Raw genomic sequence first — 119,456 nt, 5'->3', positions numbered from 1 at the left:
CCTGATTTCCTGAGGATTGCCTTACACAACACCAGCACAGCATGGTCTGCTTGTGAGCACAATATAAGTAATTCCCAAAGAGAACTGTCCTATTGTTCCTGTCCTCTCTGCCAAGGCTTTAGTCACCACAAAAGCATGGTGTCTTTCCTGATCCAAGCTGGTCACATTTTGAAATGTTTTCTGGTAACTGTATACTTAGAGCAAGAAGTTCAGGGAAATGAAACAGAATTTGACATCCTAGGGAGCTCAAGCATGTGCTTGACTGGCTTTGGTTTCTAAGATGCAAGTCCACGTGTGCATTCCCTACAGCAGGGCTACAAACCACACAGCCTTATGGTCATAAAATGTTAGAGGAGACCCTGGAAAAAGGAAGCCCTGTTTACTGCACCCCCAGTTCTATCTGCAGGTCAGACCAGTGGCCAATGGTTATAACCTCACTGATGATGAATCAGTGTTGTGGAGTTCTGCTGATTGACACATGGCTTGAATAACGAAAATCCAGGTGACCATCCTATAGCTGAGTTAGGCTGGAACCAGAGAGAGCACAGCCTCAGGGGAAAAGCATGAATGGGATATTGGGTAACACCTCTTTGTGGCATGGACCACTCAGGGTGCAAGAAGGCTTCAGCTAGGTATGCTTCAGCTCAAATGCTGTTACACCATCTATCCTTTTTACTTGGCTATTTATTGTTTATCAAATCCATTAGAACCCCACTCTTTGGGATACCTTCCTCTCCTCCCCTACCCAAATGTGACTGAAACTAGCCAACAGGTTCTGAAAGTTGAGGGAAACTAAGGACAGACACATGTATAAGGTGATGGTTTTTCCATAGTAAATCAAGCTAAACACTTTTCACAATTAAAATATTCAGAAAGCATCACAGAGTTATCTTGCAAAATGAAAGAGCTCAAAAGACAGCTTGGTTACAAATCTGGTAATAGGCCAGCTCAACAATGATTGAAGAGCAAGGATGCCAGAAGGCTGAAAAACAGCAACAAAGCCTCATATTAAGAACAGAAGAGGAAGCAAATACAAAAGCCAAATAAGAGGCATGGAGAAGCTACAGTAACAAAAATACTACTAATAAACTCCCACCCATGATATTGAATTCAGCTGTTCTGAAATTATCTTCTTGACATATGCTTTTGTGCAAGCAGGCAAGCTTCTAACATCAGCTTCCTAAACCACAACAAACACGTGATAAAACATTATGAACCATTTTTCACCTAATCAATTTTTTACAAAAATACTGACTGTCCCCCGAGGAAAAAGCAAGTGATGAAACAGCTGAGAAAAAGGCAACTAATTTTCTCTGTTAATTTCTGTCCCTACTTCTGATCTACTTTAAAAGTAGGTGAACTGGATCCAGAAGACCAAAGGATCATCTCAGCACACAGAAGCGCCTTTTTTCCAATGACTTGTTGGGAAACAGTGAAGAGAAATCAACACTGCAAGATGTTCACTGCAAACAGTCTGGCTCTCACTGGGGAAGGATCCCCCATGTCCTGGACTGTGCTATAGGAAATCACACCAGGATTATGCAATCTGCTGGGAACATGGAGTCAACCGAACACTAGAGATCATTTGTTTGAAAGCAAAAAGGATAATCACAGTCCTTAGGAGAACTATTATTTAAAATGGGCCTCGGAAGTTTCTTTCCACTGTCCAATACTTCACAGCAGGTTGGCTCACATGTACTCAGCTTCTCACCACTAGAAGTGACTTAAAGAATAAGGTTTATCAAACAGTTGATGGTAATCACCTATAAAAAGAACTGTTCATATAAATGTAAAAAATTCCTCTCAGATCCCTTTGTTGCCTTGTATTTTCGGCACTCAGACACATGCTCTTTCCAAAGAGTGGCCTAGCATTTACTTTACTACAACTTCTGATTCTGTAGACCAGGACAGGAGGCCAAAATGAAACCCAGGAAGGGATTTCTAGTACATATTTTGGAACATACAAGAGCTTGAGAGGCAAAAAGTGTATTACCTGAATCAGAGAATTCTATTACGTACTTTTTCATTCCTTCAGGGAGAGGGCACCAGTTGTGAAGTCTGAAGCAAAGAAAATAAACTGTTTGCAAAATGAATGTTTATTCAGCATTTTCCTTTCCACCCATTAACCTGAAAATGGGAAATATACTGAATGAGAAAATAATCCATTAAAGGTCAAGACACAGTCTTAATTTTTTTTTTTTTAAAAAGCAAATAAAACAGAGTGCTTTGTGCTGCATCTGTCCTCACTCGATGAAGTGCATTTTAATTTATGCCTATTCAAATTTGTTTCTTCAGAATGTGACACATTCTATACTAAGCTTGTTTCTGTCACTTATTTTTTGTACGGCATGAGGAATATTATTTTACTTTTCCACTTTGTTACCCTCATAATGAACAAGCCCTTGGAACTCCCTTAAAACAATATTGTATTAGCAAAGTTAGTGAGTCAAGTACTAAGCAGCAATACCCACAGCTTCCCAAATTAATGAAATTATTTTTGGAAGCACCAACAAACTTGTAATTTAGTACTGAACATCAATCTCTGCTTGTGGCTGGAGTGAAGTCTTGGTGGCAGGAAAAGGGACTGCAGGAACACTGCGGTGCTCCTCACATCTTCCCTTAAGGCACACAATACTGACTTATAGCAGAGAAAAAACTGCACAATTAAGCAAGCCAAGGGCCCCAGTTAATGTGTCAGTTCCTGTTTTGCTTGCAAAGCGCCCTATATGGAGACACCATCACATGAAGCATCAGGAGAGTAACACTTTAGACACCAGAGCAGGCATTTCAGACAGCAGGATGCCAAATTTGCAGAAGAATAAGAAAATACATGTCCTGTTCTGCCGACAAATTCATTGTAAAGCTGTTACCTCGGATTGGCTTTTCAGAGAGAAAACTGGATCTCCAGACAGATTCAGTCCATGATGAACTAAAGTTTCTTGCTATGCACCAGTATGGAAAGCAAAGCTGACCTGATCACACACAGCTCGAAGTGCTGATCTTAGCAATATTCTCCTTTTCCAAGTAGAGGCTATAGTTTGTTATAGTTTGGTTTTTTTCACAGAACGTCAAACTATACACTTACTCACTGGTGTAAATAACACACACTGGAAAGAAAAACAAGAGAGAGGAAGAGACTCAGCTTGGATAAAGAACCATCAATTTTCGTTTCAAATGTAGCTGAACAGAAGACTTAAGAGGGAACAGATTAATGATTGCAAGTGCTAAACCAGGACTTCACTATAAAGTTATCATCACGTCCAGATGTTGTTTTTGCCTTTGACAGTTTTTCAAGGTTTTACTTACAAAACTGCAGACATGCACATAGACTAAGGGCATTTACATGCACTTAAAATGCCTGTGATACCATTAAGAAACTGACCTTTTTGCATTCCGCACTCCCATTCTGTAGACACTGTACCTGGCCTACAGAAAATTTTCAGTCAGGATTTTCTCAGGCTGTGAAAAGTACACAGTTCTTGTTTCTCATAGATAGTTAAAACCTTCCCAGGTTGTTTTGAATATACAGTTCTAGGGCTGCGGACGTTCCCAGGCAGAAAGAGAAAAACACAGATTAAACACCTGTTGTTTTACAAGTAAGTGTATTGTGAGTACGTGACAGAGATTGCTTCCTTATTCTGTCCAATGATTTTCTGCTCCGCCTCAGCTTTGCAATCCTCCCTATAAATATGCCTGTGTTTTGGTCAATAAACTGCCTCTTCTCTAGAAATTGCCCTTGTGTGCTGTCTTGCTTTCCCTCGCGTGATAGCAGTACCATTCACCTGCAAAATGTGGAATGTGGTGATGGGGTTAGAAAAGTTTGTTTAAACAAAGAATATATAGTTTACTAGTAGTACATAATTAGTATTAAGAGATGTATTCAGCGATTATTGCAGCAACACTCTGCAGAAGTTTTCATGCCTACAAGCTGTAAAACTGCCCCAGATGATGGGTTTAAATCTTTGCAAAATTTGGGTATATTAGACATGTATTACTGACGCTTCTCAGGGTATACTTTATCTTCTAAAAGTTCATTGCTGTTGGAAGCTTTTACAAATAAAAGTCTCTTAAAATTGGGCTTTTTTCTTGAAAGTATTACATATATCTGATTACTGTGCTGCCAAGACAAAATACTCCCTCCATCTTCTATCCCAAAACAGATGGCAAATAATGAGCACCTTGGAATATTCTCTGCTTATAGTATTTAGCTTGCGGCTAAGGACTTTCCAGCTTTCTGGGTTAGCACCACATCTCTAGAAAACTGCTGCAGATCAAGGAACCCCAGCACAGCTGACTAAATTCAGTCTCAAACCAACCTTCCCACACATAATAGCTCCTTGTGTCAGCGTGTGTCCTTAACTGAAACATATCAGATTGAATTTGGCTACAGCTTAAGGGCAAAGGGATGGATTTAGGAACAGAAGAGCCTAAAGTGGTCAGAAGTTACAAAGATAGTGGAAATGCTATGGCTGCTGAGACACTAAATGTAAAAAGGGATGGTTTGATCTTTCTTCTCCCCCAGCTCCTCACAATTTAGACTAGATTTTTTTTTGTGCAGTGTGTCACCATTCAGCTAGGAGAGGAGAAAAAGTGGCAAGATTTTTCTTAATATTTCTGCAAGTTTACCAACATTGCACTATTCCAAAGTAAACTTCTATCCTGAAAAAAAAATCCAATTCTCAAGCAGTTAAATTCACAATCCCTATTAATGAAACTGTTATTCCGTGACATACATAATTACTGATTAATTATCCCTTATTTTAACAAGTGTCTGTAAGCCAAAGGCTTTCTTTTTCATTCCACGTAAAAGTGTATCTGCAGTGGTGTTAAAGACACTACTGAATATAGGTTTTTTTTTCAAAAAATTATTTTACACGAAAAGTTTCTTCAAAATGTTAAACAACAGAAGCTATATCTTCTTAAATGTCTTTGGATAACCTTGCTTATTTCTTTAGAAAAATAACTAACTACTATGTCTCAATTCAACTCTAAATCGTGCTACTTCCCTACATAGGTTCATGTCAGTCTGCAAGTAACAAACATAAAATACTCATTAATTTCAGTCTTCCTTCAATTTCATTTTTAGAACAGTGGCTGTGGGATATTCAGTTCTCCTGTAACCAGAGTGCCACCATGGGTTAACTTTAACTCCAAACTCCAATTTCCAAAACTCTCCCCTTATGCTAGCAGGTTGATACAACTTCAGCAAAGTCAGTTTTGGAGAAACATGAATTGAAGAGACTTTGGAAGAAGTTTCATTGTCTTATTTAGAACAAGATACAGGAATAAAATAAAATCACAACTTTGGTTTACAAATTATAGCTTTTATTATACAGACTGCTTAAATGAGTTTTCAAATATAGATTTTAAAAAGTTGTGAATGTTTCAATATATACATTGTGAAATAACATTATCACATTTACATTTGAAATACTTATTGCTAATATGTTAATATTTTTGTGTTTTACCAAGTGTTAACTATTAAATAAATTTTTAAGTGTTCATTAGTAATTAACCCGTCATTGAAATACAATCTCTAGACATTCTCTAGCGCGTATATATGCTTTTGAAGGGATTAGACATTACTCTGATTTATAGGTTTTGGAGAGCATAAATATGTTTGCTAGGCTGAAATGGGAGCCAATGCTTAAGTTACAGAAAAAAAAAAACAAAACAGGTAACCTACTGAAGTGGCACAAGTAACTAAGAGAGAAGGTATTTACTCAGTCATAAAGGCTAACAAACTTACGTACTTGGAGCTTCAGTTTTACTCTTCTCTTGGTTGCAACAAGAATGTGAAACACCAGAAAGTTAATGACTGCCTGGCACACAGCATTCTGGTATAATCACATCAATCTGCGAATTCAAACAGATTGCGAAGGATTTCACGTGGAACAAATTGTATTAAAGAAGATTCTTTAATGAAATATCATTTTTGAGTCATGGAGTGCATCAATTAATTTTGAGGGGAATCTTCAGGGCACATCAGGCAGTTCTTTATATTGTTCCTCAGTGCCTGCCTCAAGTGGTGCCACGGTATTTTTATCCTTATACAAACTGAATTCTAGCTTCTTTGTTGAAATAATCAGCAAAGGCATCAACTTGGAGGTGATTTATCATTCTAAGCAAACTGCTCAGCCACAGCTTCTTTTGAGTGAGGCCAATGAAGTCAGAAAATGGTTTCAACAGACCCACATAACAGTGAACAAGTAGTGAGATTCCGTTTATGATCTCACAATCCCTTGCTTTTTTCCCAGTGTCATTTTCAAGCTAACCTTGCCATGTTTGTACCTTTCTACAACACCACAACCTGAACCTGATAAATCAACCCTTCAAAAGTAGGAGCTCCTTTAACAGCTTCATAGAGACTCTAATGCGGCATTGAATAGATACAAAATGGGTTTTAATATATTTTTCATTTGTATTTTAGTTTTTTCTCAAATCTGAGTATCACTGATTTGCAACCACCATAAGAGAGCTGACATCTGTAATTCTTGTTGCATCACTGTAGATGTAGGATATTGACAAAAAAAAGTACAGTTCATCAGTGAAACTGATAAAACTTTCATTTTCGAAAGTTAATTTACCTTTAAGTTATAGGGCAGAAAGAAGGCAATGTAGGTTAAATGTGTTACACAGAAAATCTAATAATGACTAGAATGCAGTTTTAGAGATATGGAGGTTTAGAGGTGTGGAATTCTTAGAGCCTTACAAAGCCATTTCAGCAGAATCAGAAATGAATCTGACATGATGCAGCATAAAATCTGCGAGGATCTCATGATTAATTTCCATGGGGGAAGGGTTCAGACTGAAACACGCTGCCTGTTCAAACTTTCCAGAAGAGAACACAGAGGATCTAAAACGCCATCAGATAAAACCATTGTCCGCCAAAGCTCCAAACACAAGAGAACTTAACAAAGGCTTCCAAAGGCTGGAATCAGTCTCTTCAGTCACTGAATGAAGATTCACTATCAGAGCTGTCTTCTGCTTTGCCATCATCTCCCCAGGCAGGCACAGGGGCATCTGGGGTCCTGCAGGCAATAAAAACATTCCATGTTGCAAATCCAGTTGAGAACACAAGCAGCTCAGCACGTAATACCACGTCCTTGCAGGACAACTGCAGGCACTTTATTGCCACAACATTTAACACATTAACTGTTTATGGTTCACAAACTCACACCTTAGTGGTATTGCTTCATCTACAGCTGAAAGGCAAACACTAGAAACTGTAACTCACTGGACATCAAAACTCTGTAGACACCAATGTGAATGCACGCCTTTGATGCCATCAGAAATGATGACAGATCATTAAGAAGTGGCAAACACTTGTAGAAAGAGTTGAAAGCAGGCAATAATGATTACTTCAATTTTTTTTCAATCTTCAGAGGTTCTAGGGCTGAAAGGAACATTCTGTACACCATTGAGCAGTGTAAATAGTACATGAAAAAAATAAGACAGGAAATGAACAACATTGTATCCAACTAAAACTGCAGGGATAATTTAGTGAAGCAAAAAAGAATTACTCAGAGTGGAATTTGGCTAGAACATTGGGTTAAATTTGACATGCAAGAGCAGCCCTGGGATTTTTATTGACTACAAATGATCAGACCTCTTGTATTTAGTTTTAAAGAGATTATTTAGGGTGGATCTTAACACTGAGGCAATATGTTTGCTTGGGAAATCTACTGGAAATGAAGGTGAGAGAAGCAAGCCATCTAAAGACTAACTAACATTACTGCCTGAAGATGCTGGCTCTCCATGGACTCTCCCTCCTAAGTATGTAATGAACCTGACATACAAGCAATACAGAGCCTGATAAAGATGGAAAGCAAGGTAGAAAATATACATATAATTATACTTGGGGGAAAATGACATTCAGAGAAACTCACTTCCTGTATGACAGTTAACATCTCTTGGATAAAATATTGCATTTTAAACTAAGTTGACAGTTGTATTTATCATCCTTTCTTATTCATCTTGAGGGGATAGAATTTCTTTTCCAACATTATTTCTGTTTAGTATAATTTCTCTGTTGGGAATCCCTAAGCTAACTTTAAAGCGTTCCTAAACATTTTCAATGCAAAGATGAGAAGTGTGTTAAAGAACTGCAGAAGAGCCTTCTCCCTCCCCCTGCACACCTCTTAAACAAATGAAGAAAGCATTTGCTTTCTCATGCAAATACCACTTCACAATATTATTCCTTGTTGCCACAGTAATGACAAAAAAGAAGAGCTGTGCAAAGACATGTGATCTGGAGAGACCAGTGCAAAACCTCTCATTCATTAAGAAGAGGAAGATGGTGCTAAATTCCTTTAGTTCAGAGACCAGGACAAACTCTTCTGGAACTGAAGGCAGGCAAGAGAGGAAGAACAAGAAATGAAAGTTTAAGATATGTAAATTGGAAGCTTGATAAAACAGACAGTTACAAAATGCTGCAGGAATTTGAGAAAGGAGCAATAACAGAGGTGGAAAAATCAAGAGGAAAGTGTAGAAACAATATTGTATCATGAGAATTAGCACATCTAAAGCAACAAATAATACCCAAGAAATGCGGTGTGAACGGCAAGATACATATAAAAGAAGAATCCTATAATACAAGAAAGCAAGACAATTGAAAGATCACCCTTGACACCTTAACATGTTCCACATTATGAACCTTGGCAAATAATTAGCTTGTTTAACCAGTTTTCAAACCAGTAACATTTTAAAGAAAATCTGACTAAGCATTATTGTTGCACAGATCTTTGAAGGTAGATTTTGAGATCTAACACCAAACATATTCTGTGAGTTTCAACCCACAGTAATAATGTTTCTGTCTTAACACAAAATAGAAAATCCAAAAGCAGAGCCTTTTAAAAAATTATCTTTTTATTTTATCTACTCTAAGAATCACCCAAACATGAAGAAATAGCAGCATTTATGGAAAGGTATGGACTTGAAACCACAGCAAAAGATACAATACATTTAACACACATATAAAAAACCTATGTCTGCCAAACCTATCTCAAATTTGCACAGGATCTTTTTTTATTTCTCATACAATCAGTAAGAAAAACAACTGAGGAAAAACTACTTTAGGTTTATGAAGACCAGGAAGTACCTGGGAGCAAAACTGACTCATCATATGATGACCCTTCAGGTTTATTTTATTTAACAAATAGCTAGTTTCAGAATAAGCCTTTACAAAATGCAAAACGACTTCACTGGAAAGGAAAAATGGACTTTTTAAAATCCAGACAGTTTCTGAAAAGAATGCAAAAATACTTCAAACATTTTGGTGTCTATAATGTAAGACTGAAAGTTTATACTTTCATCCGTTTAACAAATTCTTTGAAATAATACAGTAGAACTAAATTAAATGTCAACTGTAAAATAAGACTGAAATTACAGTGATTTCAGGATTATAAGCCACACTGAGTATAAGTCGCACTTTCACGTGCCAGCAACTTTTACATTCTTTGTCCATACATAAGCCACATCTGATTATAAGCCGCACGTTACAATACAGAGTGTGATAAAAGGTATCTATTCTATCACCATCTGTTGAGGGAGGGGGCAGTGATCCTTATCTCTGTGGGAGATATTCTGCTAATGGGCCATCCATTGAAACCAGGTGGGGCATAGTTCTTTATCTTTTCTCAACCCATCCTTCCTCCAGGGAGTCATTTTCTGCTAATGGCCATTGAGTCCCACTGTGGGACTGATAAAATTACTGCATCCCATTGGAAGTTGCTCCAGCCAGGGGGAAGAGCCCAGCATTTCTTACCAAAATAAAAACAGAGGTTTTGGGACACTAAGGGAGCCCCTTTCTCCACTGGACTCCAGAGGAAAACTGGATTTCTCCACATCACCACTGGACCTCCAGAGGGAAACTGCACCTTCTACAGGAGCACTGCTCCAACTGAATCACATTTGTCACTGCAGGAGGATGCAGCCACCATTTAATGGGACTGCTACCAACACCCTGCCTGACAGGGTGTCAGGTTGTACTCTGGCTTTGTCAGGGTTTGGAGTTTGTTTCTTTGTAGTACTGTATTTCTATTTTAATTTCCCTAGTAAAGAACTGTTATTCCTAATTCCCATATCTTTGCCTGAAAGCACCTTGATTTCAAAATTGCAATAATTTGGAGGGAGGGGGTTTACATTCTCCATTTCAAAGAGAAGCTCCTGCCTTTCTCAGTAGACACCTGTCCTCCAAACTAAAACAGCAACTTTTTGTTCTTTGTCCGTATATAAGCTGCACCTGATTATAAGCCGCACTTCGGGTTTGGGCCAAAATTTTTGTCAAAATGGTGCAGCTTATAATCGTGAAATTACTGTAATCGCCAGACAAGAAGCTTTGAAAATTACTATCTATTCTTAGTAGTCTTCACATCAGGTTAACTCAACTGACAGCCAAAATTTAAAACTGCTGACTTCAATTTACACTGTCAATTTTGAAGTCAAGTTGTATATCACATTCACTCAGGGAATCTGGAAACAACTGTGTGGTCCCTCATGCATCCAGCAAAATAAGATTGAGTTTGTTCTTACTACTCTACAATAATGACATTTTCTTATTGAGAGTGTTGAAATCAAGAATTTGGGGAAAACCACATAGTCTAAACAGGGCAGTGAAAATGGCTACTGACCTTTTATTTGAGTCCTCATTGCTAAATGCACATTGTCAAATGCTAACTTGTCACTGCTATAGTTCACAACACCTTGAACAACCTTTTCTAAGCACATGTTTTTCCAAGTTTTTTAAACACACAGTTGCACTGCAGCCCTACTGGGAGCCACAAATTACTTACTCAAGAAGATCTGGATTTAGCCCCTCAGAAATCATTTTGTTTCGTATTGCCATTACAGGAACACCCTGTGGAACAGGAAGAATGATATAAAACTACTAGACAGAAACAGGTGAGTTAAATAACACAGGTACTAAAAGTAAACCCCACTTTCGTATAAATTTATGCATGTCACTTGTCAAACTACAGCATGGAACAATAATCTCAGTTGCCATCCATATGAACCTAGAAGCAAGAAATGATTGAGATTAAAGTCCCTTTAAATCCATCTTACATTTATAGTAAAACATCTAGAGAAAGCTGCAGGGAGACAATCAAGACTGGATAGATATACTTGCAATTCATGCAGATAAAATGATGAAGCTGAAATTATCTGTATGGGTAAGAATGTGGAGGAAGCACAAAGTAGCACAAAAACGTAAGAGAACCTGTGCTAGGAAAGACTTGGGCATGCTAAAGGCATACCCAAGAGAGAGGAAAACCAGGAAAGTGCATCTGCTATCACTCCAGAAGAATCTCTTAAGGCAGTGCAAAAAACTGGATAAGTCTAAAAAGCATGGAAAAAAAGGCAAACAGGACATGAAAACAGAAGCACAATTTAAAAGTGACTTCTCTGAATACAACTGCTTGTGCAGTCAGGCTTGAATCTTCTGTGACTTGTGGACAGATTTCAGCCAACCATGCAAGTGTTAAAAAAATTCCTTCCTTTCACTGCAAGTGCCTCCATAGCTTCTGCACTTAATATTTTACTCATCAACACCTAAACATCCTCTTATCTTGGATCACATATGCAAGACCACGTCCTCTCAGGCGATACATTGAAACAAACTGCTTCTATGTTTCCACTAGAGTTGCTCATAGGCAACTTGTTGCTTTGCCATCTCTTGTTGGAAAACATCAGAAATACTATCTGGATCACTCCATGCTAATATAGGATATGGGGAAAAAAACCCATAATACAATTTCTGATTTGAAAGGTCTCAGAAATTCTAAATGAAAAGTGGTGTAGGACTAGTATCTTTTGTCCAAAAGCAAGTAAAATAGTGCTAAAATAAAGGGCAGCCATGACTAATGTTCAAGAGAAAGATGTGATTCTAGTGACAGTTCGACAGGAAGAATCACAATCAAGGCTTGTGCATGAACACTGTGGAACAGCACACACACACAGGTACACAGTTCTAGCAATCTATCAGGCATAATGTCAAAAAAGGTCACTCAAATAATTGCAATGTAATAGCTTGAAATAAAAAAAAAATCTCAGTACTTCACAATTAACATGTATTATAAAGGTGAATATTTTGAATATTTATTTGAGTATTTCATGACGGTTTAAAAATTCAGTTATTCTAGCACCAGTGTGTCTACACATCATCCTGTACTAATGCTTTTCCCCTGCTTGACTGCTCTTAGAGTACTTGCCCCATCTCAGAAGTCACTGATGAGTTGTTTATGCATCAACTCAAACCAGGTGAAAACAGAATTGAGTCAGATCAGGCAATTCAGAATTCCTATTTGATTTAAATAAAATATGGTATAGGTTAAAAATATGGTTAAAAATGATCAAATATGGTTATATGGTATATAGTTAAATAAAACTTGGTATAGGACTTCTAAGAATGGATTGGATTTATGTTCACACTTGAAGTATATTTTATTCCAACATTGTGTGCATTAAAATCTGCGAGAAAAAAATCCTCTCACTACCCTCACACAGCCTAGATTCACAAACCTAATCTGAAGTTTAATCAAAATGCCCTTTTAGACTTCTTATCTGAAGGGAAACGATTAAGATTGTACCTACATCAGTTTATGATACAATCAAGGTATTACAAATACAGTAATTTCACGATTATAAGCTGCACCATTTTTACAAAAATTTTGGCCCAAACCCAAAGTACGGCTTACAATCAGGTGCGGCTTATATACGGATAAAAAACGAAAAGTTGCTGTTTTAGTTTGGAGGACAAGTGTCTGCTAAGAAAGGCAGAAGCTTCTCTTTGAAATGGAGAATGTAAACCCCCTCCCTCCAAATTATTGCAATTTTGAAATCAAGGTGCTTTCAGGCAAAAATATGGGAATTAGGAATAACAGTTCTTTACTAGGGAAATTAAAATAGAAATACAGTACTACAAAGAAACAAACTCCAAACCCTGACAGAGTACAACCTGACACCCTGTCAGGCAGGGTGTTGGTAGCAGTCCCATTAAATGGTGGCTGCATCCTCCTACAGTGACAGATGTGATTCAGCAGTGCTCCTGTAGAAGGTGCAGTTTCCCTCTGGAGGTCCAGTGGTGATGTGGAGAAATCCAGTTTTCCTCTGGAGTCCAGTGGAGAAAGGGGCTCCCTTAGTGTCCCAAAACCTCTGTTTTTATTTTGGTAAGAAATGTTGGGCTCTTCCCCCTGGCTGGAGCTACTTGCAATGGGATGAAGTCATTTTATCAGTCCCACAGTGGGACTCAATGGGCCATTAGCAGAAAATGACTCATGGAGGAAGGATGGGTTGTGAAAAGATAAAGAACAATGCCCTGCCTAGTTTCAATGGATGGCCCATTAGCAGAATATCTCCCACAGAGATAAGGATCACTGCCCCCACCCTCAACAGATGGTGATAGAATAGATACCTTTTATCACACTCTGTATTGCGGCTTATAATCAGGTGCGGCTTACGTATGGACAAAGAACGAAAAGTTGCCGACACCCGGAAGTGCGGCTTATACTCAGTGTGGTTTATAATCGTGAAATTACTGTACTTTACCTTTCATGCTTTACTAAATTTTAATCTGTAAATATGGTACTGATTTTGTATGATTTCTTGGAATAGTGTTGCAAATTTTAAAAATTAAGAATTTCGTATCCTCAACTGCACTCCACCAAAATGAGTTTGTCACAATTTCACAGAAGAGATACTTTTAGTGTAGAATGGTGCTCTTTTATACTACAAACATTGTGAGTAATAAATAAATTATCTGTTCAAACAAATCCTCAGCTAGAAACTTAATTTGGACAAATAAATGACACTAACTGAAATACTCGACCGGACAAGGAAATAAGTCTGGCAAACACAAAAATACACATTAATTTGTAGTATGTTAGTTTGACTTTCCTACCACACTGTTTACAACTGGCAGAGGTGTTACCAGGAACTGCCAGTACACATGAGAAATGTGGAAAGTGAGATCTCACTCCTCTAGTGGTTACAAAAAAAAAAAAAAAAAAAAAAAATCAAAGTAATTAGACCATCCAGAACTTTCAAATCCACTTTGAAGTCTGGCATTAAATCAATACAGTAACATAGTGTTCTACTCTCTGCTACTATCCCACTGCTAGGTCTTCCAAATGGTTTGTAATAAGCAACCCATAAAATGACGATTTGTGATTCAAGTGAAGAATAAGGTCTGGAACATCATTCAAGGGATGAAGCAGACTAGTTGTAACAATTTCTCCGAAAACTGAGCGAAACCATGAAGTTAGTTTTAACATTAGCAATATTTCATTAATACTATGACATAGTCATACTTTCCAGAATACTAATATATATTTTAGAGGAAAATTTCCACCAACAAATTGAAAAGAAATTGAAATTAACTCTTTGCTTCCCATCTCATTTTTAAGTTTGTGAATGTGAAACAATCTCTTAAAAATATCACAAATAGTCTCCCATTCACCTTCTCATTCCTTCATTATATTGCACACATGTTAATATTGAGATTACAATAATTTATTTCCTATTTACCTGTAGCACAGACCACAGATAAAGATGTAAACAAAACCTGCATCATGAATAACAGGAAACTGGAGTGGAATCAGATAGCAAAGTAATCTCTATTTTGGTCCTTACAGAAATATCAAGTACTCTTCTTCTAGATGTACCTGCAAAGCTGTATTTGGTACCCTACAGTGAATTCAGACTGTAATCAGTCTGTATGCAGGGAATGACTCCAATTTGCCAGGACAATTCCAAGTTCAGTGGCATCTTCTCTGCCTCTGGCTAGTATCACTTTGCATTTACACATTTCACACTTTCAGTTCACAAGTCTACCAGCAGAATTTTGTGGAAAGATCTTGCCAGAAGCTGTCTGAGGGAATATGTCACATTAATTCATTTATTAGAGAAGATATGCTAGAATATTGTGATGTTATCCTACCCTAAAGAACATTCTTGCAATATATGTTTTCAGACATTTAAGGTTCACTTTACAGCCATGTGGTACATTCCACCAAAAATTAACATCCTAGCCAAAGAATGACACGAGAACCAACTTACCACTTGCACCATTTTGAGATATCTGGCATATCTTGGATCCTTGGCCACAGTTATGACATTTTCTGTTACCACCTCCGTTTTCTGTAACCCTTCTTCTTGTGCATTGTTCTGCTGTATGTGAAGAACAAACTCTTTAGTGGTTAGAGATACACAACACGCCCATTGAGAGATTCTAATCCACAAAACTGGGTATTTTAGGGTAATATGCAACTCTTCTTCACCAAGATTATTCTGATCTACATTCACAAAATTTGAGCTTTCCTGGATGTATGAAATCACAAAATCCAGCTCTTTTACTGTTCTGTGTCTTTCTACTTTTAGATACAATCTTAAATTACTGAACAACACATAAAAAACCAAAAAGCCCCTGATAACTCTGTTAAGTTGTATTTAATGAGTAACACATTACCAAATGTAAACGGTCTTTTTATAAAAAAATATTTATAAGGAATATATCTATAAATACCCTCCAGTACTCCAATGCCTTTTTTCCTCAAAATATTTGACTCCCTGAATAAGGTTTCATACAAATCATGGAACTTCTAAACTGTACTTTTGAGCATAAAATCTCTTAAAGGATAATGTAATGAAATCAAAGATTCCTTGAATGTGTTTAATTTAAATGAAATGAAAAATGACAAGAAGTTCTAGTACTATTGAAAGGAACCAGAAAACTATTTTTTCTACAAAACTAATCACTTGAAAGCAGTATTGGGAACATTCTTTCAGAAATATATGAACTTCATATACTTAAATATACTTTATGTATTTTAATATTTGAGAGGAGGAATATTTTAAAGAAAATGAACTCATGGTGAGTCATTCTGTAATGTGGCTGGAACACACAATGCTGTCCACTGTCTCCTCTGTTGCTGCCTGCAAATCAGAGTTACAATCTTTGACAGGTAGGCAAAAGCAGCAAAGTGCTCCAGCTACTGCTTCTCCACAGCAATTTCCACCAGATAAGAGAATGAACAGAGATCACAATTGAGGATTCCATGAGAAGAAACTGTAAGAGGAAACCAGGAAAAGAACTCAATCTACAAATGGGCCAGAAAGCCTCACTTAGTTAACTGGTGATCATGGGATTTCCACATCTGGGTTTAAAAAATCAACCAACCACACACATTAAACTCCCCAAAATGGCAAAAAGCTGCAGGGATAGTACCTTAATGCTGATTGCTTGTAATAAGCTGGCATTTTCTGTACATGGAGAATAATATACAGAAAACCTTCAATGTAATAAATTCTTTAGAATAAAGAATGCCAGAAATTCCAATTTGAGCCAAAAGCTCATTCTGAAGAAAGGAGAAAAGAGTTGCAATGATGTGATTTGAACTGCTGTTTTCATTCATGACCTTCCCAGCCCCTGATGTAATTCATGTTCATATTTAAGTGTGATTGAAGAAGATGAAGGAGAAATTTAGCATTAGATTTGAGTTCGTTCTAATTGTTTAAGTCACATAGTTGAGAAAGCATATAGCCTTTTTTAAGTCACTTGTTGAAACAGTGCCTTAGACTTAGACTAGTTTTAGACTTTTACAGTTGATGGTTCACTTCTTGTTTATTCTATCTACTTCAAATGACATTAAAAACTTGACCTGCAGAGCTCCATTCCTTCAAGGTATGAGTTATGCTTCATTACTTACTCCAGACTGAGGTGATCCAGCTGTCTGTTGATCTGTAGCAGCCTGTGCCAAAGGACCATTTGTAACACTGTTCACATTTGCACTGGACACTTCAAATTTGACATCTTCTAGGCCAGGAATTGAGGATAACTGAATGCAAAACCCATCATCAAATAAGCAATGAGCACTTCATAAGGCTACATGTACAACAAAATCTGCAGCACGCTGCTTGCCACTTATTGTCCAGGTAGGTTTTACAATTTACAAAATTGTAACTTTTTGCCCCTAGTTTTGGTATTTTGATTGGGAATAAAAAATCTTTCTATTCAGTTGCCTTCTACAATAGAAACTTTCGCTGTAAAAACAGGGTTGCAGAGCAGGAAAGGCTTCCACACCTTCCCAGCATTTTGCTACTGCACTTATCAACCACACAAGAGCCATGCAATCTCTGTTACTTCCCCTACAGTGAAAGAAATCATGGCAAGAACAGCTCTATCACCTAACAGATGGGAGGGAGACTGGTTACAAATTTTTCAATTTTCTACATATTTCACTTTTTTTTAAGGAAATGCTGTGAGTGGATATTAAACCCACCACATATCTATTTGAAGAAAAAGCTATTCAACATGAAGAATTCTGCAAAAATCATTAATTTGGATCAATCTTAAATGTTTTGAAATAAATAAGAGTTAGTAAGCTCTGTATTATTACAATATTTTTCCCCACAAAGATCTTAATGAAGACTTTCAAAACATCCCATTCTTGCTCCCAGAAAAACCAACCAAAATTGCCTCCATCATTATTGAAAGAACTTGTTAAAATTTTATATTTGGTGATTTATTGACTTTGGGATTTTGTTGGTTTTTTTCTTCTAGTAAATGATATACTATGTTTCCTATATAAGACCACAGATTATATAATTTTGTCATTTCTTCTTTAAAGATAAATCAAACACATTTGCATTAGTTTAGATCCAGTTCAGGTCACATTCCAATATCAAAAGATTTACAAGGCTTCTATCTTATATCAGCTGAAGTCCTTACAGTCCAGCAACATACAAAGATGCTATAAAAGTATGTAAAGATATTTTTGTTTTATAAAGGGGGTAAGAATTTCCCTACTAGAGTTTGTATGGCAAAAAGTGTTCCTTTCCTGTTACACAAGCTTAACAAACTCAATTTCTCCACTAGGTACTGCTGGTCCCTTTCTTCTGTACCAACTACATATTCAAATCTTACACAGTATAAGTAGCAAGGCATGAGAGAATTTTTGATATCAGGATTTTATATTAGCTCATTCAAATAATTTATGAAAACTTGTTCGCTCAATTCAGACTGTAAAAAGGAAGCCAGTTCACATAACCTAGTAGGCTGTCACTGTTGGAAGATGAAGTCTTTGTCCATACAAACCTTTGCATCCAGAATATTGAGTGTGGTTTCAATTTGTTGGATACGGAGAGAGAGTGCTGACAATTTCTAGAACAGAAAACAACCACGATGTGAAAACACTCCCCTATGCACTTATACATATATGAAACAGTTTGCATCTAGTTTAAAAAATCTCTTTTGTCTTCTCCCTGCTGAAGGCAGAGTACAGTGTTAATGAAATTATCACATTATGAAATAAATGAAGCAATGACAACCCTTTTTAATACAGTAGCTACTGTAAATTTCAAATTTTAAACAAACTTACTCTGCAGTTGGTTTTCCCATATAATGATAGCAATGAAGACAGACTATGTACAAAAGCAAGCCAAAGTAAATAGGGTAACTGGAGAATAATGGTAGATGCATTGTACTCTCCCAGTTACCAAAAGATCTTTCTTCAAAGCTCTTCCCAAATGTGGAAGATGAAAAGAGATGATCTGGGTGTATGTAACTGAGCAAATACAAAGAGAAAAATCTGATAATTAACACAGCAGGTGACTCAAAGTCCTATACAGTTAAAAACGACAATGAATCAGAACTAACCAGACACTTTATATGCTCCAGGTGCATCTCAATCAAATTTTGACTGTTTTTTTTTTTTTAAATACAACTTAAGTTTTTCTAAATTACTCCATAAGAACTGCCAGTCTTTTAGCTAATCACTACCATACTCCACCAGACCTGTCCAAGTGAAGTTGGCTAGAGTGCTGGCTGGCAGATATGTACCATTCTGACAGCTTTCTGGCACCTTGGCAAGATTCTGCCTGGCTCTGAAGCAGAACTTTAACACCCTACGAAAATGGCAGTTCTGCCAATGTGCTAGAAAAAGTAGAAGGAGACTGACAGGAGTTAGTCTTTTTGGATAGAGCACTGACTTGTTTACAGATGGTCCTTTGTTCATGAAGAGGAGTCAGTTCCTATTGGAAGGAACTGTGTGTCCTACATTTAACTGGATACGGGGGAGGAAAGATATACCAAAGACAATTATGCAATTTTATGGGTCTATTTGACTAGACAAGAGCCAAAAAATTCAGAGTTAAGGATGGTGTCAGCCCTGATTTTGAGTTTCTTGGCTTCTGTTGACTTATACCGCAACCTTTCACATTAAAAACACTTCTGAAAATCTTCTCAAGGAGTATATAAAATAACTATTTAGTCTCTTGGGTAACAACACATTTTGGTTAACTAATAACTGTTTTATTAGGCAGACTTCACAGTGCTGCTGCTTGCTCAAGGTGGCTTTAAATATACGTGCTCTGATTTCCATAGGGCCCATGGAAGAGGGAATACTGAGATCAGGTGACAACTGCATTTTGGACAACTGACAACAGCATCAAGAGGTGGTTACACTGCCCCAGCTATCAAGTTACAAGAAGTTTGAAAACCTAGGAAAAATGACTTTTCTTCCTCTGAAGCTCCATATATTCACATAGCCAAATTTTATACTTGTCACGGGTCTGGCTCTAAACTTCACCAACAAATAACATAATTTCTCAGATTACATGGCTTAGTCTAATTGGATTTGACTGCTGCCCTAGCTGGCTAGAGCTGTATAGCATTCTTAACTGAATAAACCAATGAAAAATTACAAAAAACGTCTAAAGACAAGAAGGTTACACTCAAAGCCACATTAGAAAACACCCTTTTTACAAGGAGAACTCTTGTCCTGTGGATAATTCTGATCTTGTCAGTCTGGTGTATTTCCTTTGACTCTAATGTCATCACATAAACTTACTAATCCTAAATACTTTTATTTTTCTCTCTTTTTTTACAGGAAAATGAAGTTTATACTAATCACTTGCCAAAAATCTCATTTTTTCAACATAAAAACTATTTACATTCAGGGCTTAGTGTATCACTGTTTTAAATTAAGGGTGATAAAATCTGAAAGTAAGTTTTGATGCACCACAAGAACATGTCATCCTTCTTCCATAACAAGATAAAAGTCAGAGATGAAGCTGCTCAGATTAAATTCCCTATATCAAAAAGTTCAAGGATTGTGCCAAATGCAAAAGTTTAAGGAAACAGGACTGAGTGTGGCACAATCAGGAGTTTACATGGATCCCTTGGGGAGAAATTCTGTCTTAAGCACTTATGCAAGAGGAACCTTGAACACTTTTTGGTTTAAACTACCAGTATTACTGCATAAAAAATATTTAAATTAATGATTCCCATTTTTTTAATTTTAAAATTTGTATAAAGGGACAACTGGGGAAGCAATAAACATACCTCTTCACAAACAGTAGAAAAGCGGTTGAGAAACTGCACTGTGTGAACCACAAACTGGTTTAGAAATGCCACAGTTCTTTTCTGCTGAATAGCAGGAACCTGCATTAAAAAATATAAGAAAACTAGGTTATACATCCGTGTCAATTTTCACATTTGGACTGAAATATCAGTTTAAAAAATGCACATTTCTAGACGAAATTATTTGGAAATCTGTCTTAAGTGTGCCTGATATGAATGCATACATACACAAACCATTTCTAACACATACATGCATTCATACAAATCCTTTGCCACTAAAAATCTACTAACATGATGACAGCTCTCAGGATTCACAGGACTCATAGAAAAGGCAACAAGACCCAAGAAACGAAGGATTGTTATCTTAAAGAAAACACCTTTAGATGAAATTGTGAATATTCCTGAAAATCAGTGTTAATGTTTTTTAAAAACAGTGAGGAGTTTAAGAAGGAAAAGCAAACATGACCAGCCATATTAATATGCAGTTACAACTAACACCATGACCAAAACTAAAGTGTAGTGATGTTGTTGTCTAAGTATTTAGTGGCTACCTACTGGTTCTCATTTGCAAGTCTAGACTACCCTAAAATTACCAACAATTATCCTCCACATCATTTTCAATGCTCACATTCTTTTCAGACTAATATGTAGAATCTTAGGTTTTCAAAAAAGAACAGCGGTCATAATGTGACACAGAGTAGGCATTTTTATTGAAGCCATTACAGAAGACTGGAATCAGGAACTTACACACCAAAGTTTATGTCTAAAATTTAGTGCCTCAGGGTTGATTACCTTGGACAATTCCTTTAAGGTTTAACCTCGGGAAATCAGCCTATGAAATTGTAACTGATTTAAGTGGAAGATTTACAAACAATATTATTGGGAGCCAAGATTCTGCTGCACTTTTTTTTGTGAATATAGTGACTCTCTGGTCTTCGCCTCTTCTTTGTCGCTGATTCATCAGTGCATTCAGTATACAATTCACTATGGCCATCTCAAAACATCTTGACTTTTTGTGAGACATTTATTGCTACTATCTCGAGCCTTCAGCCTTTTCACCTGTCCAACAGCACCTGCTGAAGTTCAGTTCTGTGGTTCCAAAATTTGCCAAGCAGTGCTTATGACCTTAGCAAAAATCTGCGCGGTAGCACAGAGCATGGAAGAATCATTGGGTCCATTGGAACTGTCCTGTGCCCTGTACTGAGGAAACTAAGTTTAAAAAGAAAGTTTCTGCAGCATTAAAAGAAATGAATAAACAGTTTTGTACGGGATTTGCCTTCCAGATGGATGTTTGAAACGGTTTAGTTTTTTAATACAACGTTATCATAGAACTTGCAGCAAAACGCCTCTGGAGAACAGCTGGCGACGCAGGAAAGGAGCAGAGCCCGCTCGCTCCCGGGGCCGAGGGAGGCACGCCAGCGCACGGGGAGCTCGCCATGCCCGCGGCCGCGGGGCTCGCCCAGCACCGGGGCCAGCGCAGCCACACCGGGCAGGAGGAGCGGCAGCCGCGGAGCGCCGGCGAGCGCAGCCCGTACCTTGGTGAGGTCAATGCCGGAGCCCACGATGGGCAGCCCGTCCTCGTCCATGCCCGCGGGCCGCGGCGGGCGCAGCCCCGATCCGCAGCTCGGCCGCGCTCCGCAGCCTCGGCCCGGAAACGAACCCCGAGCGCCGCGGGGCGGGGCTGCCCCGCGCTGCCTCCTGGGAAACGCAGTCCTGGGCCTTGTGCCCCCGGGATAAACCCCGGGATGAACCCCGGGCATAAACCCCGAGCTCCTGGGGTGCCTGCTTTGGCACCCGCTTTGCCATGCAAGTGCTGACAGCCGTCGAAGGGCCCGGCCATGCCGTGGGGGTGACCCTGACACCCAGCGCTGCACAGGCCTCGGGACGTGGCCCTGCATAGCGGTGTTCGGGAAGTGTCCTATCCTGAGGTCAAACAGCAAGGGAATAGTGAGAAGAGCCACTGAAGGAACTGTTCCTGTGCTCATACGCATGATTTGAGTGGGGAAGTGCCACACTTTGGACGTGAGTAGGGAGTGCAAATAAGGAGCACTGAATGACCCTGGGTTCTTCTGAAAAAGACAAATTTGGGGTGATCGGGACTCCTTGTTTACGTAGTAAATCCAAATAGATTGTAGTGGATTTCCGTATTTAGTGGAAATTCTCCATAGTTACATCTAAATACTGCTGCGTTTAATAAACCCTCCTAAATTCAGGGCAGTTAAGGAACCATCTTAGTCTGAGGCTGTCGGGTGGAAACTTACCTTGTGATGAGATGAATAAAGACACAGTAATTACTGTAATACTTCAAAGATTAGACCCCAAATGTGCTATGCTAATTTGGGTTTAAAATTTACCAAAATTCTCAGTTTACTTCCAAATCATTACAGTTTGCTAAAGCATTCTAAAAGTCCATATACAGAATCAGTGGTGGCTGGCTATACACAAGAGTAGTTAGTTCTGTTACTCAAGTTGCCATAAAATTCTCATTTATTTACTGAAGCAGCTTTTTTTTACTTTATTACTTTTGCAGTATATTTATTACTAACCTGCTGTCATATGCACAATATTATTACTCTCTTACTAAGATATTATAGCAAAGTTTTTGTCCATACTAATTGAATTACTGAACAACCTGTGATTCATACTCTGCTTTGGAGCGCTGGCGTGTTGTTGGCTCAATTTCTCACCTCTCCCAAAGGAAGAGCAGCAGGCTAACCTACAAAATTCAGTGGGGTTTAGCTTTCAATTCCTAGCTGACAGGAGTTGTGCAAATTTGTGTTGGGCAATGGAGCTGTTTGTTTAACTTCTTTGAGTTATTTTTTCCACCGTAATTACCTTAAAATTCCACCTACATTGTATTCGAGAGGAATTGATCTCATGTATCATAAAGTGTCTATAACAATTTTTCCAGGCAGTGGCACTGAAAATTAATGTAAATGCATAGTCAGATCTTATCTGAATGTCTTGGTCTGTAAAGCTGGGTAAGAAATTTTCCAAGAATATGCTCTTCTGTGAACTTTCTGGTACTTCCTGCTTTTAATTTGCCCAAATATACTGTGTAGAAAAGTGCAACACAGCAGTTTTTCCCTCCCAGCTGGAGTTAGGAAATGCAGGGTATGAAAAGTGAAAAACAGAGAGTGGAGGAAAATGACCCAAATTTTACAAAACCTCTTAAAAAATTTTTAACTAACTTGTTCAGCTGTAAATATAAATGACTCAACTCCCAAGAAGATTTATAAAAAATAATTGAGTGATAACATCCAGATTTATAGTGTGTATGATTTGAAAATGTATTTTTTACCAGCGCCCATGCTGGATGATAATTGTCAGACTGAGGAATAAGTACTGTACAGTATGTAACTGCTGGCAGTTTATACCCTATGCATGTGTACATATATATGCTGGCATTTAAAGCTCCACTTTCCAGTGAAGGAAAAGAGATTTAAGAGTGATTGAGAGTGACTGAGTTTGGTTGAGCATCAGTATTTTGAAGATGTCAACCTTCTGGGTGCTGAGGCTAACTTGGCGTGGAAAATCCACATATACAAAACTGATCAGAGCTCTATATTCGTCATCAGTAAAAAATACCTGACTTGTGATTAGGGTACAGAGAAAAGTAAAAGCAAGAACATAACTTTCAAAGAATTGAAACTGATCTGCCTCATATATTGCACATAATCAGAGCCTTGGGTCAACTGCAAAACAAAACTGCACAAGCTATGAAAAACGGCAAGTGCTACTGTAGCTTACAATGTTCATACGCATCTTGTGTGCTTATACACTGTTATAGGTCCCAGGAGACCACATTCAGGTTAGAATCAGCCCAGAACTCAAATAGGTATAGGACTGAGACAAGTTAAACAGAAACAAAAAGCTGATCCAAAAAAATTTTCAGACACGGTGTCACCTGATCCTCCACAAGGGGCAATAGTTGTTTTAATAAGGTGGCCCAATGAACAGCTGAAAAGATCTGTGTAGATTAACATTTGCTTGATTTATGTTCCCCCCAATCTCAATGATCTCAGTGTGCCAGAATTTGTACAAATCTTGCAAACAGTTCAGAGAATTATCATTTACCTTCCCAGTTAAACAGACTGAGAAATACAAATGTTAGGTATTATGTAGGTTTCTAAAAAAAAAAGAAAAAGAAAACTAAATGATAAATGGTTTGCAGTTTTGCAGTTCTCTAAAAATGATTTGTCAAGTTTGTTTCCCAAGTACTGTGCTAAGGCAACATGACAGGATTAACTAAGTATTTTGTTCTGTACAAAAGACCATGGAGAACATGCTAAAAACATTAGTAGCTCTTATTTATTTAATTATTTAAAATATCCATATTATTTTTTCCAGTATAAAATGAAGAGCCTTGAATTTAGCAAGATCATTCCTGGGTAAACAGTTTTAAGTAGTCCTTAAAAACAGAGTATGAAAAGCAAACATCCTGGTTTCTGAATTAACTACAGAACTAAAGAATTTCTGTCCTTTGCCCTCTTGGGTCTTAAGCAATTCTAAACCAAAAAAGTCTCACTTAAGAGTGCACTTGCACATACCTGGTGCAAACTGCCCTTGTTTGTATGGGTCCTGAGTACAGTGGATACATTCTGCATAGGCTCTGAGGACAGAAAAACCCACGTCTGTTTCAGTTTCACAACACACCAAAAGGATAACAGTGCCTTAGTCCAATCCTTCCTCCCAGACCCGTGATTTTTAGCTACAAGTGAATTAAACCTTCCCTTAAGGCTATCTTTGGTCAGACAATGGATACAAGATAAACAGTGCGCTGTTACCTTGAAACATCTGCTTATTTTACAGTTTAGGCACACATCAGTCCACTGGAACTTAAAAGGAACTTTATGTTAACTTTACCTAAATTTTGGTGGCAGCTGGAGAGCAAAAGTTCTCAAGGATAAAGGATTATGAGAAATATAATATGGTCTTAGGTTCCAAAAGGTAATCTCGCTTATTGATGTCCTACTTCTGAACTGATTTTATGGGTCCCACATAAATAGGAACAAACAAATGAATATTTAAAAATCTAACTAAAGCTCATAAGGAGCTGTTACACTAGCTGAAACATCCTGACATTGGAAAAGCCTGCAAAAGAGATACTTAAGACAGATGCTATCTCTGTCTTCTTCCTTTACCTCAGTTCTGGGTCTTGTATGGGAAGGATAGAAGTATGTTTCTAGAAAGTAGAATGCCTTTGATTTTCCTGTAAAGACTGGATGTAAAAGGCTGTAAGCACAAAAAAACCTCACTATGCTGTTTGATGGGCTTGAAGTAAATCCCTCTGTCATCTTTAAAGAAATAAAACTGCTTCAAATTATCATTCTGATTTATTTTACCATTAGCTTCTTCACTAGTAGTGGTAACTACTTTATTCAAAAACATCCAGGAACAACATTTTATGACAGTACACTACTGCCTTTTTTTTTTCTTACAAGATACACATGGTTGGGAAAGTTAATAGAGGTGCTCTTTCTGTAGGTACTCTGCACATTTTCAGATATTAGCTGTGTTAACTGAGTGAGACTGTCAGACTGAGATGCTGGGACACAAAATCTCTTTAAAAACCCCCTAAAATTATTTTCACACCAAATACCATGTTTAAAAAGTACATTTTATTTTAATAGAAATGACTAAGATCCAGATGTATGACAACCAATTTTACAAAAGCTCTTGTACTTGCAAGCTAAAAATCAAACACAAATGATTTATATATTGCTTGCTGTTTTCTTCTGGTGTCCAAGTGAAAACCATTACAAAGAGTAAGTTTCTTAATTTTACTAGAAAAAAGGCATTATGCTGTCAAGTTTCATATTGAAGGCAAATGCTTATTTTACATTTCAGTAACCCAAAAGAAAATTTTATGGTCTCCTCCTACTGCACATAATGGAAGCGTTCTGTGCCATGTCAAACCAGATCCTACAGCTGCAGTTCCAGTAAGAATGGGCTTTAAAAAACAAAGAGATAAAGAAAAATATCAATAAACTTCCCTTGTAAATTATTTCTGTACTGCAGATACCAAGTTGCATGGACAAGTAAACACCACAGATTAAATACTCCTTAATAAATATAGTTAAAATAGCACAGAAATTCTACTGAAAAATGTGATTCTCAGCTACATAGTTCCAGTAGCTACTTAATACATTTAAGTAACGTGCAACAAAATACTCCATAATAACAAATAAACTCTTTACATTATAGCATGCATACATGTATAAACACTATTATTATAAAGGCATGATCTCAAATTTAGAAGCCTTTTTAAATGAACTTGCTTCTAGTTATTTCAATGTACTCATAACTAGTATGTTTGGAGGTAATGTTTTTACTGTAAGCATTACAAATATATACTGACTCCAGCAAAACCAAAGTATTTCCGATGCTTTGCATTTTCCTTAATTATTTAAAATATAATTAGTTAAAACCAGAAAAATACGCCACTAGGTGTTTTTAGCCTCCTTAGAACTAGAAATATTGCCAAATTTATTAAATATCAGGTTAAAGGTGTTTTTCTTCCCCTTAGAACTGATATGGCAAAGCAAACTAAAACATATATATCAAGCAGCTTTTAAAATAGCAGTTTAAGTGTGCAGCATTTTTTTTTCCTTAACATGAATGCCACAAACCAAAATAAAATAAAAAAGGTACAACAAGCAGCAGTTCTGGATGGTTTGGGCTAGTTTTTAATTATAGCTTTTAATTAACATGAGTCTGACCTGAGGAGCACAGATGTAACTCCAGTCAAAAATTTACCTGGGGATGTCCTAAATGATGAACCAGCAATTGAGTAGTTGTCTTTCCGGGATATCCAGTGGTTGCAAACAGATTTTCATTCACTCGGGACCACCTATGGAAAAGATTAATTTACCCATGAATAAAATGAATGGACTTTCCAAATACCCCTGTCATACCAGCAGAAGTGCACACAAAGTGGAGTTCTCTCCCTTGTCACATATTCTACTAACAGCAGGGAAACAGGTTTAGTGAATTAGCTTGTAAGTGATTCTCCACCCACAGCCCCATATGCATAGTGTTGTAAAACAAAAAAAAAAAAGTATCACATGAATGCTACATGTATATACTAAATGTGGGTCATTCACATATTTCACAAAGCTTATAGGCCCAGTCCCCCTAAAAATGACTTAAGTAAGACATAGCCAGGTTACTCAACTCACAACTGTTTTCTTAGACATAGATTTATATAGATAAACCCCACAAAATAGAGACAACATTTATACCTGAATAATCTGGCTCGATCAACATGGACAGGTCTCTTATCCTGTGGATAACTAAAACAGACATTCAGAGTAAGATACTGTTCTGCAAACAACTACATCTCATACTATAAGTACCAGAAGAACAGTAAAGGGGAAACATTTTCTACTTTCCATGAAGCTGCTGAGGGAAAACCAGAGCATTTCTGCAGCTTTAATCTCCATTTGGAGTAGGAAAACTGAAGTAGCTGTCCAGTTTATTATGGATCAATAGTAATCTATTTATGACTTGGAATGAAATTTTAACAAACACATACAGTGAGAGGTAAACAGTAGTGAGATGCTATCTCAAATGGACAAAAAGGCAGACAAATGTTATATTTTTAACAGAAAATATTGCTAAAGATGAAACAAAGAATACCCCAGAATGGTCTGTATCAATATCGTAATTGCTGATAATTGTTCATTTATTAGCTTATGCATGGGGCCTACAAAGATATGTAAGGGGCTGGAGCATCTCTTACAAGGAAAGGCTGGAGGAGCTGGCCCTGTTCAGCCTCGAGAAGAGATGACTGAGAGGGGACCTCATCAATGCCCATCAGTATCTGAAGAGCGGTGTCAAGGGGATGGAGCCGGGCTCTGCTCCATGCTGCAAGCAATAGGATAGGAGGCAATGGGCACAAACTGATGCACTGGAAGTTCCACCTGAACACAAGGAAGAAATTACTCTGCAAGTGACCAGGCACTGGAACAGGTTGCCCAGAGAGGGTGTGGAGTCCTCTGTACTGGATATTCACAATCCTGTGCCTAGGATGACCCTTCTTGAGCAGGGAGGTTGGACCAGCTAATACACTGTGGTTCCTTCCACCCTGACCCATTTGTGGTTCTGTGACTGCCATGCTCTATTAGCCAAGTACCTACATTTCCTCATGCAGTGATTAGGAAGAGAATAAAGAAACCTATCCCATGGGTATAAAAGTACCTGGAGCGAGTGATATCCCAGATCAGCCAATCATTTCCAGCAACTGCTCCAATTTTAAGAGTATTTTTTATACACCAGTCTGCTGACATCAGTGGTATTTGGTCACACTCTAGGGAGAGAATGGCCTGCTGTGTAATCAGATCATAGAATCGTATTGTCCCATTCTTCTCTGCCACCATCAACTGTTAAAAGAAATTGATAGAAAGTGGTAAACTCACCATGTAATGGAAATTAAATTTTGAAATGCAAGCAAGGTTTCCCTGAAGTCTTAGGTACGTATCATGCAAATATTTTCTAGATATAGATCAGCATACTCTTAAAATCTGATTGCACATACTGAAACTGCTGTTCAATAGTTGTATGTTTTCCACGTGCCCCCCACGGCGTCACATGGCCCTATCCCCCGGGCACATGACCCCCACAGCCTCACTAAATTAATACTAAATGAAGTACAGTTTTCCACTTCATACCAAAAAACTTTATCCTGGACACTCTTTAACCAATAAATAAAAAACACTTTAATCTATACTATACAGTATACTATACCACTTTAATCTATACAGCACTGTTACACTGTTTTACACAATGATTACATTATTTTATTTTTATGTATCTGTACATATCTATATGTATAATTTTGGTGATTAGAAACATCACTTCACAACCACCAAAGCAATGTACTTTTATACAGCAAAAAATTATTATTTTAACATTTAACGTCTTCTGTTCTGAGTACAAAGGACTGACACAGTTCTGTAAAAAAGAAAGAGTTGTCAGTCACTGGAACTGGGCTGCCCAGGGAAATGGTGGAGTCACCATCCCTGGAGATGTTCAAGAAATGACTGTACATGGCACTTAGTCCTATGGTTTAGTTTATACGATGGTGTTCATTTAAAGATTGGACTTGAGGATCTTAAAGGTCTTTTCCAACTGAAATGATTCCAACCTGTCATTCTAAGCAAAGTATTAATTAGTGTGACTGTGGAATCTGTAGAATTACTCTTACTGATTTTATATAACATCTCTTACTTCATTCTGTAACAGTTTGCAACAGATTTTATCTAAACCTTTTCCGTTACAGTAATACACTCAAGCAGTTGTTTAAGTATTGTAGAAAGAGCTTCCTGATTAAATTATAGAATCATAGAAGGACTGGGTTGGAAGGGAACTTAAAAATCCTCTAGTTCCAATCCTCTGCCATGGGCAGGGACAGCCTCCATTAGGCCAGATTGCTCAGGGTTCCATCCAACCTGGTCTTGAACCCCTCAAAGAGTGAGCCTTCACAACTTCTTTGGACAACCTGTTCCAATGCCCAGATGATGAAATTAGATTTTTCTTCATGAGGAGAAATGGTTTTCCGATAGTCATAAGCAGTAATTAAGAAAGTCAAAGAAGCATAAAAAATACTCCAGTAATACCAGTTTGTTTGGAAAAACAGAACTGTCACCAAAATTATGCTTTCCTGCAAACTAAAGGTCATGGTGCAGTAAGCATTTTGACCTGCAATAAGCTTTTCAGCAAGAAGTAAGTCTATCAAGTTTTATGAGCTTTCGGAATGGGCTTTTCTTTAAAAAAGAATCAAAAAACCCAACAAAATATCTGGTGCCTGTCTTGGATAATGATAAAAAAAAGACATGCTAATAATAACTAAGACTGGCATACTATTGCAATATTTTTGAAAAAATCTATTAATTTTGTTGAGCTAACAAAGTTGCCCAGTAGCAATCAGCAGCTTACCCATTAAATTCTGATGCCACCTGAATCAACAGTTTTTCTAGTTAACAGTTTCCTTTCTTAGTAAGGACGGATATTGATATTGGTAGAAAGTGTGAAGAGATTAGAGATCCTTCTTTCCTATTGCTGTGTAAATATTTTGATATCTTACTTGACTGCTTTTCTCTGTTTTTAGTATGTGTTTTTCTGGTAACCTGAACAACCTGAACAACTGCTGCTTAAGGCAATTATTGATAGGCACAATAGGAATAATAAATCCAAGACTGCAAGGACTAGGACCATTAATGAAGCTGGATATTTGGGTATATACCAGCTGATTAATCCTCCCCAGTACAAAAACGAGATAAGTTTAAAACTGTCTATTGATTTGATTTTTCAGAACATATTTCATACACTTCAAGCAAGAACAACAGCAACAAAAAAGTCCCTTGTTAACTTCAAGCAGATACTTTTCAAAGCTTGGCAAGTTCTATAAAGAGTCTGTATTATTGGTGAACCGTGTTACCACATCTCAGAAAAACTTGAGCTCTTCTTTGGTAACTGTCAGTTAATATGCAATCAGCAGAATAGTTATCAACAACTGATGTACATAATCAAGAAGGAATATTTCTGATGGGAGGAGTAACGGACTGAGGGTAAAATGACAAGAATGGTAATGAGAATTCATTTACGGTCACTTCACATTAGCAGATTCAACTAATATCCAGTTACAGTGTAAACTAGGTTCCCAAACTTCAGTGTGACTACAGCATCTAAGATTCATACTTTAGGTGTGTCCCCCCTCCCATTATTTTAAAGGTGATAAGGGCAAAAAGCTGAAAACCACAACCTTAAAAGCCTCGTCAGGATGCCAGCAAACACTCATTCCAGGAGAACGTAAAACAAAATGGGCTTTCTCATTTCCTTCCAAATCCCAGACCCTGGGGAGAAAGGAAAGAAAAAAAAAATTAAAGTACTAAACTATTGCCATTTGACTGCAAATACATTAACTTTCAGTGTCTCAATATGTTCACAAAGAAAGTAGCAAATGAAATGGTGTTCATGCTGTATCATTTGAAGGTCAGTGAAAGTGGCCAGTGCTGCAGGTATTTTAAGATTGGTGACCTAGGCAGAGCCTCTATTTAATTATTCAAATAATTTGACACTTTAGTTATCTAGACATGAAATCTCAGTGAGATGTTCTGATTTTTTCAAAAGTCAACACTACAGCCTTTGTATTATACCATAAACAGGAGTGAGGCAGTACAAAGCAGGAAAGTCCAGTTGATACAAGCAACCTAAAGTGAGGTACCAAACAAATCATCCATGTTGCCATGAAAAGGACAAGACCCTTTATTAAAATATTTTGGTTGCCTAATTTAAGAGTTTCCAGTGTTTCCTGGTGAGACAAGATTGAGTAATGGAATATAAGAAACCAAAAAAGGAAGCTAAAGCAAACAGAAGGATCTATGGCAGAGCTAACACAACAAAGGGTCTTGGAGAGCTTTCAACAGATAAATCACATGTGCCAGTTTAACCTTTGCCTTTAGAAACATCTACAGTACATATCTGGCAGCTATAAAAATTTTAAATTATCAACAGCATTTGGTCAATATGGACCTACAAATAGGAAAGTGTATGCTGAAACACCAAAACTAGGTCAGGTGATGGGTGAGTTTTTTTTGGATGTGTTCAACATGAGTGGTAATGAGCCATGGAACTACTTTGTTCCTAAAATGCTACAAAACCAAAAGTGAGCCTATTTTACCTCACAGCCACTGCTCATCTCCCTCTTTTCCTACAAAATCGATAGTTCAGTTATAGGACAAAGACATCACAGTTGTGAACATCAGTCTGAACCACAAAGCTACATATTCTTTACATACATTTGGATACTGAAACATACACATATATCCTTCCTCTCTGCTTGAGAAACAGCCAGTTTTTAAAGTAGTGTTTTAGTGCCCAGTCTTTTGAGCTAGATGAGTGGCTATGTACTATTATTGTTTATTCTAGAGGATTTTTGCTGACTTCCTCCAGACTTTTTCAGTTTATATCTCACCAGGGTGCTTAGAGCCTTATATTTAAGAGATTTAAAAAAACCTCTTAACTAATACATCATAAGTCTAGACAAAATATATGGGAATAAAGTAAATATATTTAATGAACAATGTTGTTTTCTTATGCCAAACCACAATAGATCAAATATTTGTTCTCCCTGTAGAAAACACAGGGTCTCTAATCTTGAAGAATCAGTGTCCTTACTAAAAAAAGTCAAAACAAAAACCTGACAAGTGTTTAAAAAATGAATATCTACTTGATTAGGTAATTTAGAAACATACAATACTTTCTTCTACTGCCAAAAATTTTGCCTTGTAGATTTGTCCAAGTCAAATCAACACTTCCCATGTGTATTTACTGTGCAGGGAGAAAATTATGATAGAACAGAAGATGGTGAATCATTTTGGCAAAAGGAATATGCCATTATGTTTCCTTTCCTGAAGTGAGTGATGTTATTAGGTGTTGAGACAGAAATTTATGATTTTTACCTCCATAACTTTGTTATTTATAAAGTTACCGAATTTTTACTTTGCAAGAATAGCAGGACTATTAGTAACAAACAGTATGGGGAGGAGAAGCGATAAAAGCCTCTTTTATATTTTCTTCATTGATACCAAAGATGATATAATTTAGTTTTGGGGAAAAAAATCCCCAAAACCCCAAAAACACAAACCAAGCCATACATATCAAGATAGATCCTTGTCTGAATGCATCAAGTCTATAGAATTACATATGCGTTTTCAATATTTCTTTGTGAAAAACCCAAGTAAAAAATGTGCAAACACCCAAAATTTAGCCAAACTCCTTTTCAATTCCTAAATTACAGTAATTTCATGACTATAAGGTGCACCCTTTTGACTAACATTTTCCCCCGAACCCGGAAGTGCGCCTTATAGTCCGGTCCGCCTTATATGATGGACAAAATTGCGAAATTTGCCACCCCGGAAGTGTGAGCCGCAATGGGGGGAGCCGGCAGTGCCACGGCAGCCGGGTGGAGGTGGGCCCGGGGGCCCGCGGCACTGCCCCTGCCAGGTGGAGGCGGGGCTGGGGGCCCGTGGCACAGCCCCTGTCGGGTCCGGGGGCCCATGGCTGCCGGGTTGAGGCGGGGCCTCGTCCAGCAACCGTGTGGGTGGAGCTGGGGGCGGAGCCTCGCTGCAAAAAAAAAGTGCGCCTTATAGTCCAGTGCGCCTTATATGATCTACAAAGTTGCGAATTTTGCTGACTCCCGGGGGGTGCGCCTTATAGTCCGGTCACCTTATGGTCGTGAAATTACTGTACTCAGTAATCATAACCAAATCAACTACAGATGCTGCCCCCCATTTTGTCCACATTCCTATCACATAAATAAATCTGAAAAGACAGGATTTTCCATTCAAAGCTCTTGAAACCTTATTAATACTCCCATGATTTTATAACAAAGTATAATACTGTCTATTTTTCTCCAAATAGCCTCATCTTTTTTAACCTTGCCATGTGCCACTCTCTTACTTCTCTTTTTCTTCCAGCCAACCACTGTGGTACAGAGTTGTCACTGAGCTTGTGGTATTTTTTTCTGATATTTAAAAAAAATCCACAAAAAATTCATTGGAGAAAAGTTTGAATAAACACAGCTGAAGTAAGTGCCCAGGTTTGATTAATGTATAGTCTCAAAAATAACATGCAATCTTCTCAGTAAAATAATTATTTTTTAACTAACTAAAACTGAGAAATTATTTACTGCAGTACTCAGAAAACTTAAACCAACTCAAATACAGATAGTTGAAAATGCTGTTAAAGAAAATTCTTGAGAAACTATCACCTTTCGCTTGTCACTCAAATCCTGTAACTAACAAATGAAAATTGCAGTTATAGCTTGAAGATATTCAAATTCCATTGTATCACCTATATTGTATCTCGCATGCATGAATATGGATGCATATGTGCAGCAATTTCATCATACAGTGGACTTTTATTACAGCTGGAAAAGTACCTCATTAGAACTCTGAAAACCTGTGGCAATGGACATGATCCTTATTTTATCTTCTGATTTTCTGAATTTTGAGCAATTCTAACTAGCAGAACCAACTGCTAACTGGACCAAAAATCATCATTTGCAATATTAAAAGAACTAAACAGATTGCAATCTTCAGGCATTTCTCAAATCCCCAGAAGATGGAAGTAAAATGAAAATTCTTCCAACAAAAGGTTTCTAACAATTTTAGTGAGTGGGTAGTGGCTAGAAGAAATCTTGACATCTGATTCACAACCACAAAGCATGATCAGCTATACTTGATCCATTTCTCAAAGATTACTCCTGTCCTACATGGTTTTGTTAGGGTTTTTTTAATATCTAACTTTAATACATTTCTTTACATGTCCATCAGACATATTCCATGTGCAAGGAAAATCCTGTCACTCTTGAAAAGCCTAGAAGACAATGGAGGAGGGCAAGATTCCTGTTCCTGAGATGACACAAAGGCAGAGTGAAGTTGTTCCTCACAGAGCACAAGGAGTGAGGAAAAGATTTCAGAAAAGGAACATGAAAGTGCATTGTGGCTGTACAGTGTAGTAAAATTTTCTAAGACTCTATGTGGGGGACTGTACAGGGTTGGATACAAAAAGTGTGCAAATTCAAAGACTGGACTCTGAAAAAAATTCAAGACATCTTTATTTTCATAAATTATAGTGCACAACTAGCTCAATAAAATGTAACCAGCGTACCTCAGAAAAAAACCAAATATTTTGGTATGACATTTCTTATATGAAGGGACACTGGAAAATCCAATCACACAAACAGATGAACAAAGAACAACATGAAATAAGACAACCTTTATAAAAATTTTGACAGGAAGCCATACCTGACTGTACTAGGAATTGGAAGATGCAAATAGAATATGGTTTTGGAGGCAGAAATAAGTGATAATGACCAGCCGAAGATTGAAATATTTATTGAATAAACAAGGTAAGATTCAAGTGCAATGTGTGCTGGCAAATTAAAGAAAACAAGAACAAAAAAAATAAACAGGAGTTAACCACTAGCTTTCCTTCATATTGTCTGAAGAATATACACAAAGTAACTAGAGCATGAGAGTACCATGTTAAAAACCACTACAGATAAATCCCCCTAAAACCAGATGAAACACTAGATTATATTCCAAGACTCTAGTTAATTTTAGCTATCAGTGATATCAAACCTTTCCCCCTAATCCCTGTTTAGGGAGCAAAACTAACCTTCTCATGGACTGGCATTTATTTTACGTGCAACATAGGAAGATGAACTTCGGTGACTGATAAATTCACAAAGTCCTCTATGAAGTGATGTGAGCCATGGCCTAAGGAAATGAACAGAACTCCGAAAGGACTCAAACGGTCTGACACTGTCACTATCCTTTCAGTTCCATAGAGGAGGGAGTATGAGGTGATTATCAATCAGAATTAAACTTCTGACAGTCAAGAGGTTCCTTTTTAGCATGGATATGAGATTAGCGACTCTTGACAGGATGGTTTTTTGTATTAAGTTATCCCACAAACATTAGATAGTGTCTATAACCATCAACAGCGGAGGGGGTCAGTTGAACTCATGGTGTTTTCCAAACATTTCTCACAATTTTTTGGCTTTATTAAGTATCAGAACAAAATGATTTGTACATCTGAATCTGTGCAGACTCCTAAACCGTGTTTCCAAATCATAATGAAAAAGCCAGTAGTAATTTTTTGTTTTGAAGATTGGTGCACAGGGAGTCATACAGATCTCATTAACAAAGTGGAACACACATATTCCTACACTTAATGCAAATGTTCAAAGAGTGTATAATGACTTACTATTTCAAGGAATTAAATGAAATATTCCTTAAAGCTATTGTAACACAGATGACCCCTGCAATTATTTTTATGCAAGAGCATTTTAGTCCAGTTCTACTTCACAGCTGCAAAAAGGTAAATAGTTATGCGATCAAGGCAAATAAAGACCACATACAAGAAATAACATTTCCTGAGTGACATAGCAGCAATTTATAGGTAAGAACATTGGATATAACCAGTATCCAACTTACAGTCTGTCCTCTAACCAAAATGACTGAACCCCACTCTGAGATGTCACGGTTGCAGCAGCTCGTGGCAAGACTATTTAGTCTCACTTCCTTAGAGGTCTCTGATGAACTTTAACCTACGCTTTCTCTTGAGTAAAAACCAGGGAAAACCTAATCATGCTTGTATATATTCAGTACATACTGAAAAGCTATTTTAAAACTTTATTAAGACTTAAAAGTGGAACTCAGGACTTGTACTGACTGTTCTAGAACTTTATTCCACAGGCATTAGCAGATTTTGTATCCTAAGAACAATTTCAGGATAGAAATTCAGTACAGACAGAAGAATTATTCCTCTTCTTACATTACTACTGAAGCAAATTACAGAGTAAGTAAAGAATGATTTTGGTAAGTCCCAAGGAATGCATTTTCCATTAGTTTTGAAAGTGTAACCTTTAAATTCAATAGAAAAAGTCTTCATGCCCCACATGCATGAATGGAAAAAATAAGAACTCAAGTAGCCAAAAAAAATCCTACTTATTTCCCATGGCTTTTAACCAAAGACTTTATGGTTTGTGGCATAAAATGTCCTTCACAGTTACCAAGCTGAAATCTTGTTAGTATATATTAATTACATAAATTTTATTTCCTTTAAAATTAGTATCAATTAGACAACTGGTTTTAAAACTGTTTTCTTTCATCCCAGGAAAGCTGAGCATTTCATAAAATAAACAGGAAAAGGCCACAGAGTCAAACAGTTTTTTGATGAATAAGCCAAATATGAGTTTAGATTTAACAATGAAATAATGGATAGGAAAAAAAATCAGAAGATACAGGTAAGTCATACATTTCTACTATTTATTCCTAATGACTTTGTTGGAAATACTGACTAGACATCTATGGAAAAACTGCCCACTCATCAGAGTAAAGAAAGTCAAACATTATGCTTTTCCAGCTCTCTTGCTGCTCTACTGCAATGACCTGAAAACCCTGCATAGCTGCCCTCCTGATCTCTCCAACTGCACTAGAAAGGTAAGAAGAGCAGCTCAACAGATTCATGCACACTACTAAAAGTAGATGGGTGACCTTTTGACAAGGACAAATTCCTGTATCAAAAACCTTGATTCAGCATGCTTCAAAGCATTAAACCATGCTTCCTCCCTATTTCCAGTTATAAATACACGAAACACCTGGGTTTGAAGCAGACGTAATCATGGTATTTTGAGCTGCCAGTCACCATTGTATTAGGATGGTACTGTCTTCAGGCTATGTCATCCCACCCTCTGATAAAGCTAATACATTTTGGTAAATGGACAAGTGCACATACGTATGCTGGTTTTAAACTTGACCCATTTGATGACAGAATACATGAAAAGGTTCTGTGTAATTCAGTGGTGAGCTATGAATGTCTGCTCTCTCCTATTCTCATTTTATTCCTATCCCAGAAGGGGGAAAATAGTGTTTGCAAATCCAAGACAACAGTTTCCTTCATTTTGAATATAGCTGGTTCAAAATACTGCTTTGAAAAAAGATAATCCACAAGTCACAAAAAAAAAGCCAGTCTGCAACCTGAGTTAAAAGAATAATTCACTTCTTGTCTTGTTAGTGGACTAGTCTTGTTAGAGGACCACGAAGAACACACTAAAAATAAAAAATATACAGCAATTTCATGACTATAAGGCGCACCCTTGTGACTAAAATTTTCCCCGGAACCCGGAAGTGCGCCTTATAGTCCGGTGCGCCTTATCTGATGGACAAAGTTCAAAAAATTTGCCTACCTGGAAGTGAGAGCTGTGAGCCATGGGGGGAGCTGGCAGGGCCATGGCTGCCAGGTGGAGGCGGGGTGGATCGGCATGCCCCGGCCCAGTGGCACGCCCTGGCCCCGTGGAGGCAGAGCTGCCCCTCCAGAGGCACGCCCTGGCCCCGTGGATGTGGAGCTGCCCCTCCAGAGGCACGCCCTGGCCCCGTGGATGTGGAGCTGCCCCTCCAGAGGCACGCCCTGGCCCCGTGGAGGCAGCACGGCCCCTACACAGGCACCCCCCGGCCCCGTGGAGGCGGCACGGAGGGGTGGTGGCCATGCCCCGGCCCCGCTAGATACAGGAGGGCCTGGGGACCCGCAGCACCGCCCTTGCCGGGTACAAGTGGGCCCGGGAGCCAATGGCTGCCGGCTTGAGGCGAGGCCCCGGCCAGCAACTGCGCGGAGGGAGCTGGGGGCGGAGCCTCACAGCAAAAAAAAAGTGCGCCTTATAGTCCAGTGCACCTTATATGATCTACAAAGTTGCGAATTTTGCTGACTCGCCGGGGGTGCGCCTTATAGTCCGGTGCGCCTTATGGTCAGGAAATTACTGTAAATGCTTATTTATTTAAGTGGGCATATGAAACATTCACAGATAGAAAAAGTAGAATAAGTATAATAGTGTTTTGAAGAAAATGCATACCTGCAGGTGTGATCATCACTTACACTTGCAATTTCTTGACCTTCGTTGGGAGCAAAGACCAGATCATTAATGTAATCTGAGTGGCCATCAAATGCCTGCCAATCAGAAAAAGAAATACTTTTACCTTAGAGCTGACTGTTCCACCAATGTACTTAACAGACCTGCTATTGGAAAGATGTGTGTTAAGCTAGAACTATCATTTTAACAGAAGGTAAAAAAAAGTTTTAATCAGTAACTGGATTTCTTTAAAGTATCTAATCCATGTGTAGATTCATACTGGCTTTTTATAATTTTTTCAACCACTGAATTTTGAAGGTAGAAGATAGTAAATCTCAGAAAGGAAGAGAAGAATGACCAGGCAATGAACGCGTGATATGCTCACATTAATGAACTCTGATTACTGGTAAGCAACTCTGATCTCAGTATTTCTCATTAAATACATGTATGGTGCTTTTGAAAAAAATCTCACAAAATTTTAAGTCAGGCAAATTTCCATGTGTAGATGTATCTGTTATTGTTCCACCCTCTTCTATTCAGTTCCACTGATTAAATCTCAAGGCACAGCTACTTTTGTTTTGCCCAGCAAGGTATCATAAAAATGAGACAAAAATATCCTCTCGATAACAGCATGAGACTGAGAGATTGCAGAGGAAAACAAGGTCAAATGAAAACAAGTTCCACAGTTTGCTGAAAGAAAACCACACCACCTTAAAGTGTAGCTATTCTGAGGAACGAATGCAGAACTGATAAAAAAAAAATCTCATACACACAAGAACCAAATCCCCCTCTCTAGAAGTTTTAAGAATGCCTCATCAATTCAATACAGAAACATTTTTCACCAGCCAACTTATTTTTTCCAGTAAGTCATTATTTTATTAAAACCTAATGGATTATCCTAGAACTAATAGGCCCTACGATGATGCTAAACTATTTCGACAGAATGCCAAGTCTTTTGACAATTTTCAGCATTTTGAATTCAAATATCCTGCCTCATTTTACTTCTACAGTTCTGATGAAATATGCTTTTTATTAAGCAAAATTTGAAGCAGAACAAGGAAGCCATAATTCATTTCCAAATGAAAACCTCAAAAGAAGAAAAAGGTTTCACTAAGATCCATCAGTCATATTTTACCTTTTGTTTTTTTTCTGGGTTGGATCCAACCTATAAATTTTGGATTAGTCGTGTTGACAAAGTAATGGAAAACTCAAGTGTGCTTCAAGTTCCTTGTTGATAATTACACCAAGACAGTTTTTCCACAGGGAAAATGGAGTAAGATTACTCCGGCTATCCCTCCAGAAGCAACACATACTAATTGTTTACTATAAAAGACAAAATGTTCAGAGATTACATTCTGAATGTAGTCACATACTTCCTTCAGCTTTGTTTCCATGTTCTGGACCTCTCCTGAAGATCCCATGTGTCAAGCATGCACTGTATAATGGATCAAAATTTTCCATGAGTACATCCTGAGTTCAATCTCAGGTTTATGAAATAGGTTTTCTGAGGTATCAGTGAACTGTTAATAAGAAGCCACTGTATCAAACTTTACTGAAAGCCAAATCAGCATAGCTCACCCAGAATTCGTGAACATCTGGGATTTTGCATGTGCTTTAAATCAGAGTCAGGTGTTACTTTTATTGACAAGAAATCTAGAGTACAATGATTGTCCAGATATAAGAAATTAAGATGATTGCCAGAAAGGGTTTTCCACACTACAACAAAAAACCCCAGAAGACAGTCTCAAAGAAAACTTTTACTCACATAAACACACTGGATCACATTCTTTCTTTTTGTTAATGAGTTCCTCACTAATAGGTAAAAATATGCATTTTCAGCTGTTTTCTGATTATTTTTAACATTAGACCAAGCCTGATGCAGTAACAATATGTATTTTTACTTTTTCCTCAGCCAGAGTACATCCTTAATAAAGTTCTTGGACAGCTAATTTCAGTGGTGGAGCTGCCATAAACAAAGCTAATAGCTTTACTGTTAAATTCAGGCCAACACTTACATTTGTATTGTATATGCATTAAACAATCATAGAATCGTTAAGGTTGGAAAATCCTCTGAGATCATTGAGTCCAAACACTAATTTAACACTGCCAGGTCTGTCCCTAAGCACCACATCCATAAGGTTTTTGAACACAGTGATCACACTGCTTTCCTGGGCAGCCTGTTCCAATGCTAGACCACCCTTTTAGAGAAGAATTTTTCCCAAATATCCAATCTGAACCTCCTCTGGCACAACTTGAGGCCATTTCCTCTTGTCCTATCTCTTGTTGGCTGGGAGACTGACCCCCACCTGGCTACAGCCTTCTTTCCGGTGGTTGTAGAGAGGAATACTGTCCCCTCCCGAGTCTTCTTTCTCCAGGCTGAACAACCTCGGTTCTCTCAGCTGCTCCTCATAGGACTTTTGCTCCAGACCCCTCACTAGCTGCACTGCCTTCTCTGGACATGCTCCAGCACCTCAGTGTCTTCCTTGTCCTGAGCAGCACAAGACTGAACAAAGGATTCAAGGTGCCAAGTACAGAAGGACAAACCCTTCCTTATTCCTGCTGACCACACTACTTCTTGTGGCCTTATTAACCCAACATAAATAAAAATAAATATAAAAATTAGAACTTAGATGTTGAATTTCACTCGCTAGAGTCTGTAGTACCAAATTTATCTCACTGTTTTGTTACTTCAACTTATTATCAATCCATTAGCTAATGTTAAAGAAACTTTACATTCTAAAAGTCTGTGGTCTGAAATTGACAAAACTGGCAGATATTACATAAATAGATAATTTTAATATGGAATGACAGACATCAACTCATAAGCAAAGAGAATAAAGAACTTTTAGAACTGTTGTCAGAAATCCCACCAAGCTGACTATGTCAGTTATCCCACTGCTGAGAGGCAAAATCACGTAAGATGACCAACACTGAAAGAAGGAAATAAAAATATGTGTATGTATGAAGCAACACAAAACCCATGTTCTTTCAAAAGATTTAGTAGCATCCATCTTTACTTCTTATACCCTGTCTTCATTCTATTATCAGTATGGCCATATAAGTGACATCCACAATTTACTTACAGTAATTTCAAGACTATAAGGCGCACCCTTTTGACTAAAATTTTCCCCCGAACCTTATAGTCCGGTGCACCTTATCTGATGTACAAAGTTGCGACATTTGCCACCCCGGGAGTGCAAGCCCGCAACAGTCCCCAGCCGAGCAGAGCCCGCCCAGCGGCAGCATCAGGCCAGCGCCGGGCCAGGGTGAGCCTGGTGGCATTAGGGCAGCAGCCGCGTGGGGGAGGGAAAGGGCGATGGCGCAGCCTGGGCAGGGGGGCAAAGCCACCGGCATCGGGGAGGTGGCTCCACGGGGCGAGCCCGCTGGCATCAGGGCGGCCCCCAAGCGGTGGGGTGAGAGCCGCCGGCATCGGGGCAGCGGCGGTGCAGGGCGAGCCTGCCGACATCGGGTCACCCAGCGCGCCAGGGAACTCCTGGAGCAGTGGGGCCCCAGGGATGCTGCACGGAGCGGCGGTGGGCATGCCCCGGCCCCGGAGACACTGCATGGAACAGCGGTGGGCATAGCCTGGCCCCGCCGGGTACAGGCGGGCCCGGGGACCCATGGCGGGTTGAGGCGGGGCCTCGGCCAGCAACTGCGCGGGGGGAGCTGGGGGCGGAGCCTCGCTGCAAAAAAAAAAAAGTGCGCCCTATAGTTGGGTGCGCCTTATATGATCTACAAAGTTGCGAATTTTGCCAACTCCTGGGGGGTGTGCCTTATAGTCTGGTGTGCCTTATGGTCCTGAAATTACTGTAATTTCTGTGTGACAAATCTCACTGTCTTACTAATACAAATTAACACACCAAAAATAAAAGTCTATTTTTGTCTTCTTTATACCTCCTAAGGCATTCTCATCAAAAGAGGCATTATCATATTCTAAAGCAGTAAAAGCCAAGGAAGACTCTCCTCCATTTTTTTTTATTAATTAGCTTTGCTTATTGTTAGCTAAGATTGAGATCTTAGCAAAAAAAACCTTCAAACTGGATAGCACAAACATCTAATTAACAGTAATACTTGGTCTGGGACATTGTTTCAAAGGAAGAATTTTGAAGGAAATTAGAAAATCATGTAGGTGATAATTAAAGTTGTTCCCACTTGGAAGACAGAAAGGTATTTACAATACTATGATTATCCCTAGAGATGAAGGATCTAGGATCTATCACAAATGGAGTACAAAAGTAGCTAAAGATTAGACTTCACTAAAAACTAAATAATCTTTAAAAAATCACATTAGCTGCCCTTACCTTAAATTCATTCTTGTCCTGTAAGTCAGAATTAAAGAGCCGTAACTTCCTATCAGAAGCTGCAGTACAAAACCTATACTCAACAGACAAAAAAAAAAAGCCCTTCAGTCAACCAACATTGCAATAGTTGACTTATCAGTTTTCCTTCATTTTAAAAATGCAAAGTGAGATGCAAAGAAAAAATCAGATTTTGAAAAAAAAGCAAAAGCATCTATCTTTTCTGCTTTGACAACAAGCAGAGTTATATTATAACTAGAGCTTATGCATAAAATAGTGTGCAACAAGTGCAAAGAATATTTATTCACAGAAAGAAATGCAAGATATTTTACAAAGCTAAATCTGGATCAATTACCAATTACCTGAAATATGTCCCATAAATACTGCTGAAACTTTCATTGGAAGAAGTTTGGTAGGGCACAGAAAACTATCCTCATTATCAGTGTTTTAAAATACTGAAATATAAAATTCATAAACCAATTTCCATTCAACATACTTTAACCCAAAAGACTATACAAAAATGGAGCAGTAACTATGATAATTTTGAAGACTCAAGCAAACTACTGAGTACATTTTAATTCAGAATTCACATTTAGTAGCTAACTTTCTAGATTTTCTAGATTTACACCTCAATGGTTCTCACTAATAGTATCTATAGTTGAAACAACACAAATATTATGCAAATAAGTACAAATAGCTTTATAAAGGAGGCCATTCAAATGATCTCACATTTACTAAGCTCTTAAAAGAAATGCTTCTTCACAGATGTACAAAGAAAGAAACTATGTCTGAGGCCCATAAGAATAAGGAAAAAAATACTATTTACTGCTTATTCACTGGGGTGAGAGTCAAGGGGCACAAGAAGTAGGGCAACAAACATGCAAATGAACAAAAATATCCTGTAAGAATAAAAATGTTTGACAAAAATTCAGAGACTTCATCGGTGATTTCTAAGGAGTTAGATTTCACTCATAAACTCTGAACAATCCAATACTAAGGACTTAGGGAAAACAGGTAAGACACAAGGATTCACTGTAGCTGTTTACTGTTAAGTACCTTATCTGTGGAGGTATAGCATCAAGTCTAGTTTCAGGACTCCATGCTATGGCATCAACTCTGATTCCATGGTGAAATGTTCTCAGTGTCTTATATTGCATGCCTTCCACTTCTGCATCCTCCTCCTATAGAAATATTGCAGTTAGCTGGTTCAGAACAAGGTCTTGGTGACTTTGAACAAATCAGATTGCTACAAAATGAAAAGGCTTTCAAAATTGCAGATATTGGGATCTTTTCAGATCAAAACACCTTCAAAGTGAAAACTTGGAACATACAGAAAGCAGTAACTTGAAATATTTAAGTACTTAGAAACACATTAAATGATTTCAGTCTCAAGCCAGAGGCCAGTGAAGAGCAGAAAAATTAGAACTGAGCTACGAAGATGCTGAGCACATTCTCTCTATAAGTAGTATCTTCAGAGATACAACTAAAGCCACTTGAAACAGCATGGCAATTCAGCATACACTGCAGTGAGAAGAAGCAATAGGAACAAAACCAAGCACATAATTTAGGCTGAGTTGTTTTTACAACATGGAAAAAAGCTGCCACTTCCAGAGCATTGCTCTTTAAACAGCAGGAGATAAAAAGGTGTTCTCTGTCATCTAATACTCATTACAAACTTGCTTATTCTTACCACCAGTAAGAACACCAGATAACCAGAAAAAATAAAACAAGAGTTGGCATTATGGACTCCATCAATAAGTTGACCTCTAAAAAGCTTTGAAAAGTTTTCAGAACATCCAATGGAGTACCTCAAAGAATATTCCTACACAATTTTCTCTATGTCACAATTCTGTTTTAAGGTAAAGAACCTCTCTGTATGCACTCTACATAATGTAGAGGCCAAGCAGAACCCAGCTGAGGATGCACGAAATTACCCACAGTTTTCAATGCTTCTCAACAGGAACAAAGAATAACATTTTCCTCTCCTACTCTGAAATACTCATTGACTCCACATGTGGAAGGGAAGGGAGGATATGAAAATTATAAAAAATACATCTTGTGCCAATGGTTGTCAAAATTTTAATTACTTCCTTTTCAGGTCTACACCAGAAACAAGGTAGAGAGCAACACAAATGTCAGTATGTTTTTGTGGTTAGCACTAGGTGCTCCTCAGAAAATTTCCAACAGTAAGATCATGAGGAATAATAATGATAATAATAATAGTACCAGCTATGTTATTATTCATAATAGATGAATTACAAAAATAATGTTGTATAATAAAGAAGCAAGATAAAGGAAAAAAAGCTTAGAAATTCCAAGCAATTGTCTCCAATTGATTGTCAAGAATTTAGGCAAAAAATCCCATCTAATGAAAAACATTTTATCCAGTATAAAAATATACATTACTTAGTATTTTGCATTTTAAAATTTTTCACAATATAACTCCAAATAATTTCAAGGTGAGAAATTTTACTGTTTCCAACAGCATGAGGGAGATCCAGTAAAAGCAATTGGGAGAAAAAAAACCTAGGTAAGTATTTCTACAATTCATCCCTAAAAAGAAATACCCATAAAATTAGCACAGATGTATTAGTGTGTATTTCACGAAAACAATGGTAACACAGACTAACCTGAAATCTGCAAGTCCCAACAACCACATAATTGTTGCCACCATAAGCAATGAGGGAACATGAATCTCCACTGTCAAATGGATTGAATTTTACCACGTGTACATAATCCTCACAATCCACAGTGTAAGAAATGTTTCTAGTAGAGTCTTGCTTCATTTTCAGTGAACTAAGTCAAGGTAACACGGAAGTGATGTCTTCTCCAGGACGAAAATCTACATTCCTACACAAAAATTTAAAAAAACATAGATGACTCTTCTGCATAAATAAAAAATGTAAAGTATTTGTGGCAGAGCAAATAAACATGTCCTATAACATGTTCAAGAACACAAAAGCTGCACTTAAGCTTATTAGATGTAGCCTGTTCATTTCATCAATCAAAATATTCACTAAACTAACATACATTCAAAACTGTCTCTTACACACCTCAGCAACAATTGAAGATTTTTGTGCTACCCTTGGCAACCCAACACCAGTATTAAAAAACAAGTAACTGCACACACCAGAAGAGTCACACACAGCATTTTAACATTTTTAACCACATGACAAGAAACAATACATCACTACCTTCAAATTCTCTGTATTTGTCTACCTCTTTATAGACTGTGTCTAATGAAAAACCGAGTTAACCAAGGCTGCAAAACTGAAAATGAAAATACTGTTGGGCATTCAACCAGTTTTCATGAGAATCATCTATCATGGTTTCTATGTTAGAGCACAAGAGGCTAAGATACGCAATTGCTTTCAGAATCAATTCCTTTTAGTCCCAGTACAGATTTGACATAAGTTTATGTCGTTTTGGGGAATTAGACCTTCAACTACACACCACGTGGAAAACCAGCTTGAAATCTCAGACCTTTGACAGATTTTGGTGTATAAAAGATATGAAGGTTTCAGCATCCAGGACTGAATGTTTTGCTTGGAGCCAGTCAGGTTTGAGAGGCACCTCTCAAACACGGAGAGGCTCTCCGTAGCTGTGTGTTTATTAATTCATTCAACAAACCACCATACTTTACCATAAATACTTTAGCCATAAAACTTGCATAGCTTTGCTCCTAAGGTCAAATGCAAGTTTTAACCCTATCGAAAGTTTCCTTCCTCCACGAACACAAGCCATTATAGAATCTTAGAATGTTAAGGAGTTGGAATGGACCTTTACGATCACGTAGTCGCAAACCCCGCTGCCATGGTCAGGGTTACCTCCCTAGACCAGGCTGTCAATGCCTCATTGGCCTGGCCTTGAACACTTCCAGGGTTGTGGCATCAACAGCCTCCCCGAGCAACCTGATCCAGTGGCTAACCATGCTCACCGTAACGAATTTCTTCCTCACATGTAACTAAAGTTTCCCCTCTTTCAGTCTGTACCCGTTGCTTCTCGTCCTACCACTACAGCTCCTGACTAAGGGACTTCCCTGTAGTGCCACCTGAGATGCTGGAAGGTGCTACGAGCTCTCCACGCGGGCTTCACTTCTCCAGGCTGAACCCCAACTTTCTCCGCCTGAATTATCGGTCACCAGACCAGCCTGAAAACACCGAGAGTATTACTACCTTCATTTCTTTAAGGAAACGCGATTAGGACAACCGAGCCGCGTGGGTGCGCGTTACCTCCCCCCATCCATGCGCATCCTTTGCCCTCCAACTCCCTCTTTTCCCCTTCCCAGCATCTGCTCCCCAGCCAGGCTGCCCCAGTTCCACGGGCCGGGTGTAGCCCGGCCCTGTCCCGCTCCACACGCACCTCCGCGGCTCCCGCAGCGGCCGCAGCTCCCGCCCCGCCGCTCCCCAGCAGCGCCCGCCCCCGGGCGGCGGGAGCGCCGCGGCTGCTTCCGGGGCAGCGGCCCCGCGCCCATTGGGCCGCGCGGCGGATTTGAACGGCAGCGGCAGCGGTAAGAGCCCTGGCCCTGCCTGTCCGGCTCCAGCAGCCCAGCCCAACCCGGTCCTGCCAGCCCGGCCCCGCGGCAGCGCTCCGGGACCGCGCTGAGGGGACGGCAGCGGGGCCTTGGGGGCCGCAGCCGGGAGCGCTCGGCGGCAATGGTAACGCTAATTCCGGCTCTGGGACCTAGGGGCGGCATCGCAGGGGTTTGGGCTTGTTCGGGCTGTGTCACTCACTGGGAGCGACTGGTATGGTCCGTCGGAAAGCTCTCAGGGTGGGGAGAAAGAAAAGCCTCCTAGAGGTTTTACTCTGCCCTAGGCTGACTTGCAGCCCACCTGTTCCACCCTCTGTGACTCCCATGTGGCATTCACATTATGAAATAGGTTGTCCACTTCAAACCTTTTGGCGAGTTAGAAGTTGCTGTTGCAGTCGTGCTTGTTTCCCGGTATCTCCTGTCCTCCTTGCCCACATTTCCTCACCTTTTACAGTTGTGCCAATAACTATAAAACAAATGGGTTGTGGGCTCTGCCTCAGCTGTATGGAAAAAGGTCAAAGGTTGACTTTTGTCTTCTGAAAGTGAATTGAATGGGTTTTTTTCCTGTACTGTCACTGCAGTATTAGTGAACTTCGTTTCAATAAACAACAACTTTAAGGGCAAAAATGTACTGCATTGTCACGTACCTTGTCATGACAAATGCAAGAAGGTGAGAGAGACCAAAGCATGAAGTAGTCCAGTTATTGCCAGAGAGGATAATGGCTTATAGAATTAAAAAAAAAGTAAAAAGATTGTATCAGTAACAACAGTTTAGCTATGTCTGTGTTATTAAGTCTTAGAAATATTAAATATCTTTTTTTCCAGGTTTAAAACATCCTCATAGACGCTCATCTGAATGTATAGTGAATGCAGAATGTACTGAAGACACTCTGAGGCTGCTTTTGGAGACAAAGACTCATACTTTCGATAACATTCCTTTATGTACAAGGAAATGTAAGGGTTTCATGAAGGCATGACGTACATAAGCACTTTTAACTCCTTATCTTCACAGTTGCTCTGTCACAGTGAGGCAAGGCTGGTTTAGTTGTGAGAATTTCTTCTAGGAACTTGGTCTTTAAGAAGATACAGCTGGGTTTGTGCAGCTTGTTGGCTGGTGAAGACTTGCATATGCCTCTGGTGAAGTTATATTTGTTGTTTTCTTGATTATCTCCATCTTCTACTCTGGACAATGGTTGCTTTCCAGCAAAAAATTTTACAGGTGGTCAAGTATTTCAGAACACAATGGCCTTTATTTTCCAACTCTGAAAGGACTACTGTGTGTGGAGCAGACTGCATGTTGATGGCATTACAACTGTCCATGGCTGAAGTCAATAAACAGGTTAGAATTCTTTCAGTATATTATTGGTACACCTCAGACTTGGTTCCCTGGCTGCACTTAGTTCTTAGGGACCAACTTGAAATGACTTTTTTTGGTTACTTCATTGCTGTTTGTTAAAACAAGGTGTGTCTGAAGGCCAGGTGCTGCAAGACAAAAAATTAATGTGATTAAGTGCACTATTAAATCAGGGTGTAGAGGAACTGCAAGACAGATGGGAGGGTGGAGTGGTTTGTGTATATTTGAGCATCAAACTTTAAACACTAGTGTATTTCTGCTGACCATATAACTTCTGTTTATTTCCATCCAGTGTTTCTTTTGTACTGTGGGTCAGGGTGGGAGAACTATGGCATTTGGGGTGGATTTTTTTATTCTGAGTGCTCTGAAATGTTCTGGAATGACATGTGAAGAACACGAGTATAAAACTGATCTGGTGTAGTCTGCATGAGTTGTACTTGCCACATTCTATTCTTTGCTGCTGCTGCTTTTCCTGGCACTCATCAGGTGCAGACCTATATGTGTATGTAAGTTTTATGTATCCACTACCAGTAGGGATTATGTGGCTTTCTTTGTGTGTGCACATGAAGTGTCTGTCAAATGGTGAAGAGGAGGTATAACCCTAAAGTGTCTCTGAAAGAAGCTCTGTGGCTTGTCAAAGCTGGAGGATGTCTGAAACATATCATAAACAGTTGCAATATACAGTCAGGCTTTTGCCTGTGTCTCATCTAAGGGGAACTATTGCAATACTTCTTTTAATAACCTAAAGATACCTTTTTAGGTCAATTAACCTAATTATTGATGAAAACAATACTGACTGTTGTCAGAAGACTTACTCAAGTGTTGCGTGGTAAGTCAAACATGTAGTACAAAGCTTTAGTATAAGAAAACCAAAACAAACATACCAAGTCAACAGACATACCAGAAACAACAGAACCACATCCACGTGAAATGCCTAAGCCAATAAAATCCTAAACAAACAGAAAACCTGCTTCAGTTTGTGCATCAGAAAAAAACTTGTAGTCTACAATGTGCAGACTGGGGGTATCGCTGGTCTAAACATAAAACTGATTAACAGCAAGGATACTAGAATCCCAAGACACTACATTTGTACTTCACAGAATGTAGTATATTCCAGCAAGGGGCCTGGTGTCCTCATAATATCTGTGTAGGTAAAATGAGAAAATTAGTCTGTATCAAAATTAACTCTTGGACAACTGGTAAAACAATAATGCAAAACTACATAAGGAGTTTTGTACATATGTTTATGTCCATAAACTACATACTGTTTGTCATGCTTATGATTCTTAAGGTAAAACTGCAAGCAGTTTTCCAAAGCTAGTGCTGGGAATAAAATGGTGTTCTGTTGTATGCCAAAACTTAGACATGATAAGGTTATGGTTCATTGTTCCCTGTTTTCCTTACAATAAGTTTTTCCCTTCTACTAGAGGTAATTAGTTTATTCTACTTTCTCCTTTCTTTTCCAGATACTATTTCTCTCTTCTATAGATATCTTATCTTTCAGAGATGATCTAACAAAAGTTACAGCAGTTATTTTCAATTTAATTTTGAATTGCTTAGCTTCTCCATCAGGTCTGAAGAAAGAACAAGTTTTCAAAAACTGGATTTGTTTTTTCTGTTTATACTAGTTGCTCTAAGACAAACCTTGGCTTGCATATGTGGATTAAAACTATTTTAGCATTTGCATGTGATGCCTCTGAAGCACAGTTTGTTTAGGTGGTATCCATTTTGGAGTTCACAATCTTGAAGCAAAATATGTCTGGTATATTTTGTTCAGCACTGAGACTTCAAGCTAAGATTCAGAGTTTTAAGTGGTAGGCATATCCCTTGTTAGGTTTTCTATCATTTAAATATTATAACTTTGAAATGTTAGCACCTGTAGAATGGAAATCTATTTTGATAAAGTCAATTACTGCAATAAAAATAATTTCATTAACAAGATATTGAGTGGCTGTATTGAGAAAAACCCAGCACAAACAACCAACATACACTTATCTTCCTTTAAGAGCCTGGACAATTTAAATGGATTTGTTTTAACTGGTACCTGTGTCTTCAGTGGAAATAAAAAATAATAAAGCTTTTTTGAGAACTCTAGAAAAGTTTAAAAGCTTCATAATATATTAATCTTAAATTTCACCAGAATAAGGGTAGCAAAAGGGTGATAAACCTTGATCAAACAACAAGGATGAAAGAAATGGAAATCTATGCTCTGAATCTCTCTGAAAATACTTTGGCTTGTAGCACGGCTGTAGCCATGTGGCATGAAGATAAGTGGCATAAGTCTGTGGTGGAAGCAAATATCTTTCACCTAGATTGATTAGTATAGATCTAAAATACATTTCCAAGGAGAAGAACCTTCCTCAAGGTTTGAAATAGTAATAGCAGTTTTCAAGATGAAGTTCAGCTTCATCTTGAATTGCTTTAATTCAAGATGTAATTGCTTTAATTTGACTGTTTGTACCTGTGGATCAGAATGGGTAGAAGATGAGTTACTAGGTCAAATACTTGCCTGTCATTTTCAGACTATGGTTGTTTTAGGTAGTGCAATGAGAAACTGAAGTGTATAAAACAATTGCTTTTCCAGAATATGTGAGTATAAGTTGTCAGACTTAAATGTGTTGTAAATCTCTTCTAGAACCTGAGTTTTGTTACTGGAGGAGAAACGGTTTCATTTTTCATGATTTTAGAAAGATATCTTCCCTTTAGAAATTTGTGTTTATGTATTTCTGATTCTGTATAAAAGCAGTTTTGGTGTGTGGTTTAGTTCTGTTCTGTGCTTCCATGAGTGCATTTTGTATGCTGACTGAAGAATATGTTATGTTTTGTTTTAGTATCTTGTATTTTTTGAAATTATTTTCCAGTGTCGGCAAATGAAGAAAAATACAGTTTTACAATGTTACTCCCTTACACTGTTCTACTTGTCTCCCTTTTGGTAATGGGATACACCTGACTGTGTAGCAATTTTATTGGGAACTCCTCTGCTGTGTGAGAGTGTAGGGAAGCAACCAAGGCTGAGCAGAACTATAGGTGACAAGAGTGCAGAGTTGCACAACTCAAGGACAAAGCCAGAAAACAGTGCTACAGTCTAGGATAGGCCTGGGAAGAATAAACCCAGCACAGATGTGGTAGTTAAGCACAGCAATCTTTTATGCATTCCTAAAAGGGTTGGTGAGCCTTTGTTTGGGGAAGGTGAAAGCCAACATTTTGGTGCCGAAATGCACAACTTTCTGTTTTTAAAACAATTTGCTGTCAATGTAGAAATTGATTTGCTATGTAGTCGCACTAGAAAACTTGCAATGCCTACAAAATAGTAAAAAGTGGTGTCTTTAAGCATGGCATGTTGCTACTGGATTTCAGACATTCTAAAACAAGAGTCCCCAGGTAACTTAATATGCTGCTTTACCAGGAAGTGAAGATGCATTATAATACTTTATGGACTCTATTTCTATGAAATGGAGTACTTGCACTGCCCATAATAGAATGAAAACATGGGACATTTTGAACTTCCTTAAGCTATTAGACAGTTGACAAATGCTTACTGTAAAACACCACAGTATTTTTAGAATTAATTTTAAAACTGGAGACTTGAGAAATTGACTGTGTAAGTAATGGAATATGCCATCACAGTGAATGCCTGATCAGAAAGGTTAATATCTGGAATGCAATATTTGGATTTAAAATATTTTTGCAGCACTTACATAAACTTTGCTAATCTCTGCAGGCCCTTGATCTAATGAAGAAAGGTTTTGATTTATTAGATACCTTATGAAGTTGTACTTTAACTTGGTATTCCTGAAGGATTTTGATTCAAAATAAAGTGAGAAAAGAACTTTTTCTTCTCATCTACTGCTTTGGTCTGTTTAAATTATAATTATGTTTAATTTTTTGAGAGACTGAAATGAAAATCAGGTGCCTTTCAAAAAACATTGGCAGTTTTAATATTCTGGTGATATGTGGAATAATACGTAGCTTCATAGTACTGATTTATCAGCACAACTTAGAAGGCAAGAAAGTGCTCTGAAGCTAATATGTGTGAGTTCCGGATATGTTCTGGAATTTTCACTCCTAGTTCTTTGCCTAGACAATATCAAAATGGTTGACCTTCAGGATTTTAGAATCATGTTTTTAACAAAGTCTACTGAGAAGGTTCTAAATATGTTAGCACATATTGTGCTAAATATGTTAGAACAAAGGAGGGATCATTTGGGCTGGAATAACTTAAATTATTAGAATTTCTCATGTTTTCTTATTTCATGTGTTCTGTTGCTAATGGTGTTTATAAGCAATTAATTTGCTTAATGTGGAAATACCATGAGATAGAATTAAACACTTGCTCTAGACAGGAGCCATCTGTCATTATGGACAGTGCAAAGCAAGGCTTGTTACTTGGTCACAGGGCATTTATCCCATGTTGCATGGTAAAAAACCTTTTTTTTTTTTTTTTTGCTGCCCTATATTGGGGAGGGCTTTAGATGCCAGTAGTGTGGACAAAAATTTACCAGCGGGAATCAGTTTAAAGAGCAGGGTGTGGAGAAAAATGAGGAGGACAAGTTGTAAAAGAGAAGGTTGTAAGAGCAAGTAGTTGGAGGAGAAGGCAGAGGGGCACATGGAGCATTACTCTTACTGTCAAAATTATTGGATTTAGTCTATACTATATAGTTAATGTTAATTATAGTAGTAGTAACAGAGGGGTGTGTGCAGCTTTAATGTATTTGCTAGAATTGTGTGGCAACACTGTTAATGTTATGATAAAATATAACTGTATTAACATAAGAAAGAAAAGGCCTTTTTTTTTAAATTGACATATGTTTTCCCATTTTACTGCTTGAAACAAAGGAACACTATTTACTACCTTTGAGAAGTAAATACCTGCTGCTGAAAACTGTTTCTACAAATAAAGAACTTTATGCGAGGAGTAGTCCTGCAACATTCACTGAGTTTTCTCATTAGTAAAGTTTGATATACATGTGTGGTATTTTAAAGATCAGGAACAAATACTGACAAAATATAACAGTATTAAACTGTAAATGCAAAGCAGTGGAAGAACTTCAACTATAAGTAAGACTGTGATAAATTAGTTATGATAAATTTTCAAGTATGTGTGCAGCTTGTTTTAAATTTATTTTCAAAGCTATGCTGAATATGCAACATATTTTTGTTCTTTTTGGTTCTATTAGTACCATGGAGACTTCACAGTATCACTTAGTGATGTGTTGGAAACTTGGAACTATTTGTTACGTGACAAACTGGGATTGTATGAAAACATGAAAGAACCTGAAAATTATGCTGATGTGAAAAAAGCCTATCATGCCTTCTTAGCAAGAAGCAATATGTTAGATTTAATAGACATATATCAGAAGTGCTATAGTCTTGGACTTTTAGCAGAAGATGAAAGCATATCCCCTGTAAGTATTATGTTTGTTTGACCTCTTACGTTTTGGCATACTTTTGGTTCCAGTTAGGGATTTATGACACTTCTGATTATTCACAGGAGCTCTGGATTATTCACAAGTTACTTTGCTTTTCTGTTGGAGAAGAACTTGAGTTTAAATCACTAAATATTATAAAGTGGTCTTAAATTCGCTCAAATTATTTCTCTCTGTTGTCCTGCTGGATTGTGAAGTCCTACAACTCTTCTATGAATAAATGACTCCTTGCCATAAATTGGACTGAGAAATAAACTGTAGAGATTTGATAAAACTGAAACAAAGCTTAGTTATTAACACAGCATGGAGTTTTGGTTGTATGTTGATGTGCAGCCAAAATATTTTTAATGATTATGATTTTGACAACACTATGCTTTTTAAACAAAGCTTCTGTATAATGCATGTGTTTTTTTCACAAGTTCTGGTTCAGCCACTCAGTCACAACTCCATTTTATTTTATTGTAGGTCTTTTGTTTGTGGTTTTTAATGTGTTTTTCTTTTCCTCCTGCTTTTTGTGGAGAAGACAGATGACTTGGGTGGGTTAATGAGCTCTTCCTAAACTTGGCATAACATACTAAATTATCTCTAAAATGTAAGCAGTGGCTTTTAGTGCAAGTGTATAACATAACTGCTTGAGATAATTTATAAGTTAATTTTAATCTTAAACTTAATTTCTCTACAAGAGCTGTTGTACTTTTAAAGACTAAAACTAAAAGTAGGTTGTAAGGGCTGTGCTAACCTCAAACACTGGCAAAGTAACAGGTAAGTTTACTCCAGGTTTTTAAACCACTTTTGCTTTCTAGTCATCTTCATGTTTAAGTTTATTTGGATCTTTTTATTACAGGTTCAACTGTTGGAATTTATTTCTGGTGTAATGAATGCACAAGGAAGTAGTGGTTCTGTTCTTTGTACTCCTACACAAATCAACAGACAGGACCAGGAGCATATGAAGGTGAAAATTATTTTTGTCTCTTGTAATATTCAGTATCTATTGAAAAGATGAAGTATAACATGGTTTTATTTTCCAATGTTTGTTATTGAGTTGTGGCTGGGTTATAAAAAATGGAAACCTGTGTATCTAAGCTCTGTATAACTTGAGTATTTTAAGTGTATATTAAGTATATATTGAGTATATATAACTTGAGTAGGTTTGTATGAGGCTCTGTGCTGAAACTTATATTCTGGAAGACAGTCCAAAATGACAGGCACTTGATGTAGAACAATTTTTTCTACGAATATACCATCACTCAAACATTGTCTTAACTGAGCTTTAAATAAAGAAGTACAGTAATTTCACGATTATAAGCTGCACCATTTTGACTAAAATTTTGGTCCGAGCCCAAAGTGCGGCTTATAATCAGGTGCGGCTTATATACGGACAAAGAACGAAAAGTTGTTTTAGTTTGGAGGACAGGTGTCTGCTGAGAAAGGCAGGAACTTCTCTTTGAAATGGAGAATGGAAGCCCCCTCTCTCCAAATTATTATAATTTTGAAATCAAGGGGCTTTCAGGCAAAAATATGGGAATTAGGAATAACAGTTCTTTTCTAGGGAAATTAAAATAGAAATACAGTACTACAAAGAAACAAACTGCAAACCCTGACAGAGTACAACCTGACACCCCGTCAGGCAGGGTGTTGGCAGCAGTCCCATTCCACGGTGGCTGCATCCTCCTGCAGTGACAGATGTGGCTCAGTTGGAGCAGTGCTGCTGTACAAGGTGCAGTTTCCCTCCGGAGCTCCAGTGGTGATGTGGAGAAATCCGGTTTTCCACTGGACTCCAGTGGAGAAAGAGGCTACCTTAGTGTCCCAAAGCCTCTGTTTTTATCTTGGTAAGATATGTTGGGCTCTTCCCCCTGGCTGGAGCAACTTTCAATGGGATGCAGTAATTTTATCAGTCCCACAGTGGGACTCAATGGGGCATTAGCAGAAAATGACTCGCTGGAGGAAGGATGGGTTGTGAAAAGATAAAGAACAATGCCCTGCCTGGTTTCAATGGATGGCCCATTAGCAGAATATCTGCCATTGAGATAAGGATCACTGTCCCCACCCTCAACAGATGGTGATAGAATAGATACCTTTTATCACACTCTGTATTGTAACGTGCGGCTTATAATCAGGTGCGGCTTATAATCGTGAAATTACTGTAATCTCCTTTGATTTCATTTTATTATCTTGTACTCTGTTACATATGGAAGAAATCTTAAAAGCTGCCCTAGTCATAGCTGTAGCAAAGCAGCAAGGTTTGGCTGTCCCAATAGAGGACTTGAGGACTTTCCCTTTAGCCTTTCAACCACCACAATAAGAATCTCTGAGTACTTTCTAGCAGTGTTTGGAATGCTTGGGCCTTAGTAATTTCCAAACTTACTTTTCTCATAATAAATGGCAATTTCAAATCCATATTTGGGTATAATTCAAAATATTTCTGAACAAGAAAATATTTTCTGAACTAAGGTTTTTCCCTAAACAACACTTCTACCACTACCATAATGGATTTCTTGCTGCTCTGACTTGTGCAGTAAAAATTCTTTGCTCTTTTTCCTCCTCTGAGGACTGTCTTTGCAGAGTTTCACATGTACATGTTTGGTTTTGTAACTGTATTTTGCTATATACTTACTGTGGTATGAGAAGATACAAATTTTCTTGTTATATGTAATTCTGTTAGTCGCCTTTTTTTTTTTTTTTTGCAACAAAACTCAAAGAGTCCAGAACAGTGCTGCAGTATTAGAGATTAGAACGTTACCTACTGGTCATGTGGGTGGGACAGGGTAACAATTTATGTCCAAACTGAGTCAGTTTCTTTGATTTTAAATCCCCTGGAAGCCAAGAGAAAAAACTGCTGAATTTGTGGCAGAGCTGGCAAGTAGTTTTGCATCTTAGTCTTTTTAAAGTTAATGACAAATTCTTACATGGTTTAATGGTGCTAGTATTTGCCTTGAGGTAGAAAAGGGAAGTCTGTGAGGTTTCTAAAAAGAAATTTATAACCAATTTTAATAACCCTCAAACACCTTGTGAATATTCAAGTCCCATATATGCCATTCTACTTATTTATCATGTTTGTTTTCATCAAGACTTCCAGAATCCTCATGCATAAAGTAGCATTTTGAAATGATGCCAGGTGAATTTTTACTCTTCCAAAAATTGCATCAGTATGTGTCTAATTAACTTTAAAATAAAATGGAACATAGTTTAGCAGTGGGATGACCAATTTGCGTGGTGTTTTCTTATGCAGGTGTCAATTCTGGCAAAGAAGTCTGTTTGTTCATATTTAAGCCTTTTGGTGAATTCTAAGGATGATCTGGCACTGGCTCATATTCTAAATGTTCCTGACAGAGGACTTGGTAGAGAAGCCTTCACTAACCTGAAACATGTCTCACAAGAGAGAAAAATGTCAATTTTCCTGGTATGTGTGTCAAATGAATCTTCCTGGAGGTCAGGGTCAATGAAGTAAATCTCCAAACAAAGAATGTGGCTTTAATCTGACAACACTGGTGTTTGTGAGCCAAGTCAAATATTACCGTGAACACAATTTTAAAGCTGAAAAGACAATAGATCCTGTGGGGAGAAATGAGTGCTTATTTGGTCATGAGATCTCAAGATAGACAGAAAAAGTAGTTTGTGTGTATCTCAAGAATGCTAAAGTGGCATCTTGCAGTAGTTGTTGTCAGCACTGAGCTGTTTCAAAAATAGTTGAAATAAGGTAAATAATAATTCTTTCTCTGAAGAACCACTGTAGTCCCTCATACTCAAAACAGTCATTAAATTTTGTATGCAGTGTAACCTCAGTACATACGACAACAGTCTAAGTTAACAGTGTGGGTATATAGTCACTGAAGCAACTGCATTCTCAAACTTTTATGGTTGAATAAATGTGGAAAATTTGTGAAATCTTGGTTCCAGGTGTAATTATTTTAGCTCCTAATTCTCCGGTAACATTTTATTAAAAAACCTGTATCTATTTGGACTGGATTTACTATGTCTTCACAGTTACCAGAGGGGAAACTTCTCTACTGTGTAAAGAAGTCATCTTTTCCGGTATCTGTGTCTTGTAGAAATCTTGAAAACTAGAGTATTTTCCATTGGTAAGGCAAGGTCCTAAACTGTGTACTTGATCCATAGGAAATCTTTAGCACAAAGACAGGAATACTGGCAAGCAGACAGCAAATTTACTTTCTGTACTAGAGTAATTAGAGTTTTTCTCTTTTCAGTCCTAATAGCTCTGTGATTTAGCTCTGTACTCTGAAATTTAAATTTGTGTAGAATTAACATTACTGTGTCTGTATCAAGTGTATTGGATTGTTGCTCTTACTTTCACCTTCCTGGACAGCTGCTGGGTTTTTTTGTTCTTACTGTTGCCTTAAAATTTTGAGGATTGAGGTTGAGCATACTCTAAAGTATGCTTTTGGCAGATCTTCTTATTGTCTTACAGCATATAAAAATGTATGGATGCTTTCAGAATGACAGAAGCCTTAGTTGCCATTATTTTTTTATAAGATTTCAGAGATCCAAATAATGTGTACTCAAAATCGTTATAAGCTGAAGTCAACTTTCACATGCTTATGTTAAAATTGTCCTTGGGTCATAGAGAGCACTCTAAATATAAGAACAGTTTTTGTGAGGCCAGTAGGAGCATTTAAACAACCATAACAACAAAAGAGTTCTGTACCATGTTTTAATGTGTTTTTTGTCCTAAGCTTTCAAAAGACTGATGTAAACATAAAATTAGCTTGGTTATTTTTACTATGGTTTGTTTGTTTTTTTTAATGCTTCTGTACTGTTTAAGTATTGAGCTTGAAAATATTTAGGAAATGTACAAAGCTTGCAATTAAGAGCCATTGTTTGATTTCAGATAAGTTATTTCTGCTATCAGCCAGCTGTTACACAATTTGCAGACCTGTAGGAAAGCATATGTACAGTCCATGTCTGTCTACAGTTTGATATTTCTATTTCTCCTAATAGATGGCAACATCTTTTATCCGGACCATAGAACTTGGAGGAAGAGACTCTGCATCTTCTTTGTATGATCCTTTAAGAGTCCATGTAAAAGGACTTTCCAACTTTGTTAATTTTATTGACAAGCTGCAAGAAATTGTTGGTGAAGTCTTAAATACAAGGTAATAGATTTTCTGTTAGATTTTTGTCTTCATGAGCACCTCCTTTTCTTGTGCTTGAACAAAAAGAACAAAGGAAAATCAAATAATGTACTTACTAAAGAATTCAGAGTAAATGTTTAAAAATTAAACCTTATTTGAAAATATAATTGAAAAACAATTGGTGTAAGCTTGTGAATTTTTGGGGTTTTTTTCTTGTGTTAAATTTGTATCAAATTTATGTATGGTTTGGTTACTACCCTAGTTGTAAATGAAGTTACAAAGTTTTCCATCTTGTGAGTCTGGTAAGTACATAAACTGATATGTGCCTTACTTCTTGCTATTTGATTCCTTCATTTTGATCATTTAATTCTGTTTACCCTTGTGTAAAGAAGTCTTTCTTGCTGCTAACAAATGATAATGTTGTTTATTTAGCCTTTCATTGATTTTAGCTATATAAGTGAAGCATAATATTTATTTCTTAGGGAGGCTCTGGTGGAGTTGCTGATTTTGAATGTGTTTGAAGAACTGAAGTTAGTCTTTTGGGCAGTCTTATGAATTATTAATTAGAGAAGTGTAAATGTAATACCAGGGTTTGAATTGTTAAGTGCTGGCATTATTGCAAAGAGCTAATTTCTTAAGCTTCATAGCAATTAATAATTTTGTCATTTATAATCTGTAGTTTTTCCATACAAAACTTTGGCAAATCAACTATAATAGTTCTCTCCTTGATATTAATGAATCTTAAGTTTGAATTTAGTCTAATCCTCACAAAATGTTATAAGAAAATATTATTTAAGCTAATGTTTAGCTTCCATTGAAGCTCCAAGTGGGAAGTATTTCTGAAGTTGTTTTGCAGTGTTATTTTTTTATTCTGCTTCTTTGTTCTTTCATTTCAATGTCCTGGATGCCAGAGACATACTGTCTGTGCTGGTGAATAAAGAAGACTATTAGCTCAACATATAATATATGCTATTTTTCTTTGTTTAAATCATATCTGGCACTGTATATTGATAAAAAGTGAGACATGGAAAAATATTTATGTGCATGAGCTTTTTAGAATGAAGAGACTTTCAGGTAAATGCATTCAGAAAAGTGTAACATAAAATGCAGTATCTTTTTAATTATTCCTCTGTTTAAAAGAATGTTTAAATGTGAGAAAAATCAAAGTGTGATAGTTGCTGGGAGTTATCAGTTTCTCACTGGGTAAATTCTCTAGAACTCAGAAATGCTTTTTAGCATTCAGATATTTATTATGTAGCTTTCCCTGCTGTACCTGCTGTCCCATTTATTTTGGGATATAAATCTTGTTAATGCACATGCCAGCATCTAACGTCAAGTTGGCTGTACACATGTAAGTATTGCTGTTTGTCTTCTGACCAGGAGTGGAAGGTGGCTGTACTGTGCAGTTTGTAGTACCTCTCGTACTCCCTATGGGCTTCATACCCCCATAATATAAAATGTGTTTCTCATCTATGTATCTATAGATGTTTTCAAGTTTGGTATGTCACAGGACACTGTGTGTCCTGCCTGTCATGTGGCAGTTGTTGGAAGTTCCAGAGGATTCAGTTCTATGCAAAAAATGTTCTTTAGATCTGCTTCTACTGCGAAATAGAGACCAGAGGGGGCAAAAGGCAGCAATGCTGTAGAATCCTGAGTTGCTTCGTCTATAGAAGCCAGCTGAGAAATCCAAGAGCAAGCTAGACAGCCTGTCTGTAGCATTGCTGTTTCTCTGATGCAGTGATGAGCCAACTGTATTAACCAGGTCTCTCTGTGGGTTATGCCACAAGAAAAAATGCTGGCTTTTTTTACTTAATGATTATAAATCTGTTATTTTGTTATGGTGGAGATACTATGAAGTTTGTAATTGCACAAAATACGAAGTAGCCAAATAAATGGTGGGTCACTGTGGGACACATGTTGAAAAGAGGCTTTCTTCATCTGATTGATTCCTTTGCTTTGGGAATCTAGAAACCGAAGTGAAGATCTTGGACAGTGGTGGGAAGTGCTTAAGAATATTTTGAATTTAGTAGGAGATATTGCACAACCAAGTATCTGCTAATCTATGGAGAATATCAAAAATGTTTCTCATCTCCCCATCATTCAGCTAAGAAAGTGAACAGTAGATTAGATGAACAAAGGGAAATATGTCAAACAGAGTGGAAGTTTAATGAAACTATGACGGTTTGGTTCAAATATATCACTCCTGATAGCAGGAGAATGGAAAGACAAAATTAAATTTGGTAGTTTGTAGGTATAGTCACTGAAGACTGGACATTCCTACAAATCTCTGGAATGTTGAAATTGTTTGCCTCTCATCAGTCTTTAGATGTTTGATATTACAAATAATCACTAATCTTTTGAGAATCAGTGGCATGAATATTCATTAACATTTGGGGGTGCTGTAATGCTAAAGCTATTTATAGATTTGTACATGTAAGACTTGGACAATGTTAATACAGTAAATGGAGAATTTGGATGTTCCACTTTTTTACACCTGTTTCTTGACAAGGAGCATATCACTGTTGTATTTGTCAGTGAAAGGGATAACTGTTATACACCTTAGGATCTGAAGACTCTTTCCTGTTGGTATAAATGAAAAGCTGAAGTTCTAATCCGTCATTCTGGAAACGCTTTTCTTTTAGGCCAGAAGAACTCCTGAAATGACTTTTCCCAAGTTTGTTTAAAAATTATGACTTAAAACTGAAGGACAGAAGGTCATTTGTCACATTGGTTACTGTACTTGATGGTTAGTATGGGGGGATGTGTGGGGTGTATGTACACATACACACACTTAAAAATCCCCACTGATTTTGTGGAGCTTGGCAGCATGTTTTCCTCTCAGTTGGGCGCTGCCCTCGGCGCAGGCAGCGGCCACTGGGTGTCAGCATCGCCCAGCTCACGCTGGAGCCAGATTGCGCTTGCCGGGTCCCGCTCGCCCCATTGGAGCGGCCCCGCATCGCGGGCCCTTCCAGTCGCCGGAGCATCACACAGCTCACCTTCACCATGTGGATTAGTGCTCTCTGCTTCCCCTCGACAGGGAAATGATGTTTATGTGTTTTCTTTGGGAAGCTGTGATTGCATCTCGAGATGCAGTAGTATTTGGGGAGAGAAAGCACAGTAGACTCTATCTAGGCTTGTGCTGGATGTTTGAGTTAATTGGACAAGTGTTCACACTGCTCTGGAGGTTTGTGGTCTAAAGTTGCTGGAAAGTTGTGCAAGCATATGCAAAACGTTATATATAAGATTGCTTAAATTTAGGATTATAGAGTAATTCAGGTTGGAAGGAACATCAGAAAGTTTTTGGTCCAACATCCCACTCAAAGCAGGGTCAGTTATGGAGTCAGCTCAGGTTAATCAGGGTTTTATCCAGATAAACTTTGTACAGTCTCCATCCTTGGAGGTTTTTAATCTCCTTCTTGGCAGCCTATTCCCCTGCTTTGGACCTCATGGTGAAAAGTTGTGGGGTTTTTTATTTCTTATATTGAGTTGGGAACTGTTTTATTTCAGTTTATGCCTATTGTCTTTTTTCACTGTCAGCATGAGGAGTCTGGCTCCATCTTATTGGTTGCCACCCTGTAGGGTATTAGAAAGCTGTTAGTAAATCCCCCTGAAGCCTTTTCTTCTGCAGGTTGAACAAACTGTTCCCGTAGCTGCTTCTCACAGGGCATGTCTCCCTGACCAGCTTGGCAGTTCTCTGCCAAACTTGCTCCAGTTTATCAATGTCTTTCCTGGACTGGGGGCCCAAAACTGGACACAGTATTCTAAATTTGGTCCAATGAGTGCTGATTAGAGTGGGATAATCACATTCCTCAGACTACTGGCTACGCTACTGTTGATGCAGCCAAGGATACTGTAGGCCTTCTTTGCTGCCAAGGCATGCTCCTGGCTCGCGGCTCGCTTGCTGAAGATGCACCAAGGTTTTTCCACACAGAGCTGGTCCCCAGCCTGTATCATTGCAAGAGGTTATTCCTTTCCAAGACTTTGCATGTCTTGTTGAATTTCATATGGTTCCTGTCAGCCCATTCCTTTTGTCTGTTTAGGTATCTTTGTGTGGCAGTTCTGCCCTCGAGCATATTGACTGTTCCGCCTAGTTTGGTGTCGTCTGCAAACTGAATGTGTATGTAATTTTAGAGAGTCGCTGCCAAAGATAATAGGACAAAACCCAGGTTCAGGACAGGTCCCTATATCACTCCATTGTTACATGTTTACTACCTTCTGCGCACGATGATCTAACCAGTTGTTAACTCCTCTAATTGTCCATCCATCCAGACTGTAACATCAATACTCCTGTGTTGAGAGTATTCTCTGATAGTGTTGATAAGCCTCACTACAATCAAGGGAAATGGTATCTGCCATTCTGTTTCCTGGTCTGCAAGTTGTCATTTTATTTTAGGGAGAAAACAGATTGGTCAGGCATAACTTACATTTGGTTACTATATGCTGATAGTTACCAGCTACCTCTTAATCCTTTATATGCTAAGATATGTGTTCTTAGAACGCTTTGCATTATTTTCTTGAGGAACAAAGTGAGGCTGATGAACTTGTGGTCCTCCAAACTGTCCCTTTAGGGTTTTTTTCGTTTGGTTTTTTGATTTTTTTTTTTTGTTTTCGTTTATTTGTTTGTCTTTTGTTGGTTTTTTTTTTTTGCAATGATTTGCTCTTCTCCATTTGTCAGGGACCTTACCTGGTCACCATGACTTTTCAAAGATGATATAAAGCTGTCTTATGAGGGCATTTGCCGGTTTTATAAAGGCTCTTGGATGTAATTGGTTTGGTTCAGTGTCCTTGAATGTATTCAGTACGGTCAAGTGAAGCCTGATTTGATCTCCGAGTGCAAAGGCACAGAGTACTTCTGTTGTATCTATGTCCACACTGTTGCAAAATCTACCTTTCAGCAAAGGTCCCTCATTTTCTCTGTTCAGCAGGTGAAGCTTGTTTAACATTCTTTGTAATTCTCAACTCCAGCTGAGCTTTTGTTTTCCTGATAACGTCCCTAAATAGCCGGGTGATGTTTCTAGATCGTTTGTAATCTGTCTGTTTTTATCCATTCTGTGTGAAGCCCTTCTGCATTCAAGTTCTGTCATCAGTTCACTGTTTAGCCAAGCTGGTTTGCTGATATTTCTGCATATTTTCCTAAGTGTTATGATGGAATGGTCCTGTGCTCATAATATTATTACAGTATAATATAATTTATGTTATTATAATTAATAACAGCTTGCCCGAGTGCCTTTGCCTTTCAGACTTCCTCGCAGGGAATTCAGTGGCTGCTTATCAAGACTTATTCTGGAAAGAATACTTGTTTACTTTTATAGTAACATTGTCACCAGTCTTGGGTAGCAAAGCTTGGGATGGAGAATATGAAGAGTCACTCTAGTTTCTTTCACCGATCTGAAAGAGAATTTTTAGGCAATACAGCAAGAGCAGGAGCAGCAGCAAGATGGAAAAATACTCTGCAACAGGTTTCTTTTTTTTGCAGTGTTTTTGTTATGGATATAATAATCTGTGAAACTCCAAAGAATCTAAGGAAGAGTCTTCACTTAATGTTGATATCTGTTAGAAAATTAGGTTAATAATCATACATCCACTATGAGTGCTTTGATGTAGTTTTTTAATAGATATATTTAAAATCTAGATAAGTCTGATATGATTTTGTTGAAATTTTGAAATTGAAATGAACATGAACTGCTGATTTTTTTTTTTTTAATTTTGCCTACAGTGTAAGAAATAAGCCTTTAGATTTGCTTCAAAAGCACAGTTACTGCTCTGTTAGAAGCATTTGTATTGCATTGCTTCCTAGATAAATTTCGTCCTGCTCTTCTACCCAGGTAGATTGAGCTCTAGTTGACATCTTGCTTGGTGTTTGGGAATGGAATTGCTGCTACTCTCTTCCTGTAGCTCTAAATTAAAAAAATGGAAAGCTGATCATTTGTTGTCAGGCTCTAAAAAGCATCTTTTAAATTCATAACAAGGAAAAAAGGCTGTGATCTCCTCCCACCTTGTGATCATTAGGTGTTTGATTTTTTTTAAGACACTTGTTCCCACTACCTGAGTCAGATAGCTACATATTTGTCATCTATTTTTACCTCTGAAGTTGAAATGAATGAATAAAAATGTTGACCTTAGTATAAGAGCTTCTTGATAATTCTTTTCTGTTCTTGGAATAAACTTCAGGACTCTGCTCTGCTTTTCTTTTTTGGTTTTGAATATTGTCCATATCCTCAATATTTTTTTCATTTTTTATGCTATTTTAGTTTTTCCCAAAAAATAATGTATGTCCAGAAAATATATAAAAGTGCTTCTGCATCATATTAACTTTTCTCACTAAGGCCTAAGTTCTGGAGGAAGAGCTCTTGCTAATGTACAGTAAATTCACGAATACAAGCCGCACTGAGTATAAGCCGCATCTCTGGGTGTTGGCAAACATTTCGGTTTTTGTCCATAGATAAGCCGCACCCGAATATAAGCCGCTTTGTCGTTTGCAGCGAGGACTCACGTGCAATTAGTAACAGAACCGCGGGAGGGCGGGGTTTACTGGCTGAGCTAAGGCTGTGCAGGCTCGGCCCGCTAGGGGCCGCTGACGGGGCCAGGTGGCCCAGCACGGTGCTGCAGCTCGGGGCCGGCCGCTGCTGCCACTGGGCTCAGTCACCCCGGGTCGGCGCTGCCCCGCGGTGGCAGGCAGGGATGGAGCTTCCCCTGCTCCTACGGCAGCGGCGGCGGGCGGGGACGGAGCTTTCCCGCGCCCGTGGCGCCGGCGGCGGGCGGGGACAGAGCACCCCGTCGGCTCCCCGAGCCGCGGCAATGGCTGCGCGGGGCTCCCGTCGGCTCCCCGAGCCGCGGCAATGGCAGCGCGCGCTTCCCCCCCGCTCCCTGGGCCACAGCAATGGTGGCGCGGGGCTCCCGTCGGCTCCCCGGGCCACAGCAATGGCAGCGCGGGGCTCCTGTCGGCTCCCCGGGCCGCAGCAATGGCGGCGCGCGCTTCCCCCCCCTCCCCGGGCCGCAGCAATGGTGGCGCGGGCTTCCCCCCCACTCCCTGGGCCACAGCAATGGCTGCGCGGGGCTCCCGTCGGCTCCCCGGGCCACAGCAATGGCAGCGCGGGGCTCCCGTCGGCTCCCCGAGCCGCAGCAATGGCGGCGCCGGGCCCCGCCCCGTCTCTCCCCTGGGCTGTGGCAGAGGAGGAAAGAGAGCTCTCCCGCCTCTCTCCCCGCCCCCCGTGCTACCTACAGGGAGCCAGGCTCCACCCGCAGTGCAACAGAGTAGCGATTTGTAACAATCGCAAAATGCCGACTTTGCAGCTGCTCGGCTCAGCACTCTGGCAGGCACTTCTGATGTTGTATTAGCCACTCCTGATTATTAGCCGCATTTCCGGTTTAGGAGCAAAATCTTAGTCAAATTGGTGCGGCTTGTATTCGTGAAATTACTGTAATTTAGATTTTTTTTATAAGCAGAGGAACTTGTTTATATGACCATCTCAGGAGCAAAATAGACAAGGTGTGCTATTAGTTTCTTCTACATAAGAAGAGATGGTTTGATAAGGAAAATGAAATGGAAAAGGGGAAGTTTGGGACTCAGATGATGTAAGGCAAAAAGGGTTCCAGTGTGCACATGATCTGTGGCTATTTTTAGTAGAAGAAACCAATGACAGAAGATCAGATTTGTCCAGTGCCTGGGTTTCAGATGGAGTTTTACATTGCACTATTTTTTTAAAACTGTTTAGAAGCACTGGTACAAACAATGCATTTTTAACATATGATTCATTTCATCTATATGTAGACATCTGTCTTTCTCTAGCTATGAGACAGGTGACTCAATCCTGCTTGAACTATCTGCTGCTTTAGCTCTGGTATAAGCTGAAGAAGGTAAGCCACTCCTGTCAGTTGGTCTAAAATATTTGAATTTTCATTCTGATGGTCACATTTGGGCTTGACTGGATCCATTCATTTGAGGATTGCCACTGTATTACTGACTTCAGGCATCTATGTTTAAACATTCTGTTGGACAGTGGAAGGTGGTTGTTTCTAAAGTTGTTAGTGTTTTTCTTCCATTTATAATTATACTGATGAATTTTCTTTGGTTTTATCATAGGAAGAGATAGAAGTTGGTTTTCTAGATGGTGTTTCTTTCAGTTCATACTTTTTGAATAAAGAAATGCTGCATGTAACTCTGAACAGAATCGTATTACTAGCTTTTTAAAAATTCTGTTTTTCAACCTCTACCATAGTCGCAACTGATGACTGTATTTGCTGACTGGATTTGGTAAGAGTCCTCCTTCAATACAGTTTAAAAGACTATGGATGTGATACTGAAGCACTTTATCCTAGAGTACCTCATATCAGTAGCTTGTGATCTGAACGGAGCATCACAGAAAGCTTTATAGCAGGAGCACTGACTAGAAGGGATAAGGTCTTTCCAATTGCCTTAGACAAATGGCATTGCTTTGTTTAATGTATCAAGTTTATTCTTGAATGCAACTAGGTTTTTTCCTCCTCTTCCAGAATTAAAAAGAACAAATTCTAAACTTTTGGTGCTGTAAAAATTCTGAGTAGAGATGACCATGTAATTCCATATTTAAAAAAAACCTTTGTGGATCTTTTGGCTGTTAGGAGCTGCTAAGTGGAAAACAATTTCCAACTTCATTTTATTCCTATAAATTTTTAGTGCAATATCAAATTTGTAAAGTTCATTCAAGTTCAATTGATTTTCTGAGTAATATAAATCTATGGAAGACTAATACTCAGAGCAGTCTGTAACAGGGTATTTTCTTTGTGAAATAAACAAAACCCAAACACCCCAGGTGCTTTTTTTACCACATTTTCCTTTTATTATCCTGCTTTTATTTAATCTTTTTGAACTTCACTAGAAATGGATCTACTAACTAGATTCAACATTTTATATATATGTATATACTTATGAGTAGATGTAAACATGAATATATATGACTAATTACTTGTGTTATGTTCTGGTGTAAAATGGCATAAGTTGTGGCAGGGCTTTTCAGTGCTAATCCACACACGCTAAATCAGCATTTTATGTCTTGGCCTGTTGATATAAATTCTTGTGGAAGTATAAATAAACTTTTCCTTTTCCTTGCTCCAGTTAGTACTCTGTATATCTGATAGGAGACTGGAACTTGTTCCTGGAAAAGGAGAAGGAATATGGGAAGAAGAGGAGATTAAATGAACTTTATTTCTACTAGCAAATATCTTTAGTTGGCATTGGGCAATAGAAACAAAAAAATAAACAAGGAAAATATTTTTGTGAAAAGTTTGTTATTTTTTCTCATTGAAAAGATCTATGAATTTCTAATTGAGTTACATGCAGTGCAAAGCATTTAAATTAAGGGCATGTTTATGTTAATTAACTGTGCTGGTGCCCAGTACTAGTTGTATAATTTTTTTTCTTCCAACATACATATGGGTACATATGTTAAATGTGTGGAAATGATAAATTTATTACTTATTTATAAATAAGTTCACCGTATCTATAGACAGAAGTAACTGAACCTGGTGTTCACATGGAATTTCAGTCAATCCTTTCACCTGCTTGTTTGTCTTGAAGTTCTAGTTCAGTTCTCATTTAATACAATACTTTTCTCATTTGAAGATGTGATTTTGAAAAATGTAAGTTTAGGATTGAAGAAAACAGATCAGTCTGGCAAGAATTATTAGGAGACTTGGCTACAGTTTCTATATGCATCTCTGAAACAGAACTCTTCTTCGACAGTGCTTTCCTCTGACCTCTTGACAACTTGCAGTGGATTATTTTTCCCCTCCCTTTGAACTTTTCATTCTTTTGTGGTTAGATTGAATTGTGGGGCTTAGAAAAGTAGTACAATAAATTTTTAATTTTTTTTAAACTCTTTTTTCCAGATCTGGATGGGTCTTGACCTTTCTACAGAGAATTGACATGGTGATTTTTCTTTTGGCCTAGTGCATACACTGTGCTTAAATTTCTTCAAAACATAAGTTTTTCTATTTAATGAAGCCTGAAAATCTAATATGAATTGTGTAATCTTTAGTCTGTAAAAGTTGAAGTTGAGAATTGTGTGGAAATATTCGGTTTTTTCCTGTTAAAAAAAGCCAACAAAAACAGCAACAAAAAATTCCCCCCAAAATTTCATGTTAATGTCGTTTTTCAAGTTATTTACAGGAGTGTTGTTCAGCCAGAATAAGCCAAAACAGTAAGGTCCCTGGCCCAGTTCCCTCCATGTATTTTAAGTGGAAACAATATAAACAAACTATTTCTCCTCTGACTCAATTCCTATTCTTACCTAGTTCTGCCCAATAATTTTATATTTTATGTGAATGTAGACATGCAGGGTTTCGTTTGATGAAGGTTCTCCCAACTGGAATTCTAAAATTTATCTTCAGAATTTAATGTGCACAAAATACATCTGTATTTGCATTTGCAAGATATCCTTTTAGGGCAAGCTAGCAGGAGGATGAACAAAACCGGTAAGGATGGAGGGAGTTGAAAACTGAATCATCATGTCACTCTTGGCTATGTGACCTGGAGTAATGAGACCATTGCTTTGGCGTTTTGACAGAACTGTCATTTGCAGCATCATAAATGTATCTAAAAATTCTACTGTATGCACCAATAACAGCTCAGGATGCTGCATTTCTACTTTGATGTGAACTGCAAACCTCATTTGTGAAGAAAGCACAGCTTTTGGGAAGAGATGCATTATTATATAAGAAGGCTGAGTGGTTCTTGTAATGTTAAATTTTCTTTGCCCAAGCTAAAGCAATGGTAAAACATACTTACCATTTTGCTTAGGTTCTGGAAAAAAATTAAGCTTTTAACTTGAGAAGCTTATTTTCTTTTTCACAAAATCTTAATTAAAGTAGTCAAGCGTATTTGCTGAAGAAAGAGATTAATGGAGTGTGCTTTTACAGCTAATAGTGATGTTCATGTGGTCTAATTACTATCTATTTAAATAAAACTGAAATAAGATTGCTATTTTGAAGCACCTTCACAAAGCACAAAAGAATCAAATCTAGTGGGGTATTAAACAGGAATGCACGTTTGAGTGAAAAAAATTGTTTACATTTAATGGTTTATGAGCAAAAGTGTAAATACAGGCTTAAAGAAAGCACTTCGAACATCTAAGTAGGAGTTAGTTTTGTATTGCAGATCAGTGTATTACTAAATGCTGAATTCATTACCTTTCCTAATAATCCTTTTTTTTTTTAACAAACTATTGTGTTGGACAATACATCTACACTGCTTTTTGATTTAAAAGATGAAAGCTGTTCTCTCTGATGAACAGTGAAGGCTGGCTAGGTTCAGCATTGATAGGTATGCTAAAGTGTTGCCAAGATGAATGTGGAGATGACCCTGTGCCTATTTTCAGAATTGCAGGGGGCCGAATTCTGTCAACAGTGAAGATGCATTTGATAAAAGGCCGAAGCAATGGGGATCCTTTCTGTCAGGCAGTAGAGGAAGTTGTACAAGATTTGGATTTGAAGATTAAAAATATTGTTGATTCACAACAGGAAACCTTGACTGCTAGCACTCCTGGAGTCAGTCCAGCACGGGTAATGGGACTTCTTTTGTTCTTTTTACTATTTAGCTTTATAAGAAAGCAAATATCTTTTGCCTGGTTTTTTTCTTTTTAATTTTTGAAGGATTATCTATAGAGTATAATCCTTTTCCTAACTGTATAAAAGTAGGCATTTCATCAACGCTGTGATTTTAAACTTGTTGAAAGTCTTATCCTTGAGGATTACACTGTGGATATCAAGCAGCTGATTTACATATACTAAATTTCTTACCTTAAAGTTGCAAATAAAATACTCTTCAAGGCTTAATTTCATTGTGCAGTAATTATAAATGTAGATACTTAGAATTGTCAGATTTGCCATTAATTTCAAAGCAGTAAATCTGTAATAAAGTTCCAAACAAAAGAACCTCATGAAAGTAAAATTAAGATTTGAGAACATGTATCAGTAATTTTTATTAAAATATACCAATTTTAATTAATGCAGCATCAAGTATTTCAAAGGGTAAGGCTTTTAAAGTAAGGTTAAATATGTAAGAAATCTGAAACATGGTAAAATGTGGAGTGGGAAGGGAATTAAAGCCCTGATCAATCATGCATAAGATTCTCTTTTGGTGTTTCAAGACACTAATGAAATTATTAATGACTTTGTTTTCATGGAAGGATTGAGGATATTTTTGGTTCTGTAAGCCAGATGTTGAGGGCATAATGCAAGATTGCTATTTGTGTTTCATATACTGTGAATCTACTCAGGTTTAGATGATAATATTTTTGTGATGGAAAAAATCAACCAACTTATTTGATTTTACATTGTTGATGTATACAATATCTAATGTCATTTGTTTTTCTAGCAAATTTAAAAGGAATTATAGATGCCTTGAATGTGTTTAGAATTGTTAGGATGCTTTGTTTTGTGAAATCATTGTTTTTATGCCATGGTAGCAAAAGATTTTAATCAAACCTTCAGTATCATTTTTCTTTATGACAGCTAAAACCAGCCAGACCCTGTTGGCTAGTTAAGCTGGCTTATACGTGTTTCCACTGAGTATGTAGGACATATATTTCATCCTCATTTTCCTGTTTGCTATGAATATTTGTACAGTGTATTTCCCGGTTTCCATTTCATATCCTTCTATTTGTTTCTTTCTCATCTGAGAAAATTATAACTATCATCAGTTCTGTCTTTGTTTAGCTACTTGTATAACAAAAATAATTTACAAATTACATAGATCATTATAAGTCAGGTAAAAGCATTTTATTAAAATGCCATTCTTCAGGGAAATTCACTGTTGCTTTTCCAAAATGATGATTGTTTCCTACTGTTCTCCAGAAGTTCATAGTCTAATGACTCTGTAGAAATGTTTACCAATATCCTTGTTGAGGCAGAAGATAGCAAACATGGTTGTGTCCTGATGATGTGGGGAGGACTTGCAGTGGAAGAGTTAATGAAGGGCTGTATCCTATGGGAGGTATCCCACACAGAAGAGGAAGAGTGTAAGGAAGAAGCAGAAGTGGCAAAGTGTTTGAAACTGGCTGCAATCCTCATTCTCCATTCTCTTGTGACGTTTGAGGGAAGGAGGTGGAAAAGTTAAGTGGAGTCTGGGAAGAAAGAAGGGGTCCCATTTTGAATAAATGGCAATAAATTGCACTAATTTCATAAGGTCTGTTTTGCCTATGACTTGTAAGTGAGCAACCTGTCCTCATCTCACTCCCATGAGCTTTTTTCAAGATTTTTTCACTTCCTGTTCTGTTTAGGAGGAGGGATAGAGCAGCTTGGTGAGCACCTGGCAGCTAAACGGGGTCAACCAACACAGTCCTTTTTGGGACCTGAGGAATTAGAGATAAGGACAGTAGTTGAGAGATAATGGCCAAAATGTGAACTGAACATTGGTAGAGAATGGACTAAGTGTGAGGAAACTTAATTTTTTCTTTTGCAATTGTGGAGGGACAAGGGGCAGAATATGTGTAAATAGTTTACCTTTGTCAGTGTTATGTTTATTTTGGTGTGGGAATTCTTTTTGTTGATGTAAGTGAAGTCTGTGAAGACTGTGAGTATTTTAACAATTATCCTTAAGCATATGATTCAGAGAGCTGAGGGGTGGAAAAGGGAGCTTAAACAAATGTTAAGATAGTGATATCAAATGGCATATTTTAATAGAACTTGGTGTGGAGGAACATTTTACTAAACATATGGAGGGATAGGTTGTCTTTTGTAATGAGAAAAGAAGGCAAAATTGGAAAACCCAATAAGACTTCCACATTAATTCAAGCTCTATTAGAAATTAAAGCATCTGTATTGTTCTATTAAGATCTCAGGACAACAAAGATTCATGCTCTGTTCTGATTCTTAAATAGAACTTGGGTTTTCTTTTGATTTCACTTAATAAGGAAACCTCCTTTGCTATAATTTTTGCAGAAAAAAATTTCTATATTCAGTTTTGTTTTGAGAGGATGTTAGGTGTTTTTTCCTATGCAAGAGATTGAATAATTTCTTTGAGTGCAAATTTAAAATGTGATCTTGAGTATAGAGGTGAAAATTATGACTCCACTAGCTCCTGATAAGGCTGCTTTCTCATAAAATGTACCTGAAAAGTGTAACTTGGTCAGAAAAAAAGTTGCTTTTTTCCTGGCAATGGCAATTTTCTTCCATCATTGCTCAGTTTTTCTGCAAATATCTGGTTTATAAGAGTCTAGAGTACCAGGAAAAGTTATTACTTTATGCAACAGGAAGCATCATTTTGTGTTGAAGCCTGCACGAGTGATTAATAGGAATTATGATTTATTTCTTCCTAAGAAAATTACTACTGTAAATGGAATCTGGCTGGAACTAACCAGAATAGTGTGGAGTAGCTAATGGTCACTAGCCTTGAAAAACTGGGCAACTGTTTTGTTTTAAAAAATAATTTGATTCATGATAAAGCTTATTTATAAACAAGATTTTTAGTTTTGTATTGCTGAGATCTTTTTGTCATCTTACCTAGAATTCTTATTTTGCCTTGGACTTTTGTCCATGGTTAGTACACAGAATGAGTCTCTGGTTTTGTAGTAGTTGAGATTTCTGAAAGTTATTTCTGAAGATTTTTTTCTTTGTTTATCATCAGTCAAGATGATGCCAAATTTGTACTTTTTTCTTTAAGACAAATTCACAATGCCACACATGACATTCAATAAAAATCTGTTATGGTGATGTAATGACTGAAGAGGTTCAGAATAAAATTTGAGGAAATTAAATGGTACTGAAAATAGACCAATTCTGTAAAGCCAAGTAACAACCATTTCTGTAATTGCTATTTCTAGCTATTGATTATAACTTATAGTAGCTGACTGACATGTGTTGCTATGGTTTCTTGAAAGCTACATACATTAATTTATGTAATCAAATAGAGAGAAAAATAGAAGACTGTGTTTAAAAGCAAGACTGTGTTTAAAAGCAGTTAACTGATTAGATAAATGCAGTTCATTGCTTGTCTTGCCCTTAAGAATAAAGTCAGAGTATTCAGTGTTTCTGAGTATTTTAAAAAACTACCACTGTGTATTAAGCCCTAAATTTCTCTGTGGAATTCTTGGTACCTTTAAAGAAAAATATAGCAAACTTTCAGTTTTTTTAAGTCCCACAGTGGCTATGGATTTCTCCATCTGTACTGCTAACTGTTGCATTGAGCACTTCCAGATGCGGATTAGTTTTTTTCTTTGAGGAATTATTTATTCTTGGGGAAAATCATGAGGAATTCACCCAAACAACAGGAAATTGTGCCAAGTACCTCTATATTCAAGTCTTGATGGAAGTCTCACTCGTAACCAACTGCTTTAGCAGATTGTTAGAGTGGTTGGACTTCACCAGAGCATGTTTGTATATCAGAAAATAGAATGTTCATTTCTGCAACACAGTTGCAGGATAGTCTTGTATATTTTTGTGCGACTTGCTCAGCAGTGTATACATGTTGCTCTCGGTGATCTAAACTCTACTAACTACTTGGGATGAGAAAAACTGCTATGGAGAAACTCCCCATAAATAGTGCAAAAGGGAAGGAGGGGGGTTCTCACACCTTGTGCTGATGTGGATTGATTTTGGAGGTGAGGTATTGGTCTGGCTTGTTGAACTTGGCTGTCTCATGATCCTTTTTTATTTCCTTTCAGCCAAAATTGCACTCTATAAATCATGGCACAGCTTATTGTGGCAGAGATACTGTAAAGGTCTTGCTAGTTCTTCTGGATGAAGAAGCTGTCAATCCTCCTACCCAGAACAAAGCAGATCTGTTGTGTGACAATGAAAGCTTAAATTTGTGTGGCATCACCTCTGTTTTGACACTCTTCAGGTAAGTATTAGGAAGTTGCTTTTGTCGTGTTACTTTATTAGGGCTTTTTTTAAGGATATGAGAGTCTAACATGATGTTGCTTACACAAAGCAAATAATCAACCCACAGTCTGCTGTGAGATTAGGTGTAAAGGGAAAGCAAATTTAGAACAGTTTTGAGTTTTCAAGACTTTTCTAAGTCTTCATTTGTATTTTCTGTATTTTCAAAATACTTTTGTAACATGGATTTTTTGAGATTGTGCAGCTCAGGAATGTGCTAACTATGGAAGACACTTGAAAGCCCGTTTCTGTGCCCACCAACAAGGAAACTCACCTATCCATGCACTGAAGAAGCAGTGATTTATTTAGTCACTGGTCCTGAGGAATCATCAGTTGTTGAAAAAACAGGATGCTGAGAATATTGACATTATTGGTTACAAAGAGGATTCATGAACCAGAACAATAGCGTAGACAGTAACATGATGAAGCTATTTTGAAGCTATATATTTTGGCAATAAAAATGAGAACCATTGCAAGGCTGGCTGAAATGTTGCACTACAGACAACTAGAAATAAATGAAATAACCAGCTAAATAAACTGATTTTTTTTTAATGAAAAAATTGTATAAAATGAGCTAAATAAATGAAGACTAAATTATTGTTGAAAAACCTGTGGTTTCATATGCACATTGTTCTGCCATGACCTTAAACGGAGAAGTAATGACATACATATGCATAGGTTAGTTCTTTTTTCAAGACCAAAAAATTACCCTTGATATGCATCATGAATTTCTTTTCATTCTAGGCATCAAATTTTTTCATTGATGTACGTAACTACTTACATAATGAGATGTAAGAGTGGAAATGTTTTGTGTGAATATTTCTGTTGAGAATTCTGCAAATATGTGGAAAAATATATTGAACATCAACCAGATGCTATTCAGGGGGCTGTAAGCAGAATGGTGTCTTAAAAGATGATCACTTGCATTACAAATAATAGTAATACTGTGTCTTTGGAGCTACAATATTGGAAACACACTGCAAAATGAGTACCAGAAGTTTGAACTCTAGGTTGGTTTCTTTATGCTCTTTTCAGTTGTTGCAGTACATGTGGTTCCTTAAGAAGGTAGAAAATAAGGTTAAGCTTGGAGAGCCTTTCTGTTTCTGAGGAACTTGGTGTGGCAACAGTTTTTATTAATGAGTTGTTTTTACATGCTGTAAATATTTATCTCTTCTCAATATAGCTCTCCAGCACGATCCAGTGGGTCTTCTCCAAAACCTCTTAGACAACGTATTCTGAAATCTATGGATGGAAAAGTAATTAAGGTACACTATAGGAATTGCTATGCAGCTACAGAGGCATTGTTATAATAGTGATAAAATAAAAGTGTTGCATTTCAGCCAGGTATTTGAGATTTTTCATCCCATAGCTAAAGAAATGTGATTAACCTGTGGGAATTGACCCAACTTAGAGCAGTATTGTAATATGAACAGAAATATCTAAAACTCCAGAAGAGAGGCTTTAAACCTAAAAGAACTTCCTAATGAAGATTTGTTAGTGAAGGTGTTCTAAATTAACCTCTTTTCATTTATCTATCTGTGTATTTCAGGACCGTATAAATCAAGCTATCTGAAAATAGATAAAACTGAATACAGGCACCTGATTTTAGCTCTGATAAAATACACATTGAAAAAGTGCAATAATGACTTTTATAGCTTTTTTCATCTGATGCTTTTTATTTGTACCAATCTGACATTTCTATAACATTGTTTTGTGAACAATAAAATAAAGATGCTAATGTTTGCTTTTTTTGTCGATGAAATAGAACTTCTTGAGAGCACACTGGTATTGTGAGGACCTCTGTTTAAAAGGACAATGTTTCTGAAAATTGCTGTCTTTCAGTGCATTGCATTTTACATAGTATTTTTCCTTAAAACTGGTGAACTTTAATGTTGGGACTATGGAGGTAGGCAGAGCTTGTCTTCTGCAGTACTTCAACAGAAAGCTAAATGAGAGTGGTGGCATAATATTTTTAACAGACTTAGTCCTGACAATAGGTAAAAGCACAAATCTAATTAGTGTGTAAGGAAGAGGTGTTCTATGCCATCAGAACTGGTTCTAGAGCAGCACAATGGAAAGTATCTTTAGATAATGTTAGATAAACTTGAACATGTAATGCATGTCTATCTAAGAAGTAGAAGGATATCAAAAGAAAAAGCACTGTCATTATTTTCAACATACATTTTAAATATACTCCAACTTCATTCTGAGTCCTTTTTTGTGGATTGGGTCAATGATGAGCATTTTGGATACATGCATTGATTAGGGTGAAATTTAGTTTAAAACTCACAGGCAAATTATGAGAAATTGATAAAGGTTCTTCTTTGTTTTCTGTGTAACCAACATGTTTAAATTGCAGCTTTACGCCTCAAATAGCAAAAATGTGTCATGATGTCTGCATAAAATGTTGAAATACATCATTCTCATCTTAATGAAGTTTTTGTAATTGGATGCACGAACAGATGTGTTCAGTATCAAAGTGCAAAAATTATTATCTAAAAGTAATTACCTGTCACATTTGAGGCAGTTGCTGGTTTGACATGTTTTTGACCAAAAAAACCAAAAAATGAGTCAGCTAAAATGGTTGTTGCTGAACAACTAATGGCTTCTATAATTAAGATGCCGTTCTCTACCATTCATATTTTGATTTCTGCCCTCTCACATAAAATCCTACATCTTTCTTAAAATGTTGATTTTTCATTTTATTTTTGTTTTTTTCCTCTCTACCTTTCTACTACCTTTCTCTTCTTCCATATTATTTTTTTAAAATGAAAACACTTAAGTCCGTATCTTTCTCTTCTCTTTCTGTATCTTCTTTGAGGCTGCATACATTTACAAGCAGAATTTCACCTATCAACAATTCACAGATCTAGAGTGACCTAAGTGTTCCTTTTGTCAAAACTGTTACCTTCTGTTAACTCTATGCTATCCTGTGGATACCCACCTCTTGATCCTGAGGTGGTAGGTCTGTCTTTCTTGGTATATTTATATAACACTGAAGAAGCTATTATGCATGATATATTTTCACTCCATGACACTTCGGGAATATTTTTCCCTGTCTACTCAAGTAATTTTTTAGGTGTTCATTTTACTTTTTGATGTGCTGCTGTGTTTTTCTTGGACTTGATAGCTGCAACTTTCATCTACATTCCTTCACTGAGACTGCTGCTCAAAAAACTTATCAGAGTGATTAGGTACTAGATGCCATCCTACTGTTTGCATCTCAGTCTGTTCCTTTAAGTTGTAGTACATATAAACTGCTTGTTTTAGCCTGTCTGAGTCCATTGATTATTTGATTTGCTGCTTTGCTCTATCCTTGCTTATAATCAGCCTGCAGTATCAGTCTTTGTTGTTTATTTGTTAATTTTCAGATAAATCCTAACTTTTACAGTTTCTTGTGGCTGAAGGGATCTCCTATAAATATCTGCAGAACTCATTATACTCCTTTCTAACCTTTTTCAGTACCTTTAAATCTAGTCTCCCCAAATCTTAGTAGTGCTTTTTGTTGAGATAAATGCCCATTACAGTGACTAATTTCAGTTCCTTTCTCTGTGAATCCACGTATTTCTTGTCTAGGACTGTAATATCTCTTGGTAGAAATAAATTTTGTTCCATCCTTACTGTACAGCACATAGAACAAAGAATTCCTTGTCCATTGCTACAGATCTTGAGTGCTGTAGTAATATTTACCACCTTCTCACACTGAATGTCAGTTTTCATTATTCCATGCAACCATCTTGAAATGTTTACAGGTTGCTTGTAAAAATCAGTGACAAGTTTTGTTATGCATAGTGCACTCATGTTAGCAATTGATTCAGAAGAGATAGCAGGTATGTTTTTTGAATAAGGAAATGGCAATGTGATGTTTCTTCTCAATATCTATGATCCTTCAGATAAGTTTATTTTGCCATATGTGTGATGGTAGTTTTAGTTCCAAAAGATTGCCCTAAGGGGCCTTTTCACCATACTGCCTCTGATAGGGGATTAGTCTATAGTATAAATTAGGGATGTCCCATAAAAGTTACCTTTTCTATGATATTTGGGAAGAGAAGAAAAAAGAACAGTAGTGGTGATTAGTTTGTTGTATGCTGAGTCCCTATATTTAAATGAAGAAATCTAGGAAAATTTAGAAAGAAAAAAGAGAAAGTTCTAAATTAAAAATAAAATTTTTAAAAAGTAACAGATAAAAAAATGTTGTACCTTCTCTTTCCTCAAGAGGAACTGATTTCTCAACTTCTGTGGAATTATGTTGAGGAATGCAGATTGATAATATTTAGACGGAGGGCACGTCATCAATATGTGTTTTAGTATCTAAAAATAAGGACAGTGGATAAAATAAACAGATAACTATGAACTGGAATTGGTGTTAAGAAATAAAATAAATCTTGTGGATATTTCCATTGTGCCAAAACAAATTCCTGGGAAAAGTGAACAACAGAGATGTATTTTTTTGCCTTTCAATCCTCATTAAATACTGGAAGAAACACAGAAAGATCACCTAACTATAATGGCATTTGTCTGAAAGCAAAGCTGTTGCTCTTATTGCTTGGTGAAAAAGAAGTCTGGGGAACAAGCATGTTGCGTTGTTTCATTTCTTCTAGCAGAAGTAGGTAAGAATAAGTATATGAAACTTGGTTTTCCTTTGGGAGACAATTTAGTTTCAAGTTTGTCTATTTGTTTAAGTGAAGTGTTTTCTGGTAAATGGTATCTTGTAGATGGAGTCTTTATTTCAGAAAGTTTTGTGGAGCATGTATTGAACTATGTCTCTTGTCAACTGTCCTTATCGCTCTTTTCTGCTTTATAGAAATATGTAAGAAGCTTAATTGCACAGGAGAGTTATTTTATCTGAAAACGCTTCATCCAGCCTTATGTTTACTTTTTTTGAATCATATTCCTATTTGTGTGAAATGGGTAGACACCCTGGTGTTGACTAGTTATTTTGTTGATTACAGTGGGTTATTAAAGCCCTGCTTGGTTGTGTGAGAGGGGAGTGAACAGGCTGTTACAAGAACAATAATGCGTTGTTTGGGCTGAGGAGCAAGGTAGGACAACAAAAATGTTGCATAATAGGATTTTCATCTTTGTTCTGCACTGCAAAATATTTATAAGACTTGCAAGTTGTAGGTGAAATACTGTTTCTGAGCTAATGGGATTGAGTGAAATGGAGAACTTTAGGAGTTAAGAAAGGAAGAACCAAAATTATTAGGCTGTAAGCATGAAATATACGAGATAATATGAGTAACAGATCTTTTGTTGTAAAGTTAAGATTGTTTTGGCCTTTTGATATATTGTTTTAAAATCCTGCTGCATTGTTAGCAGACTTACCCTGAAACAGCTGCAAGGACTTTCAGTAGTTTGGTGTGTTTTTTTCTTAATGTAACCGGAGACAACCTTTCCTATATGAGGCACTATTTCCCTCCAGTTGGGAACATAGCTGCAGTTCTAGTTTTAAGAAGAATTTGTGGCTTGAGGACTCTAACAAATTTTGGCATGCTTGAAGTTCATTGTAATTTTACTGTGTACAGAAATCCTTCCAAGAAAAAAGCTCCACAAAACCTTTCTCATGTGAGTTTTTCATGTCTCTATAAAATGGCTTAGTATCTAGCTTCATGCACTGCTGTTATTTTTCACTGCTTTGTTCTCTAAATGCTGTTACTTGAGAGAATTGTTTTGCCTATTTGTGATTCCAGTACAAATAAACTGTGACTTGGAAAACTATCAACAGGAAGTTATCAGGAGATTTCTTGTATGCCCACTATAATTGTGAACAGAAGGGTCCTAGTAATAGAGAAAACAATCTTCTTCAGGTAGTAGTCTCATCTATTGTTGCAAGAAATATGTATTTCCTAATTGGAATATAATTACAGAGAATATCAAAATAGTTTAGTAGAGGAGGGAAGTGAAGAGATTGAAAAGGTTATATGTTCAGCACAAAGTCTGAGGAAAGACTTGGTGTCAGTTGATAAACCACATTGTTGTAGAAAATACCATTTTTATTTCTACAAGACCCCTAAACTACTTTGTTTAGTATCCATAGCTGTGAGTTTTGTTTGAAAGCCAATAATGAGGTGATTTGAGGTTTATGTTCTTGAAACAGTAGCAGGTTATTTTGGGATAGCAAAGTGCTGGTACAATATCATGCTAAATAAAAAAAAATTAAATATTGATAGGTTCAGTACAATAAAATCTTGCTACTACCTGAGCTATCCAGGATATTTTTTTAATAACATGCCTTGGTTTAACGAAGATACAATTTATTGTTTTGTTACTCTTCCCTTTGCACTCCTTTCCCTTTTTCAACTTCCTCTTTCAACTTACCTTGAATATTTTTTTTTTCTCAAAGGACAAGGGTAAGGATGGAGAAAATAAATTTTCTTTTTCTCTTCCAAATTGTACTCTAGTTGTTTGGCTAGAAAATAAAAACATGTGTTTGTTGTTACTGATGTAGGTTTTCAAATTCTATTATGCCATTCCAGTGTATAAAAACCAAATCTCAACATTCTTAGTGACTAAATATTGGCAGTACTATCTGTATGCAGATGCTGGAAGGAGATCTGGAACAGATTATAATCTAACTTTTAGAAATAGAGCATGCACCATTAATATTTCACATAAAAGTGAATGTTTTATATCGACATTTTGAACAACTGAAACATTTCTCTAGATACAGACGTCAAGGTGGGAGAATGTACTGCTTTATCTGGTTATTAGGACATCTAGTTGACCTACTTGTACTGAAGCAGTTGTAAATTCTATCCTACTTTCTCCCAGCTGAAGAGTAGTAACAGTGAGCCTTTTTTTTTTACTGAAATGCAGCAGAATTTCTTTCTTTGTATGGGGATAGTAGCAATATCCGACTTGCTTGTGAAGAGAAGGAATAGTAAGGCTGAGTTCATTGGATGCCATTTGTGTGCAGCTACTAATTTAGCAAACTGATCTCCCAACATTTTTTCTCTCCCTGAACTGTGGGTCATTGGAGTGGTGCTCTTAAAGCAGTGAGTTTAAAGCAATTTATTGTAAAAGCACTCCAAAGGGCTTTGTTTCTAAGAGCTTTTTCAAGCTGTTGACAAGCTTCATTGTGTACTTCAAGTAAATTTTAGGTTGATCTTTCTTCTTAAAAACATGATACTTTCTAATTCAGTGCTAGACTTACATTCCTTTGTGCTGCTTTCAGGCTGTTAAAATTTGTTTACTGCTACTTCACCCAATGTAATACAGTTCTGTACCGAACTGTAATGCAGTTCTTTATACTAGTGACTATACATTCTTAGCCTAGTTGGAAAGGTTGACTGCTTCAATAAGTTGTCTTCTAGATTGGTTCTAGCATCCACAATTGGATTTGGTAGAACTTTGTATACTGTTTGCAAATGCTTGAGTGGTAAGTGATGCAATAGGCATATTTCAAGCTTCAGTGGAGTTGAAACACAGAGCAGTTTGTTGTGAGTTTTTCAGTATTTGAGCTTGACTTCTTTGACTCCACATATTCTTTCCCTACGAACTGAATTAATGAAATCTCAGGAGTGATAAAAAAAACACTGTTGTTTATAAAAAAAGCTTCATTTACTGTTGGTTATAGAATGGTAATTATTAGACTTTCTTGCTCTAATTTTATGTTCTTCATGCTGTAGTTTAGATTCATCAACTTTGCAAAATTGTAGCTTATTTGCCTCTTGCAATATGAATGCAATAGACAGCTGTTCAAGTTAATTGCATACTTTTTGATGCATGTCACTTATTGAACAATTATTAGGAATTGAGGAATTTGTAAAGGATTAAGATGAATTTTTTCAGAAACATTTCAAATATTGGAAAATATTTTTCATTAACATTACATTAACCTGAAGCTTAAATGAAATACAAACTCCTTATCTTCTTAATATTGTAACGGTACAATATGTTCACTAAATTTAAACTAGGCAGATGCTCTATATCTATTTTGAGAAGGGTATAATGACATAGAGCCAACAGTTTCCTCACAAGGGGAACAGAAGGTGCAGACTCTGATCTCTTCTTTCAAGTGACCAGCAGTAGGACACAAGGGGGCTGGGTTGGGTATTAGGAAAAAAACAACCTTAATGTTGATTGAGCACTGGAATGGATTTCCCCAGGGCAGTGGTCACACCACCAAACCTGACAGAAGTCAAGAACTGTTTGGACAATGCTCTCTGGCACATGGTGTGATTCTTAGAATGTCCTATCAGGGCCAGGATTTGGACTCAATGGTCCTTTCCTACGCACCATATTCTGTAATTCTACTTAGTCAGTGAGCTGAGGCATAATCCTGAAGCACACAAACATTATAAATGTCTATATACATAGTCTTATTTCATGGTAAATATTTTAAAGTACAAAGTAGATTAACATTAAAGAGATTTGAGTTGTTGAGAGTCAGGCTTGCTAGTTTGCCCTGTTAATTCTCCTTTTCTTTCCCAGTCTGTTATCTGGCACCAAGTAAATTGCAGTTTGAGAGTGAAACACAACAGCTTGGTCTTTTTGACTCTTGAAGGGAATACTGAGGATTAAAAGTAAAACCATGTATGTCCGGGAGTATTAAACCAGAAGGAATGACTGTTTCTGTATGTGAAGTATTTTTTTCCAAATACTCATGTATTCACTTGGCCAACAGCAGAACCATGAAGAGATATCTGGGTTGCATCTCAGTGATAAGCTTAAGTCTGTTACCCTATATGTATGAAAGCAGGATCTGATCAAAGTGGCATCAATTGTGGCTGAATTTTGTGGATGAAGTCCTCTGTGAAAGGAGGTTTCTGGGGAAATTATTCTCTGAGAATAAATCTGAGAATTTGAGTTAGAAGAAAATGATATCTCTAAGGATCAAATCTGAACTGTAAGGTTTAATCTTGCTTGTGCTAAGAAGAAAAGTAGACTTGATAATGCGATCCTTTTCATCAGAAAAGTGACTGTAAACCTCTTATTCAACAAATCACTCCTGCTATATATTTAGGTACTAATATTTTGTAACAGTGTTTATTATTTGTTATTTTCTCTGATGTTTTTACTGTAACGCCTGTTCAGCTCAAATTGATTTAAATTTGTCAGTGCTGTTGTGGTATAATTATTACCTAAAATCTGGATGTATTGTAGGTATCTGTTCTGTGCTAAGTCTTTGAATATAATTTGTATAATCCAGTGCACTTTCAAATGGAAGTGAGGGCAGAATTTGTCTTGCAGAGCCTATGGCATTTATAAAAAAGTACAAACTTGACCTGAAATTCTCAGCTAATGTGAAATTATAACTTAAGAATAAACTGAGGAAATTTTACCTGTGACTCAAACTAAATGGGTGTGTTTTGGCAAATGTGGAGTTAGACCCTTAGCATTCAATGATAAAATGGCTTTGTTTTGTGAATAAATGGGAAATCTGAAATAGTGCTTGATATTTCTCACTTAGATATATCAGTATAAATGATGAGCTGCAGAAGTTTGAAACTGACTGTAGTAGCTATGGCACCTACTCAAAACGGTGGAGTCTATCAGAAGACTGGGCTATCTTAAGACAGAAAACCTTAATTTGAAGCTCTGAGAGTTAATGTGTACCTTTCTGAAAGAGCTGAGAAAGAGATTTTTGAATTATTTTAGTACCTCTAATAGAATAAATTATTATTCTTGAAAGCCCTTATGCTTTCTAAATTAATATCTAATTTTCTTTTTTAATGTGACCATATCTATTTTTCTGAAATTTTATGTTAAAAGAATGGGAAAGCTTATTATTATACAAGTCTTGCAGGTGTTGTCTTTCAGTTTTGTAAATAATAAAAGCTAATAGCAGATTGGTATTTGCAGATGAAACAATCTTCAATTAAATCCCAGTTTGCCTGTACGTATAAAAATGATTTAAGTGAAATGAGTGGTCAACATTCCCATGGAATTCCAACCTGCAAACGTCCTGTTTTACCAAAGCAGCATTTAAAAACTGGAAAGTGCGCAGGTAAGCTGTGACAGGATTGAGTAAGTAAATGTGATGGGTAATACTTTAAATGCTATCCAAAAAGCCTTTGTACTAACAGTTTTAGTAGAACTCAAATGTTTTCAAGAAAAAGAACAAAAATGTTCATTGTTCTCAATGTCTCATATGTCAGTTAAATCTTTTTGCAATAAAAGTGTAATACCAATGCTTTGAAAATATAAATGCTTGAAAAATGTGTTGGTGCTACCTTGAGGTAAAAAAAGTGATCTATGTTGCATATATGACATATTTGTTCTTATACTACAAAAGTAAAGCAAGTGAAATTTATATTTTTGCCATTGAAGGGGGGAAAATTTGTTTTACTGCAGTTCAAACTATATAATATATAAAATTTCTGTGCTCTTTAACCCTCTCTTTCAATATCTTAAAGTTATAAATCCACTTCCTAAGTTAGTTATTGCATGTTTTTGAGCAATGTAATTTTAAACTGGCAATGCACTTACGAACGCATAGCAAATGTAATAGCAATGACTAGCATAGCTTTGTTTTATAGGTAATACATTAGTTTTGATTTTAAAATGAAATGGCAGTCCTTATAGAAAAAGGATGTATATTCCCAGGTAACTTTTTATTTCCTCACATATGTTTTTGATATTCTTACATGACAGAAGGTACAAATTCATGTCTTGATGTACCAGGGCTTGGAACTATTTCTGAAAGTGTTCACCAGACTAGAAGTTATGCAGAAATGGAAAAGCTGAGTTGTCAGCCAAAGAAGAACAACTCCGAGAATGAACAGATGGATTTGAAGAACGACAAAATAATCTGTGACAAGGAAAGTGAACCATCTTTGCAAAAAAATACTAAAAGACTTAAGACTTCAAACAGCTCTGAGAAGGAATCGGACAGCAAAATTGGTGGAAAAAGAAAACAGACCAAAACTGCACATAAGAATAAGTTGATTGCTGGTCAGGCAAAATTAACTCGATATTTTCAAGTCTAAGTTTTTGTTTTCCCATACATGGTATGTTGACAGTTGTAAAATTTTGCAAGAAAATGGGTGAAATTAATTAATTACTTCCTTTCATATGTAAATAAATACTGTATTAGACATTGACTTACAACTCTGATTATGCTGAAATGTTTTATTTTTTAAGAACAATACGTTGTTAATTACACTGTTATTTTCAGTAATGAATTATGTATCTACAATGCAATGGAAAATTATTTTTGGAAGTGTATGTACAACTACACTAATTCAGTAACTTAAAATTGCGTTAAATTCAGCATAAAATGTTCAATCTTCAAAGAACGTGGTGGAGATGAGTAGTTTTCACAGTTGCCAACAAGGTCGATAGACTCTTCCCAGCATACACCTGAGGACTGAAAGAGGAAGAAGAAGAAAAAAAAAAAAAAAAAAAGAGCCTGAAACTTTAAATCATCAAAGAACCAGAGTTCTTCTGACTTCTGGAAATACTAATTTAACAAATACTCCCTCCCCCATGCATCAAATCATAACAGTCATGTAGTCTCTAAATGAGCCTTTACCAGATTGCTATATTGACGCTGCAGTGTACTTTATCAGAATGAAATAATTTTTCATGTAAAAATAAAATATATTTACTGTCAAAATCCCTTCTTCCTATAGGGAATTTAGCTGAATTTTCTTCATCTGTGGTCTCTCTTTCCTGTATTGACTCAGTATTTTGAATTTCAGTGTCAGCTGGAAAAACCATGGCACCCTTCAGTGCAGGATTAGATAGTTGCTTTCTATCTAAGTTGATTGGCATAACATGATTGAAGAAGTCACGTCTGGAATCTCTGTCCTGTTTTGAGAGAAGACAAGAGGCTTATCTTTATTTAAAGTCAGTTGTGTTCACATTTTGTACTTCTACAGTGCAGTTTTGAAATCATACCTTAAAAGTAATGACCTGCATTGCGTCTTTGGCCAAAATGGTTTGATTGCCATAATTAAATGATGAGTCTTGTGTTTGGCAAAGTTAAAAACCTGTTGCTGCATGTAGGTACATGCATCAAATATAAATACAGGTTTCCCCCCCTCTTCCCCCATCCTCCAAGTTTTGGCTACTATCTGTGAAAATCAGATTTAATTCAACTCTCCAAGTTACACATTTAGAATCTTGGCATTAGATAGGAGTTGAATTTTTCTTTTCTTGACTATGTTATGTTAAACTGGTATTTTTGTATATGTACCTGTTTATTGCTTTCAATTCATGTATTTGTTTTCTAAAGGGAAATCAATGAATTTCGGTTTTGCAATTATGTGAAAATTTAAAACTGAACTCACCGAAAACTTCATGTTTCCAGCATTCTTATCATTGAAAAAATTGCTGTCTTCAGTCTTGTAGTGCTTCAGCAAAGGTACAGCTCCCCTGTTCATAGTTTTATCTCCATTTTGTAGATTTTTTCCTAGATTTAATGTAGCTAGCAACATATCTTCATCTTCTACCTCTTGCAGAGATTTTGAGAGTAGAAAACCTTGTGAAAAAAGAGAGAGAAGAGAGAGAATTAGGATATATGGTGATATGCACATTTTTTAGAGGTTCAGCGCTTCTCAAATTCTAAGAAAGCTTTTCCAGTGGTAAATTGTTTTCCATTTCTGGAATGGCACACTTTATATATTTTACAGGTTGAATGGAAGCTACTTCAATGGCTGATGAGTTCATTCTTTTAAAATGACTCATATTAAGGAGTGACCTTTTCTATAATCCTTCTAATCCCACCTGTTTAGAATTAAAACATTTCTTTGTCATGCCTAATTTGTTTCTTTGTGTGTTTTTAGAACAGATTAGTTCTGTTTGGTGAATCAGTAAAACAAAATTCACAGAAAAAGTGATGTCCATTTGTGTTGTTCATAAAGCCTTACCTCTGGTTAAAGTAATTTAAGAAGAGGAGCTAATCTACATAAGTAAGCAGGGCTGTTAAAGTGTGATGCATCATAGCTTTTGATCAAAACTGAATTTACTAAAGAGCTGAAATTCTTGAAATTTGATGATAACTTACTTAATGGTAAGCAACAGTGTTACCATGTTGAAGCTGGAATAATTTTGTATTTTGATGTCTATTATGTCAGGTTGCATTATACAGAGTTAATGGCTAGAAATAGTTATTAGCACCTAATTAACTGTTTTTATTTTCTTACTGAAAGCAGACCTTTCTCTGCTACAAATATAATATAGTCAAATATGCTTGCTAAGAATGTAGAAAGAGAAGTAAACTGCAATTTTTAATTTAAAATGTCTTTGAAATGTATCAACTACCCTGTGGAAGAAAACATAGATGTTTCTGTATACTGTTGTTTCGTTTTTGTGTGGGACTGGGGTTTTGGGGTTTTTTTTGTTTGTTTGTTGTTTGTTTTTTTGTTGGCTGTATTTGTTTGGCTTGAGGTTTTCTGCTATATCTGGAAAGCAGACAGGGCCAGCTGAAATTTAACTAATCTCTTAATGTTAGTGATAGAAACCACACATTCAGTGGCTGTGTGCCTCTTAGCTAGTACTTCATGTTTCGTCCTTTAGCTTAGTTCAGGGAACCAAACATGCTGCTATTCAAGGCAAAGCACTAGGAAATTTGCCACTGTTACCTGCTAAACATCCTGGAAAAGCACCTGCCTTGCCAAAGTGACTTCTTGGTATGATATTTCATAGGAAGATATGTCATGCCAGACTAAGCAGATTTTGACTAAGAAATATTTTTGCTGTACCCTCTCATCTCCTGATGAGGAAAGTGCATTTAATCCTTTCTGCGCAAAGCATCTCTCACAAACAAAAATGTTGCTTCTCATTGTTTTCATTTCCTTGCTGTAGAGCCTGTACTTGCATTTGGGCAATTAAGTGTTTTATTTCCTTTGACTTTAATTGCCTGACTACAGAGGAGACAAGTTTGAGAGTTTGTTGTGTATGATTTAATACTTGTTATCCAATCTGTTTGCTAATTTATATTTTTTTCCCTCACATTAAGTATTTGTATAGTTTTCTTCAATTAATAAAGCAAAAGCAGTGTATGCTCTGTTGCAGGTACTTTTCATTTAGCTCAGCTTTGGCAGAGCAGGAGTGCTTGGAGCTGTGTTGGCAGCAAGCTGTTCTTGTTTATATGTTGTTATATTAATTAAGAGTTGGAGAACAAGCCATCAACCCTGTAACTGGGTAGATGACAGTAGCGTCTGCTCCTCTGATGCTCTGGTACCCACAGGTGTGCAGCATCTCACACAAGGCTGACTTTCAAATTTCTGTCATTAATACAAAGCACAGCTACAATGAGTACAACTGTGCTGGATCATTCAGAAAGTCCATCTACAGCATCTCTCTAGTTGTAAGAAACAAACTGCTTTCTGTGAAAGAGTATGAAGGTATTTGTTCCAGGATCTTCTACTGCTTAACAAGTAGTTGTTAAATTTTTAATGTTTGTAGAAGATCCAAGGTGATTCTGGTTATAATGAGAAGAAACTTCTAATTAGGCAGCCTAGAAATCCAGAGCATAAGTCTGTAAATTCAGTTACTTATCAACTGCTCTGAACAGGCAGAAAACACACACCTGCAGATTCACAATATGTATCTTGTGCACAGGTCTTCATAATGCCTTTGGGAATTCTAGCACTCTAATAACTGCACTTTTATTTCTTCGTCCTGCAACTTTCAATTTTAGTGAACATGTAAAATGTTTTAATAAATCAACTTCTATCTTTTTACTATTATTTGGGGTTTTAAAAAGAATTCTTAAATTGTATATGTTAATCCAATAGTGCTTTTAGAACAATAATAACTATTTTGGAAATTCTTCTTGATTCTACTTTGCATCTAGTTACAACAAAATATGAACTCTTAACATCTGAAATCTTGTGGTTTATGTAACTAAATCAAGTTTAGGTGATAACATGCCTGGAATTTCTCTTACATTCATTTTTAATTTTTCTAGGAATGGGTTACAGAACAATTATAATAGTTTCATTTGGTCTTATAGCTACTGTAACTGCTATGTACAAGTGCTCAAATCTAATTCCCAGTATTGACTGAAGAATAAATAAAGCAGGTGTGTATTGTGTAAAGTCAATTATTTCTATTATCAGAATTGAAAAATTTCATGATGCAAGATAAACTGTTTAGGCAACCTTAATAAATAATTTTAGTGAATCTTAAAATTGCACAAAAATAGTTGTTCAATGTTAATTTGCCCGGTGGCTTACTACTTCTGGTTTTAAAAGGTGATTTGGCTTGTTTGTTTTATTTTGGATCATGTACATTTTATATAAATAGCTGTATTTCAGTCTGAATTGTAGAGCTACTAATCCCTTCTTGTGTATTGGTCTAAGCACCTCAGTGTTTTAGTTCCAAACCCCTCCCACTAAACTCAACAAGCAGGTGTTAAAGTGGAGATCCTCTGTGCTAATAATGGAAAGCGATCAGCAGTTCACAGGGCAGATAAGAGACTCTTGCCTAACATGTTTTGTTGTTCCTCCTGCAAGTGGTAGTCACCTGGAATCAGTAAATTGATTTAGCATGAAATAGGTACAATGCTGCATAAAACAGGACAGCTCTGGACTTGTGCAGGAGCACAGCTCTAAATATTTGGAGAACCTGAAAGTCATTTTCTGTAAATGCGTCAGGAGAATGTACAAGAAAAGGGTGAAGGTGAAACCCCACAAACTAGATGACTTTTTCCAAATTTCTGCCCAGATCAAGGATAGTCATCTCAGTCCTCTGTTGAATTATAGTCTGTGTATTTATATAATTGTTACATTTGTTTGTGTTAAAAATTAGTTTCACTACTGGGAAGACTGTAAAATATTTTCTGCTCTTTATTTTGAAAGGCATTTCAGAACTTCATTTGGAAGAAGTGCATAAAAATGCAAATATTTCTTGAGGAATTGTGTAGCAGCAGAAGAGAACAATTTATCCATAGTTTCTTCTAGCAAAGTCAGTAATAAGGGTATTGGTCACTATGTCTGTCCCTTTTTTTGGAATTATTTGTTATATAAAATGATCTGTTCTTGTAGGAATAATTTTTCAATACACTATGTTTAGCATTAACTGAGTCACTGTTTAAAAACTAATTAACCCATCTTAAAATGTATCTTACCCCAACAATTAAGTTTCTTCTTCTTTGCAAAGCAGTCTATGTTTAAGTCTATTAAGGATGCCAAATTAATCAGTGAAGTGGAAAGAGGAAAAGAGGGACATTCCTCAAGCCATAGTAGCTTCTTAATTTAGGAAAAGACAGTGGTGATAGTGAAATATTCTGTTTTCATGTAAAAATCTGCATTTCTGAGAGAAGTCCACAAAATTGTTGTGGACAAGGCACAGTGCAGTATTTTGTAACCAACCAAGAGCAGGAACTTCCTTATGAAACAATAAAGAAGATGAGAAAGAACTGGGCCCCTTTGCTTTGCAGGCAGATGAGAGGATTTCAGCCAAGGAAAAATACAGCAAAAAGCAGGAGGTGCAACTGCAATTTTGAGCTTCATTTGAGCACAGAATGTGTGTGAGAGGCTTTGAAGTTGGCTATCCCACTGCCAGCCTGCTAAAATTCCTGTGATTTCTACTCTTCACCATTACTGTTCATGTGGTTTTGATAGCACTGAGGTAAGTAATTTGTTTTGCATAACTAACATGAAGGCAGGAGAACTTTTTTAGGAATAGAGATTCTTGACAGTTCTTTACCAATAGTGCTGGAACTATTGGTGGGTTCATCCCTCTAAGGGGCAGTGAGTGCTCTTGATGGTACGCAGTGATTGTGAGACTGACTACAGCTGGTGTTTGAGAGGAGCAGCAGTTCTCTTTGCTGTGAAAGGTGTCTGGGTAAGGTAAAGGAATGTTATTATCAATATTGTCCATATTATTCATCAATGCTATTCATGATGTTGTTGTGTCCCACACACCTATCCAGGTTCTCTTACTGAGCTGGACCCTCTGAGTCAATTTGCGTGATAAGATGCTGCTCTCATGGAGATATAAGAATGAATCCAACTCCACACATTTTATTTTTAGCAGAGTAAGTGTTCAGTAAATGCACTTCATCAAAATCCAAATAATTTACTGTTTGTCATCTGGATTTTTTACCAATAATGTCAGTTTTTATTTAGGATTTATTTTTGTTTGGTTGCTTTGGTTTTCTGGTTTTCGGGTTTTTTTTTTACTTTTATTTTTACATTTCAGTCTCTTCTAAACACAGTTCCATTTTCATCTGAGGTGTTTCTACTAATGCTTTTTTCTTGTGACACAGTATAAGCCTCAGTTGTTTGGAATCTTGGTAGTTATGGAACAATAATTTGGCATTAGGAGTCCATGAAATATTTTTACACTGTTTTGGATGTCAGGTACATTTTTGAGATACGCTAGTTTGTAAATTATTCTTTAAATAGATACAGAGGGCAGAGATGTTTACACACAGAAATGCTCTAGTATAGTTTTCACATGGTAAGCTGAGCCACATGCCTAAGGTGTGGGTCTGGGTTTCTCCTTGTGCATTCTGCAAAAAGAGTCAGTTTCTTTTAATTCTGTTTCTGTGAATTAAAATTTAAAACCTACAACTGATCCACCAGGTATTCTCTCTTGTTTGCCATACCAGTCTGTGATTTTGGCTGTTCTGCTGTTTACTCTAGCAACAAAGGGTTGGAACCAGATAATCTTTGAGGTCCTTTCCAAACAAAACCATTCTGTGATGCTACTCCTACCATTCATAAGGTATTACCACAGTGATGTACAGAATGTTACAATATGTGTGTTCTCTTAATTATTGTATTGCCTGTGGTTTTTATCCAAGGACTAGGAGTGAATGTTATTTATGATTTAGTGAGTCTTGTGTCCTTGAATGTATTTTCTTTATTATCAATGCCAGCAATCTAACCAAATTGTACCTGCTTCTGTTATATCGATTCCAGTCAGGTCATTTTCATTCCAAGTATGTGAACTTTGTCTATGATTGAAACATCTGTCTCGCAGACTCTGAGGAAGAGGAATTGCAGGCTGTTAATCATACAGTTTCTACTGTGTAATTCCTTTGTCTGCAGAAGAGACTGTGCTACCATTGATACTCAAAAGTACAGCCAGATACTTACAAAAGCTCTCAAGAGTTCCTGCACAGAATGGCAGTCACACTGGAGATTCTGGTGGAAGCTGTCCAGGAGAAATCCACTAAGTTTCGGGACATACCACATCCTTCTATGCCAGCATGCCTGGTAATTCCCATAAATGAGGGCCTGTTGGAGTCAGCCAAATCACTTTGGCAGATGTCTGCTTCTTTAGTGTTGACAATCCAGATGAGCGGATTGTTGTTATCCAGTGCTTTCCGCAGGCTTTGAACAAGTCCATATACACTGGCGCCAGGACTGTTAGCCGTGGCAGCAGTCCACTGCACAGAGGAGCATCAAGGTCTACAAAGAACAATACCAGAGGTAAAGAGTTACACCAGATGTTACTTAATTATAAGCAAAACCAAACTGCTTTAAATTATCTTATTCTAGTTATGATCTAGTGCTGTTTTAATCAGAGATGTCTTTTAGGGAAGATAGCACAGTTGTCAGTGAAATATCAGTCATTATTTGCATTGATATAGGATCATGAGAGGTTTACTTTAGCCAGAGTTTTTTACTTTTTAAGACCCAGTTATTTCCAAGCCAAAAATTAAAATGGTTAACCTGGGATATCCCTATGTTTAGCATTTGTTTTATGTGCCTCATATTTTGAATATTAAGTGTTGTTTTCCCAAAGGGAATCAATAAGAACTACCTTCTTGGATAAATGTACTGCTGCAATGGCCTTTGCCAAACATTGACTTCAACTTGGTCATTAATTTAGGAGCCAGGATTTGGTTAGAAGTATTATGTGCAGCTGAAATTATTCTGTCTCACCATTTTGGAGGATACTCTCTGCCATTCATCATTGCATCTGCATTGACTCATGCTCAAAGAATCATCATTCGCCGACAGCATGTCTGATCCTTTGAGATGTTATCAGCACACTTCCCACATCATACTGCTGTTTTCATTTCTGCTGGCACTCTCTGCTGTGGACATTGAGTTGTAAGTGATTTTTAAGTGAGCAAAGTGAGCAAGGGTTCCTGCCCTTTATGCTCTACTTATTGGTATGAGGCAACTGAGTACTTATGATGGTTCTGTGCAAGATCATTATTTTTACAAGTGGAAGTACTACATGTAGGCAAAGAATAAAGCCAATGAGGGTTATAGCTTCAGCCAGAAGACTTGTTGCTACTTTCTATGGATTGTAGTTCTTTCTGGATCTATTGTGATTTGCCAGTGTTGTTGTACTTAGGATCTGAATGTTCCTTACCATGTATTGAATCCTTGTTTACAGTATCACACTGCAAACTAGCTAGCCCTTCAAAATAATGGACTATTGAGGGGAAAAAAAACCCACATCTCACCACTGTCTTAATTATGTAGGGATATCTTGTGTAGGTATAACATTGAAATCTGATGTATGTTTTTGACATACGTTTTTCTTGACCAAAATGTGAGGTAGAGTTTGCATTTACCCCTTGCTTACCCATGCCGAAGTGAAAATATGTGTAAACTTGAGGTACTAATAATTTCATAGATTTTGGGCATAAATATGGGTGTTTATTAAATCTTCAGCTGTTAGCTATTTTTCTGAGCTGCTAAGATTGGATTCAGCTGAACTAGTTTACAATTGCTAGGATATTACTAATATGCAGTCACAGTCAAGTTTGGTGACCACCACCTGTTGGTTCAGAGTTGCCATCTATAACTGTAAACATTAATTTAAAAATAAACATTTTAGGCAATTTCTGGCAAGGAACAGTCAGACTTTAAGATTGGATTTTATGATAAAATCTATAAATCCCTTCCTACTGCAAGGACAACAAAGCAAGTCACACGCATTCCTGGAGACATCTGATGACTTCTTGACACAGGCTGACTTTAGGCAAAGTGCTGTAATGGATTTGGTGCCAATAATTAGGAACTGGGTATGAAGATTGTCTTAGTTTTGTCTGCAGGGATCATAAAATGGTGATGTTCAGGACCCTGGAAGAAACAATGGGACAAGTAAGATCACAGCTTTGAATATCAGAGGAATAAACTTTGCTCTGGTTGGAGTTCTGCTTGGGACAAAGCTATGTGATAGTCCTGGAGAGAATAGGGATCTAGAATTGCTGAATTCACTTTTATGCCACAGGGGAATATGTTTACTTAGTTTAGATTTTCCTAAATGTTAGTATGCCATTAGTTTAGTTTTCATTTATTTCTTCTGTTTCAGCAGATGTATACTTAACCTGCATTGTGTACCTGATTTATTAGTTCATGTAGAAAATAATCTACACTTTCTTCAGGGTGTGAAAGTGAGTAGAAACAAGTTTAATAACATTATCTGTAAGTGATCAGAATGAGTTGGTTTCCTTTCTGATCTTTTGTTGTGAAAATTATTCCACTTCAGTTAATGAATAAATGTTTAACATTTAGCAGAAGTATTTTTAACCTGAAGTGATAAACCTGTACTGTCTTGCAAGTAAAAAAAAAACCTGTCTTGCAATATCATCACTTTCTGCATGAACAGTTTTAACCATTTAAGACTTTTCTCAGTATTTATATTTGTGGGTTTTAATTAATACAGATTTATCATGATGTTTATTTTAAAGTTTAATTGCATTAACATATTTGTTACTATGTTTAATAATGCCATAGAACATTCCAGAAAGCGTAACATAAGACTTTTGACTGTGGAAACATTGAATTTATTTGTGGGAAATGATGAAGTGCCACATATTTAGTCATATATTCATTGATGGAAAGTGGTGAAGAGCTTTTTTTATTTTCATATTTAATGAATGTGCAATAACTTTGTATTTATTACATTCCGTGGAATTTTTGAGCATGAATAGAAAGAGAAGTTGAAGAAAAGAGAGATAATTTAATTCATGTGGTATAGTTCTATGCTTCTGGGCAATTTTATAGAAAGAATATACCATAATTGACTTGTGAATCTGACTTTATTTCTGATTTATGTATAATATGTAATATTGTCTCTAAACTAAATATTTTTGTTCTTAAAGTCATGGAGTAATATGTTAAGAACTCTGTGGTAAAATATGAAAATATCCAGGTTAGATGCCAAGCTGTTTTGTTTGCCTCCTTGCATATGTAAGTTGAAAAAGAAAAAAGGTTTCTAAGCATTATTGTGATACTTTGCTAGTAATTGCTGCTTAAGCACAATTACATATTCATCCTTTTTTGGCACTCTCCTTGCAATATTGTTTCTGATTACATAATCTCTTGAGTAATTTGGTAGATGAAGTCACAGATAATCCAAAAAACTAACAGTGTTTTTATGTTAGGAAAATGTGTCAATTGCAATCATCTAGATTTTTTCCTGTTGTCGAATTCTTTCATAAACAGGCAAACATTTCTAGAATGGTAAGGAAATTGTTTATCATCAGCATCCTAAAATGGGTACAAAAGCTAAACAGTTACATATGACATTGATTATATTGAATAGATCATCCCTGCAGTATTTTCCACATGATGATTATGCAAAATCATGTTTCCGATGACTTAATTGCAGTTCTTTACATAATTTTTCATTAGAAATAATCAAGCTCTACATTCTGCTAGGTATTATCATTAACTTTACATATTTTTGTGAGAGCTGTAGTGCTTAATGAAAAATTGGTTTTAATTACCAAGAGAAGCTGAGTAATATTTCCTTCCAATTTTAAACACTAACTTGTTTCTTCTTATAATAATTTGGAGATGAAGCTTGTAAAATCAGTAAGCATTTTATCAAGCAGAAGTGATGACTGAAGTTAAAATTACAATTAGACATAGACATGTACCTGTTCTAGGAAACAGTAGAATTTGACCATCAGATATTGAACTAGAATAGTGAAACGGTAGGGTTTATTAATGTTAAAAAGTAATTGTGAGTTACAGTTTAAAATGCAAATATAAGAAATGTATGTGAATGATATATTTCATGGTTTATTTTGAAAAATATGATAAATGTTGAATTAAGTCTGCAAATGAAAGTGCAGTGTTTTTTAACCTGTGTGCCAAGATTTACAATAATTTGCGAACATAAGGGGTCTCTGTCATGTAGCAATTTCATGTGTTGGAGGCTGAGATCTTAGGGTCTCACAAATGTCAAATCCATGACATTCATAAGTGGGGTCATTGAATGCATTCCCTAGATACCATCTGCTATAAAACAATTGATTTAAGAATTGAAAGTCTGAATGCATCTTTCTTCCATTCCTTGGTCAAAAAAGCTGACAATATTTAATTAGTAGTAGTCCAAAAGACCTTACAGGTAGAAAATTAATATAAATCCAAACTACGTCCTGTACTGACCAGCAGTAGCTTTTCATTAAAGTAAAACCATCTGTGTACAAGTACACATATTAAAAACCATAGTAACATTAGTTTTCTTCAAATATTCTGGGACTGAAAAATGAGTCTCATTGAGATTTTTTTTGCCATGACATTTCTAGCTTAACTAGAAAAATGTAGTATCTCATCTTGTGTGTTAAAATGTCACAAGCTTAACAAAAAAACTATTGTTGTTATATGACTGAATAGAACTCAGGTGATAGTCAGAGTATTTGAGGGGAAATTCAGATGGAGAAGTGTCATGTAGTTTATGAAATTAATAACACCTATTATTGGAATCCCTAAATGCTGAGCACAATGTTGACAAAAGTGTCCAAAGGTAGATTATGCTGTCAAAGGTCAGCAGTAAATTTTGTTATATTGCATTCTCTTTGAGTGTCTGGCAATACTGGATCTTGGAGACAGCTGACTGCTTTTAGAAAAGACAAGTAAGATACCAGATAAGTGTGTAAGTGTTAATTGTAATTGTGAGCACTCTAGTTTGAAGAAAGTTTGTTTACTACTCTGGGCACAAGAACACGTGTCCTTGGAGTCTTCCAAAGGGAAAGCCTAGAAGAGCACTTCTGCCAGCTGGTGCTGAGGAAAAGCATCAAGTCAGGAACTTGTAAGGTTAGTTTGTGATTTAGAGAGGTTCGTAGGTCTTGCTGATGAGGAAAGGTTATGTCGTGGAGTAAATGTAACTTTTTCCCTTTCAAAGGTGATCGTATGCTATGCCCTATTTGAAGAAGAATGCTTTTTTGTTTGGGGTTTTTTTTTCCTTGTTTGAATTGTAGTGGTTCTCTTCATTACAGCTGATTTTTTTTTCTGTTTATCTCTAAGTCATTTCTTGTGATTCCTGCATGCTGAGCAACAGAACCTCTCTGTACTTACTGATATATGTACTGCATATCTGATGTTATTTTTGCAGGTGCAAAGAGGAGTGTGGCTCCTTTATTCTTTACCTTCACAAAAATTATCCTCCTCCTTCATTTTTCTGTAATCTTTTCTTATAACACAACTTTCTTTTAAACTGTATGGTCTTTCCAAATATTCCTGGTTGGTAAATATTAAGAATTCTGGAACTGTATCTTGTTCAATGATACTCTGTTTGCAGAACCAAGGAAAGAAATGCAGTTTTCAAACTGACATTGAATTGAAATTGCCAGATAACTCTGGAAGTTCATGGCCCTGTGCTTTTGGGAATAAATGAGATATCAATGTCAAAGTTTAATCAGAGATTCATATGAACACATATGGTAAATTATGCTCTTTCTGTTCCTGTGGGTTTTCCAATTAGATAGGAGATTTAATTTGCAAATGAATTTTAACACCTAAGATAAAAGTAAATACAGAAACATTTTTTTGTCTATTTTGCCATATAATGCTTGGGTCAGCATGAAGAATGTTATGCAGTTTTTAATGTGCTTGAGAAATCAACCTTCTTCAATCTGTGCAGTCCCTGTATTTGGATAGTGAAGTATCCCAATGGCTGCACTAAAGCGAGAAAGCTTGACCTGCACAGTAACTGCCTGACAGTCCTCTTTTAGCATGACTGGCTGCATATTCACCCACTGGAAAATGTATCATGTAAAAAGAAGAAATACCTGCAAAGGCAATTAGGTGCATGCACAACATATCTGAGAGCATGACTGCAGCCCAGTATTTCATTTTTTTATATATAAGCAAAACTCCTTGGAGTGAAGAGAATAGAGGCTATATTTTTAAATTTTAACAGCAATAACCAGAACCCTGCTGTTTTTTCATTTGCAATAGGTAGGTATGCAAGAGGTGCTGCATTTGATTTTGTTTCTGGCATACAACATACAAAATTATGTTTGCAGATGCTAAGAACCTTTCTTTCAGTTCTACAACCTAATCTTTCTTTATGTCTATTGTCATTTTTTCATTACTGTGATATACTCCACTGCTTCTGTATTGTTTGTTCCTAGAATTGGGATGCTTTCTCTAATGCAGCATTCATGTTTTTTTCATAAGAAACATTGAAGTTTTAAGGTTTTCTGATAATTTCCGTCAGTTTTGTTTGTGTTTTTTTTCCTCCGTGTGTGTAATAAAGTTTGTGAAATTCTCTACGTAATTTCTGTATCTGCTCTAGTAATTTGTCATTATTCTGGCATATTTCAAATTCAATTTCGAAAATGTTAAAGTAGAGGTTAGATTGTTTTAACCTTAGGCTAGTGAAGCAACATGCCCATGTATGCAATACCTATTTTTAAGATAAAGAGGTTACAAATACTGTGATAATTTTTAAATGGCAAATTAAAATAGGTTAAAAAGGGAATTGGGGGATAATTTTGAAGAAAAACCCCAAGCTCTAGGAAACTATAGAATACATTTTATTTTTTAATTATTTTGTCTACCACAAAATGTATCTGTATTTCTTGAAAATATTCTGAGTTTGGAGAATTATGCCTTTAAACTAATAAGATGCCTGATTCAGTGGTAGGGGTTTAAACTGAGTAGGAAAGTTTAAAAGAGGGACTGGGCCTGCTCTTAGCTAAGAAGAGAAACTTTGAGGTAAATCATGTGTTTTCATTATTTAATTCTTCCCCGATGTGTACAGTGGCTTGGGTGAGGTAAATAAGGTAACTGGATTTTGTGTAATTTATTCATGGGGTTAATTTGTCACTTTCAGAAGTGAAATGTGTTAGTTAAGCACTAAATAAAAGAATCAAAATAAGGTCTCTCTGAAGCATTCATGGATGTACAATTATCACATTTTAACAAGAACACTTGCTATAGTGTGATCTTTCATGTAAAATACATATAAACACAGCCATAAAAATAATTTCTGTTAAGAATTCATTCTGTATTTGTACTACGTGCTTCTGGAAGTGAGAAACTACAGTAGCAGAGATACTGTTTATGGAAGGGGTGACAAAAACTGCTGCAAATGAGATGGTAAATAATCACATTTGCTTTGTCCTTTTTAGAGAATAAAAAGTAGATTTATATCAACTAGCACTTAACCCCTTTCTACCTTAGTCGTGTGAACAGTAGAACTGGTGATTAACTCTGGTAACTCCTGCATTTTGCAGCGGTGGTGCTGTGTTAATATTCCATGTTACAAAGACTGCACTTTTCTATTGCCATCAAGGTTCTTAAAAATGTTTTCTAATGTCAGTGTACATCTGCTCTTCAACTGCTGTTTTGTAGCTGGGACAGGTAGTATACTGCAGTGCCAGCAACATAAGAGGTCTTTTCCTATTCCAGTTTAATGATTTCATATATAATCAGGGAAATTTAGTATAATGATGGTGAGTAGTATTTCTTGTCACTGGCATTTAGTTTTACCCTAAAAAAAAAAAATTGCAATAATGTAATACTATCTAACATTGATTTGAAAAAAACACTATTATTTAGCAGAAGTCTGGGGAACAGTGCTTTTCTCTGGCACCCACCATCCTGTTAAGCTTATGTCTGTCTGGCTCCAAAAACTGATGAGAAGTGAGCACATTTGCACTGCATATTTTACATGTGCCTCACAAGACCTAGGTAATTTATTCACCTGTAGATTATTCACTGAGAAATATACTTGTGGTTTAACATTGTATCTGAATAAAAACTGAATTTATTACCTAACACTGTCTGATTTGAAAATAGTGGGGAAAAGGCACAAAATTAATGTGATGCTAGTCTTCTACCTGTGGCCCAAGGGTCAGGTGCTCTGCATGCTGTTTAATTTTGTTGGAACATCTTTTACTTTTCACTGAGTGAATATAGGATCCCTGATCAGAGCTCCTGTTCTAGCTGTCTGCAGAAGGTCTCATGCGCTTGTTTTTCCTTGCCAGGTAGCCTAGAGCAGACATCCAATGTTATGTCACCCACACTGGACTGCTCTTTAATGCTCTCGGTTGCCTGCCTGCATTCCAAGTGTTTTGTCACATAAAGGACATCTCCACTGCCTCATCTTCATGGCTCGTCCTTTGTAAAGAGCCTGTTTCCATTTGCTTCAATATGGTGGATGTGTGAGTCGTCATACCATGTCTCCATGAGCATAACAATATCCTGGTCCTGCAGCTGCACACAGATGTTAATTCCTTTATTCTAAATTCAACAGGTATCAGTGTACAAGCTGATTTTGCAGAAATTGTTTCTCACAATAAGGCAAATACTTTAAAATGGTAGACTCATTAAAATAATAGATGTATATTTAAAAAAAAGAAAGTATTTGTTGTGTTCTATTGATACCCGTTCAAGTATATGAAAGTTAACCCTGTGAAGCAGTGTGCCATATGTGAGAATGCTACTCTTTTCCAAATATTATATCACAACTTTTCAGTATGACAGTAGCTTTAGACATGAGATAAAACTTTGAGTGCCATTAGTTTAAACTTATGTGCAAAGATGTTTATGGCACTACTGGAAATACTGCATTAGATTGCACTTGTTTCCTAGGTTTGTATTGGTCTAAAAGAAGTCATTAGTAATTTGCATTTTGAGAGCATTGTTGTTACAATATGGTGACGTGAGTCACTAGAAGATTAGTGGCATAAAGAGTTTCAGCCTGAAGGCAAAAATAATAGTTGGCCTGGAGTGCTGCCTCTCATTTAGTGTATTATAATCATTGCCTTTTTATGTCTTGTTTTTCCAAGTATGAATTTAGTGCTGGTAAAAGGTACTGACTCAGTTTTGAAACTTTTCCTCTGTCCTTGAACAGATACAGCGCAGGCAGCAGAAACAGTGACCTTCCCCACCCCCATACCTTGAATATAGCTTTAGGTTGATGATAAGTGCACATTAGCTTCTGGTTATGGTTGCAATTTGAAGTTGTCATGTGTTCCCATGGTCAGTAGGATAAAGTGGTGCCTCTACTGCTGCTGTGTCAGAATTCACTTTTCCGTTTTCTGTAGCTTTAATGGGCTAAATGCACTGGTATGATCATGATGGCAATATGGGCAGGTGGTTAAATAAAGCTAGTCCTCAGTTAACCCTGAGTTCCTTTATGTGGCAAGGTAGCATTTTAAGGAGACTGGGCATACCTCCATTTCTGACTTACTGTTTGCTTTTTTAGGCAGCCTTAACTGGCAATATGAGATGTGTAACCTCTATTGCTTTCTGATATACACAGATCTTTCCCTAGAATTCACTATGTAGATAGTTTTTCACATAGAATTATTTAAAAGAAAGCATTATTTTGGAAATGATTTGATTCATAGTGAGCAAAAAAAAATAATTAGTGTCTTTCCCATGGAACTATAGTGTCTGTAAATTGAGTAAGTTACAATACTTTAGTGAAATACAGATAAAACAAATTCTTTTGGCACAGTTGTAAGTTTTAATTATCCTACACTGGAATTGATGCAACTGCCCTGTACATTATGATTTTTTTCTAGATGGGAAATATTCAGTGTAAATAGATGTGAATCTAGATGAAGTTGCATCTAGAGTTTTGTTTACTGAAAGCTGTTACATATGAAGATATTTCATATTCATATCTTGTCAAAAACTGAGAGAATATCCCCCACACCAATTTTAAGCTTTTAGTTTTTTCTACTCCAAACTTCGAAAACTTATTCTGCCCAGTGTTCATAACACTATCATGGTTAGTTCTTTTTTTTCTCTGGAGACTTCTTGTGCTTGCAACCATATAGAGGATGAAATAAGGACTATATCAGCCTTTTTTGCTTAGCCTAGACACTTAAAACACAGGAAGTTATATTATTCTATCATTATGTGATGGCTTATTTTGACACCAATTTTCATTTGTTAAACAGGAAAACAAAAATTGTAACCCAGCCCCAGAAAACCCTACCTTTACTGCATCAGCCTGAATCAATGTAGCTTGGGTAGGCCAGAGCTGCTTAAGACTAAATTTAGACTGGGCTCCAAATCTTGTTTAAAAGTGCTCAAGTGTAGTCCAAAAAAAAGTCTTTGGAACTTGAGTAAACTCACGGTACTTGGAAGCATAAGTAATTACTCCTTCTGAATTTACTATGACTTTTAAATATATTATTTTACAAGAAAGGACATTAACATCTCTAACTACTTGCTGCTGCTATGTACTGGTGAACTTGGATGACTATCAAAAATCTAGAAAGTTACTAGAAGTCTAAGAAAGAAAAATGCATTCTTAAAATACTGAGTTTTTTAGATTAATAGCTGCTGAAACAGAAAATTCACACCAGTTTTTTTTGTAAGTTCTATGTGTTACATACGACTGTGAGGCTACTTGATCTGTGTAACAAAACTAATTTTCTTCATGGACTGTTTTTTTGCTTCTTATCATTTAAATTTGATATTTGTCGTGGTTGCATTTTGATAGCAATAAAGATGAGCATTTTGTTTATTTAATGATGATGAAAAATGAATTTGGTAGTTTTAAGTAAGGGTTTATTTTTTTTTTTTGAGATCTAAACTTTTTCCTATTTAACAACAAAGAGCTAGTCAGAAGAGCTGACTTTTGCACTGTCTGTTTATTTTGTAGCAAGTAGAATACCGTAATTTCATGACCATAATGCTCACCGGACTATAAGGCGCACCTTTTTTTTTGCCATGAAGATCTGTGCCGCGCGCAACAAAGTAACGAATTAGTAACGGAAACCAGCGATCGTGGAGTTTACTGGCAAGTGCTCAATTTGGAAACATTTTTCACAGATTGGTGTAGGCTTTCAAAAGCAGCCCCAAGCGCCCTCCCCATGCAGTGGGCCCTGGCACTCCTGCCCGCCCCCGGTGCCAGCAGGCGCGGCTCGGTGCAGCCGCAGGGCCACCTCCCCCTCGCGGCTCCATGCTGCCGCGGTGCTGTTCCCCCTCGTGGCTCTGCGGAGCCACCATGCTGTTCCCTCGCTTGGCTCGGCGCTCCTGCCATGCCGTTTCCTTGCTTGGCTTGGCACTCCTGCCAGTGCCTGTCCCTCGCTCGGCTCAGCGGCGCAGCTGGCCTGCCGCCCATCCCTCACTCGACTCGGCGGTGCCGCTGCTTCTCGCCCCTTCCCCACGGTTGGCCGACGGTGCTGCCGCTTCTCACCCTTTTCCCACGGCCGCAGGGGCTACGCCGCCACCATTTCCCCGCGGCTGGCGGTGCTTCGCTCCCCTCGTGGCCGGCGGCACCCAACAGTGCTTCACTCCCCTCGCGGCTCGGGCTGAACCAGTGGCGGCTCTTCCCTCTCTCCCGTGGCTCATACAGGGCCAGTGCAGTGGCGCTCCACTGTCTCCCCATGCAGCACGCACGGGGCCAGCGCAGTGGCGCTTCGCTGTCTACCCGCGCGACATGCGCGGGTCCGGGGCAGCGCCGCTCTCTACCCACGCGGCACATATGGGGCCGGGGCGGCGCCGCTCCGCTCTCTCCCTGCGCGGCTCACGCGGGACCGGCGCCACCTCCTTGTCTCCCCGCGCCATGTCCGGGGCCGGCGCCACCTCCTCTCCCCGCGCTGCGTCCGGGTGGCAGCCCAGGCCGGCACTGGCTCGCTCCCTCTCCATGTGGCTCCTGCCGGCCATGGCCACCCGCTCCCGCCCCCACCTCATGACTCAGTGCTCCTGCGGCACCGCCCCCCCATTGCAGCTCACACTTCCGGGATGGCAAATTTCACAATGATTTTGTACATCATGTAAGGCGCACTGGACTATAAGGCGCACTTCCGGGTTTGGGGGAACATTTTAGTCAAAAGGATGCGCCTTATAATCGTGAAATTACTGTAATATATTTTCTTGAAGTAATGTGGATTCCAGTGTGATGGAAAAAACACTGAAAAAGATTGTAGGGGAAGGATTTTCTTATATTTTGAATTTTTTTTTGTGCCAGAGACATTAATGTCTCTTTTCCAGATGAATACATAATTATGACAATTAACAAATATTTAGCCATATTTTGTGCAAAAAATAATTCAAATAACTCTAGTTAGAATGTAGACCCAACTACTAGATCTAGTTTCTTACATTTTTTCATAATTCTGACACATTATGTCCTCTTTTTTTAAAATTTTGGATGCAAGCATTAGAAGTCTATGTCTTGTCTGTGTACAATAACCTTTAATAAGCAAATATCCTAAAATTTTTAAAGAATTTATTAAAGCAGTAAAAAATTTCAGAATGCAGTAATAATTAATCATATGTGTATATGTATAAAGACAGCATTTTTAAAATTGAAAACTTTTATGAAAATGTAGTAAGAAACTTGCAGTTGAAAGAAATATTTTAAAGCCATTTACCATCACAAGGAAAAAACCTACCTTTGACAGTTTTTCTTTCAGAGTTACTGTGTAGGACATTGTTAGAGTAGTTTTCTGTTTCTGCTGAGAGCCACCTGCTTCTACTGCATGATCTGATTTTGGATGACAGCATGGGGATTTAGGTCCCAAAAGGAATGAGGCAGGATCTGCAGTTATAATATATGAAAGAGAAACTTCTCTGGAAATGCCAGTTAAATAATGGAAAGCAGGTAATGGATTGAAATTCAGGGTTTACTTTTTTAATCAGCTATTTTTCTTTTAGAACTTAGGGGACAACTTCCCCCTGTGAACAACTAAGTCTGCAAGAAGGAGCTTGTGCTTTGGAATGCTTCAGCTGATTGGGTATATGTAGCTACCAAGGTGGAATTTGTATGACTGAAGCAAAATTATTTAAGGTCGCTGAAGTTTTATTGCATCTCATATGCAATCAGTGAATGGAAAAAAAAGATTGGCAGGAACAAAGGAATAATAAGGACAAGTGAGCCCTATCGAAGACATCTAGTGCAGTATGTTGGCCAAGTACAATCCCTACAACTAAGGCAGAAGAAAGAGAACAGACTTTAAATGAGGCCTCAGTTTCTGCCTGCCTCGGTGAAGATCTTTATAAAGTTTGGTAGCACCTTTGGCCTTGGTAATAATGGAAATATACCTGCAGAACCACCAAAACTGATCTAATTTTGGGAGGTTCATATACTATTGATGTATCCAAAACCAGGTACAGACAGCACAGAGAGGTGATATTTCTCTCAGGGATAAACACTACAGCTTCACCCCAACGGGTCCCTGATCTTTACCTGTTATCAGAGTTAGGAAATTACGTTCTAAGAGATTAAAACTACGCCAGCTCTGACATAATTCAGTCACAACAAGGTTAAAGAGATCTTTTCTTGATTTGGCATTCAACTACTACAGTAACTGCATCTTGGACTTCAATAAGCTTTAAAAAGACTACCTGTCAGGTTTCTCACTGATCTCAAAACTGGGTTTTTTTGACAGAAGATGTTGCTTTTCCCTTATCTGGTTGATTTCCATTAGGAAGATAGACCCAGTGAGGATGTTGTTCAGTCATGCAGCTGATTCCATCAGGTTTGTGTAATATCAACTGCAGTAAATATATGAAAAATTCCAATTGTAGTTTGTATTAGAGATCTAGGAGCCCAAGTGATAAATTTTTTACGTGCCCTTTGGTGTCATGATTTTTATCTTGATATTTGAGTTTGTCTGAAATAATTCCCACTTTTTACCCTTCTTTTTTGTTATTAAATGTGTTTCTTTGTAGTTTAGCCAATGGTCCTTGACTAATCAGAGATGTAATGTATGATTGTAATCATCTCTCATCAATGAATATGAATTTCTCTTCTATAAAACTCCTTACCTATCCACTCAATTCCAAAACTTCATTTTCCATCGTTCAGAACATAAAATCTGTTAACAATTCACCATTCCCAGTTTATAAGCTGTATATTTCTTCAGATAACATCACTTACAGTAGGTAGAACCCTTTGCATGTTTACCTTTGCTGAACAAAGGTAATGAATTTTGAAAGGCTCCACAAAGGAGTTTACTTCAGTGTAAATGATCTTTTAAAAAATATGTTAAATGTTATTATCAGGGTCAGTATTTCCAAGTGTGTAAAATTTGGTAAAGAGATTCAATTACAGTAGTTTCACGAATACAAGCCGCACGGATTATAAGCCGCACCCCCGGTGCCTCGACAATGTTGCTGTCTTTGTCAATAGATAAGCCGCACCCCGAATATTAGCCGCACTTTCGTTCGTCGCGAGAATCCGTGCGCAGCTTTCACAAATTGGCCAATTAGTAACAGGATCGCGGCATAGCGGGCTTTACTGGCTCGGGGCGGGGCCAGGCAGGCTCGGCCCGCTCATGGTTGCCGACGGGGCCGGGTGGCCCAGCTCAGCGCCACGGCTCGGCGGGGCTGGCCGGGTGGTGCTGCCGCCGCCGCCGGGCTCGCTGGCCCCCCTCTCCCGTCAGCACCGCCCCGCTGCCGCGTTCGCTCGCCCGGCTGGCAGGGCTGCCGCCGCCAGGCTCGCCGGCCGCCCCGCGCCGTGTTCGCTCGCCCGGCCGGCGGGCTGCCACCGCCGCCGCCGCCGGGCTCGCCGCTCCCCCCGCGCCGCGTTCGCTCGCCCCGCGCCGCGTTCGCTCGCGCCGCGTTCGCTCGCGCCGCGCCTCACTCGCCCCGCGCTGCGTTTGCTCGCCCCGCCGGCAGGGCTGCCGCCGCCGCTGCCAGGCTCGCCGGCCGCCCCCTCCCGTCTGCACCGCCGCCGCGTTTCCTCGCCCTGACCGGCACTGCAGGCCCCCGCACCGCCGGGCTCCCCCACGCTGCTGGCCCCGATTCTGCTGGGCTTCCCCCGCTGCCAGGCAGCCCCACCCGCCGGCCTTCCTGCTTCTGCCATGCTCCCCTGCACTGTTAGCCCCAGTTCTCCCGGGCTTCCCCGCCCTGCTGGCTCAGGCTCTGCCGCCCTCCCTGCCCCGCCCTGCTGGCTCAGGCTCTGCCGCCCGCCCCCCACACTGCTGGCCCCGCCTCTGCCAGGCTTTCCCACCTCTGCCGGGGCCGGCCGGGCTCCAGCTTGGCTTGGGGCTGCCACGGGCTCTCACTTCCGTGTTGGCAGCTTTTAGAATTTTGTTAATGTATTAGCCGCCCCGGAATATTGGCCGCACTTGCGGGTTTCCACCAAAATTTTGGTCAAATTGGTGCGGCTTGTATTCGTGAAATTACTGTACATGTTTCTCCTAAGATGGCTAGCATCTTGTATTTCCTCCAAGATTTTAGTATGACTTCATTCTGCACAATGTCATATTATGTTTTTAGTCTGGGCCGACAAACACTCTGTAAGAACACTTTTCTTCTCTACAAGAAAACTGAAATAATGTGTAATTAATTCTTGATTCGTATTTGTGTTACTCTTACCCGGATTTTTATTTTCCTGAATTTTTTAGTTTGATGTTTTGTTTTGGTTTTTTTGTTTGTTTGATTTTTGGGGTTGGCTTGTTTGTTTGGGGATATTCGTTTTGGTTTTTTGATATTGATATTTTCTGAGCAGCAGAAAATCTCTAATGTTTAATCAAATATCCTTGTATGTTTTAATGTTTCAAAAAAATTAATGTATCTTTTGAGAGCACAGGAAAGTAAGTAAGATTTGTAACTGTCAGTAGAAGTGAGTGTCAAGCAAAAATTAAGGAAAATCAAAAAACTTTAGTAAATTAACTTAGATTTAAGAAATCTGTACTTGGATGTTGTCTGATTGCAATTCCCATTTCCTACTAGCTATCTGAAAGCTTTATATAATTTCCACTAGCACTGGAGTCTCAGATCATGTTGTTTGGCCCTTAGCTGGATTTCTTCTAATTTCTTTTCAATTTTAGTCAGAAACCCTGTTGGCTTTTTAAGAGATAAGCAGTCATATTATACAGAATAAGAGGAAGAGTCTGTGCTTGGTCTTCTGTTTGACAGGAAGGCTGTCTTCAACAGAAGTGCTCCACTGCTATTGCTTTTGCAACATATCATTACAATCAGTATCATTTGTTCCATGCTTTTTCAGCATCTGTGAAGCAGCAGCTGGTTACTGCTTTCTTCATCATCAAAGTGCTTTCAAGGACATTGAACTAGAAACTTCTAGGAGAATTTTATTAATTTGCAAACATGGGAATATGAGAATTTCAATGTTGGTTTTAAATGTAGGTCAAGCCAAGATGTTAAAAAATATTGGGGAAGACTCATCCACAGTGGAAACATGTATGTTAATCCAAATATGAAACATCCTCTTGGAAGCAATGGAATATTCTCCTTGTAATCTTGATGATTCTCCATTATTTTGATAGTTTTGATTTTCTTCTTTATAATTACCTTTTATTTTGCTGGAGATACCAGAAATAATATTTGTCCCTTCAAATCTTTGTGTTGACATAAGATGTCTGCATTTTATATATTTCACTCCAGGGATTCATGGATCTAACACAAGTAATTGTTCTTCAAAGAGATATCTTAGCAATTTTAGCCACCTGCAATTCTTCTGCAGTGTTGAACATCTACAAATTGTGTTTAATTGATTACTACCAATCTACATTTCACTTCTGTGAACCTTGACAATAAAACCAAAAAGATGTGGATGTTTCCATTTAGAAGGCATCACACTATTGGCATTTCCTTTGCTTATTTGTTCTTACATGAAAGTGGGATTCCATTTTTATGGCAAAGCTATCAAGATATGTATCATGAGGAGGCAGTTGCTATCTTAACTAATCAGCAACTGTTAATAATAATCCAGCATAAACTTGGGAAAGTTCAGATACTAAATGGTCAAAAGTTAATGCTTTAAAATAGGTTACAAAAACTGTACTAGAGACCTTATGGGACAGAGGAATATTAGATTATTTCAGTGCTTTGTCGTATTTTTCATTTAGCTAATGCAAACGCATTGCAGATAGTGTTGAATAACATCATCAAATATACTATAATTGCTTTGAACGTACTACAAGATGGCATCTCTTTGCTATTTGTTAGACCTAGAAATTCAAAGTAATTCTTGCTTTCATAGCTCTTTTAGAATGAGTGAGGCTGATAATTTTGGAAAGAGACTTTGCTGTTGGGATTTCTCCACCTATCCACTTCTTGCTAAAGTATCTATATTTCTATAGTACTTCATTTGCTAAATATAAATCCAATTCATTAATTAACTGCTATAGCTTTTGATTAGCAACTATAATTTTTAGAAGAACCTCATTTATTTTATTCTGCTGTTACAAAAGCATAAACTCATTGAGGTTGGAAAGAATCAACCTCCTTGCTCAAAGCAGCATCAACTACAGCACACTGTTTTGGAGGTCAAGCCCATTTGCAGGTGGGCTTGAACATCTCCAAGCATGAAGACTTTACAGCTTCTCTGGGCAACCTGTTCTGGTGTTCAACTTTCTGACATTAAAAAAAAAGATTTTGTTACATATGAGAGCAATTTCCTTTATTTTATGTTGCCTCTCTAAATGGTTACTATTGAAAATTTTCAGGCGTTCTTCCATACTGTCTTGCATCTGAGATTTATACACATTCTTCCCTGAATCTTTCTTATGGCTAAATGACCCTAACTCTCTCACTCTTTCCTCATATTTATAAAATTGGAAATTATTTTTATTTAGGTGAGGAAACCATATTTTAAATATTTTACATACAAAAAAATTTCTAAAAGATAGTCTAAAATCTATCCCAACTTCCTTATTGATGTATTTTTGTTATTCCTAATAATTTTATTATAGATATGCTGATCCTAAAACCATCAGATTTTTCCCCTCTTCCTATTAAAATATCTCCTGGGACCTCTGCCTGTCATTTTAGTGCGTAAAGTGTGCATAATAATTAAATATTTCTCATTACAATTTAAAAAATGAAAAAAAAATTGCAATAAGTGTCTGCAGTTGTGTAACATTTAAGGTGCATTTGTTGTAATTAATACTGTGGAATACTAATATGTGTATATTTCAATGCTATTTTGATTTCTGCCATCAGGAGATATATGTCCTCTCACATAACTAGCACTAGAAAACCTTACCTTGACTCATTCTGTTCATACAATAGTTTCCTTTTGGTTTGTAGACTGTTCTTCGGTCCCTCAAAATATCAGAAAACCATTTCTCTCTCTGCCTTTTCCAGCATGTCTACATTACCTAGGAAAATAAATTTTAAATAATCTCCAATCTAACCTTTCTGAACTGCAAAACCGCAGACAGTAACTATCTATATTTTTTCCTAACTTCTTTTTTCTAGCACTTTTCTAGCACTTATCAGATTCCTAATTAGTCTTCCTTTTTCCAGATTTCTTTTCCCTGAATTAATTTGTAACTTCCACGGATAAATATTTACCAGTTGCAAATTTGCGCTAATATCTCGTCTTCTCTATGCACTATCTTTCAATAGATAAAGGTCAGTGAGGGACAAGAAATGTGACTTCAAATGAAACAGATCAGGCAAAATTTTCACATGGCTTACATAGAGTAACAAGTGCTAAATGTTAAGATTTTTTACTCTAGTTCAGGTTCTTGGAGGCATCTCACTCTGGTCAAGCATCTTAGAATCTCATCCTGCAGAAGTGTGTGGCAGTCTTTGAGTCTCTTTCTTGCAAAATTTTACACACACAAATGACAACAGCCAAAAGAATCAATAGTAGAACACTTTCTTTTCATTGAAGTATGACTTACAAGAATCTTAATTTCATACAAATAGTAGAATATAAAAAAATGTAATAAAACATCTTCCTCTGAAATATATCAAGGTATTGATTAAGTACTCAGGATGAGGGATACAGCATCCTCACTGGTTTTTTTCAGGTTGATTTGAAAATGAAGATGCATTAATTCCATTTAGATGTTAAGAGGAAATTCTTCACTGTGAGGGTGATGAGACACTGGGATAGATTGTCCAGAGAAGTTGTGTGTTGCCTTCGCTGAGGTGTAGCGACCTGGTTCGGGAACTGCACGGTGTCCCACCCCAGGCCACTTGGACCATAAGCTCGCAGACACCAATATGGCGGACAACAAATGACGTTTATTAACAGGTTGCAGGAGTTTATATAGCCTGGGATCACAGCGTCACTTCCGTCTGCTCACGTCACAGACTGGGTGTCACTGACTGTCAAACGGGGGTTAGGTAACTTTAACTGCAGAGGGGAGGGGTTCTATCTACCTGTACAGTGTGATGTCTTCCGATCGCTTGTCCCTAATTTCCCACAGTTGTAGATGTTCCATACCTGGAAGTGTTCAAGGCCAGGTTGGATTGGGCCCTGATCTACCTGATTTATTGGAAGGTGTCCCTGCCTTTAGACAGAAACCAGATCATCTTTAAAGACCCTTCCCACCCAAACCATTCTAGGATTAGCTATGGAAATAGAGGGGTTTTTTCCTACCTTATTGATTGGTCCTATGGGCTCTCTTTAACATTTAGGTAGCATTTTCATTTATCAGCTTCACTTAGAAACCCACTTAAGATAATGGTTAAAATCCCTTTTTGCCCCCCCCCTTCCCTTTTCCCACTCCCTATGTGTTTATGAGCTTTGTAATTGTGGGAAATGTTATGTTACCCATATAACAATTTCATGAACTACATGATACTACAGGTCTTGTCTTGCACCAATCATATTGAGCCAAAAATCTATGATTTATAATCACTAAATTTCTTGACTATAGTGGGAATTTTTGTTCAATTTAACACCTTCAGAATTTGGTCTGTAGTTTTCTTTGTACTAAAAGAAATTGATCGTGTTTTCATGAAATAAACCTAGTATTTTTTTCTATTGGTTTTTCCCTTCCAGGATCTCATTTCCCGAAAGCATCTGGCATTAAAGTTGGCTGACAGGAATGTTGCATGGTGCATGAGCTTGGAATGCTAGCACTCTAAAGCTCAGTGCCATATCATGGGTGTGTTTTTCATAATGTTGGGAAGGATAAGTCTTGTGCACAGACTCAGGAGTTTTCTTTTGACAGTGCCTTCACCAGCAGGAGCTGAACCTGTAGCTGGTATTGTACAGAGAGCCACTATGTGTTCAACTAATCAGTCTCAAAAGCAAGACATCAAAGCTGAAAGGCTTGACTTCCTCTCTGGATTAAATGCCATGAGTACATTCACAGGAATTGTAGATGTTTTTTCCCCAACTTGTGTTTTTACTAATCTGTTGCAAGATTGATGGACTGTAAAAATACTTGGTTTTCAGAATAGTCATGCTCAATATCTTTCTAGTAAAACAAACAAAACAAAACACCAGTCAATCTGAAATCATTCTTTGGTTCCGCTACTATGAGAGGTTTCAACTGATCATACTTTTATTTTGGATGGGGCTTTTAGGCAAGCTTATAGCTGGACTATTTTTAGTTTTTTAATATAAGGAACATATAATTGGAGTATTCCGAGCTGCTATCATCTGCTGCACATAACATATGAGTGATATTATTCCATTAGTCAGAATTGCATCACATTTGAGCTGTCATACACTCAACTATACTGAAGTCTTTCTTCAGTATACTGAAAGTCTATACTGCTCCTCTTTCTTTCTCAGAGCAGGCTGAAGCTTTCTCATTTGTAGGTTTCCACTCGACATATTTGATTTTCCTTTACTGTTTACTTTTCCTTAATTAATTCCATTAATTTCCTTAATGTATTATGTGAAAAATTTCATTTTTGGCTGCTTTACATCTGTGGAATTCCAAGGGGGAGAAATCAGAATTCTTTTTTTTTTCCTAATAAACAGCAATGTAACAATGAAATACCCTACTAAGTGCCCTACTAACTGTAAATATCTTCCTACTGGCACTGTGGTAAATGTGTATAAGCTCCTAGGATTTCCATTGCTATGGAGGTAGGTAACTTGCCTTGATTTTTGTGTTATTCAAAGTCACCAAAAATACGCATTTGTAAGAAAAAAAATTGTTTTAGAGAGCCACACATTTGGCAGGCCGTGCATAGCCCTGAATCTCTGCTGAGAATTTGCTCCAGAGACAGAATCTGAAATAATATAGCTATAGAAAGGATACTGCATGAATCTGAAATCTATGCCTCCTTCACATTTCAGCTATGGGTTTTGCACAAAGGAAATAGTTTCTTTTTTGTCAAATGTAAAATAATTCTTTGTGTCACATATATTTACAATTTAGAGGAACAGTTTTAAAACTTTATAGGTAGATAGTTTCTTATTTCCAGTAAATTATGTCGAATAATGCTGTGTGTATAAAGGATTTTGAAATTTACACTAAAAGCAGATTTCAACATCTTCCTTGAAGAATTAAAAAGGAATGTGCAGAATCTTGAATTTTGAACTCAAATTTATGCATATCCATAATATTCTGCTCAATGTTTAATAATTTATCTGTGCTGTATAGATTCATTGATATCACTTGCCTGCCAGACAATGCAGTTAATGGAAGGCAGTATTTTTATGTGCTTCATTTACTCTGCCATCTCTTTCTAAGACTGAAAGAACCCAAGATTTTAATGTTTTCTTGTATGTCATGTTTCCTAGGCCAGTAGTTATTTTTGCATCCCTTTGGTACTTTCCATTCAAGACGATTTGTGGTCTTAGATGCAAAAACTGTACAGCTTTCTAGTGGAACCCTTAATGCTTCTGAAGTTGCTGTATTTTCTTTCTATCTTCTATTTTTTCTCCCCTACTTTTGAAATATGCATTTTACTATGAATTGGCTCAAGTGGAAATTAAATCAGTAGTTGAGTAAATTTAGTTTGCTAAAGATGAAGAATATTTCTCCTTGCTTGATGAAATTTATGTGCAAAATATAGCAGCTTTTTAAATTTTTTTCTTTACTGTGATGTTTTTGTATTAGGATGTGACAAATTTATCACTTGGGATTGTAATTTTGAATATATACCATGATATTACGTGAGTGATAAGGTGTTTTAAATTGCTATATGAGAAGCCTTGTTAGGATTTCTCCGTCCTGGATTTTGTGCTAATAGGGAGGTAAAGCAATAATATTTAAAATAGTTCATCGTGTCTATGGTAGGATAAATTTATGACACTTTCAGAGGACATTTTTCTCCACTGCCTAAGAGCTAGGCCTGAAAACTAGAATTTTCAGGAGTTACACATAGTTGTGTGAATGAATGCAAATGAACAGTGAAGAAAGAAATTTCTTGGAAATTCCTGTCTTACTTTTTTTCTATAGTGAATCAAGCAGATGCTAAGCTAAAGTTAGCAGAAATTAGAAATCACTTGTATTACATAGCATATTTTCCAAGTATAAGTTTGAGGCAGTTATCTGAAACCTGAGACTATAATTTCTTAATTATGAATTTGATCTTCAGATCTGGAATTTAAGGTGAGATGGATGTCCTTAAAATGAAAGAAGGTGGATTTAGATTAGATCTTAGGGAGAAATTCTTTCCCGTGAGGATGGTGAGGCACTGGCATAAGTTGCCCAAAGAAACTGTGGATACCCTCCTTGAAAGTGTTCAAGGCCAGACTGGATGGGACTTTGTGCATCCTGGTCTAATGGAAGGCATCCTTGCTCATGGCAGGGGAGCTGAGACTAGATGATTTGAAAGATCCCTTCCAACCCAAAGCATTTCATGATTCTGTGAATGTTTCTCTTCAATCAATAATGATGTGCTTCCATACTCCTACTGCTTTCTTCTTGACCCAGTATGTAAACAGGGATATCTTTACTAAGCCTTTAAAATAAGAAAAATCTTGGTCTTCTTCTTCTGAGCAGAGAGCACAAATAATTATGTGAATTTAGTGTATTGACTTCCATATTCAAAAACTACCCAAATCTCATTTGATTAAGCAGAAAAACCCTCTGCAAATGCCATTAGGAATATTAATGAATACAGTAATTTCACGATTATAAGCCACACCATTTTGACTAAAATTTGGGTGCGAATCTGAAGTGGGGCTTATAATCAGGTGCGGCTTATATACTGACAAAGAACGAAAAGTTGCTGTTTTAGTTTGGAGGACAGGTGTCTGCTAAGAAAGGCAGGAACTTCTCTTTGAAATGGAGAATGTAAACTCCCTCCCTCCAAATTATTATAATTTTGAAATCAAGGGGGTTTCAGACAAAGATATGGGAATTAGGAAAAACAGTTCTTTACTAGGGAAATTAAAATAGAAATACAGTACTACAAAGAAACAAACCCCAAACCCTGACAAAGTCAGAGTACAACCTGACACCCCGTCAGGCAGGGTGTTGGTAGCAGTCCCATTAAATGGTGGCTGCATCCTCCTGCAGTGACAGATGTGATTCAGTTGGAGCAATGGTCCTGTACAAGCTGCAGTTTCCCTCTGGAGGTCCAGTGGTGATGTGGAGAAATCCAGTTTTCCTCTGGAGTGCAGTGGAGAAAGGGGCTCCCTTAGTGTCCCAAAACCTCTGTTTTTTATCTTGGTAAGAAATGTTGGGCTCTTCCCCCTGGCTGGAGCAACTTCCAATGGAATGCAGTAATTTTATCAGTCCCACAGTGGGACTCAATGGGCCATTAGCAGAAAATGACTCCCTGGAGGAAGGATGGGGTGTTAAAAGATAAAGAACGATGCCCCGCCTGGTTTCAATGGATGGCCCATTAGCAGATAATATCTCTCATGGAGATAAGGATCACTGCCCCCACCCTCAACAGATAGTGATAGAATAGATACCTTTTATCACACTGTATTGTAACATGCGGCTTATAATCAGGTGTGGCTTATATATGGACAAAGAATGAAAAGTTGCTGGCACCCGGAAATGCAGCTTATAATCAGGTGCGGCTTATAATCGTGAAATTACTGTAATCACAATTTCATTGTCGCTGTCTGATAAGTCATTTTTAAATTGCACACTAGTCTTTCCTCTTATATGAGTAAAGTTTTATTCTCCACAGACTGATGGAATTGTATTCAAAATATGATTTTATTTGAGCATTCTCTTTTTCAATTGAATTTGAAAACTTTAATCAGCTGGTAAATTAGAGTGTACTTATTACAACTTGCTTGTCTGAACATCTTGCTTCCCTTATAATACAAGATTCTTAAATCTTACTGACCAGATGGTGGTCAGAAGAGGCGTCTCTCTTAGCAATTCAAAAAGTATTTATTGGTTTATTTTCTTGAACTATCTCAGTTTTTTTGTCTCTTTTGAGGTTTTTTTGCCATTTTGGCAGCATAATTTCTGTTGTGCAGCCCTACTGACAAAGAAAGTGTTGAGAAATATGTAACCTTTGCTGATTTCTCCTAATTCCATACCACTTGATTACGTTAATGATTTAAGTTCCTAGTTTGATCCCATGTAAACATAGATTTCTCAAGTGATTATTAGAGACAAAATCCCCTTACTGTTTCTCTTGGTAGCTGAATTTTTATCTATGATTTTTCAGGAGACCAATGAGACACTGTTTTGACAGAAGAATAATAAAAATAAACCTGTTATTGGTAGGTATGCAGTTCAGATTGCAATTGAAAGTAGTGCACAGTGTTTGCAATGGTTGTACAGTTTTACAGTTTACAGGCCTATTCAGAAGGACTCTGTGGTATCTGAGGATGGTACAAAGTGGTGTTTTCAGTATGATTTCTAGGCTGATGTTAGGAGAGCAGCTTGCTGTCCTTCACTTTCTGAATTTGCAGTCTGGTAGATTCCAATGGCTGAGACTTTGAAACTTGTAGGATGTTTTAAGTGGGATAAATATATTCCACACACACACACATATATATATATGTATATATACACCTGTACATCTGATATGTTTATCTAACACTATGTTCAAATGAATGCAATAGCTTAGGTTTTTTTAAAAGTTACTCTGACAAGCCTGGGTTGACTTTATGTATGTGTTTTAGCACACAGGTTAATTTCTTCAGCAAATAAAGAATTTAAAACAATGATTAGCAAGACAAACCTAAAGACATAAGCAACAAATTTGAATGAGTGAATTGTCATTGTCCCATGACATCTAAAGATAGATAATTTATTTGCAATTTGATGAGGATATTATCTGTATGTCAAACATTTTGACAGCACTTCCTCTTGATATCAGTACCTTTCTCATCAGGTCTATCCTACACCTGATGCTCTTTTTCCCAATTCTAGAATAATAATATTTACTGCTGCAAATTATTTGGTTTTAACAGTGAATATAAAACCAATCTTGGAATTCTTGAGTGCTGCTCTTGCTTTTGTTGTGAATTATCTGGTTTTTAGCAAATTAGCTGGAATTCGTTCTTTCCCTTTTGTTTGATGTAAAAAGAACATAACTCTGCTTCATTTTCTTCTGAAAAATTGTGATAAGTTCCAGAAGTAGAAAGAATTATTCCTTTATGATCTCATAATGTAATTTTCCATGCTAATTACTGTCAACTTTCTTGTTATGTTCAAATTACAGTAATTTCACGACTATAAGGCGCACCCTTTTGACTAAAATTCTCCCCTGAACCCGGAAGTGAGCCTTATAGTCCGGTGCGCCTTATCTGATGTACAAAGTTGCAAAATTCGCAAACCCAGAAGTGTGAGCCGCAATGGGGGGGCGGTGCTGCAGGAGTGCCGAGTCGCGAGGTGGGGGCGGGAGCGGGCGGGCATGGCTGGCAGGAGCCGCGAGGGGAGGGAGGGAGCTGCCCCCGATCCCGGGCTGCGGCACAGGGAGGGCACCTGGGGCTGCGTTTAAAGGCTACACCAATCTGTTAAAATGTTTCCAATTTGAGCGCATACCAGTAAACTCCACGATCGGGGGATTCCATTACTAATTCGTTACTTTGTTGCGCGCAGCACGGATCTTCACGGCAAATAAAAAAGGTGCACCTTATAGTCCGGTGCGCCTTATGGTCGTGAAATTACTCTATATGGCATATCACCTTGATAATGTGTTCAGGCTTCAGTAATCTGAGGTACCACAACACATTTTTAAACTGAGAGTCTTAGAGGGGCTTTTGTCATAGATTATTATGTATTTACTATTATATTTTACCTTTTACATTTTTACATTTGGCCTTTCATTTTCCTGAAACTTTTTATATTTAAATTTTGCAGATTTATTCTCTTCCTAGCAGTGTTTGTAATTGTATGAATCTTCTGAAACTGCACAAATAGGAGGCGTTTCTGGGTAAAGGGGCAAGCTGGATAGGAAAGAATCCACTGTATTATTCTAAATTATCATGGATTCTTTTTAGCCAAATATTGAACAAAGTT

At 37.4% G+C, this 119,456-nt stretch overlaps 4 protein-coding genes and 1 long non-coding RNA gene across 14 annotated transcripts; 2 read left to right on the top strand and 3 right to left on the bottom strand.

The window, feature by feature from the left end:
- Window positions 1–5,303: 5,303 nt before the first annotated feature.
- On the bottom strand, window positions 5,304–22,001 carry WASHC3 (WASH complex subunit 3). Of its 3 annotated transcripts, none has more exons than XM_033058760.1 (7): window positions 21,892–22,001; window positions 20,339–20,437; window positions 18,092–18,157; window positions 16,704–16,832; window positions 15,055–15,165; window positions 10,794–10,858; window positions 5,304–7,031 (listed from the first exon to the last, which is right to left on the bottom strand). In XM_033058760.1, the coding sequence occupies exons 1-7, from the start codon at window positions 21,940–21,942 to the stop codon at window positions 6,947–6,949; spliced, it is 606 nt and encodes a 201-aa protein (XP_032914651.1). In that variant the 5' UTR covers window positions 21,943–22,001; the 3' UTR covers window positions 5,304–6,946. The 3 variants fall into 3 exon arrangements, with proteins under 3 accessions (XP_032914651.1, XP_032914652.1, XP_032914653.1); XM_033058761.1 differs by having other exon boundaries at window positions 15,055–15,162; XM_033058762.1 differs by lacking the exon at window positions 10,794–10,858.
- Window positions 22,002–22,082: 81 nt separating this feature from the next.
- LOC116995790 lies at window positions 22,083–41,447 on the top strand. Its single transcript, XR_004417777.1, has 3 exons — window positions 22,083–22,378; window positions 34,696–37,371; window positions 39,093–41,447. It is a non-coding gene; the product is annotated as an uncharacterized LOC116995790 (long non-coding RNA).
- Window positions 25,958–47,493, bottom strand: NUP37 (nucleoporin 37). Of its 3 annotated transcripts, none has more exons than XM_033058753.1 (10): window positions 47,435–47,493; window positions 45,703–45,922; window positions 44,129–44,253; window positions 43,076–43,148; window positions 38,778–38,872; window positions 31,122–31,212; window positions 28,559–28,740; window positions 27,601–27,651; window positions 27,116–27,209; window positions 25,958–26,309 (listed from the first exon to the last, which is right to left on the bottom strand). In XM_033058753.1, exons 2-10 carry the CDS (start codon window positions 45,856–45,858, stop codon window positions 26,196–26,198), a joined length of 981 nt encoding a protein of 326 aa, XP_032914644.1. In that variant the 5' UTR covers window positions 45,859–45,922; window positions 47,435–47,493; the 3' UTR covers window positions 25,958–26,195. The 3 variants fall into 3 exon arrangements, with proteins under 3 accessions (XP_032914644.1, XP_032914646.1, XP_032914645.1); XM_033058755.1 differs by lacking the exon at window positions 47,435–47,493 and adding an exon at window positions 47,305–47,374; XM_033058754.1 differs by lacking the exon at window positions 47,435–47,493 and adding an exon at window positions 47,124–47,208.
- Window positions 47,267–86,263, top strand: LOC116995786 (PARP1 binding protein). 6 transcript variants are annotated; one of them, XM_033058749.2, is made up of 11 exons: window positions 47,267–47,293; window positions 48,429–48,942; window positions 54,135–54,362; window positions 55,228–55,335; window positions 57,613–57,783; window positions 59,340–59,494; window positions 70,828–71,011; window positions 75,112–75,290; window positions 76,512–76,593; window positions 85,133–85,277; window positions 85,925–86,263. In XM_033058749.2, exons 2-11 carry the CDS (start codon window positions 48,793–48,795, stop codon window positions 86,257–86,259), a joined length of 1,737 nt encoding a protein of 578 aa, XP_032914640.1. In that variant the 5' UTR covers window positions 47,267–47,293; window positions 48,429–48,792; the 3' UTR covers window positions 86,260–86,263. The 6 variants fall into 6 exon arrangements, with proteins under 6 accessions (XP_032914640.1, XP_032914639.1, XP_032914641.1 ...); XM_033058748.2 differs by lacking the exon at window positions 47,267–47,293 and adding an exon at window positions 47,504–47,582; XM_033058750.2 differs by lacking the exon at window positions 47,267–47,293 and adding an exon at window positions 47,649–47,730 and having other exon boundaries at window positions 85,955–86,263.
- A 284-nt stretch (window positions 86,264–86,547) lies between these two features.
- On the bottom strand, window positions 86,548–90,284 carry PMCH (pro-melanin concentrating hormone). Its single transcript, XM_033058759.2, has 3 exons — window positions 87,565–90,284; window positions 86,881–87,082; window positions 86,548–86,639 (listed from the first exon to the last, which is right to left on the bottom strand). The coding sequence occupies exons 1-3, from the start codon at window positions 87,808–87,810 to the stop codon at window positions 86,590–86,592; spliced, it is 498 nt and encodes a 165-aa protein (XP_032914650.1). The 5' UTR covers window positions 87,811–90,284; the 3' UTR covers window positions 86,548–86,589.
- Between the last annotated feature and the right edge of the window lie 29,172 nt (window positions 90,285–119,456).

This window comes from Catharus ustulatus, chromosome 4 (assembly GCF_009819885.2).
Source record: "Catharus ustulatus isolate bCatUst1 chromosome 4, bCatUst1.pri.v2, whole genome shotgun sequence".
Taxonomy (NCBI): Eukaryota; Metazoa; Chordata; class Aves; order Passeriformes; family Turdidae; genus Catharus; species Catharus ustulatus.
The sequence above is the reverse complement of the archived record's forward strand: the minus strand, read 5'-3'. Positions and strand labels throughout refer to the sequence as shown.

Excerpts from the sequence above, each read along its gene's own strand:
- WASHC3 (XM_033058760.1), bottom strand. The coding sequence starts at position 21,942 with ATGGACGAGGACGGGCTGCCCATCGTGGGCTCCGGCATTGACCTCACC. Across the intron at positions 15,166-16,703 it reads CTGGATCACCTCAGTCTGGA|CAGAACAATGCACAAGAAGA; the intron begins GTAAGTAATGAA and ends CTTCACATACAG. Across the intron at positions 10,859-15,054 it reads ATCTCAAAATGGTGCAAGTG|GGTGTTCCTGTAATGGCAAT; the intron begins GTAAGTTGGTTC and ends CCTGTTCCACAG.
- LOC116995786 (XM_033058749.2), top strand. The coding sequence starts at position 48,793 with ATGGTTGCTTTCCAGCAAAAAATTTTACAGGTGGTCAAGTATTTCAGA. Across the intron at positions 48,943-54,134 it reads TGGCTGAAGTCAATAAACAG|TACCATGGAGACTTCACAGT; the intron begins GTTAGAATTCTT and ends TGGTTCTATTAG. Across the intron at positions 76,594-85,132 it reads TGGATGGAAAAGTAATTAAG|ATGAAACAATCTTCAATTAA; the intron begins GTACACTATAGG and ends TGGTATTTGCAG.
- PMCH (XM_033058759.2), bottom strand. The coding sequence starts at position 87,810 with ATGTGCATATCACCATATATCCTAATTCTCTCTCTTCTCTCTCTTTTT. Across the intron at positions 87,083-87,564 it reads CTGGAAACATGAAGTTTTCG|GACAGAGATTCCAGACGTGA; the intron begins GTGAGTTCAGTT and ends CTCTCAAAACAG. Across the intron at positions 86,640-86,880 it reads AGGAAGAAGGGATTTTGACA|TCCTCAGGTGTATGCTGGGA; the intron begins GTAAATATATTT and ends TTCCTCTTTCAG.
- NUP37 (XM_033058753.1), bottom strand. The coding sequence starts at position 45,858 with ATGAAGCAAGACTCTACTAGAAACATTTCTTACACTGTGGATTGTGAG. Across the intron at positions 38,873-43,075 it reads AGGACAAGAATGAATTTAAG|GCATTTGATGGCCACTCAGA; the intron begins GTAAGGGCAGCT and ends TCTGATTGGCAG. Across the intron at positions 28,741-31,121 it reads ATCCTGACGAGGCTTTTAAG|TTGATGGTGGCAGAGAAGAA; the intron begins GTTGTGGTTTTC and ends TTCTTTTAACAG.